This window comes from Ovis canadensis, chromosome 10 (assembly GCF_042477335.2).
Source record: "Ovis canadensis isolate MfBH-ARS-UI-01 breed Bighorn chromosome 10, ARS-UI_OviCan_v2, whole genome shotgun sequence".
Taxonomy (NCBI): domain Eukaryota; kingdom Metazoa; phylum Chordata; class Mammalia; order Artiodactyla; family Bovidae; genus Ovis; species Ovis canadensis.
Window position 1 is genome coordinate 69,033,512 of NC_091254.1, and position 144,179 is coordinate 69,177,690.

The window sequence follows — 144,179 nt, forward strand, 5'->3', positions numbered from 1 at the left end:
TCAGGTGGTCTGGTATTCCCATCTCTTTAAGAATTTTCCACAGTTTATTGTGATCCACACAGTCAAAGGCTTTGGTATAGTCAATAAAGCAGAAATAGATGTTTTCCTGGAACTTTTGCTTTTTCAGTGATCCAGCGGATGTTGGCAATTTGATCTCTGGTTCCTCTGCCTTTTCTAAAGCCAGCTTGACCATCAGGGAGTTCACAGTTCACGTATTGCTGAAGCCTGGCTTGGAGAATTTTGAGCATTTGCTTACTAGCGTGTGAGATGAGTGCAATTGTGCGGTAGTTTGAGCATTCTTTGGCATTGCCTTTCTTTGGGATTGGAATGAAAACTGACCTTTTGCAGTCCTGTGGCCACTGCTGAGTTTTCCAAATTTGCTGGCATATTGAGTTCAATACTTTCACAGCATCATCTTTTAGGATTTGAAATAGCTCTAGTAATTGTCTGATAGTATCTTTAGGGTTTTTTATGTATAGTATCATGTCACGTGCAATCAGTGAGAGCTTTATTTCTTCTTTTCTGATCTGGATTCCTTTTATTTCTTTTTCTTCTCTGTTTGCTGTAGCTAAGACTTCCAAAACTATGTTGAGTAATAGTGGTGAAAGTGGACACCCTTGTGTTGTTCCTGATCTTAGGGGGAATGCTTTCAGTTTTTCACCATTGAGAAAAATGTTTGCTGTGGGCTTATTATATATGTCCTTTACCATGTTGAGGTAGGTTCTTTCTATGCCCATTTTTGGAAGAGTTTTAATCATAAATGGGTACTGAATTTTGTCAAGGGCTTTTTCTGTATCTATTGAGATTATCATATGGTTTTTATCTTTCAATTTGTTAATATGGTGTATCACACTGATTAATTTGCGTATATTGAAGAATCTTGGCATCCCTGGAATAAACCCAACTTGATCATGGTGTATGAGCTTTTTCATGCTAAAAACCAAACTATTAACCACAGTGTCAATGCCGCCTCCATAATAATATGACCCATAGTTGGGTGGTGGCAGTGGTTTAGTCACTAAGTCGTGTCTAACCCTTGTGACCCCGTGGACCATAGTCCTCCAGGCACCTCTGTCCATGAGATTTCCCAGGCAGGAATACTGGAGTGGGTTCCCATTTCCTTCTCCAAGTATGATCCATAATTAAACTAATGCAGAATGAAATTGTATGTGGATAAATAATAAAAAATATTACTGACGGAAATCAGTACAATGTGAAAGTAGAATGAAAACAGACAATGGTGTAGACTCATTAATTTATTTTGTTTTTATTCTGTAAAAGATCCTGAGCCAAGTGCTATAATGAGATATTTCTCTGGCAATAGTTTCATTCAATCCTTCCTAGAGTATAAAATTAATTTTTTGAGGTCTTTTTCAGATTTTTGGTTCGGAAACATTAAAAAATCTTATAATAATTACTGTTCATCTGTGACTAGCCATATCTAGTTGAAATTTATACATCAGGGACATAAAGACTTTCACCCACAAAGTAAGAAATTACAATAACATAAAAATAGTGAAGTATAGGGACTTCCCTGGTGGTCCAGAGTTAAGACTCCATGCTTTCACTTCAGGGGACATGGGTTCAATCCCTGGCTGGGGAACTAAGATCTCACATGCTGTGTGGCTCAGCCAAAATAATAATAATAAGTATAAACAAAGTGTAATAGGGGTGAAATTATTCTCCTAGCTTTGTCCAAAAAAGTTCAACTTTAAATTTATCATATATGCATTAAAGGGGTGAGCACTCCATTCCATAATCTAACTTCTTTGAACTGAAATGGTATTAAACATTGTAAAGAAATTAGTGTACATTCAAATTTTCACATTAGATTTAACCTCTCAACATTTTAGGAAGGCTGTGGCAAAGAGAAAGACATTGTTTTTCTTTAGGCTAAAACTGTATAAAATAATATATATTCGACTATTTCTTCAATTAATCCATTTCATATGACCTACTAAAAAGAAATCCCAAAGGAATACTACAATAAATGACACTACATTCAACTTTTGCAAACCACAAATTGTCCCTATAATGTCACATTTCATTTTAACCCAATTTCAAGAATATAACTCTCCAATTCTCAAAGGTAATTTAGGCTGTATTCAACACTAAAAGGTTTCAGCTTTAGTTAATATGGTCTTCATTGTTGCTTGAACATCATGTATCTAAAATATTGGAACAAGTTAATGTGGTAAAGCAACCAGAGGTACTGCTGTGAATGAAAGGCACTTTCTTGTGTGACTCCTGGAAAACAAGTTTTTTGACTTTATGGAAACACTGTATGTATTATTTTAGCAGTCATCAAGAAATTACCAACCTAATGCCTATAAACAGAATAGTTAAAGCCTCTTTATAACAAATACTAAACCAAACTGTACATAGTACACATACAAGTTTTCAAAACACTCATATTACCTACCATTTAAACAAAGCTCATTGATTGAGTACTGTGACCAAAGGAATTTTATCCATTGTTTCTAATACAATTTCAAATGGAATCATTTGAAACCTTGATTAAAAATGCATACTGGTATGTCATGTAAAGTATTAGGGAATAAAAATGGGCTTTTTAAGACCCATTATACAAGTTTTGTTCTTTGAGGAACAGAAAGAAGCAAAATAACACATAGGATTTAAAATAATGCAAAGCTTGCTACAATGCCCATCCTCAATTTTTTCCTACCATAGGGTTATATAAAGAAACAAAATTATCAAATGGAAGACCACACAGAGGCATCCACAAGCATTGTAAAAATCAATTTAAGAAGTGCAACTGTGGTTGTCTTTCCTGGGTTTTTAATTATGTGTTTGTTTGCCATGGTGGCCTAATTTAGTCAAGAAGATGAGCCAACATTAAAAGCTGGTAGGAGAGGTAAGTAATCCCCAGGGTGGGCTGCTTGTGCTCGGGAGTTTAAAAGCTACATATACAGAGGCAGAAGCCAAGGCCCATTTGAGAAGGGGGTCCACATGACAAACAGTGAAAGGCGAGCAAATCAAATTTTTCACAATTAGTTGAACAACAACTGTGACAGGTTTAGCGCTTAGCATTTTCATTTGTGTGCTCAAATTTGGTTATCTGTCCTCTTTTATGCAAATGCGATGTGACAGGAGAAGCTGGGAGCGCTCGAGCAGGCCAATCACTCACAACAGGGGCTAGGGCAGCTGGGCTGAGAGGCCGGGATTAAATGGACTGGATGCTGATGGATGAATGACAGGAACCGCGCTGAAAGCCTCATGAACTGATTTAAAACTTCTAAGGGAGGATGCCAAGAATATAATTATGCTTTATGCCCCAGCCTAAACTGTCAAAAATAAAAAGATAAAAGAAGAATATAAATTGTACCAAATGAATATTATCAGCATTCATAATTTAACTAAACCCAGTATGTTTATCCTACATTGAAAAATAGATAAGATTGGAAAGCTATGTTCTTGTACCACAGGCCTTAGGACTGAGGCAAAGTTTAGCACTTTTAAAGTGGAGCCAATGGAAGGAAATCTGAGACATCACAGGTTTTCTCTTAACAGGCTTCCATCTCCAACAAGGCAGAGGTCCTCTCTGCAGTTGATGCAGTCAGTTCATCTTCAAATATATCTCTGCAAAGAGGTCAGGTTCAGGATGGCATTGCCTTTGTGCTCAGGACCTTGGAGAGCAACCACCAGCACCCAGGACACTCTGAGGGACCACTTCCATGAATGGGTAGGGTGTTTGGCCAACAGTCTATTATTCTATGAAGCCAGAAGTGTTGGAAAACACTAGGACTTGTTACCTAGTTCGCTTTGCCTAGGTCTTATAATTCTGCTATTTCTAAAAATTCTTAATAGAATTTTTTACAACACCTTATTTCTCAGAGGGTAGGGTCTCCTGTCTGAGAGCAGGGATAATAACTATTGCCCTCTGTTTCTTTCAACATCTCAATTAACAACTTCTCTATTATCACTCCACATACACACACACCTCCTTCTGGGAAGACATCAATGACTTCAGACAAAAAGAAAAAGCCCACATATATGTACTTTATGGATAAATATATCTATATTTGGGCTTCCCAGGTGGCACTAGTTGTAAAGAAAGAAAGTGAAAGTGAAGTTGCTCAGTCGTGTTCGACTCTTTGCGACCCTGTGGACTGTAGCCCACCAGGTTCCTCCTGACAATGGGATTCTCCAGGCAAGAATACTGGAGTGCGTTGCCAGTTCCTTCTCCAGGGGAATCTTCCCGACACAGGGATCAAACCCAGGTCTCCCACATTGCAGGCAGACGCTTTAACCTCTGAGCCACCAGGGAAGCTCCCCTGCCTGCTAATCCAGGAGACATAAGAGATGTAGGTTTGATCCTTGGGTGGGGAAATGGCACCCCATTCCAGTATTTTTGCCTGGAGAATCCCATGGATAGAAGAGCCTGGCAGGCTATAGTCCATAGGGTTGCAACTGATGTGACTTAGCAAGCACACACACACATCACATATCTATATATCTCTCTATGTCTGTATAAAGGGACAATGTAATCTTAAATTCTTTTTATAAAAAGGGAGGATACCAAACAATACTTTATGAGGAGATGTAGAAAGTAAAAATGGTAACAAAGGTAAACCATGTTTAAATGAGCTACATAATACTCATATTCAAGAAATACACAGGTATTAAAATGTAATTTGTTGCAGGTGATTGATACTATTAGTTAATAGAAACTTTTTGCTCTACAAGAAACTTTAACATAATCTGTTACCTTAGTCTTAAAATCATCATTCCTTTCTACAGGATTAATTACTATAGAGAATGTCATACAATTCAGAAAATACTAATTGGTATACATGTTTATTTACTTAAAAATTAAAATACTGATCCTGTGCAAAGTATTCGACCTTACTGTGCTAATGAGAAAGAAATCTTTAAACCTATCTTTACAAGACAATAATAATATTACAAATTAAATGTTTGTTACTTAAGCTTTTTAAAATTGTTTATAGAAGTAAAAATATATATACAGGAAGGTGCACAAATCATAAGTGACATTTAACAAAGTAAACACACCTGTATAACCACCATTCAGATGAAAAAATATAGCATTACCAATGCCACAGAAACCTGGTAATGCCTCTTCTCAGTCACTGACCCCTTCAAATATTGATATAACCACTCTAATTTCATCAGCACAGCTTGGTTTTGCCCATTTTTGAAACTCATAGAAATTGAATCTGTTTAAGTCTACTCTTTGTAGTCTTTTGTGGGGAGATGAGAGTGACTAATACTTTATTCAATATTATGTTTGTGACATCTGCATTGTTGTGTGACAGTAGTTTATACTTTCTCATTGCAGAGTAGTCCACTGTGCACATGGCATATTCTTCCCGTTGATGGCCACTGGTTTGCTGCCAGCAACATTCTTGCCCATTTACTTTCAGTTCAGTTCAGTCGCTCAGTCGTATCTGACTCTTTGCGACCCCATGAATCGCAGCGCGCCAGGCCTCCCTGTCCATCACCAACTCCAGGAGTTCACTCAGATTCCATCGAAGCCATTGATGCCATCCAGCCATCTCATCCTCTGTCATCCCCTTCTCCTCCTGCCCCCAATCTGTCCCAGCATCAAAGTCTTTTCCAATGAGTCAACTCTTCGCATGAGGTGGCCAAAGTACTGGAATTTCAGCTTTAACATCATTTCTTCCAAAGAAATCCCAGGGCTGATCTCCTTCAGAATGGACTGGTTGGATCTCCTTGCAGTCCAAGGGACTCTCAAGAGTCTTCTCCAACACCACAGTTCAAAAGCATCAATTCTTCGGCACTCAGCCTTCTTCACAGTCCAACTCTCACATCCATACATGACTCCTGGAAAAACCATAGCCTTGACTAGATGGACCTTAGTTGTCAAAGTAATGTCTCTGCTTTTGAAAATGCTATCTAGGTTGATCATAAGTTTTCTTCCAAGGAGTAAGCATCTTTTAATTTCATGGCTGCAGTCACCATCTGCAGTGATTTTGGAGCCAAAAAAAATAAAGTCAACCACTGTTTCCGTTGTTTCCCCATCTATTTCCCATGAAGTGATGGGACCAGATGCCATGATCTTCGTTTTCTGAATGTTGAGCTTTAAGCCAACTTTTTCACTCTCCTCTTTCACTTTCATCAAGAGGCTTTTTAGTTCCTCTTCACTTTCTGCCATAAGGGTGGTGTCATCTGCATATCTGAGGTTATTGATATTTCTCCCAGCAATCTTGATTCCAGCTTGTGCTTCTTCCAGTCCAGCGTTTCTCATGATGTACTCTGCATAGAGTTAAATAAGCAGGGTGACAATATATAGCCTTGACGTACTCCTTTTCCTATTTGGAACCAGTCTGTTGTTCCATGTCCAGTTCTAACTGTTGCTTCCTGACCTGCATACAAGATTTCTCAAGAGGGAGGTCAGGTGGTCTGGTATTCCCATCTCTCTCAGAATTTTCCACAGTTTATTGTGATCCACACAGTCAAAGGCTTTGGCATATTTTCATTTCTATGGAGTCTATATCTAGACGCAGGATTTCTGGGTCATTGAATGTACACATATATATAAACATGACTCCACAGCTTTAGTAGATCCTCCCTAACAGTTTTCTAAAGTAAAGTAAAGCCCTTTTTATATAGTCAGGAAATCTCACTATGTCCTTTGAAACTTTCTTTTAGGTTACCAAGGGAAAAAATAAAGAAGAAAGAAAACAATTGACTAAAATTAAATACACATGGGGTTGAGGGAGGTGAGTGCTCAGTCGTGTCTGACTCTTTTATGACCCCATGGACTGTAGGCCACTAGGCTCCTCTGTCCATGGGATTTCCCTGGCAAGAATACTGAAATAGGTTGCCATTTCCTACCCCAGGGCGTCTTCCTGACCCAGGGATTGAACTGTGTCTTCTGTGTCTTCTGCATTGGCAGGTGGATTCTTTACCACTGTGCCACCTGGAAGCCCATAAGTACACATGCCACACACGCAATTCACAGCCAGAAAATAATGTGCCTTAATTGAAGCCTGAATGCTGATTTCTCCTAGCCCTGCCAATATGGTATATGCCTCGCTGTATAAAGAAAGAGTGGCAGTTCCAGCTGCAACTCAGACTGGAAAATGATCAGCTTGTTGAGTGACTTTGCAAAAGTGTGCCATGAAACTGAAGTTAGATATATCTGCCCACAAATTCCAATTTTATGTCAGACAGGGGATCCACCTTAAATCATTCAGAACATGAACTATTTTTTACATTTCTTTTTAAATTAGCTAATTAATTTTATTACTGGAGTATAATTGCCTTACAATGTTGTGTTAGTTTCTGCTGTACAACAACGTGAATCAGCTGTGAGGAGATACATATCCCCTCTCTCTGGAGCCTCCCTCCCACCCCACCCCTCTCGGTCACCACAGAGCATGGGACTGAACTCCTTGTGTTATACAGAAGCTTACTGCTAGCCATCTATTTTACACATGGTAATGTATACATGTCAGTGCTACTCTCCAAAGAGCCATGTCTTTATCCCTCTAACACATCTAATTTTATCCTTTTAGAACAATAGAAGGCCTGTTGCATTTCCATCTAGAAATGCACTTTTTCAGTGGGTGAATGGACAGAGTCTTCACAATTCAGTCTCACAGCCCATCATACACAACAGAGGGCCTGGATATTATTATTAGCCAGTCATTGCATGAATGAGCTCATCTGCTACCAAAATGGGGTACGTGCAGCTTAAAAAAGAAAATCCAACTGCTACCACTACTACCAAGCAGGTCAACACATAGTCACAACTCAAAGCATCAACAACCAAACCCCCTGAGCAACATTTAAGTCAATTTCAGGAAAATGTACGGTCTGGTCTACTCTCACTTTTCCCCAGCAGGTTTCAATAGCTCAAAGGGAGAGGAGACTGAAAGCTAGATCTCTTCCCCTAAGGTGGCCCCTGGTCTGAAAATTCCCCCACTTTACACTGGAAACCATCATTGTCTACAGAGTTAAGTTTTTCCTATTCTTTTTTGCACACACTGAAAGTGAAGTTTTCACCCACTAGTGCACAATCAGCATGTACTTCTGTGGGTTCTGTTTAACCTTCCTTCTGGTAACTGAGTTCTCTTCTTGACCTGAGTTGTGATGCTCATTTCTCATAACTTAATACTTTATTTCATGTCATTCTCCAGCATGAGAGTTTCTACTTCTGTGTTCCTGGAGATGCTGGGTCCTTTCCTGGAGGGCTTTGGTTTAGGGGTGCATACATGCGTCCTGAGTCACTCAGTCATGTCCGTCTCTTTATGACCACAAAGACTGTAGCCCACCAGGCTCCTCTGTCCATGGGATTCTCTAGGCAAGAATATTGGAGTGGGTTGCCATGCCCTCTTCCAGGGGACCTTCCTGGACCAGTGATCGAACCCATGTCTATTGTGTCTCCTGCATTGCAAGCAATTCTTTATCCATGGAGCTACCTGGGAAGTGGTTTCGGGTCATCCTTTTCCAAATCTTTGCACAATCCCCTGATGAATCTCTCCAACCCCCATCCCCCTTCCCAGCCAGTGTTCCCTCTTCTCTTCTCTCTGAGTCTCCAGATTTGATCAGCACAGTTCTGTCATCTCTCCTTCCAAGTTGCTCCCTGGTACTGTCACCCAGAGATATTTAAACTTCCATCTAAATGCTTCATCCCTCCTTTCTTAGGCAGTCCCCATTGCATTTCCAGGCCTACATCATTGACAGTAGATTCTTAACCAATCGTAAGAATAATCACCAATAATTGTAGTTCAATTTTCTAGACTCTGCCTTAACCAAACAAACCCTGCAAATACAAATAATTTGTAGGGAGAAATCCTTTTTCAATAGTGCCAAAATACTTAAGCTTCCCTTCTCCACCAGACAGATTTTTACTCACCCCTTAATACTCAGCTCAGGTGTCATATTCTGTGTGGAACCTGCAGCACCTCCTTCAGACAGTTAGCCATTTCATGTTTTAAACTTCACGAAACCATTACAACATTTCGCATACTGTATTGAAGTTACCTACTAAGACATCTGCATTCCGCACTGGGCCATGAACTCTGCAAAAGCAAAGGCTGTATCTGTTCACGCTTTATAACCCAATTCAATTCAGCAAATTTTCAGCACTGAGCACTGTGTCAATTTTAAAGTCAGTACTTACTAAATATTTCATGCAAGAATAAAAGTGACAGAAGATAAATTTACATTATATTAAAACTCTTTCTAAAAATTTCTGGCAGAAACTTCCTTTTTTATTTCTGCTTCCAAAAGGAAAAAGTATCTTTTCCTAGAATCCATGTTTAGGCCAGGGAACCTCAAGGTTTGTTTTTTTTCCAGTTTGTTTTACATTTATAAATTTAAATGATGAACATCTTGAACTATATTGCATAGCACACACAACCTTGGAGGTAACCTAGTCTAGGGAGACAGCTAATACATGGCAGTTACAATGCTGCTCTCTACCTTCTGCACTCACAGCAAGCAGACAGCACTAATCGATCAGGGACTCCTTCTCATTAAGCCCAGACTTGGCTTTAGAATTCTCAGCTCAGCCCTTCACAAGTTACTTTCTAGAGTTGGTGGTCAAGATGTATCCTACTTATCATTTCTGGTCTGGTTCATTTTCTTTCTTTCTTTTAATTTTTATGGATCATTTTCTTTTATCACAGATATGCAAAGTAAGGTCCAGAGAGGTCAAATGACTTTGCGAGGGCACAGAGTCAGTTAGTGGTAGAGTCTAAAGTGGAATGGAACCCTGGTCACTGAAGGCTTTTTCCACTAGAATATACTTTTTATTGCTATAGTCAGTTAATAAAAATTAATACTTCGTTCATCTTATATGTATGTGCCTGTTATATATGATACATACTAGTTTACAACCTTTACTTACTACTTTTCAACCAATGTGTCATAAAGACCTCCTTGGAGTGTAATATCAAGCCAGTCTTCCCTTAAAATCATGGAGGCATCATTTTTCGAAAACTGGCTGCAGCTTGGTCTGGCTCTTTAGGACAAACAGTGCATTGTTTTAAGTCAAAAGTAAGATGCCTCTCGAAGTTTCCATAAAAGTTGTAAAACACAAAAGAATGCAATGCAAAAGAAGCACCGATGAGTTTAACTGTTTGGTAGCCTTCTTATAGCTTCTTAGCCTATCAAAAATGTATTTGAAAAAAATAGCTATGGAAATTATAATATAAGCAAGACTTGTCATCTATAGTTCATTTAGTAATTTCTATTAACATTTTCATTATCCTCTTCCATCCTGCTGTCACTGCACCAGTACATGGGGATATCAAGTAGGATTTTAGAACTTTCTTAACAGTATTTTTAAGATGCTCAAATGCTGTGATTATCTATCTTTATTACACACAAATACTTCCTTGTAAATGAATGTATGTAAAAGAAAACAAGAAATATATTAAGTATGTGCAAGACTCTGTTTTCTTTTCCAGAGCATAAAACCCAACATTTTCCAAAGGGGTAGGTTTGTTTCCTCCCAGTGGGTTGAGAGAGGTATAAGAAAGAAACAAAGAAAGTTGAAATAAATTAAAATCTCAGATTCCTTAGCCTCTTTTTCTTTGAGTAGCGTACTGAAAAATCCTCTCAAAGAATCAACACCCAGGATACCTCATTACTAGAAATAGAGAGGGAAATGAGAGAGGGCGTAAAGAAAAAGCAACCCCTTAGCCTGAGAATAGATAAAAGAAGGCAAACAAAGTTCCTGGATGTGGAATTACACAAAGGTTAGCCATCTGAGGATAAGAAATGATATAAACTATTACCAAATAACAATGATAGCCTCGGGGAAAACTGTCTGATTTTTGTGGGCCAATCAGAAGTAGCTGTAACTGACCTCTGGCAGATATTTCAGCAACAATGTGTCCATTTATTTCAAGGCATGACTTACAAGTACAGCAAATTTATGACAGTGGTCCTGTGGACATGCCTCTTCAAAGACCTAGGATATCAAGCCAAAGTATTAGCAATCTTATTTTTCCAACAATCCCTGATGACAGCTGTTGCTATTACTTACCTACTGCCTCTCAGACCCACGCCGAACCATCTATATTTGGCTTTGTAACGCTGGGTGTCTGCGAACTACATTTCCCAGACTAACTGCCAGTGGGAGACGCTGTTGGGAGACCACCGAGAAAGAAACGAAAAAAAGAAGCTCTCACAGTACGAAAGCATCTACACTACCATATGTAAAATAGATAGCCAATGGAAATTTGCTGTTTGACTCAGGGAACTCAAATCAGGGCTCTGTAACAACCTAGAAGGGTGAGAAAAGGTAGGGGTGGGAGGGAGGTTGAAGAAGGAAGGGACTGATGTATACCTATGTTAATTCATGTCGATGTATGGCAGAAATCAAACCAATATTGTAAAGCAATCATCAGTCAATTAAAAATAAACAACTATTTTAAGAAGAAGCTCTCACTTCCAGCTCTCATGTGTATCCTTCCAGCATCTTTTATCAGTTTCAGAATCAGCTGTGTGTGATCCCCTCAGATCAGTCCAAGCAGCAGCTGAGAGTCAGTCCCTCTTCCAAGACAGTTAACTGTTCCCTTCTTTTCTTTGCTCTTCAGAGAGCAACACCCTCTCTACCACTTTAGAACTGGTAGACTGGTAAAACTGGTAACTATACTTCATTATCCATTTTCGTAAACTGTTACATGAGTCTATCACTGGGAGATGAAAAGGTAATGTTACCGAGCCCAAGCTCCTGTTCGCCACAGGACACGCAGGCCAATAAATCGGGAGATGGGTTGTTGGAGCAAGGAATAATTACTTTAATGGGAAGGCTAGCAAATTGAGAAGGTGACAGACAAGCCTCTCAAAAAATCTTCCCTTAGTCAGAATTCAGGGTCCTTTTATATACAATAGAGGAAAAGGAAGAGACTTTCAATGGAATCAACCAGTGGCAGAGCTGGGCTGTTAACGGTCACTGGTTGACAGTTGCTCGCTTGCTTGGGGGAGGGGCCTACCGGGGTGCTTAGCCAATGGCTGAGCAGGACTGTTACAGCTGGTGTCTGTCTGCATGGAGCATGCAGGCTGGTGCCAGACGCCTTGGGTCCCCTCTGGGATCACCACTACAGTAACACAACTACATGTTTGCTATATGTGCATGAACTGAATAAAAGACGAGCAGTGAACAGTCACTGCCAGACTTTGAAGGAGGCAACGTGATTATTCACTGATCATGATACATATCTCTTACATGACAATGTGTGGAGAGAAGAGCTAGTGGTGATATTTGTACTTGATACAGTTAATCACAGTTAATATATTGTGGTATGTGTTAGTCGCTGAGTCATGTCCGACTCTTTGCAACCCCATAGACTGTAACCTGCAAGGCTCCTCTGTCCATGGAATTCTCCAGGCAAGAATTACTGGAGTGGGTTGCCATCTCCTTCTCCAAATATACTCTGGTAACTGATTTGAATCATGGTATTTGAGGATTGGTGTTATTTAAGTAAAGTGCAGTCACTGAAATTTGTGCACATTGTAATGGTCTAAAGCAAGGGCTGCCTATAGTTATTTGTGTTAAGACTCAACAATTTGGGAATTCATAACTTCCTTTTGAATGTTACATAACTCACCCAATGTACCTCCAGATAGACTTGAAACGAATTCATAGTAAAATATTCTGAACGATGGAGTTCTGTCCATTCTCTGTATTATTTGGTCATGCTATTTACACCTCTTCTGGCATTCACACACTAGATGTGCTAGTCGTGATGATTTGTGCCCACTGACTCATTTTTCACTGAGAGCTGCTCTGCTCAGCAGGTTTTTGTGTAAGAATAGCCGAGTATATTACATAGATTACAGTTGTCTGGTACAGAGGTTGATTCAGTGTTAGCAATTTCTCACAACTTCCTGTTTTATAATTCCACACATCCATGCCCTTTCCTTTGGGACATCGCTTTATTAGGGTAAGCAGCAGATATTTACTGCCATGTTGGTGGCTGGGCAGTATGACTTGTTTGAGCTGAAGAAATACAGGTGGACATGGCAACTTGCCAGTCTGAGGTCTCAAGACACATGACTTGTTTATCTGCCATGAGAAGAGAATTCCCAAGAAGCTCCTCCTCCTTCAGCTAAGGCCCCGGTGGAACAGAGCTGAAGCCAATGCATAACCTGGAGCAAAGCTTCCCGGTTGACCCCAGTTGTAGCTGATGCACCATCAACCTGTGGACATGCAGGAAAATGAAGGATGAGTTTGGGGTGTTTCATTACACCACCACCTCCATCTCTCTCTCTCTCCTGCTCTATCTCTCTTTGGTAATAGCTGATTAATATAGGACAACAGTACGCACTTAACCACTTATAATCCACTCTCTGAAATTACACTATAGATTCTACAGTATAGAATGCTAAGTCACTTCAGTCGTGTCTGACTCTGTGCAGCCCCATAGACGGCAGTCCACCAGGCTTCCCCGTCCCTGGGATTCTCCAGGCAAGAACACTGGAGTGGGTTGCCATTTCCTTCTCCAATGCATGAAAGTGAAAGCTGAAAGTGAAGTCACTCAGTCATGTCTGACTTAGCGACCCCATGGACTGCAGCCTACCAGGCTCCTCCATCCATGGAATTTTCCAGGCAAGAGTACTGGAGTGGGGTGCCATTGCCTTCTCCAACAGTATAGAATAGCAATCCCCAAACTTTATTGGCACCATTCAATGCTTTCATGGAAGACATTTTTTCCACAGATCAGAGTGGGGAGGATGGCTTCAGGATGATTCAAGCCCATTACATTTACTATGCACTTTATTTCTATTATTATTACATTAGCTCCACCTCAGATAATCAGGAGGTTGGGGATCTCTGGTATAGAATACAAAGCAGAATGGAGAAGAAACAAAGAGAAAGCTAATACACTATGGATAAGAGGTATAGCGCGGCATCTTTCAACCTTGAATAATTTTGCAGTTCCTGAACATATATACCTCTTAAGCCAGTTTTCCCCCAAGATGCAGAGCTCATAGGGAGTGCTGGAAGCAGCTCAAGTTCTTTGCAATACAAAAAGCTCAGCTCTCAGAGTTCCACAGGCTCCATGGCACTTTCAGTTAGGGCTCCAGAGTATTTAGTAGCAGCTGGAGTAAAGCAGGGAAAACACTGAGACTTTCCACAGGATTCCCCACATCTACACTAGACCAGATCAGAGGGTAAATCCAACTCATCTTCCCAGATGAGACACTGGGGGTGGCTGGTGGAACTATCCCACATCCATTGTCATTACAACTCTCTGAGCCTTCTTTTCCCCAAGACATGGAGCTCAGAGGTGCTGTTTTCTATCCCCCAAGACTTGATAAATAATTATTAATCCAGTGAGTCATTACTATGTCCCAAATAAATCCTTGACTTACACAGCTTCATCACATTTTTCAATTGTTCAGTGAGAAAGGTGTTTTTTCAGCCTTGCTTTACATATGAGGAGACTGACACCTATACTCTGATTTGCTTGATGTCACATAGGAATACTAAAGCCAGGTGCTCTCTCTGCTTACTTTATGCTACTGGTTTCTCAGAAGCACCCTGTGAAGGTTTGCATTACTCCAGGTATCAAGACACAGCTTGAAAGAGACACATAGTTCAGAGACAGAAAAAACGAAAAGCAAATATTGTGTCTTTTATTCCTAGCAAGCATAGACAAACACGTTTTTCTTACATAGGGTGTTTTTTTAAGGCTGGTGTCAGGTTTTGTTATTTCATCTTTCTTCACTGGGATTCTTCTTCTCACCAATATCCCTTTTCCCACATTTATTATTCAAAATTTCCCTTCTCTCTTTTTCCAGAAAAACCCAGAGAAGCTTAATCCATTTATTTTACAAATATTTTGGATGCGTACTATGAGCAAGGTACTTACATTTTGTAATGGACAATTATTTAAGACTCCAGTTGTGTTAAGATTTGTGGGGATTGATTGTGAATGACAATCAGCATCGCCCAGCACTTGACACCTGCCTCAGTCATGACCAAAAGCACTATAAAAATGGATTTAAAATACAGAGTTTGGTTAGTTTCTTACATTTCTGGCTGCCACGTTCCGTTTGGCTTGACAACCACACTCTAGCATACACTAGAACACTCATTGCTCTCACAACTCCTCTGTCATCCCTTCCTACGATGGACCCTGAAATGTCTTATCAATTATAAACAAATTCCCTTATATTCTTAATCTCCCCCTTCCCATTGACTCTTTTCCTTCAGTCTATAAAATATGCTCATGTGTCTACTATTCTTAAAAGAAAAAACCACCACCACCTTTCCCTTACCCAGCAAGCCACAACACTGAATTTTGCCTTCCACTTTCCTCCATTCAGAGGCCACATAGAGAAGGGGCTTCCCTCATAGCTCAGTTGGTAAAGAATCTGCCTGCAATACAGGAGGCCAGGTTCAGATGTTAGTCTCCACCTAACCTCTCAGTTACTCTTCATTCCATAGCAGTATGTCTTTGCTTTCCACTAAACTATGTATAGACTTATGAATTGTCAAATACAGCTTGACTTTACTTGACTTCTTATTTGATCAAACTCTCATTTGTGAAGTTCTCTCTTCCTTTGGGTTTTGTGACATCACTTCAGTTTGGTCTTTTCCTTTCATCTACTTCAAGGTCACCTCCTCCTCCAGTCCTTGCACATGGTGGAGTTCACCATCCTTACACTTCCCTCTGCATGCTACATGTTGTCTCTGGAGAATCTCCTTCATGTAGATGGTTCCCAGACCTGTCTCTGCATCCCAGACTTCTCTCCTGAGACATCTGCCCACAGTTCACTTCCATTTCAATATGCCACAGGCCCTGAAGCTCAACATTCAGAAATGAGTTTAACTTCTTTTCCTGTTCTACAAACCTGCTCCCAATCCCACAAGCCCCTTCTCACAACCAGGTTTCTGGGGGTGAGCAGTGAAATTGGATGTAGCATGTAGCATTCAGAGGGAAGAGTAAGGATGGTCAACTCCACTATTTGCAGGAACTGGAGGAGGAGGTGACCTTGAAGTAGATGAAAGGAAAAGACCAAACTGAAGTGATGTCACAAAACCCAAAGGAAGAGAGAACTTCACAAATGAGAGTTTGATCAAATAAGAAGTCAAGTAAGGTCAAGCTGTATTTGACAATTCATAAGTCTATACATAGTTTAATGGAAAGAAAAGACATACTGCTATGGAATGAAGAGTAACAGAGATGTTAGGTGGAGATTAACATCTGAACTTGGTCTCTGAAGCAGATTTGTAGAACAGGAAAAGAAGTTGAACTCATTTCTGAATGTTGAGCTTCAGGGCCTGTGGCCTACTGAAATGGAAGTGAACTGTGGGCAGATGTCTCAGGAGAGAAGTCTGGGATGCAGAGACAGGTCTGGGAACCATCTACATAAAGGAGATTCTCCAGAGAGGACATTGGTTGTGATAAGGGGCTTGTGGGATTGGGAGCAGGTTTGTAGAACAAGAAAAGAAGTTGAACTCATTTCTGAATGTTGAGTTTCAGGGCCCTTCACTCTCCTTACCCTTGCAAAAATCATCTTTTAAAACTGTAAATATAATCATTTAACACTCTACTTGCCAGGAGAAATATCAATAACCTTAGATATGCAGGTGACACCACCCTTATGGCAGAAAGTGAAGAGAAACTAAAAAGCCTCTTAATGAGAGTGAAAGAGGAGAGTGAAAAAGTTGGCTTAAAGCTCAACATTCAGAAAACGAAGATCATGGCATCTGGTCCCATCACTTCATGGAAAATAGATGGGGAGTGGAAACAGTGTCAGACTTTATTTTGGCGGGCTCCAAAATCACTGCAGATGGTGACTGCAGCCATGAAATTAAAAGACGCTTACTCCTTGGAAGGAAAGTTATGAGCAACCTAGATAGCATATTCAAAAGCAGAGACATTACTTTGCCAACAAAGGTCCATGGTTTCCAGTGGTCATGTATGGATGTGAGAGTTGGACTGTGAAGAAGGCTGAGTGCCAAAGAATTGATGCTTTTGAACTGTGGTGTTGGAGAAGACTCTTGAGAGTCCCTTGGACTGCAAGGAGATCCAACCAGTCCATCCTAAGGGAGATCAATCCTGAGTGTTCATTGGAAGGACTGATGCTGAAACTCCAATACTTTGGCCACCTCATGTGAAGAGTTGACTCACTGGAAAAGACCCTGATGCTTGGAGGGATTGGGGGCAGGAGGAGAAGGGGACAACAGAGGATGAGATGGCTGGATGGCATCACCGACTCAATGGACATGAGTTTGGGTATACTCCGGGAGTTGGTGATGAACAGGGAGGCCTGGCATGCTGCGATTCATGGGGTCGCAAAGAGTTAGACATGACTGAGTGACTGAACTGACTGACTGACCCTCACTTCTGTCTTTCTTTCAATCCAGCACCTTCTTTCTTATAAACTTTAAAACCTTGCAGTGCCCTCCCCTCCAACACCACAGGGTGAAGTTCAAAGCTTTTACCATGCTCCAAACCTTGTTTCTTTTCAGACTCCTATCCTAGCTTCTATTTTCCATAAAGCCTTTTCAGTTCAGTTCAATACAGTTCAGTCGCTCAGTCATGTCTGACTCTTTGTGACCCCATGAATTGCAGCACGCCAGGCCTCCCTGTCCATCACCAACTCCCAGAGTTCACCCAAACTCATGTCCATCGAGTTGGTGATGCCATTCAGCCATCTCATCCTCTGTCGTCCCCTTCTCCTCCTGCCCCAAATCCCTCCCAGCATCAGAGTCTTTTCCAATGAGTCAACTCTTCACATGAGGTGGCCAAAGTACTGGAGTTTCAGCTTCAGCATCAGTCCTTCCAAAGAACACCCAGGACTGATCTCCTTCAGAATGGACTGGTTGGATCTCCTTGCAGTCCAAGGGACTCTTGAGAATCTTCTTCAGCACCACAGTTCAAAAGCATCAATTCTTAGGTGCTCAGCCTTCTTCACAGTCCAACTCTCACATCCATACATGACCACTGGAAAAAGCATAGCCTTGACTAGACGGATCTTTGTTGGCAAAGTAACGTCTCAGCTTTTCAATATGCTACCTAGGTTGGTCATAACTTTCCTTCCAAGGAGTAAGCGTCTTTGAATTTCATGACTGCAATCACCATCTGCAATGATTTTGGAGCCCAAAAAATAAAGTCTGACACTGTTTCCCCATCTATTTGCCATGAAGTGATGGGACCAGATGCCATGATCTTAATTTTCTGAATGTCAAGCTTTAAGCCAACTTTTTCACTCTCCTCTTTCACTTTCAAGAGGCTTTTTAGTTCCTCTTCACTTTCTGCCATAAGGGTGGTGTCATCTGCATATCTGAGGTTATTGATATTTCTCTCAGCAATCTTGATTTCAGCTTGTGCTTCTTCCAGTCCAGTGTTTCTCATGATGTACTCTGAATATAAGTTAAATAAGCAGGGTGACAATATACAGCCTTGATGTACTCCTTTTCCTATTTTGAACCAGTCTGTTGTTCCGTGGAAAAAGCAAAAGAGTTCCAGAACAACATCTATTTCTGCTTTATTGACTATGCCAAAGCCTTTGACTGTGTGGATCACAATAAACTGTGGAAAATGACGGGAATACCAGACCACCTGACCTGCCTCTTAAGAAACCTATATGCAGGTCAGGAAGCAACAGTTAGAACTGGACATGGAACAATAGACTAGTTCCAAATAGGAAGAGGAGTACATCACAGACTATTAATAATTACTTCTTTTTGCCACTCCTCTGAGTACTTATTTTCATTATTTGATATTTATGGAAACTATTTTTCCCTTAAATATCGAGAAAAAGAGAAGAGCTAAAAATGGATTATGGGATGGCAAGATGTTTGTTTACCCATGGTCTTGAGAGGTGTATGACAGGAAATAGATGTGTTAAAAACAAACAAGCAAGCTCTGAGCAGATGCTGTGCACTGGGTCACAGGAACAAAGCTGATACAGCTGGAGAAGCATCACTGACTTTCTCACGCCATGGGGCAGCTTTGGTATCCTGGGGAGAGGGACACTGTGTGGGTTACCAGTAAGGCGGCGTTTCAACAGAGGCCACATAGTGGTGGGGCTTCCCTCGTAGCTGAGTTGGTAAAGAATCTGCCTGCAACGCAGGAGACTGGGTTCAATTCCTGGGTTGGGAGGATCCCCTGGAGAAGGAAATGGCAACCCACTTCAAGTGTTCTTGCCTGGAGAATCCCACGGACAAAGGAGCCTGGCAAGCTACAGTCCATGGAGTGGCAGAGTCCGACAGGACTAAAGCAACGAGACCACCATCACCACATACGGTAGCAGCTGTGGTGAATCTAGTAAGGAAGAATGTAAGATGAGATATTTGGGAAATTCTGAGTTATAATTGGGAAAGATGGTAAAGGGGGGATGCTAGTTAGCAGTTTCACAGGTGGGGGCTATGTAGCGAATGGTATTCCTACTTGAAAAGTGAAGTCATTTGATGGGAACTCTTTTAATTCCATTACCAAACCTAAAATCACAATGAATTTTTTTCTCTCCTTTCCCCTAGTTACAGTGAGGGTTTGTCTCTTACTATCTAAGGATGGTCCTTCTAATTGTGCTTTAGATCTTTTCTCATCCCATCTTTTGGGCCCAATAAACTAGCATAAACTAGCAGCATCACCTTTTTACTGGGACTCCTTTCTGCAGAGATTCAAACGTGATTAAGTCTCTGGCCTCCCTTTATCCCATCTGCCTTGCAGGCTTCTTAACATTTCTCTTCTACCCTTAAAAATCTCAAAAAACCTGAGCCTTACCCTCATTTCTTGCCTCAGCATAGCCCACTTTGTCTGTGTGTGTTAATTGCTCAGCCATGTCTAACTCTTGCGACCCCATGCACTGTAGCCAACCATGCTCTTCTGTCCGTGGGATCCCCATGCAAGATCCTTTGCATGGGCTGCCATTCCCTTCTATCCATCATTAAAAAGCAGTGGGTTGCCATTCCCTTCTCTTTTGTCTATCCATCATTAAAAAGCAGAGAAGCAAAACAAATAGACAAAAACACATTCCAGGGTTATCAATGACATCTGTATCCTAAGAGCGAGTGGACATTTTCACATTTCATCTTTATCTTGCAACATTTGAAACTGTTAATCATTTCCTTATTTCTAAAACAAAGTGGGATTTTGTTTTTATTTTTATAGTTTGGCCTCTATAAATCCCATTCGTTTTTCTTTCTACCCCCGTCATTGCCCCTTCTAATTTCCCTTTGCACAATCTACCCACATTACCTGGATTAAATGTAGAGTTCCTCACTCTATATACTTGATCCCTAGGAATTTCCTGGTCACCCACAGATTAAGATTTCTGTAGTAAATAATTCTCAACATTGTGTATCTCTGTGCTGTAGCCACACTAGGTTTCTCTCATTCTTCAAATGCACATTTGGTCCCTCGATAGTAAGTTTGTACAACACTGTTCACTTCCTCCAAGACTACACTCACCCAGAGTAACTCCTGCTCAGCTCGCAGATCTCAAATGAAAGATCACTTTTTATGCGAAGCCTTTCCTAAGTTAGATCCATTCACTTTATACTTTTACAAAGCTCTGTTCCTTCGGAGCATTTCATTTATAACTTTGCTTTTGTTCTGTTTCCTTCCCCCTTTGAATGATTTCAACCCTCCTGAACTGTTAAAGGTCAGGAAGAGTACAATAAGCGTCAGCTGTTTTTCTCCTCTCCCAGCTTATCGTAGGTGGTGCCATTTCTGTCTGAAGTCCTCTCAGGCAGCAATGCTGATGGGAAGAATTAAGAGAGTCAACATATACATAGGACTACTTCATTTACTGGCACTGGTTGTGGTTTAACCAGTGGGAGAAATAAGTCTGCAGTAATTTTAAGTTTTCAAGTGCGCAAACTCCATTTATTCCTTTTACATACCTCAGATACTTGCTCTCAGGTCCTCATTCTTTAGAGAAAGCACACATCCAAGACATTAACCTAGCTTGCACCCTAAACTGGGACTACTTAGATGCTACTCTGCCTTTGTGAAAATTAAAATTCACACACAGTTGTAAGAAATAATGGTGAAAGATCCCATTACCCTTTACCAAATTTCCCCTAATCCAATGGTAAATCTTTCAAAAACTGTACTGGTTATTACAACCAGTATATTTATACTGGTTAGGCAAGATAGAGAACATTTCCATCACCACAAGGATCCCTAATGTTGTCCTCCCACCTCCAAAATCACTGGCAACTACTGGCCTTCCCCATCTCTAACTTTGTCATTTCAAGAATGTTATGTAAATAGAATCATGCAATATCCTTTTCGGGCTAATTTCATTCACTGTAATCTCTGGAGATTCATCCAGAAGTGGCATCAATCGATAGTTCGTCTTTTCTTTTTACTGCTGAGTAGTACTTTCCTGAAATGGATGTTATCAGTAACCATTCACCCATTGAATAATGTGGATTATTTCATTTTTTACTGTTAAGAATAAAGCTTCTGATATTTGTGTACAAGTATTTGTGTGAAAATAAGTTGAATGTCCAAGAGTACAACTGTTCGTTTGTATGACAGTTGCATGTTTAGCTTTTTAAGAAACCACACTGTTATCCAGAGTGGCTATTCAACTCCCACCAGCGACGTGATCTACTTTCTCTGCAACCTTGACGTCAGTTTTTACTTCGGCCGTTCTGATAGGTATGTAGTGATGTCACACTGTGATTTTAATTTCCATTTCCCTAATGGCCAAAGATGTTAAATATCTTCTCATGAACTTATTTGCCATCTGAATGTCATTTCTGAGGAAATAGCTCCCTGTCTTTTGCCTATATTCTACTTGGATTGTTTTTCATTCTTGAGCTTTGTTACTGATATAATCTAGATACCAATTCTGACATATACTAGAAACATGCATGGTTTGCAAGTCGTCTTCTACTTTGTAGCCTATCTTTTTGTCCTTTTAACAGATTCTTTCACAGAGCAAAAGTTTTAAATTTTGATGATGTCCAATCTATCATGCTTTTATGGATTAAGCTTTTGGTATCATCTTAAGAACTTTTCTTGCCTAGCTTTAGGTTCCAAAGATTTCCTGGAATTTTTTTCCTATTACAGTTGCATATTTAAGTCAACAATCCATTTTGAATTGAGTAAGGTGTAAGATTTAACTCAGGGTTCATTTCGGTTTTGCCAATGGATGTTCAATTGTCTTAGGACAATTTGTTGAAAAGGCTGTATTTCTTCAACGGTTTTGGCACTTTGTTAAAAATCAGTTGGACATACTCATGTGCGTCTGTGACCTCTATGCTATTCCAGTGATCTGTGTCTACCTCTCCCATAAAGAACCCAGTTTTAGAGAAGAAATATTGTACATCACTTCTATGTGGAACCTAAAAAGAAATAATACAAATGAATTTATGTACAAAACAGAAACAGACTCAAGACTTCAAGACTGAGCTTATGGTTGTCCAGAAGGATGAGAACAGTCAGGGAGGTTTGGGGGAGAGTAGATACACATGTATGGCTGAATCCCTTTGCTATTCACCTCAAACTATCACAACATAGTTATCATCTATATCCCAATAATAAAAAGTTTAAAAAAGAAGTCTCAATAACTTTAGCTATAAAATTACTCAAAATTGGATTTCTCCCACTTGATTAGCCTCTTAAAAAATTGTTTTATTCTAGTTCTTTTGCCTTTCCATATAAATTTAGTACGATCTTGTGTCCACACATACACAAAAGTACGTTAAATTTGTGTTATCAGTGTTAAATTTGTGTATCAGTTCTGGGAGAACTGACACATTTACTTTTGGGCTTTCTGACATATGACTGTCTCTCCATTTCCTTAGGTCTCCTTTGATACTTTTTATCAGCATTTTGTAGTTTTCAGCACACAAGTCCTGCACACACTTTGTTAGATATACACCTAAGTAAAAATTTTTTTCATTTACTAGAACTGGCAGTGTATTTTTAATTTCAAGCTAGTATTTAGAAATACAACTAATTTTTCTGCTGTATTCCAACCTAGTATTTAGAAATACAACTGATTCTTCTGTCTACCATATGCAGTACACCATACTTGTTCACATTTGTAACATTTCCAGGTCCAAATGGGAAAGTACTACTACAGGTAGGTTATGTACACAGCAGTTAAAAAAAAAAATCTGGGACATCAAATCCGGACATTAGGTGTAAATGGTATGGCTTACGCTCTCTTGTCAGATTAGAGTTCTTTGTGAGGAAGGAGTAAGAACTAGCTCAAATTGCTATCATTCCCACCTTGCTCTCCCATGAGAAACACAAGTAGGACCCTGAATAGATGTGCCCTGGAGACATGCTTTTCTATGGAATTTCCTTGGCTTTTGGCGCTACATAAAGCTTATCAGTTGAGAAAAATGAAAATGTACTACTTGCTTCCAGGTCAGAACTTCCACAAATGCAGGTCTAAATCTATAACTTATCCTTCTCTTCCCATCCTTGGCACCTTAGATGGGTCTGTTCTTTTGTGAGCACTTCCACTCTGGGAATTCTCTTTTTTCACTGCTTGTTTAATCGCTAAGTCATGTCCAACTCTTTTTGACCTCATGGACCGTAGCGCATCAGGCTCCTCTGTCCATGGGATTTTCCAGGCAAGAATACTGAAGTGGGTTGCTATTTCCTTCTCCAGGGGATCTTCCCAACCCAGGGATTGAATCCAGGTCTCCTGCATTACAGGCAGACTCTTCACCGTCTGAGCCACTAGGGAAATCCTTTCTACTGGAGACCTTGACGAAACAAAATTTAAAAGACCTACTTCTTTTAGGTTGACCAAATTGTTGGTTACAATTGTTTTTAATATATGCAGTTTTCATACTATTCTAAATATGACATGCATGAGGACTATTATGACTAGTAACTGGTTCAGTATTCAGTGTTTTTGTCAAGACACCTATTTGGTTTTTACTTAAATTCTTACCTTAGGCAGACATAACGTTAAATGCCAGAGATCTCCTTTTTAATCATTAATTTGTTAATTCTGAGTATTAACTTGATAAGAAAAAAAATGTAAAGCTGGCACATCATCTACTAGTTATATTTTTCACCCAAAACCAAAACCCTAAACAAGCAAAATACTGCATTAAACTTAGTACAAATTTGCTTCTAACTCCGAACTTTCAGACAGTTATAATTTCTAAGTATTTCTCCAACACAGACTTTAATAAAAAAAATAATAATAAAGGGTATCTATTAAGTTTTAAGTCACAGATGTTACTTAAAAAAAAAAAAGATTGGTAACGTCCCTGCAAATTCTGATTTAAATGAGATATTAAGGACAAATAGCATCTTAACATTACAAAAAAAAAAAGGTCAAAATGTGAGACTCTTACGGTTTACTTTTGTGTAATTTGTACTGTACCCTCTTTGAAGTCAGAAATATAAAATTGGTCTTTTCATTAACTCCATGATCTAAATTCAAAATCTTCAACACAAATACAGGGCATATTATATTTCAGATCAGAATGATTCTCACAGCACTGAATACAAATTATTGCATAGTACTTCAATAATACACATTTGAGATATATAAAAAGTAAATTAATGTTCAATTTAAGAAAACTCTGCTATAACACTGTCAAAAACCCTTGAATACTGGAACTGTCATATTACATATTAGAAAAATATTAGATAAAACATGACCATGGATAGCTCAGGAAAATATTCAAGCAATATTTTGCAAGGAATCTTATTATTCCGAATAAAATGACTCTTCTAAAAATGGACTTTTATATAAGAAAATATATGGAACCCATCATTTTCTCATTTCTACGTAATTCTTTTCACAGTTTACTTCTCTTTATGTACTTCAATCATGAATGTTCATGAACTTCATGGGGAAGACAAATTTTTCTGGAAGCAGTTTGCAGAGCTGGGATAAAAAATAAGGGGAGTCTGCTTTTACTGTAAATTATTTGATACCTCTGAGTATTCTTATAGTGACTATGGTATTAAGAAATGGAAATTCCAGTCCTTATTCTGTCATTTAACTTATTTAATCAAGACAAAGGTTATCTGCCCTACTGTCCAGTAAGACTAGTTATGAAACTGTAGAAGTTCTTGAAAGTTTATAAAATGCTGTAACAAAAGTATACAAATCTGTAGTTCCAAGGGGCAAAAAAAATTGCTATGGTAAGGAATATAAAATCCTGCCAACAACACACTATAGAAAACAAAAATAGAGCTTAACCCCTGTAACAAGCATTAATTTGCTGTTTAGAACAATTTCAGTAAGTTCTAACACATTTACAAAGAAAACTGAATGCTCTTTTCCAAAGCTAAATTTATGAAAATAGGTGTTCATACCTATCTGCCTGTAAAAGATCAAATTAAAATATATCATTTAAAAAATAATGTACTTTGATGCAGCAGTTCTGAGAAAATATCTTGAAAAAATAATCAAAGATGTTTAAGGATATGGCATTATTTACAATAAAATAAAAGCTGGGAAAGTTCTAAGTGCCCCAAATGAGGAGATAACACACTACGAGTCATCTACAAATGGAGGAGCTTTAAAAATGGTATATTAACCTATTACCATACATGGAAAGACAAAGCAATATGCATTATATAATCCCATTTTAAAATGGCTGGGGATCATTTGTAAATGACAGGATCATTTGTAAATATCCTGTCTGTCTTTTTATTCTGAATGTCTAGCTTTTCAACAGTATGTCATATGTGATTTTTTACAGGATTAAAAAAGACCAAATCCACTCATACTCTATACAGAAGTACTTCCCAGGTTAAGTGAAGGCTAACATGATTATTCTGCAAATACTCCACATAGTATATAATTTTTAATAATTTTACTGTCATTATATATTAACCAAAGTCCTCTATTTCAAGACAGAGACTTCTATTTCATAACCAGATCTCTAATTGGATTTTTATCAACTTATGCACTTTGAGATGATAATGTATTTTCCTGTGGAAACAGTGGAAGATAGGCTATTACCAAACTTACTTAACCCATGTTATAAATGACAGAAGGAATATCTGCAATTAAAGAAAAAAACAAAAAATATCACAATACTGATCACTCAATAAAAGCATGAAATGAACATGCCGAATGCTGGAAAAGCAGATCAAATTAGATCAGGAGAATAAACATTCAGATGAAAACTGAAAATTACGGAGAGACGTTTTGAAAACTTTCATTGCCCTTCGAGGTTGACAGAAATGCTTTATGTCTCTAATTTCACTTCAGAATCTATGGTAGTCCTTCTCTGATATCAGAGTATCGTTATACTATCACTCATGATAAGGAGAAACTTTTTAGCCCCCAAATGAAATAAAGAGAACATTTCCAGCAATAAATAGGCAGGAACTAGGGAGAAAAGGGATACAGAAGATTTTTGTATATGTGTGACAAAAGGAGTCAAGAACACTTTGGTACCAAAGGTGACTTAAAGCAATTTTAAGTGAAAATGGCTGTGAAGAGAAGAGGCAATATAGAGCCATTTCTTCATATAAATATTTTCAGAATTTTCAACTGTGCAATGCCTGAGAGCTGCAAATTTTCCTTTCTAGTCTATGTTAATATAACTGATGCAAAATGCAGGACAATTTTAAAAAGTTAACAACTGCTTTTAGTAAGACTATTTTATTTAAAAAATTTTCAAAATATAAAAATAATAAACATTATGGGTATTAACAAACAAAACAACATAATTCAACTATAAATAATAAAAATGTTGACAACCCCACATAAACACGTAATACTATAAACATTCTAGGCATACAAGAGTAGTTTTCTAGTTCAAGTTTTACCATTTTCAAGTTTTATCACTTTAAAAATAAACAAAAAAGCTGCTACAGCTTAACCAATTACTTTCGCTCCACTCAAAGAGCAGGGAAATTTTCCCCCATGCCAACACACATTCATGAAATGGGATACTTATGGGCACAGGTATTAAAAACTGGAATAATCCAGTCTCCAGACAAGAAGGAATTCCTTTGGTGTTTTTAGGTTCAACAATCCACAGAAATTGAGTTAAACTAAACCACTATTAAAGGAAATCTTGTGCCAGACATGTTCTGAAGTAATATCACACCCAAAACAGGTTCAGGATTCTGAGAATCAAAAGTAAACATCTATGAATGCTTTGCTGATACTTAAAAACTGTATCTTGAGAACATTCACTAAGGTGCTGGAATGAAGTCTTGCAGATGCAGAAAATCTGCACATCAACACAAAACTTGTACAATGTAAATAATACATCTCTTTACAACTCATCAAATGTTCTATAAATATTTACGAATTACCCTGCCTCCTGATGAGTAAAAGACAGATGGGAATTGAAAGCAGAAGAGGATTATACCATTTTTTAGGACTAGAGAAGTTTTCCATTTGCAATTGGGAAAACTGAGCCATGCTCAATGTATCTTTTTTTTTTTTTAAGTCTAGTCATATTAACACCATTCCTCTTATCAAAAGAGCTGCTGACAAATTGAAGAAAATATTTTCTTTCTGGGAAGTTGGACACCAATTAGTATAATGTCATTCTGCATCATTCTCTTTAAATTACAGGGTGTTTCTAATTGGCTGGGCTCTTTACCTGGCTCATCACAGACTGCTTTTATAATTATGCTGCTAGATCAGATTAAGTTATAAGCAATCATAGATTTAAGCTCAGCAAAGTCTGGATAACAGGTTGAAAAATGATATTGAAAGGTTTTGTAGCACCAATGACTTTTTCCTAAGACACTTGAGGGGCTGCATCACTTTAAAGTATTATTTCTCTTGTAAACAAGACCAAAAATATTCAATTGATCTGTACTTTGAGCACAAATATTTATAAACTCTATTTGAAAAAAAAAACACACATATAGCATGACTAGGGCAGTTAATAGTGTAAAATCTAAGTATATTGAAAAATATAAAGATATATAAAAGGCTTTCATAATGCAATCATGCAGAGGTAAACTGCTTCATTCAATTACACAAAAGTGATTCTGTACAGTTATCTACATATAGCTCCATGAAAATCCTCTTCAGGAAAATGAAATAATGGAAATCCTCTTTAATTAATAAACATATGGGAAATTATTAAAATATGTACCTGACCTACCAGATCTCAAAGCAATTTTTCAAAAAGTGCAATGATTTTAACGAGAATTAAATCATCTCAACTTCTGATTCCCAATGGCATGTTCAATTTCATTTTGCTTTATTTTGTTTTTAATTTAAAAGCAAAGGGGGAAAAAAAAGGAAGATGACAAAATAAGAGAGAGTAGTGGTATGTGATCCACAGCTATTAACCAACCCAAAGCTGATAACAGCAAGTATGGTCTCTTCAGAGAATTATCTTTGGGTTTTCAGCCCAGCACGTTAGAGCTATTCTAACTATTACACAGACAGAGAAGCTTTCCTTACAAAGAAAAAATACTGAACTAACCTGGGAAAATATCTGCGAACTCCCAGCGGCTACATGTTAGTTTACAATGTGAACTAATACAAAAGTCTAATTTTTAAAATGCCTTGTAGGCTACAAGGTCATAGGTAAGAAAAATTTCCAAAATACTTACTGTTCCTTCAAACCAAGCCTACATTAACCATGCTGTTTTCAATTAATATGAATCAAAATAGATAATTTACATTATGTCTGACATATTCATTCTTTTTTCCTGACAACAAATGCAATGCATGCTCAAGAAAAAGTGCTTGAAGAATAGTTAACTTTGCACAAAAAGGTGAAAATGTGAGCATGGCTGAATGGAACTAAAAACAAAAGGAAAACAAGGGTGAAGAGAATCAAATATAATTTGGACTCTTTTAATGAAAAGTTGCAATCAAGTGTAACTTCTAAAATGTTAATGAGAATCTAAGAAGGAATACTAAGAAATTAATGTTCTGAAAACTTTATGATGCCCATTATAAAGACAGTATTTTGGATGAAAATTTAGAATAAAATTTAACTTCACTCTTTATAAACAATTCTACACCATATTGCTTATAAATAAAGAACACGGACATACACCTCTTAAGGCAAGAAAACTACTGTCTTTAACAGTGTTAGACACACACTATTTCCCCTTGCTTTTAAGATTGTCTTCGATGTCTTCGTTGCAAGTGAAGAAAACAAGGAAACACTATGTAAATTAGACGTTCATTAGATATTTCTCAATATTTATAATTCACAGATCATCCCATACTACTTGAAAAGCAAATTATTCTCCTTGTTGATTTTGAAGAGTTAAGAATTTTTAAAAAATTATTTGGGTAAGTGGCCTTGGCGTAGACTTCAATAAATATATTTAGAAGAAACAGGCAAGTTATTACCATGTGAAAAAAATATTTTAACCACTTGTTCAAAATTACTGTAAGTAACCATCCTAACTCCAGAAATGTATCCTAAAGCCCAGAAAAATTAAAGCCAAACCACGGTTTAACTTTTTAATCATTTTCATCATTCTAGATTGTTCATGCTGATGAACATAGTATCATGGCTTTATAGATTTCCTAGATACAATTTCAACTTGGCTGAGCCTGAAAACTCATTTCATGTTAGGAAAACCAAGAGGATTTTTTTTTTCCTTCTTAGAGTGTTTAAAAACAAACGGCTATAAAGGGGAAAAAACATTTAAGTATAAGATCAAACAAAGCACACACTCAGATTTACTTCTGGACTCAGATGTACCCTAAAAGAACTGGAAAAATAAAAATGCTAATTATGGTACATGTAAACATCTATTCAAACTGATAAAGGGCCAACATAAAGTGATAGTATCATATTATTATAACAGTCGTCTCCAGACAGGAACAGGTCTTGCTGTTGTAGTCACAAAGCTAAATTCAGGCAATGATGATCTCCCTCTGCTGGAAAAAGAGAAGACTATTAAAAAAAACTTTGAAAACAGCAAATAAATCTAAAACTTGAATCATACCATACATTGACCTCCAACTTTTTAAAACATTACGTCTGAGAAAAGAATCAAAATGAAAGCTGCAGACAAATTTTTCAAAGATCAACCATGGTTTAAAATGATTTTAACAAAACCTCTCTCCAACACGCTTCACTGAAACATTAAGCTGCACAGGTAACAGCTCGGCAACATGGTTATGATCCAAATTTTTCATTAGGAAACGTCATCATGGACCATATAGTAAATTTTTATCAGTGCGGGTTGGCAAAGTAACAATTTTAAGAAATCACTAACAAATTTCAAGATATTGATAAAAATATAAAAGCAAGAATGGAATACAAAATAATCGTGAGTTATATATATAATTTTCTTAAACTCCATGGGATTACCATTTCATTCTTCAATCACACTGTATGACATAAAATACTATACTAAGCATAATGATAAACAACAAAAGTAAATAAAAAGGAACATATCAAAATGAGACAGTGTTTGGTATACAAAAGAAGACTAACTTGGATGATGAGATGATAAGAGGATAGATGAAATAAAGTAACAGGGAGGGAAGGGTTAGAAAGAAACAAATATAAATTGGTACAAAAAAGTAAAAAATGCTTCAATTATACTAATCTAATAAGTATATAATACTGATAAAATGCAATAACCAAATTAGGAATTTCTCTACTGAATAAGTATAATGTTTTCATTAGAAATTACTAATGCATGTCAATCAAATTCACCAAGGTTTCTTTCTTAGGTCTTTTAGATAGCTATTCTGGATATCAGATAGCTGTCATCTGATAATCTACTTTCATCTGATAGGTATACAATAATCAGAGAGCAAAAAATCTATTCTTCTCTAAAAGCCTGTATGCTGTATACATACCTTAGAGCAACTAGCCCATTCAGAAAGTTAGTAAGATAGTTTCTGAAAATATGGGAAAAGGAAATTTTTTTCTTTCTGCCTTACAAATATTGTATGGTCATGAATGATCCCTAGATTAAATTTCTACTTTTAATCATATAGGGTTTCAGTAGAATGGGAACAGCACTGTGAAAGACCAAAAATAAGCTAACAAGCTTACTGAACTAAGCTAACAAGCCGAAACTTTTACACAGGACATTTTTGTTTTAAAATGCTAAGATTTTTTTTTAAGGGAAGAAAAAAAAATTTTACAAATATTTACATAAATTCTAGGACTAAATCTAATTTTCTATAATTAGTTTACACTACAGGTAAGGAAAAAAGGAAGAAAATATAAATTGATAAAGTTTGTATGATACTCTAAATAGCCATTGATATTTCAACATACTAGATGAGCAACTGTTTGCTTTCTTTTTGTAACCTTTAGAACCAGTGAGTAGTGTTCCAAGTAAGACTGAAAATACAGTCCCCATAAAACAGTTCTAGTAAGAAGAAATTTCCTCCAATTAAATCATATTTTTCACAGGTAGTCAGCTAAAACAATGAAGTCTTATCTTAATAGTAAACTATCATTTGATACATTTGATCATATCACAAAATAAAACAAGAGCTATGGAATACTATCCCATTCATGCAACATGATTTCATTAAATGCTGAATACTGGTTAACTACCAAAATTAATTTTTAAATGTTACAATTATCCAATAACATTTAAAACAACACTGCTATGTAGAGACATAAGATACTGAATGAAATATGTAAAATGACAACTCCACCATCCCTTGAGGTAATCCTAATCAATCTTTTAACAAATGATATATAATTTCCTTCAATTTTTTCCTGAAAAAAGTAGCTGTCTACATCTCAATTCCTTTTTCATTCCCACTTCGGCCCAGATCTATACTATCGCAAAGAACTTCTAAGGAAAACTACAGAATTAAAAAATGTATTTCAAGTTTTAGGTAAATATTATAATAAAAAAAGAGTTTTAAACTCTGAGTTTAGAACTGAAAGGAAGTTGTAAGTACGAAGAAAAAGTGTGAATACAGAAGTTAATCTATACTTTTTAGGTTAAATGTAATTTGTGTAGCAAAAGCAAACATCTGGGAACAGTATACAAAACTGTACCAAGACACACTGTATGACTTATCATAACCAAATCTAAGTTGTTTCTACTGATGATAGAAATAGTAACAGCAACAACAGGTAGGGAGAACTGGTATAGATATGGTAAACTGTTTTAGATCAAACACTAGGGAAACTAAAGATGTGAAAGGAACCTTGAGAGATCATCTAGTCCAACCCTTTTCATTTTACAGACAAGGAAACAACCCTGGATAAGTTAAGAGACTTGTCTAAGGCCAGAGAATTAGTTATAGAGCTTGGGAACAAAAGCTAAATCTCTTAACACTTGTCCAGTACTCTACACTTGCTCATCTTTGAATATAAAAAATTAATGGGATGGACTAGATTAGTGGCTCTTGACATTTCTACTCTTACACACTGATAGAAACCAAAAGGCTATCTTACTCCTGAAATAGACATTTAATATTCCAAAATGTTAATAGCTTACTAATTGCTATGGAAATTCCGCTAAGACTATGTGTATATTCCTCCATCACTATTTGTAACAAACCCCACTGGTACAATACTTAACAGAATCAACTGTTTACTAAGATGATCCCAATTGATTGAGAAGACCTTCAACAAAGATTTCTGGAAAATTGATAAGAATTAACAAGGGAGGTAATTGTCACTCCATTACTGGAGATTTAAATATGCATTCATTCATTAATTCATCCCACAAACAACTGAATGTCCACTATGAGCCAGGTTTTATGATAATCACTAGAGATAAAGATGAATAAGACATGGTCCCCTTCTTAGAGGAGCTTGTAATCTAGTGGGGAAGACAGACATATAAACCAGATAAACTATATTACAACATAAGTACTGTAACAGAGATATGAACAAAGTGCTGTATTAAAAGGGATGGTTAAGGTATGAACTGGCTAATGACCAAAAAGACTAGTAATTCTGTGTAACATCTACTACATTTACTGTAAACACAATCTCATGCCCGATCAATAATTACGAAGGAGGTAGCAACATAGTTTTTAAAAAAGTTGGCACTGAAATCAGGTGCCTGAATTCAAACCTAGTTCTTCTATTTACTAGCTATCACTCTGGGCAAGTCACTCCATCTCTATTAGCCTAAGTTTCCTTATCTGTAAAATGGATATCTTAAGTTTTAAATGAGAAAACATGAAAGTACATGTAGAGTACTAGTATTTTTTTAATAAACATACTCATTAATTTAAAAAATCCAATAGCAATTTAATACTAAATAATATTTACAATTAAAATCATATTAACGATAATAAAAATATAATTATGAACCTGATAAATGTTGCTAATATTTAATCCCCATACTTCAGGACCCGATCAAAACATACTTGCGTTCTGATTCATTCAAAGCAACATGGTGTAAAACATTTTAATTTTAGGTTATGACAGAATTTAAGAATAGGGAAAGTGATTAGCTATTTATGAATTTAAATAAACAATATGTAATTTCAGTTACATTATAAGGGAATTTTACAATAATTACACAATATCACACTAAAATTTGCTAATCAAATTATAAAGCCAACAATCAGTATGGAGATTTAACTGGCCTTTGAAAGATTTTCTTTCTTTATAATACCTGTTTGGTGTAAAGAGAAGAAACGTGAGCCTCTGCCAATTTGGCATCTTTCACGACTACTAAAAAGAAAAGAAAACAAACTTACCTAATGAATCAGAATAGCACATAGTCAACATACAAGAGACTATACATAAAAATATATCATAGCTCTAAGTATAGTAAAGAAGTTCTGAGTAAAGTCACTATTTTGACAAAAGAAATCTGACTGTGAAATTTTAAATATAAACATGTACATCAAGTGCAAGCCAAAATGTTCCTATGAAACAGAACTACCATTGGGAGTATACATACAACTTTAAGTAGAGGAAAAAAAGAAAAAGAGGAACAGCATCCATGAGCTACTCCACTGGCAAAAGACTATGGTAGTGAAATTACAGTTTGTGACTGTGAGGACCCCAGCATGGGAAGAAAGTTTTTTTGTGTGTGATTTTCAATATAATCACTGTAATCTCAGAAGGGGCAGAAATACTTGCAACCAAAAGGATAAATTTTAAAAGATAAATATGTAATCTCCCACCCTCCATTCTACAAAGAACGCATTTATTTCCTAGAAACTGCTGTATCAACTCTCAATGATCATGTTGTCAGAGAAGTCCACTTAAAAATCACAATATTGTTGCAAATGTCAAAGATTTTTTTTTATAGAAGTATAGGAAATGCACACTTAAAATATCAGACTGGAACACTTACCAAACAGTGCTTTCCTAAAGTAGTATCTATAGTACATTTCTTTATTCATACATCTTCAAATGGTCAAGTTTTCTTTCATACATCCAAAATGTAATGTGATGTTTTCTTATTCACCAAATGTTATCTCTACTTGAAGTCTGGTTCCAAACTAATCAGCCTGCTTTTAAATTTTAAGACATCTGTTGAAAGTTTATAGGATCAAACCAAACTCAAGTGGTATAAATTTTAAACAATGGATTGTACATTATTGTAAAGGTACCAGTAACCATTATAAGAATAAGTTAGTGATTATAGCTCCTTTTGTGATAACTGGGAAGAAGGGTAGATCACCATCTGGAATGGTCTATTTATTTTAATTCTTTTTCTTTTCTTTTTTTTTTTCTTTTTTTAAATCAAGGAACATTGTCTTTTTTTTTTTTTGTCATTGCTTTTTTTCTTTTCTTTTCTTTTCAAGAGACCATTCCACTTTATTTTTTAACATCTGAATGCATAAGGACTCAAATGCAAAGCAGTCATACACCGTTATCATTAAAACCCATATGGTAAAATACATACACAAGTCCAACAAAAGGCTAATACATAGTAAAGCCTAAGCATACTACTATGTAATATTATGAATACATAACTTGGAGACTTTAGTTAGAGTACTATGTTATCTATTCATTTTTTGAAAACATTCATTAAGATTTTAAATGCAAATTCATTCCTTATTTGGAGTAAAACAAAATTCTCTAAGTTATAACAAGTATTGGTCATTAAGTCTTCAGACCTATTCATTAAATTACAAAGAACCCAAAGAATTCTGTAATGTTCAGTAAGTATGTAATAAAAACATTGCATATGTTTCTAGTGTGATGTCTTTACCAATTGTTTACTGAAATAAAACGCAAACATCAATCTTTCAAAATACAGGATTCAGAAGGTAGTTTTCTTCTCTTTTGTCTATTTGTGAAATCCATCTTCATCACATTTTACCAAAAATTGTTTTTACAAATATGTAAAAGTACATTAGATAATACTAATGAAACACAGGTAGAGTTCTATCATATGCAGATCAATGATCAGTCAAATCATCTTCTCCAAGAACGAGATTCATTGTCCTCTTCTTCTTCATCATCATCTTGAAGTAATGAATCATCCACCAAAGACTCTTCCTGAAACTTTAGGTTAAAATGCATTTAGGAATTTACCCAAAAAAAAAAAGAAAAGAAAAAAGGTGACACTTTTAAATACTGATTACTCTCAACAGAGTCGAATACAAAAGGTATTTCTATAGTAAAAACATTCAAGAAACAAAAAGCAACCTTTATCCACTCAAAGGTTTCTCAATACTATCTATTCTATTGCTTACATCAAACAAACACTAAAAAAAAAATCAAAGTAATAAGCCTTTGTACATGCCATTTCTCCTGCCTCTCTTTATCAAATTATGCCATCTTCTATACCTACAAAACATTGCTGCACACCTTTTTTTTTTTTCAAGAAAACATCAGTAATTCTTCTCTGACACTAAATCAACCAATAATTTGAATAAAGTTTATCAATATTTATATTTCTTTTCTGCTGTATGTAACAAACATTTTCTTTTACAGCATTCTTTTCTTTTCCCCATTCCCTTCATAAAAGCTTCTCAGACTACTTTTCAAACTTTTCAAAATACCTAATACCAGGAGTTCTCCTGCTTTTCTCCCCATTCAATTCAAACTCATGGAAGGACAAAGGTATAATCTAAAATATAAAATGACAAATCATGTATATGAGTTTCAAAATACACATTTTATTCTTGCATTTGACTATGGACATGTATAACAGCCTCAAATGCTCTTCAAACAAAATGAAGTGCCATAATGAAAATCTAATCAAGGTAAAACATGGAACCATTTAGTTTTCCCACCTTACCTTTATTCCTTAACTTCCTCAATTTTTTTTCCTACAGCTTATTTCATGATTAAACAAAACAGAGTTGCTTATTTTTAGATTTTTGGTTTCAAAGGGCTCTTCCACTTCAGTGGTCTTTATGCTCCCCCGTCTCAGCCATAACACTAACTGCTGTTATGCAAGAAAAAATATACTATTCCACACCCACATCTCTGCCAATTATAATGCCTCTCTATTCCCAGTCCAAGTTATGAAAAGCTTTTTTTATCACTTGGGGTTCAGCTACACTGCTACCACCTCCTTCAAGATTCTTTTGGAAAGAAAGAATCATTCCTTCCTCTGGGTACCCACAGCATATTGTTCAAATCTTTAATCACCATATCAATCTGCCTTTTATTATAATTAGTTTCTTGTGTCTATCACCACCTTCTTTTCCAGATTGTATTGCTCCTTCATGATAGGGACCGTGTCTTATTCATTTTTCTGCCTATCACAGTATCTACCATATAGCAGGCATTCATTCTAATGAACTAAAATGATATGAATTAAAATAAAACCTGAAATGTCGATAAAGTAATTAAGTAAATATATACTCTAAAACTTAAAATATCACAAGACTTCCTGTGGATGAAAATCTCATGAGCAATTATTGTCTTCTAAGAGTAAATGAAAACTAAGTATATATATGATTTTCATATATTCTTTTTGGATTAGCAATCCACAGTTCTCATTAATACATAAAATTTAGTCATCTGCATTTTATCTGCTATCCCCTGCCTGGAAGGTAGCTCAGGAATAAAAGCTTTATGTTAAAATCACAGCCATAGATCACATTTTATATAAAAATAAACATTTAAGGGTAAAAACAAATGGAAAAAAAAACATACTTCCTCTTCATCAGGTTCAACTTCTTCTGTTTCAACAGCTGAAATATTAGTTATTGGCTTATTCCATGCCAGCTTTAGATCCTGCCCTTTGAAACGAGCTCCATGAACTGCAGCCTAAAACAATGAAAAACATTGGAATACAGAACCTTAATAATTTGTGAAGAAAACAATGAAATGTTATAGTACCTAATATTAAATACAAGCGAAGACAGTTGTCTATTTTTGCTTTGTGGTTTATTTCTCTATTTACTATTTATTATTACAGTTTATAATTTACTTTATATTGTTATTTATTTCTAAAGTCAGCCTAGTGATTTGAGTAGAGCTATTTCACTACTGGCCAATATCTGACTAGGAGAACTATGTCTCCAAGTCTACGGTAAAATGATAAGCGCTACTCAAGGCAATAATTGCGAAGCACTTCAAGATTCTGGTTCTAGATTTTAATTCTTATTAATTCACAAACGACTCATACAGTAACTAGAAACTAGAAGCCTCTAATAAATTTAAGGATAATTTTGCACCTGTTTTTATACTTAAATTACATCAAATAATCACAAATAACATAAAATGCCTGATGTATCATTAATACAAAATACAAATATCTCAATGAAGAAAAAAAACTGAGCTTTTCTATTGAAAACTAAAGAACTTCCCTACAAAGCTTTCAGAATTGCATATAATGAAAACTGAGCAAACAGTCAAGCCTAAGTACTTGCTACATTAAATGGCTGGTTCAGAAAGAGTGCTTTCAAATTAAAGTACTGTGAAATAATATAAATCAATGTTAGCAACAAATCAAAATAACTGTCACCAAAGATTTACAGCAAAACCTCAAAGTACAGCATAATGTGAAATGTAGAAACAATTACATGTTTAATGACATCTGACCACGAGTAGTATGATACAAAGTCCCCAGGTAAAACTTTTAAATCTACACATATAAATTTATGGTTAATTTAAAAGATTTCATGCCTATTAAAATGTAGCTCAGAAATTTTTAGTCCATGACCCCATCATGTCATATAACTAAAGAAATTTTAAGTACTTATATATAATATAAGAAACAAACTAATTTTTTGAGGCTATAAATATTACATAAAAACATATTCCTGTAAGGAATCCCAACTATCTCACACAAAATGTCTACTCATAAAAATTGTGTTTTCATGTTTTCTTCCAGCTAAAGAAGGCAAAAAACGTTAGTGATGTCATCTATTGTAAGTTTCTTCAAAAATTTCTTATGATCTAATTTTGCACATCTCTATATTCAATACTTACTTCAAATTCATAAGGCGAATCTACAACTCTCTAAAGTTTTAGTTTTAAAATTATTTACTGGGTGCTGTCATCCAGGCTTTGTTGTTCAATTTACCGGCTGTGCGTATGCGTTAGTCTCAGTTGTGTCTGACTCTGTGAGACCCCATGGACTGTAGCCCTCCAAGCTCCTCTGTCAATGGGATTCTCCAGGCAAGAATACCGGAGATGGTTGCCATTCCCTACTCAAAATTTACACATTATAAGGCAGAGTAAAATTAGCATAAATCTGAGTAGCCTGGGATTTTCGGAATGCTAAGTGAGTTCTGATTTCAGCTTCAAGGCATCAGTTGCATGAGCCCCTAACAAAAGTCACCTGACCTTTGAAGCTTTGAAGTCAGGCAATGACTTCTCTAGCTATGAATGTCCTAGATGGCATTTTCTTTCACTATAAGGCTGTTTCATCTACACTGAGATTCTGTTTACAATAGCCATCTTCATTAATTATTTTAGCAATAACTCACAGCAGCTTCTTTATTGGCACTTGCATTTTTATACTATGGAGATGGATTCTTTCCTTAAACCTCATGAACCAATTCCCTGCTAGCTTCAAACTTTTCCTCCGAAGATTCCTCATCTCTCTCAGCCCTCACAATATTGAAAAAAGACAGGGCATTGCTCTGGATTAGACACGACTGAGTGACTTCACTTTCTTTCTTTACAAGGATACTGTGGCTGGATTTATCTTCTGTCCAGACCACTAAAACTTTCTCTATATCAGTGGTAAGGCCGTTTCACTTTCTTTTCATTCTTGTGTTTACTAGAGTAGCACTTTCAATCTCCTTCAAGAACTTTTCCTGTGTGTTCACACCTTGAATAACTGGCACAGGAGGCCTCAATTTTGTCCTAGCTCAGCTTCTGATATACCTTCCTTACTAATCATTTCTAGCCTTTGACTTAAAGTGAGCGACGTGAGACTCTTCCTTTCACTTGCATGCTTAGAGGCCACTGTAGGGTTATCAACTGGCCTCATTCCAAGGTTGTTTTGTCTCAAGGAACAAGGAGGCCCAAGGAGAGGGAGAGATGCAGAATGGCTGCTTGACAGGGCAGTCAGAACACAAATTTATTGACTGAATCTGCCATCTTATATGGGCACAGTTTATGGTGCCCCCAAATAACCACCATTTGTTCTGGGGTCACCAGAACAAATATAATAATAATAATGAGAAAGTTCAGAATATTGCAGAAATTACGAAAGTGTGATAGAGAGACGTACAGTGAACAAATGCTGCTGGGAAATGGTGGCGACAGATCAGCATAAAGAAGCACTGCCACAAACCTTCAATCTGTCAAACAAACAATAATATCTGCAAACTGCAATAAAGTAGAGCACAGTAAAACAGGGCATACCTGTGTGTGTATAAAAACTACACAGTACAGAATTATATGAGAAATATCAGCAGCCTTCAATTTATTTTCTTTATACATGTGTATATACATGCATACATACATTTTATACATGTATATGTGCACTTCTGTATATGAATGCATTTTCCCCCCACTCCCAGCTCTGACCTCTGAAAAAAATTGTTATAATTAACATACTCAGTAGTAATGAGCATGCTTAGTACTCAGACTATGGTCTTTAAATACCTTTCCCAGTAATAAGAACCAGAGCTCCTTAGAGAAATGGCCAGTTCCTGGTCTGGAAGAGAAAATGTATAAGATGAACCTAGAACACCTTTTCATACCAGAAAGAAAGAAAATATCATAACCCATTAGAGTCCTGTCAAAACCACTCACAAAAAACCTAAAGACAGGACACATCAATAACTGAGAACAATGGATCAATACCCATGAAATGTTTAAATCTATGAATTTATAATTGTATAATTCCAATCAAGCTAAATCAAAATATGCATTTATTATGGATCCCTAAAGGAAAAAAGTAAAATATTTATAAGAAAACCAGGGAAATATAAACTCTGACTGGGAATTTAATAATATTTAAGGAATAATAATTTTTAGGTATAATAATAGTATTATTTTATTTGGCCTCTAATATTGAAAGAGACACACTGAAAGGTTTACAGCTGAAATGATATGACTGGGAATGGCTCCAAAACAAGGAGGTAGAGTGTTGTAGTGGGTGGAATATAGACAAAAAAAGATTGGCCGTAAGTGGATAACTGCTGAAGCTCAATGAGGAACATGTGGGGGTTCATTTTACAATTTTCTCTAATTTCTATGCTTTGAAGTATAAATGAAAAGACTGTTTAAGCGCTGAAGCATTTTATTCATAAGCTTGCTCTAGAACTTTGCCTGTTTAGTCTTACACAGCATCATTCGAAGTTTGCACCAAATTATAAGTAAGACGAGCAGGCAAACATATGACAGAAGAGGAAAAAAGAAAAAGGCTTGAAGATCTGACAAATGAAGAAAGAAAAAAAGTATGAAAAGTAGTTATGAGGTAGGCTCTGTATCTTACAGAGAAAATGATTCTAGAAACAACATTTGGAAAAGACTGGAATAAGCAAGGAGTGTTTGCCTTTTGCCTTTCAAGTTATTTAGATTATAAATCTAAACTGAACATACAAAATGCAGCTCTTCACAAACCTACTGACAAGAAAATCCTTTGTTAGAGCTCTTATAAAACCAATGTCTGCAAAAACACTGTGGGGAAAACGGACCTAAGTCAGAAGAGCTAAAGCTATAATCCCGGTATATCTTTCATTTTTAGTAATCATAATGGTAAAACTATCTATAAAGTTAAAACAAAGTTTATTAATGTTTGTAATAACCACAGTATATAATGTTTAGGCAGGAGTTACATTAAAGAACCACCAAGACAAAACTCAAAACATGTAAAATCTGATTTTCAGAATTTATAGAGAAAGACTTCTATTTCTTTAGCTTTAAGTTCAAGTTACATGGCCACTTTCTCACAAGCTTCAGACTTAGATTTACTAGTTCTCACAGCAGTTTTCATCATATAGCAATACTTAACTGGCAAGTAAATCAGTAAGAACACACAGACTATTAAAAACACGATTTGATTTCTCTTGACTGAATCCACTTAAACACTCACTTAGTTCTTGCCACATATTTACTATTTATTCAGTTAGCCCCATCAATTTCTGACTTGATGTTGAACTATCCTCTATGAATCCAATTTTGTGCTTCTATCTTCAGGTCTAAAGAATGAAAGTTTTGAAATAATTTCTTCTATCTTGTTTCTATTCAGTTTCATTGAATTAACAATCAATTCTCATTCACACACAGACACACACAAATATTAATAGCAGCTAACACTACGATGGTTTGGGCTTCCCAGGTAGCGAACTGGTGTCTCCTGCATTGCAAGTGTATTCTTTACCAACTAAGCTAAAAGGGAAGCCCACAGTGGTAAAGAATCCACCTGCCAATGCAAGAGACATGGATTCAATCCCTGGGCCTGGAAGATCCCCTGGAGAAGGGCATGGCAACCCACTCCAATATTCTTTTCTGGAGAATCCCATGGACAGAGGAGCCTGGCCGGCTACAGTTCATAGGATCGCAGAGTCAAACATGACTGAAGCAACTTAGCATGCACTCAAGATGATTTACTGTGTTCCAGGAACCGTGTTCTTTTGAATCCTCACAACTACTGGAAGCTGAGGCATGGGTGTCAAAACCTACCAGTAGAGCAAGAGTCTCTCTCCTTTTGCTATAAAAAGCTTCATATCTCTTTGAGTTTGAGACTGTCGAGTTTCATCTTTGGAACTGACTCTTATAAAATAGGAACTTAACTATCCTATTCTAAAACTGGATCCTGATTGCTTACAAAAGTATAGGAACAATTCAGAGTAGGAAAACTAACTTTCTAACCAGTCATAGGAAGAGGTCACTTTTTTTCTGTCCTCTTTGGGTACTAATCCACCTTCAGTACATTGGGGGTGGACAGACAAACCAGAGAACAGAAAATAAAGCAACAGGATTCATCGTCTAATTAACCAGAGTCAAACCTTAATCATCTTAACCTAAAGTTAAAATGATTCTGTTAACTTAACCTAAAGCTAAAATATTTCAATCTCTTTTCTGAGGAAAATTTCTTACTTTTCAATCATATTTGAATGTCTTTGATTATCTTATTCCTTGTACTTTTACTTTAAAATATTATGCATCTACTGACTTAAGAAAATACACATAATCATCTAATACAATGGGTCATGTACAATGAAGTATTTGGAAATAAACATTAAGAAAGGTGGACAAATTTATTTTCCTGGGAAAGCCTATCTTTTGGCTTGAGTTCTATCCACCCACATATTGGTATTAAATTTTTCATTATATATAATGAGTGATGAGAGGCCTGGCGTGCTGCAGTCCATGGGGTAGCAAACAGTCGGACACAACTGAGCAACTGAACTGAGTGATGGGACAAGTAATTTTTTGTACTTTTTAAGCATTCTTCTTTGAAAAAATTAAATATTGGTAACTCAATGTCAAACACACTAATTTTTAAATTGCTCAACCTAACTCAATCAGATCCAAGTTAACCGAGGTTGTTCTGTCACTTATTCAATCTTCACATAATTTATTGTTAAAATTTCTCTTTACACATTAGTTCTTGGTCTTTAAACTGACTGCTATTTGCTTGGAAAATATATACACAGTATAAAAATATATATTAAAAAAGTTTACTCCTGAGAGAGAAAAAGCAAAACCCAAGAAGGATGGTATATGTCAACAGATCTTACCTATTAAAAGCAAAACATCCAAAAATTACTTAAGAGGCAGAAAGTTTTTTTCCCCCTCAGTCATGTAAATAAACAGGGAGAAGTAACAATACACATTTTTTAAGCAGTTACTACATTCACAAATTTGGTAAATACTGTAACCATCTGAATGTAACTACCATTGTTTAATAACATGACTACTTTCCAGAAAACAAATAGAATATAAAAGATGGTACTCAATCTACCTATTCAACATTACTCTGAAAATTGTCACTGAAGGCATCGTTTAAAGGAAGCTCATTCTTAACTTACACTCTACAATACCTCTGAGAGAACACTAGATCAAAACTCTTTTTCAATATAACATTTATACATACAAGCTTATAAGAAAGTTTTAAACTTTAATCAATTAATTAGCTTTTGTTTTCACAAAAGACTTTTAAATAAAAAGATTTCTTAAAACTTAACAAAACTCTAGGATGAGAAATTCCTATAAAACTATCCACTACCCACCAATCTAATTCTGAAATTCCATTATTCCAGGGCCCAGTTAACACTTCCCTGAGACTTCTCAGACACACAGTCTTTATATTATAGACTACAACGTCCCAAGAATAACTCATATCAGGGAAATCCCCAGCAATGCACTGCCAGGGGATATTTACTAGACGGGGGTAAATCAATTTAGAAGATTTTCAAAACTTATTTAGACCACAATCATCTCAAAACTTTTAAAAACCATCCTACTCTTCCATTCCCCATTCATGTTAGGTTAACTGTTTGGAATGCTTAATGCACTTTTCCCAAATCAAAAGGGTATATCTATTTCTCTACAATCCTGAACAAAGAATACACAGGATTAAAAACGTTACTATGAATTCCCTACATCTCATACTCATTTTTCTTTTTTTAATCTTTTAAATCCAGAAGAAAGACAAGGTTACACATACTTCTGGTCATTTTTTAGAAAGAAAATTCAAGATCTACATTTGAAGACAACTACACTGAAAGGTGAGCACCTAAGAATTAACGCTTTTGAACTGTGGTGCTAAAGAAGATTCTTGAGAGTCCCTTGGACTGCAAGGAGATCATCCAACCAGTCCATCCTAAAGGAGATCAGTCCTGGGTGTTCACTGGAAGGACTGATGCTGAGGCTGAAACTCCAATACTTTGACCACCTCATGCGAAGAGTTGACTCATTGGAAAAGACCCTGATGCTGGGAGGGATTGGGGGCAGGAGGAGAAGGGGACGACAGAGGATGAGATGGCTGGATGGCATCATCAACTCGATGCGCATGAGTTTGGGTGAACTCCAGTAGTTGGTGATGGACAAGGAGGCCTGGCGTGCTGCAATTCATGGGGTCACAAAGAGTCAGACACGACTGAGCGATTGAACTGAACTGAACTGAACTGAACACTGAAAAGACTCTAAAGGCTAGCACTATATATTCATGTCTTGGTAAAAAGCTATAGAGGCCTAGACGAAGATATCTTGAGCTAGGGACACTGCATGGTTTAGCCAACTGAGTCTAGAAAGCAGCAGATGAGGGATGATTAAGAAGAGTAGCCATCAGGATTATTTAATTCTGCTTCTACCTTACGCTTCACCACTCATTCTGCCAAAGCAAACTTGTTTTGGGCCAGCGGAGAAAGGGAGAAAGTGAAGGGGCCTTACTGGTATTAAAAAGAATGGAAGAATTTCTGATGTCTCAAGACAGTACAACTTGTCATTCAACTTGGTGACTAGCTATTCTAACAATTCCATGTTATATATCAAAACTGCCTAACTGCTTTAGAACATTCTTTGTGGCCATGAATTCCACTTCATATGTCCTGTCTTTTCAAAATGTAGTTAAGCAAAAAAAAAAAAACCAAACCAAACACCACACTTATATTAAAACTTAACTGTAATATTTATAAAACATTTAAATCTGAATTTCAATAAATTAGATTATTTGTAATACTTACTGCTTCAGCTTCTGCTCGTGTCTTGAATGTAATTACTGCATGAAGTGAAGAGTCATCAATCTGACAATCTTCAATTTCACCATATTGCTTTAAATTAAAAAAAAGTATTTCCTCCAAATAAATATTTTGAAACATCCAAAATCCTAATGGTTTTAAAATATTAAAATGCCAACAAATATAACCCAGATACATAACAATTCAGGGTGATAAGAAAAAAACTATGAGTAATTCACTTTAGTACTTGATATTGTAAGATAAAGGGTAGTCTTATTTTCAAGTATTATTTTACTATTTTATACTTTTTAGAATTAGGGAAACTTGACTGAATTATTCTTTTTTATTTTTTATTGGAGTATAGTTGCTTTACAATGTTGTATTAGTTTCTACTATACAGCAAAGTCAATCAGCTATAAGTATACCTATATCCATCCCTTCAAATTGAACTGTTCTTTAAATAATGGAAACATTGGTCAAAGACTGAGTTTCCTTATTGCCATTTCTTTTATGCTCATTATTCTAATTCCAGAAAATGCTAAATCCTTTCTAAAGCAGATCATTATCCTCAGACTATTCTTTGAGTGTTTTTGATTCCCAATTTAAAGCTGGGGGGCAGGGGAGGAAGAGTCAGAGAATTTAAGTAATTTTTCCAAAGTAACTAAGTTAATTACCAGGATGAGAGTCCAGGTCTTTCAATTCAAAAGTTTATCTGACTGCTGTTTACTCTTACTCTACACTCCTCTAGAACACATTCTTTGAGGACATTTACAAGCTAAGCATATTAAATTATCTTTGGGTGTGCTGGATTTTATTTTTTCCATGTACAGGAAGATCTTTCTGCAAATAGCAGAAAACAGCACCTTTATCACATAAAACTTCAGTCCCTTATATATCATTACTAATATTGTCCTTCTTTCTTACCCTCAAATAAAATTAAAACCACAATCTCATTAAATGCACACACTATACAAAGAAAAATTCTCTATGGCATAGTAAAGAAAATGGACCACAGAATCAGTCAGACCCCAGCTCTGTTAGTGTTAGCTTGAACAAGCTGAACAAATTCCTTAATCTCTTCATGTTTCATTTTCCCAATCTCTACAAAAAGCACAATAAAGGTACCTACCTCAGAGAGGTGTCAAAATAACTCATAATATGGTGAGTTATATAAAGCATTCAGAATAAAACCAGCCACAAAAGAAGTGCTTTATGTTTTAGCTGTAACGTTTTATTACTGTACTAGTTCCAGCGCATAAATTAAAGAAAGCATTTCATTAATCACAATTTGTAACGATGTTTAGTACTATAGGTTTTTCCTGATACCTGTCATGTTCAAATCACAGGTTGAGATAGAGAAGCTATCTTATTTAAAGACTGACAATTTTTAAATGTTCATTACCACTACTAACTGAGTAGAATTCGAATCTCCAAACTCATGTAAGAATGAATATCCATTTAGAGGCTCTAGAATGTTTCTAAGCTTTTCTAACCTGCCCTCATAGCTCAGTTGGTAAAGAACCCGCCTGTAACGCAGGAAACCCCAGTTCAATTCCTGGGTCAGGAAGACCCCCTCGAAGAAGGGAGAGGCTACCCATTCCAGTATTCTGGGGCTTCCCTTGTGGCTCAGCTGGTAAAGAATCTGCCTGTAATGTGGGAGACCTGGGTTCTATCCCTGGGTTGGGAAGATCCCTTGGAGAAGGGAAAGGCTATCCACTTCAGTATTCTGGTCTGGAGAATCCCATGGACCGTATAGTCCATGGGTCGCTAAGAGTCCAACACGACTGAGTGACTTTCACTTTCTTTCACTTTAACGTTTCTAAAACCAGAACTGTTTCAGTCTTACCAAAACACATTCCTAAACTCACCTTGTCTGTCTGAATTATTTTAGCATATTCTTTAATAATTTCCTGATTAGCTATATAACTATATGTAATACACAAGTTTATCTAGATCTTCTTTCCCTTGGGAAGGTACAGAAACAGGGTGTATAGGAGGTATTGGGCTACAGTATCTCTAAGCTAGAAAACTTTCTGATTCTTTTCTGTCTCCCTTTAAAGTCATAAAGCATAAGATATTCCAAACCCATCACTGTTAAATATTAATCATCTAAGTTATTTCTTAAACATACACCATTTCTTTCAATACCTCTTGATGTCCTAAAAAACCAGTTTCACATCTGTAACTACAGTTAACAGCCTGGAATATAACTGTGAAATATTTAAATCTGAACATTCAAAAGGTTCAACTACCCGTGTACCTATCTACAAGCTTACCCATCCTTCAAGACCCAAGTTCCAGTTTTACTACCTCATGAAACTTGACTGTTCATTTACCATCATATGCCTGTGTGAAAAAAAGTTCTCTAAGCTATTGAGGCAGTTATAGTTTTTAATAAATTTAACTTGATTATAAATTGTTTTAGTTTTCTTTAACTGGTTTGTGTTAAACCATTATATGTAAAATCCTCTAGGATAAAGAACTGGTTATTTACTTTATATACTTTATCTAGAGCAATTACTCTAATGCTGCAGGCAAGACTGATGCTTAGTAACTAACCTTTGTGATAACATTAAGAATCACAACATGCAAGTTAAAAAGCCCTTTAGGCAGACATAATCTCCATTCTGCACATGAGCCCAACAGATTCCAGGATATCCATGTAAAATAATGGATTAGCAGGGACTAGACTCTTATTCGCCTTCCTCATACATAACTCTATTGCCATTAGACTGACTCTAATTATACCCTGGTATCAACTAAGGCATCTTCAAGATCATATTCCAAAATTTTGTCTTGTTTCATTTCCAGGTTAGCTAGATCAAGAATAGAGTATTAATGAATAAAATTCCACCTTAACTTTTAAAAATCTGAATGGCCCAAGCAATATGCTCAATTTTTCCTAAAAGTAAATATCAAATGAAACTAAACTCTAGGACTTCCCTCTCTGAATCAATAAGTTTAAATCATCCCTGTCATAATATCTGAAGGCCTGCTAAGTGTAAGAAAAGTAACATTTCTTCCAGACAATGATTAAACAAAAAACTCCTACAATTTCTTAAATAATTAAAAGATTATAGATTAATCAAACACTTTGGTGAGATTAATGTGTTTAAATTACTCATTTCATTTTCATATTTTCTCCTTTAACATCCATTACCCCTAACAATGTATCAGTATTTGTTTCGTTGGACAATAAGAAAGTACCGCAAAGTGAGGAAGAAGATCTTCTCTATCACTCTCTGTAAATGCAGAAATCTCCAATGCCCTGGGACGGTGATCCACCACAGCATGACCAGGCACACCTCGACCTCGGCCTCGACCCCTGCCTCGGCCGTGAGCTGCACCTCGACCTCTTGAATGAACTCCTCTACCACGACCAGATGAAAGAATCCCTCGCTTGGCAGCCTAGAAGAGATTAGACAAGCAGGTTATAAACATCTCCATTACGAACACCAGCCAAGTATTATACTCAGATCAGTCACACATCTGACATCAGTCATACAACTGAATATCACATTCAAAGAATGCCCTACAGAAGCATTTAATAATTCAAGCTAGAGTTTTATTTTTAAAGTGAAAGGAAATTTAGCTAATGAATTTAGAAAACAAAATAACATTAATTTAAGCAACATTCTAAAATTATTAAATACACCTTTTCTACTAAGTCCTTACTCTCCAAGACATCAAACTATATCACAAAAAGGCCAGCCATTCTTGAGTTTCAAATAATGCAGTGTTGAATATTACTTCAGAAGTGAAACATAAGAGATACAAAATACCTATACATATATGTATATATATATAAAATAAGTACATTTTTTCCCAGTTATGACTTTCAAATACAGTGTTTCTATTTGTTTGCCTGCTGACTTTAGTAGATAGTTATTTCAAATTCATTAGTTTGATCACTAACACCAGTATACAACCAATGTAGTATAGTAACTTATATCCCACTGTATCACTCTGTATGATTACCACACCATTTCTACATTCCACAAATATTTAATGAGCTCCTCCTGTGGGCTAGTCTTTACCCTCATGAAACTCAAATTCTAGAAGGGTAGAGAAATTAAGCAACTAAGTTATTTATCATATTAATGAAAACTGACTCCAAAACTGAGGAAATGCTCTACTTAAAGATATGAATAAAGTATTGAAGATCTGCAATGAAGGGGTGTGTGTGTACGCACATGCGTGCATACACACACACACACACACTCATGCTCAGTAGTGTCAGTAGTGTCTGACTTTGTTATCCCACGGACTATAGTTCACCAGCCTCCACTGTCCATGGATTCCCAGGCAAGAATACTGGAGCGGGTTGCCATTTCCTACTCCAGGGGATCCTCCCAACCCATGACTGAGAACCCATGATTCTTTACCAGTAGCACCACCTGGAAAGCCCAGTTTGCTATAAATAAGCTACTAGAACAAAAGTTCCATGAGGAATTTTTTCCCTTGTCCTATTCTCTACTTTATTCCCAGCACCTACAATAGCAGCTGGCAAACCACAGAAATTTAGTATTTGTTCAATGAATCAAAGAAGGTACAAAGAATAAGCAAAGCAAGGCAAGGATGAGGGGTGAGGGATACAGCATGAAAAAGGAACTAAGGTTGAAAGGAACATGGTACTTCTAAGAAGGAGTAAAATCCAGCATGGCTGGACCACACAGGATGGAGAGATGAGGCTAGAGGGGCAGAGCCAGATCATGAACAACTTAAGGGCAAAGTTAAAGATTATGATTTCATCCCAAGAGCCACAAAAATCAATGAAAACATCTAAAGGTCAGAAGTAAAGCAATATAATCAAATCAGTGTTTTACGATGTTATTCTGATAAAGAGAAAAAGAGAAGATAGGAAGGAAACCAGTCAGGCTATTATAATATCCCCAACAACTGAAGACAGAAGCTTGGTCTACAGTGGTGGCAATGGAGGTAGAAAGAAGTAAAATAAACATATTTAAAATATACTGGAGAGTAATATGTATACTACTTGGTAATTAAATGTATATGAATACTGAAGGAAAGGGAGAAATCAATGAAGATTTCCAGATTTCTGGTTTGAGCAATCGTGTTGATGAGTTTAGGGACAAAATAAGCACAATTTTGAACCTGTCAAGTCTGAGGATGTGAAACATCCAAGTGGAATTGTCAAGTAGCCACCACTGCCAAAATCTCTGCAATTATAAGTATTTTATTCATATCAAGACAGTTAATTTTAATATTAGCTAAAGTAATCATCTAAAATCCAAATAATAAATTTCAAAGGTCAAGGATTAAAGTTAATAATAGCACAGCACATACAAAAGTATCCTCTTGGGAACTTCAATGTCTCAAAATGCTCCTTAAAAAGGGGGTCCATGGACAAGTGAGTTTGAGCATTACTGAGTATTTAAATATGTACTTTGGGAGATACACAAATTATAGGCTTCTAGAAAACCATAAACAAAAAAACATGTTTACCATAATCTCGTTCAAACTTACTGGGCCTCAGTAGCTGTTATCACTAATACCTATTAACAAAATATGGCACTGCTGTGACAAATGAATACACTCTGGCAAATACTGCATTACTGCACATACTAGTATTAGTTGTAAACTAAAGTTCGGCCATCATAAACGAAAAACAGAAGATGTCGTTCAGTGTTTAGCTATGTTACGATAAAGAACAAAAACATGAATCAATGATATAAAGAATATTAGTAATACTATTATTTATTAACTAAAATTATAGGCCAAAATTTTTAAAATGATAATTGTCTTTAAAGTCACACCAACACAAGCATGAAATCTCCAGAATGGTAAAAACACAATTTCTACATTAACATAAAAGAAATCTATGTTTTTCAAAACTTGTTATCTTAGGCAGGACATACAGACAACCATATAAATTTTCCAGAGAAGTAAAATATAGGCAGGTTTAGGACTCCAACCTAAGGCTTCCTATGAAGACAATACAGGGTCTTGAGATAAGAACAGTGACTGCTGAATGTTAAACTCTTTAATACCCAGATCCCAGTACTAAATTAGATTTGTACTATGCAGAAAGTGAAGAAGAACTAAAGAGCCTCTTGATGAAAGTGAAAGAGGAGAGTGAAAAAGTTGGCTTAAAGCTCAACATTCAGAAAACTAAGATCATCCGGTTCCATCACCTCATGGCAAATAGATGGGGAAACAGTGGCTGATTTTATTTTGGGGGGCTCCAAAATCACTGCAGATGGTGATTGCAGCCATGAAATTAAAAGACGCTTACTCCTTGGAAGGAAAGTTATGACCAACCCAGACAGCATATTAAAAAGCAGAGACATTACTTTGCCAACAAAGGTCTGTCTAGTCAAGGCTATGGTTTTTCCAGTGGTCATGTATGGATGTGAGAGTTGGACTATAAAGAAAGCTGAGCGCTAAAGAATTGATGTTTTTGAACTGTGGTGTTGGAGAAAGACTCTTGAGAGTCCCTTGGACTGCAAGGAGATACAACCCGTTCATCCTAAAGGAGATCAGACCTGGGTGTTCACTGGAAGGAAGCTGAAACTCCAGTACTTTGGCTACCTGATGTGAAGAGCTGACTCATCTGAAAAGACCCTGATGCTTGGAAAGATTGAGGGCAGAAGGAGAAGGATGGCAGAGAGAGGATGAGATGGTTGGATGGCATCACCGACTCAATGGACATGGGTTTGGGTAGACTCGGGAGTTGGTGATGGACAGGGAGACCTGGCGTGCTGCGGTTCATGGGGTTGTAAAGAGTCGGAGATGAATGAGCGACTGAACTGAACTGAACTGAACTGATGTTGGAAAAAGAAAATCAAGTTGCTAACAAATTTAGAAAAAAAACAGTATTTTCAGACTAAGCAGAAACAATAAGCTAAGATACAAAGAATTTAATTGTGGCAACAATGATAAATACAGACAAGTACCAACTACACTAATGATATAAATGTCCCTTTACATCAAAATGTAATTCTAATTTTTAAATATCTTTCTGCTTTAGAAATCATCATGTATTAGAGTTCAATTTCATTAGCTTTTTCTTATATAAATAATCATATAACTAAACTATAAGAAACTAGTTTTTTCTCTTTTAAAAACACCCACAGCACCACCTATAGGCAAAACTTAAGTAAACATGTTCTTTGATGTTAATTCTACCACAGAAACTCTGATCCTCATAGTAACTTAATGTAACGTGTCTATATATGCATAGAACATCTCCATAAGAACACCTGAAAAAACTTTAACAGATTTTGGATCCAGGAAAAAAACAAAAATAGAAAAGGAATAAAATTTACTAGAAGTCGAGAGACCAGCTGCCACCTTTCGTTAAATACTAAGAGATTTTTCTATTAGTTCTAAAAAAATTTGCTAACCTCTTCCTTCTTTCTTATATCAACTTCCAATATGTTTTCCAGAGACTGCCAAAGACTGCTGACCAGAATGAGAATATTTTTCAAATAAACATGCAAGACTACAACAACATACTGTGTGGTTATGATGAAACATACCTCCAGCTGTAATTCTGTGTACTTTCTCCTAAGTTCAGTGACTTCTTCTCCAGCTTGCATCTTCTTATATAAATCCAGTTCTGTGTCAAGCAACTCTTTCTGCATCTAGAAAACAGCGATTAGTAATTCAGGTGACAATAATATCCTGCATTTATATATATATATATACACACACACACACACACATTTTTTATAAGGAATGCTTTTTACATATTCCTATTTAATCTATACATTTGTTCTCTATCTCCAGTCCTACCATCCTAATTCAAGCCATCAATCAGCTAGGTCTACACTAATGCAACAGGCTTCCTAACCTGTTCCTACTTTCACTGATTTCCCTACAATTCATTTTCCATATGGAGGCCAGAGTGAAATTTCTATGGACTAACACAGAAGAATTTTCAGGAAATAACTGTGAAAAGGAAAACAAAAACCTAAGGTGCAAATGAGGACCATATAGTACCCTTTCACATAAGAAAGCATACATACACACACATACCAAGAGGGAGGGAAGAGTGGGGAACACAGTGCCAGGGATCAAACAGGAATGATCATCTATATAATCCTTTATATATATGAATAGTATAACTTTTGAATCATGTTAATTATTTATTTATTGAGAAAATTAGGGTAATTAAATTGACAGAGTGAAACAGGAGAGAATTATGTCAATGGAGCATCCTTCATGGTTATTACCGTGCAACTGCTGAAGATTATTTGAAATAACTTCAAATCAATTAGGACTGTGTAACCTTCGTATCGTCTGGAAATTAATTCTTCTATATTAAAGATACACTAAGATCCTCATATATTATGAAATAAAATACTTTTTAAAAATAAAAATACAAGAAGATTAAATCAAGAATAAGGGGCAGGGGAATACATATAGAAATAGACCTAACTTTATCAAATTAATAACATAACCACACAAAAGGAAAAAAACAAAAACGTGATCCCATACCACAGTTTAATTCTATACTCTTAATGGAGTACATTGTGAGGTTGTAAAAAATGCAAACAAATTCTGAATTTTATATTTAGTTAGCTGATTAAAGTGGTATTATTTTAGCCATTCTGGAACCATCTGAATGTGCAAGTGTATACTGTACTGATACTGTTCTTTCTTTTGTTAGTGGGAACAAGTTGTCATTATGGGAACAGGTAAATAGGCATAATAGAAAGAAACAAAGAACACTGTGGTGTTAGATTAGAATCAGAAATATTAATATGATCTCATGATTACATATACATATATATATACACACAGACACACACCATGTGTTTAAGTATTTGTAACTCCATGGGTTTTTTAAAAATCACTTACTGTGAAATTAACTTGCTCAATTTCTTATGTCTAATCGGTTAATCTGCTTGAATTTTCTCCCATTCAATCAGTTCATTCTGTACAGTCACTCAAACTGTTACTTCTGTTCATTAATAGTTTATACCACCAACTACTTACAAAATAAAGCTCAAACTCCTATCAAGCATTCAAGCACATATATTGTTTTGTCCTCAAGCTACTTTTTAAAGATTATTCATTACTATTCTCCTAATTATTGACTTTCTAGCTACAATGTATAGGATTCAAAAGATGAAATCAAGTTTGCTTATTTGTATTTATTAACTTATTAATTAATAGAGAAGGGGGAGAATGGTAGCAAAGAATAGTAACTGAAGAATGAATCTTAATGCAGTATTTTCATTTTTTTTACATGCACATGCAGTATAAATAACAACACAAACTACAATACCTGAGTCTTAGTTTTTATACTTTTTGGAAGACAGCGTCCAGGAGAAGCAGCTTTGACCTCATCTTTCAACTTGGTAATATTTTTAGTCAAAACCTCTAAAGTTTTCATTATTTCTGCTTTATCTTCAGACTTCATTGCTTTGTTTTTCTCCAGTTTTGAAATTAACATCTGGCCAATTTTTAAAAACAAAAATATAAGACTTATTTCTACTACTACTTAGAAAGTAAACATAGCAAAGTAAATATAAAAATAAGTAAGTACTACTTATAGCTTATGTATTCATGACAAGGCTTACAATCACCAAGACAGCACAACAGCAGACTGGTGACACTCTCTCAATTCAAGTCTTAATCTTGGTTTGCACTGTGAAGAACTATAGTACTGCTTAAGTCTCTTAGAATACAAATTTCTTATGGTTATAAGCTTTAAATTTAATTTAATCCCTGAAAACTCATCAATTTGAAATAGCAATAATTTTACTTTCTAATCCATCTGTTGATATTACTGAGTCTAAGTATTCACACTCCAAAAGCAGTCTGTAACCCAGAAAGAATCACAGGAAAAGTTTTATGGCTTCCTTTCATATGAGATATTAGAAAAATGGAATATTTAATTACCTTCTTTCTTTTGTTAGAGGGAACAGTAACTGGCTAGGCTAAGAACAATACACTGTACAAAGATAAGAAGAAAGAAGATAAACATGGTAAGGAGTAGAAGACACCACACAATATAGATTCTATAGTACTATAGTATAATACTATAATCTATAGTATTATAGATTCTCTGAGTCAAGATGGTTTCAGTTTTTGGTGTAAAGCATTGTGATGTCTCTTTATCAAGTATATACAAATTTAAATCAGAAAAGGCATAATTTTAAACCAAATGTTCAAAAGTTTGTGTATTTTTAATATTTTGAAATGTTATAACTTTTATTACCAGACATAATTAAGAACTGACACCTAACTGAATGTCGTAACTAGAGCGAAATTGGCATCTTCTACTCCCTATTACCATGTTTATCTTCTCACTTGCTATGTCAGGCATATTGTTCTTAGCCTAGCCAGATACTGTTCCCTCTGACAAATCTAACTTTAATTATTTTACCTTCTGTGTTTCAATGTGCTTTTCTAAAATTTCTTGTTTCCTTTTCCTTACATCTTGCTGAAGTTTCAGTGCCTCCTAGAGAAGGGATCAAAAATAGTATTAGAAAACTTACTTTTCCAAAAAAACCCCACAATTACTTAAGAAGACAGAACTGTGCTCTAAATGAGATTGTGGCAAGAAGCTTGGAAACAAAAAAAAAAAATGCAAAATTTTCCTATGTAAAGCTTAAACAGTATGCAAGTTTCAAAGATTAATCAAGAGAGCCTTTCATTACAAGAGGAAAATTAATATTTACTAATATACTATGGAAAACAAAAGTTCAGTGGCAGCCAACATATATACCTTTATCTCTATTTTATGAAAAAACACATACATGCAGAAAAAAGCTTCCCTATATGCAAATACTGTATACTACTAATTACACTTACCTGCTTTTTTTTCTGTGCTTCATTATTATCAACTGCAGAAGTGGAAACAAGTAAGGTTTTTTGTGCAGCCTTCAAAGCAGCTGGATTATACACCGTTTTTGTTAGGCCAGTAGATGTAGACAACACCTACCAATACAAATTCAATTTTTCAAAAAATGTATCAAGTAGTCATGATCTCCTGAGTCCTATTTTCTTCAAAACTCAACTTTAAAACACTCCTGTCAAAATTTAGCACACTGAACTAAAACTACTTATATAGTAACAGTAACTAAGTCACATTTAGCATCTTGAAAGGAAGGGTATGAGTGGGGGACACGCTACACAGTGAAAAACCTTTTAAGTAATATCATATGCCTTCAGGAAAAAAGCAAAAAACAAACATATAAAAACTTCAAAGCAATAAACACTGGTGGTATTACTGTAACACTGATAAAATATTAGCTGCTGAACACATTACTAGTATTCCTAGTGACTAAAGATAAACTGTACACAAGAGCACAGCAGAGGAGGAATTATGTCCTGAAAATAATTTTAAATGATCATTTATAATTGATACTTCTGACATTAACCTTATTGCTTTGTCTTCTCCATTTCTTTGCTGGCATTAGCATTACTCCTTTTTCTTTAAGGGACCTTATTCCCTTTAATTCAGCTCAGGTTTAGCACAACCATTCAAGATCTCTGCAAAGTCAATCACTTATTTCTTCTACCTAGGTTCCTCTATGAAATAATATTCTTATTAAAATATTTAGTAAAGATTACTTGATGATACTTTAATTTATATTTCTCCCTCAATCTCTCTTCCCTGTCCTTACTGTAAGAGCCCTGAAACATAAACCATCTCTTTCTCTTCTTTGTGCTTCTTCCAGTATCTAAACCTTGCTACCAGCTAATTATAAAACCATGAGTGAGTTCAGGAACCTTTCTGGGACTCATTTTGCTCATTAAATAAGAAAGTTCAACCTGATAGTATCTAATGTCCTCATAAACCCAAAGATTCATTCCATGAGGGTAAGGATTTTTTTTTTTAACATGGCTCACTGCTGTATCTTCAGTGCCTAGAACAGTGCCAGACACAAAGCAAGTACTCAATAAACACTTTTGCACTAAATTACAATGAAGCGATGGTAGATCAGTGTGAACAATCTTTTTCTCACAAAGATCAATTCAAGAAAATTAAAGTGTACAGGCTGTCTTTTTTATCTTCCAAAAGAAACAGAAAGTTGTCTGTTCCAGAGAGTGGTTGATTACTGGTTCTTGGGAAGGAATTTAGAGATCCCTTCAAAGAGATCTATGAATGCCATAAAACCTAAACATGAAACCACATGTGAGAGTGTGTAACTTTCCAGAGGAAAAAACACAGCTTCCAAAGTCATGACCTAAAAGAAGTTTATGCCCTAAAAGAAGTTAGAAGAACAACGTAAGTAGAAGAGTATCAATGAGAAATCGAGTCCTATTTTCTGACTACTAAAAGTAGCAATCTGGACATGACTTTAAATATTTTATCATGAAATTAGATTAGGGAACATCACAAAGCTTAAGCAACTCATCACTATTCTAAGTACTCAAGAATGTCATAGCTTCAAAATGAAAAAAAAAAAAAATCCAGAATACTGTAATTATACTACCTCCATACAGCACAACTGATGTTTAAAAATATAGGCTTTTTATAGTTGTTGGTATGTTCAAAATTTGATAATTTTCTTCAGTAATGAAAACACTCAAGGTATCACTAACAAATATGAAATGGTTGCATTCAGTAAAATACAAAATGGACACGGATTTAGTTCACTGTCTAACTTGTCACTATTCTATCATGCTACCTTACCACACTATGCAGTGTCAAACTGTATGAAAATGTAAGGGTGAGACAAACACTGTATAAAGGGAGAAACACAGGATGATCTGCTGAAGCCAAAGTTGAAGTGTTTCATAAACCATCTTCATCATGATGGTTCTGTAACAGTTGAAAAGCTGTGACCCAAAAAGATTTCTATATTCAGATAAACTTGGAAACAATATTACAATACTACTTTGTCCTTTCAAGTGGTATATTATCATAAGAGCTATGAGAAAGCCAGAAGTAAAGAAATCCATAATTTAACTAAGCATTTCTCCAATTTCAAGGAGTAGAGAATTCTCCCTTTCAAAGTATTGTTATTAATACCAGATACCAGACTAAGGTGTACTATTTCAGGGTTAATAAAATCATCTGACAACAAGATTTCTGTATTCCTGTATCACTTCCTTGTTTTGTCCAGGAACTTCCTTCTGTAAAAACAGAACATGAGCTAACGTATTTCACTGAGTTTAAGACACCACTGACTAGGAGGTCATTTAATATAACCCTACTAAAGGAAAAGGCTGCCAATTATAACCATAAACATCAACAACTGTAAGATACAGCCCAATTTCAGAGGTGTAAAAACGTGAAAATAAAATGTCTTACAAACAGTGAAGTTACAAATTTGCTCACTATCTGAAGCTATTTGGTTTCAGAGTTTAGATAGTAAGCATTAGAATAACAAAAAATACTTGCATTTTTCAAAAGATAAAAATAGACTTGTGACCAAAGAAAATCTGTTAAAAATGAAACCAGTGGAGGGAAGTAACAAACCCAACAGAAAAGATGATGCTACAGTTCTAAGAATATAATCAAAACATTCTAGTAGCCTTTCTAAACAACCACATCTGTTTTCGAAAGGGTTTCTGCATATGCCGTATTTTTACATATTGACTTTATTTCCAGTGACCTTGCTGCATTCACTTATTAATTCAAGTTGTTTGTGAATTCTTTTGGATTTTCTACATATATAATCATATCATCTATAAGTAAACAGTTCTGTCTCTCCCTTTCCAACATTTATGCCATTTATTTTACTGCTTTATTATAATGGTTAGGCCCTATACTTCTGGGAAAAAGTGACAAGAGTGGACATCCTTTATTCAATATTCCACCATTAACAAATAATGTTAGCTGTAGGGTTTTTTTGTGGTTTTTTTTACAGATATACTTTGTCAAAATTGAAGAAATTTCTATTACTAATTTCCAAAATGTGTAATGTGACTAAATAATTTTATCACGTTTTTTCCTACTGAAATAATCACATGGGGTCCGGTTCCCCTTCCTTCAATATCTACCCCATTCCTTCCCTCAATCTTTTATTTTGTTAATATGGTGAAATAAACTGATTTTCAAATGCTAAATCAACCTTGCATTTCTGGAATAAATACTACCTGGTCAAGATTTATTCTATTACCACTGCACACTTGCTAACATCGTATTTAGGACTTTTGTGTTTATGTTCATGAGATATTGGCTTGTAATTTTCCTTTCTTGTAATACACTTGTCATGTCTGGTATCAAAGCTTTTGTTGAATTCATAAGATGAGTTGAAAAGTATCATACCCTTTGTTGTTGAAATATATACATCACTAATACCTCTTACTTTCAAGATAAAAGCCAATTCTTCAATAAAATAGAGGTTATAATCTATTTATACCTCCTTATTCATTTCCTATATAAAATATCACAAGCCATGACTATTACTAGTACTTATAAAAAAACAGATTTTTCTCATGGATAAAAATGGGGAAAAAAAGTATTTTGTAAAAATTACTTACTGCAAAAGAAGGTTATTACAAATTAAGTCATCCAAGTATCATTTTTTAATAATTGGTGCCAAGTTAAAATCAAACACAAAAGAAACACAGTTAAGATGACTCAAAGCCACATCTCAATAAGCTAGTTCTCACATGTTTCTAAAGCAAATGCCAATTTTATTCTTCATAAATCTCTCTACAGTAAGCTGAGGCATTCAGGCATCATTTTATTGATCACTCTATTCAAATAATACTTAACAGCTACTATGGTATCTTAATATAGCAGCAAAAATCAGGTTTTAAGTTTCCTCTTTCTTAGCCCTCTCACATGCAGTCTTATTAAAAGAATCACTAAAGGGTTTATTGGCTATTACAAGAGGTAGGGGATAAAATTTCATATTTGTGCACTTATTTGGCTTAAACAATGACAGAAATTACTGTTTAGATACTAGGTTTGAGTTTTTGCCTGCCTTCAATTTTTAAAAAATTTAAATAACATTTGATGAACATTCTCCTACTCTTCCCTAAGACTTCTCTGCATCACTGAGCTCTAAGGATTACTACGCAAAAGTCCCTACTGACTAGGGAACAGAAATAACCAAGAATAAGCAAAACCAAAATGCTATTCTGTAAACAGGTTCACTGAAGACTAGAAGTTACATACTGGTAAATAATTGTTTTCCTTAGAAGATTCATTACAATCTTTACTGAGTAATTTTCTTTCAAAAATAGCCCACTACCATTAGTGATTTTTCATAAATTAACGCTAACTATATCAGTAAACGTATACTATCAATTCTAAATCTGTACACTTTTTATCTAAAGCTATACAAAACATGTTAAAAAATGAGAACAAGTAGGAAAACATACTAGAAAAGTTTTGTAGAAGTTGTAATTAATACACTTTAATTTCAGAGTACAAATCTTAACATAACAGATCCTAAACATAATCAGGGCTGTAGACCTCTCCAGAATTGCTTAGTACTATACTAAGGGTAACGATCCTTATACTGTTGTGTTATTCCTTAGTTACTTATTATCAAAGAGGATAAAAATAATCAAAGTAAACATTCAGACACTGCTAAATTTAGTAGCATAGACTAAGCCACACAGAATCAGGCAGGGGCGGAGGGGCATATATGGAAAAATCTGGAGGTTTCACAGTAGAGGTTAGATTTTCAATTTTTAAAAGAATGACTCGAACTAGAATTCTGTTAGGCAGAGGGAAACACACTCCAGAAAAACCACCATGAGAAAGAAGATAAAAGAGGCAGAAAATAGCAAGAGACAATGAGCAGAAAAGAGCTTATTAGGGTAGAAAGGGAGACCTAAAACAGAGGTAACAGAACCAGAATAATTGAGGTATGATGAGTTATTAATCCAACAGTCATTTAGCTGAGAAAATTAGTGTAAGTTTCTATAAAGAGTTAAAGATAGTCTGAGGGTGGATGGTGGCAGTGTAAATTAGAGGGGGTGCCAGCCCAGAGGTCAGGGAACTGAAGGTGGCAGAGACCTACAAACACAAGTGGATGACTCTAAAGCTTCTGGACTGTACAACATGAAAATGGGGCCATCACTTCCAGAGGTGGGTGGCTAGGAGAAGATATTAATTTAGAGAGGAAATAATGAATCATTTTAGGCATTTTATGCCTGAAGTAATGCTGAGGTACCCAAGAGGAAAATGTGATATTCAGAATGAGATTCATATTCAAATTTCTAGAACTGACAAAGTTTAACACAATAAATATGGAAATAATATACTGAAGAACCAGTGAAGAGAGCAGGTCAGCTATTTCATGAGACGTTCTAATTATCTATAATGTCAATTTGCTCTGTAATCTTCATAATGGAAAGAGCCAGGGACTAGAAATAGAAGATCCAGGTTCCAGTCTTAGCTCAGTAACTCACAGTGTATAGGTCAACCATAAAGTTTGCAGGGCCTTACCTTCCTTTAAGTTTAGGATAAGAAATAAGAAAGATTACCTAATTCTAATATTCTGTGACTCCACATACCTCAAAAAAAGACTAAAGATCAGGGCCATTCATTCACACCTAAACAAAAAATTAATATATCTACACAGAATTATAAGACAGGTTCAAAAATGCTCTTAATTAAGTCAGCATTTGCTCCCCTCATTTGAAAAAAAATTGACTAACTGCATCGTCACACTATACACAATAGCTGTTGTCATAAAAAACTTTTTTATACCATTCTTTCCAATTTACAAGATACTCTTAAATAATATTTTATTTAATCCTCATAAAACCTCGAGAAAGATAAATATAACCATCACCACTTATTGATGAGGAAAAGGGTTCAGGAAGATTAAGCGCACTGCCCAAAGTCATGCAGTTAGTAAGTAACGAGCCAGAGCTCAAACTCAGGTAAAGCTCCTAACTCATGGCCCTTTCTATAAGGTTATCAGAGGTTTAAAATGAAAATGTACAGTATCTCTAAAGAAAAAATAGTAAGTGAAAAAACAAAAAGAATGGAGCATAAGGAAATAAAGTGAGTGGCAAGTATTAAAACGCTGATGCAAAAAGTAAAAAGAGGTAGGCAAATATTTTTCTTTTTCAGCAAATGGAAAGCAAAAAGTTAGGAATAAAAGATACAGATACTATTAAGAAGCAAGAGTTTGGAACTATGAAAAAAATTAAAAAATTAAGATGCCACCTGAAAACATTTATGAAGCCAAGACACACACATCATGCTATTCTTCTTACCTTTTCAGTTGCTGAAACAGATGGCTTTGATACAAAACCCAACCTGTCCTTCACAGATAACTTAGTTACATTCTAAAAAAATTAAAATGGACATATTCAGTGTTTCCCCAAACATATATAAGTCTGTAGGGATTTTGAACATTCTCATTCTACTAACATATCCTGACTATAAGTACACTGATATTAATAACAAAAACTTGGGCCATTTTCAAAGACAGAGACAGAAAGAAAATGTGTTTGGAAAAATAAACAGTATACAGTATTACTCAATCCTGGAAAACGATTATATAAAGAGGTTTTTAAATAATTTTAAAATTATTGTGCCTGTCACATAAGCAGGTGGCTTGCTAAAGTCCCCTTCACTGATACAGAATCATAAATTCTTAGAGTCCTATGTTGACAAGTAGAAAGTTTGTACATTCTAAACATTAGAGTAGTTAAAAATGCACCTGCTTCTTGAGCTTAAAACAAATGCTATTCTTTCCTATAGTATGTTTGGTTTACGGCCAGTATACACAGTATTTGGTGATGATTTGAGATAGCAGGATTGGAGGGTTGTTTGTTTGTTTTTTAGTACCTAATAATTTACTGATTTACATCCTGCGTGTTTTTATAAAATCTCAATGTCTTACTCTTCAGGACTAATCTGCAAAGACTATTTTAATAAGGTGGCATCCATTAGCTAAGTAGGATACTACATCCTAACTATCTTACACAGCAAATGTTGAAACATCTGTAGACAAAAGAAAGTTAAGTTTCAGAGATTGAGGGTGTGGAAACAAGAAACTGCCACTCGAGTGTGGAAGGGAGTGGGAAGGGAATGACATATGGAGAAGAGAACCTGAGAATCAGGAATAAGTGATGCAAAGTTCTGAGAGAGCTGCATTAAGTAACTTGAAGCTTTAAGCCTTCCCTTCCCAAAAGCTTTCAGTTCAGTCTACTGCATAATTATGTCTGGAACAGGAGTCTAATGAAGTAAAAGATGATGGAAAAGTAAGATTTAATGTACTAAAACTTTACTTTTTAGGCAGTTTTGCTAGAAAATGTCTCCTCTGAAGTTAAAAAGAACTCTTTCTCATAAATAAGTATTAGCTAGAGAAAAGATTCAAATACTACAGGAAAAGTAGTCTGTAAAAATGTTATGGTAATGGTAAAAAAAATTTTTACAGGTGCTGTCCAAATACATACAGACTATATTTCTGTATAAGTATATATACATACACACACATATATATATACATACACACACATACAATTAACTAAAATTCAGATCACCAAGGGAAACTGATAGACTGAGAACCTATCATGTGACAGGCACAATAAGACTTTTCATTTACCTGAGGAAGGTCTGAACTGGCACTCTGGGCTTCTGCTGGTTCAATAGTACTTGAAGGTACTGGACCCAACCGCTCTTTGACTGACTGCTTCACAACAGGCAAAATGGGCTGCTGAACTAAAGGCTGCATTACCTCAGAACAAGATAAAAATGTTAAGCTGATTAGTTCATGAGCAGGAAGAGCAACCTTCCTGGCAGGGAGAGTAACCTTCGTTATTCTGTTACTAAGTTGCCCATGCAGACAGTTTTAAAAGTGGAGCTTATAGTCAAAGCCTAACCACCTGCCAAATTCCTTCCTTCATACAAGTTCCCTATACATGTCTACAGATACAAGAAAAATTTATAAAGTAGAGAAAAAATCAAAATCTACCCTTCAGTATCTTTTTGTCTCTCTTTAATTAACAGAAGAAAGCTAAATAGAAAAACAAGGTGCTATAGTACACTTATACAAACAATTAAATTTTATATATTGACTGACTTCCTGATTAAAAGAAAGAAAAAGAGAAAAAAGGAAGAGAGGGAAGGAAGGATTTCCAATATGAACTCATAGTATGAGTTTCTAGAATACAAACAGGTACTACATACTGGAATATGTCCCACTTTAAGGGATGGTTCTGTTTTATATGTATCATCTCATGAATTTCTAACCTAGGGATGAATGTAACAGCAAAATGAAAGAGCAGGTTAGAGAAGCTAAGTAACTTGCTCAAACCTACATTCAGTTAACAATGGTAGAGCCAGGATCTGAACTCAAGTCTACCTGACTGCATGCCTCTCCTTTTAAAAAACACTATGCCAAATGCTTTTCTTTCAAAAGAAAAGCATTTAATTTCACACAAATTTCTTTCTTACCTTTGGAGAAGTAGTTTGCAACTGTTGGGTGCTTCCTTCTCTGTGCCAGTAAACTTTAATAAAGCGATTATTTAGTACTGCTTCTGTACTTGATATCGCTTTCTTTGCTTCTTCGTATGTTGCAAATTGGATAAGGGCACCTTCAGGATCCCCATTATAGGCAACCTAAGATTTAAAATATTAAGCACAGAGAATTTGCAAATGAATCAGTTGCTTTATATAGTAAAATGCCTCAGGAAATGAAATACTGGCCCTTCCAAGTTACAGTGTATCTTTATACTACCTTATATCGAGATAATTACCACAGACTACTTTCACTCCAGAAGAAATGGTAACTATGTACCACTCAGTAGAATCAGCCTCCTCTAAATAACATTTAGGAGAGAATGCTCATTGCACAAAGGTTATATTCAAGCATTCAAAATGTTTCACTTCTTACCCCCAATATTAATGCTATGGGAAATAATCCTTATGTCAGTGAGTGATATAAAGTCAAAAGAAGGCAGTAAACTATTTTCAAAGGAATGATCTCTAACTAAAAATTACAGAAAAATCCATCTGTAAAATTTTCCAAACTGGTTAATTCCCACAAAAATATTTCCAAAAGCACACACAAAAAATTTTAGGTAGGAGAGGGGGGAACTCTACAAAACAATAGCAAAAATCATATTTTACACATAAGGAAACTAAGACTCAAAAAGTATGCAATTCTTTAGACCCATATAATGAATAAGGAGCATTAACAGATCCAAAGCTTTTTAGTGTTCAATAATACCAGCACTTCCGAAATGTATTCTGTAAACTACGGGTGAGGCAAAGCAATACAAAATAGGGATTAACCACACAGACCCTGAATCAAACAACCTGGTTTTAGATAACAATACCCACTCTGTAGCTGTTAAGAATTAAACAGTAATTCATATAAAATGGTGGGGTGGGGACTGTACACGGGGCAGATGATGGTAGGGTGTTCAATTAGGATAAAGCTACAGGGCTTTTTGAAACTAATTTTTCAAAATATATATTTTATAAATAATAAGGCAAATGACATACAGATACAGCAAAAGGACCTGTATGGAGATAACAATCTCAATAGTAACTGAGGAAACACAAATTGAAACAATATAAATTAAAGAAAAAAACTGAAATAATAGTGAAATACTCAGCTCTAAATTTCTTTAAATTTAATATTACTAATGTAGTTAACTGGGGAAGGAAAAGCATTTTTCAAAGTCTAGATCCACATGCAGTAGATCAAACTGAACTGCCATAAAAAGATATTTAGAGATAGCCCAGATAACATTAAATTACTACAGGGGACCCAAAACAAGGACCCACATACTTTTAAATACATATATATTTGTAAGCTTGCATACTAATTTATTGGTAGATACATTCAGAAATACAAAACAAAAAATCCAAAATAATACATGGTAAGCTGTTACCAATAATGTAATAATATCATGCAGATACATGAGGAAAAGAAGAGACAGAGAGCTGAAAATATTTTCTTTAAATCTGTAGAAATCTCTACTGACTAACCCTAAGCAAGCATGCATTTTCTCATCTATTAGTTAATAATATTATTTTTTAAAGGGCAACACCACAAAATTTTCCAAAATATCAACTTAAGCTGTACTCTCTAACATCTATTCTTATCAGATTATGGGAAATAATTATTTTAGCTGAAAAGAATGCCATACAAACTGGAAAAGAAGCCCAAAATTATTTCAACACTTTCAACATATCACATAATATAAACTCAATACAAAATAATCTCACAAATAACATATACCTAAGCCAAGGTCTAATTTTAGGTGAAATCAAATACAAATTACAGATATTTATCTTAAAAGACATTTAAAAGCAGTAGAGGAAAAAGTAAATGTTTAAACTAATTAGGTATTTGGGCCCCCAAAGTATCTGAGAGATATGTCCCACCTTAGAGGCAGCAAAAATAAATGTGACTAAAGCATTCTGCTAAGTGAAACTAAGGAAATGAAAACTATAGTAAGATTAGACTTTACCACTGTGCCTATTTAACTTTGCTGTAATTTTATGATAACCTCTATTAGGTACAAAGTATATAATATGATCAATCAAGCCTCTTGCCTTTTCAAAGTAAATATGTTATTCAAAATCACATTTTTCTAAAATACAAAGTTTCATTTCATATCCAATTTTCTAAATTTAGAATATTACCAAAATTTCCATAATATTTTCTTATAAAAGTATTTCTTTTTACTATATTAAGATTTCCTCTCTAAATTAAGCAAAGACAACAGAATCACTTCATAGTTCTTACCTGCAAGTTAACCAAGGTTCCAAATCGACTAAAATGCTCATTAAGTTTGCTGATATTATTTAATTCTGGAGGAACTTTTCTAAGCTCAAGTTTGGTATTTTCATTTCCAAACTGAACCTTTTTCTGGAAGCCTGGGCTGTTTGTTCTATTAAAATTTGGTCTGTAACAAAAATCAAATTAATACATTCATTTATAAATCCTGATCCTTATCAAGTACAAAGGAATAAAGTTCTGCAACTTAAGTTCAATTTTCTTTTCAAAACTGAAATTGCTAGTTGATAAAGGAAATGTATACTTTTTTCCTTAAAAAATGAAGTTTCCAAATAAGTAGTGTTCATATCTTTCACAGAAGCCAAGTGAGAAGGGTTCTTCCAAATCATTTGTTCCTTCCCACTTCTATTCTACGCCTACTTAAAATTTGCAGCAGGAAAGGTCTATCCTCTTTCAGTCAATTTGCCTATATAACCATTTCACCATTTGTACCATTTCAGCAAAAGCTAGCTTATCGAAATAACTCCTATTTTCAAATACTGATTAAAAGTAAGAAATCACTGTCTTGATCTCTTTCCAATTAAAACAAAATGTGGGGAACAACAGACCATACGCTTGACACTTGAAGAACGGGGGCAAATCTGTGGCCCAGGGAGGTTATAATACTTGCCTTAAATCAGAGAATTAAAGGCAGAGACAGAACTATATACTATTCATTAATAAACATACGTGAAAGCTCTAAAAGTGTAATCCTAATCTTTCCTCAAACATGCTAAATTGTAAATGAATCCTCAAACACATACACTAACATTCTGATTCTCTATCTGCTTCTCTGAAGCCGTTCCTCAACAGCTTTGGTGCCCCCATCCTATCTCCCCTGCCCCCACCAAAGACTGCTTTCTAACTCTTTACAGGAATCACCCACATGCTAAAGCCTCCTCACATTTCTTCCCTAATAGCAGGCTCATGACTATCCCTTAAATAGCTAGTATTCAACAACATCTTTAAGTTAAGGGTTGGGTTTTTTGGGGGTAGGTAGGAAAAACATGTGCTAACCATCACACCATTTCTGTAAGCAAGTACCTTTCAAGTACCAGACGACTAACATACACACTTTTAGAAAACAGGTACTATATACTTTAGTTGGGGACTCCCTACAGAATAAATTTTACTTTGAAAGAGACCACAATTACTGCCACAATAATACTGCAATGATCCTAAAAATCCCTGCACAATAAAATTCCTCAATTTCCTCTGCCAGCTTACTTATCAAACCAAGTCTTCTTTGTAGGAACTCCAGGCTCCCCAGAACCAATGGTTCTTTTCCTTGACTCTGAATCCACTACTATCCTCATACTGCTTTTATTAGGAGGCTTTTCTGTTTGAAACAAAAGAAAAGAAAGCAAAGATTAATATTTTCTGTTAATCATAGCCACATTCTTAAGTTTACATTAAAAACAAAGTTCTGGCTTTTTGTCCAAATACACATTTTAGAAGAAACAGAAAAAATGTACATCTAAATACAGTAATCTAAGTGGTTTTATTTTGAATTCCTTTCACACTTAAATTAAGAAGAATCAGTAATTCTCATATGTCAAATTAATAATAAACAAATCATCTTGGGACTCTGTTTATAGTTTAGAAATCAAATGCACAACCTATAAGATTCAAAATTTAACACTAGTGCAATGACCCTAAGAATCAACAACTTTGAATTGAGAATGAAATGAGCTGCTTATTTGAACATCAGCAAATTAACATAATAAAATTATGTTAAATTTTAAAAGGTAAAGATTCAAAAGACTGAAATGCATTGCAAAAGAACTATAAACTGTAAACTACTTCCAATATTTTACACACTTTTAAGAGTTTGACAAACACAACTACATTTAACCTGTTATTCCCAAATGATGCTAAAGTTTAAAACATGCATCTTGGAAAGTGAAGTCAGGTGGGCCTTGGAAAGCATCACTACAAACGAAGCTAGTGGAGGTGATGGAATTCCAGTTGAGCTGTTTCAAATCCTGAAAGATGATGCTGTGAAAGTGCTGCACTCAATATGCCAGCAAATTTGGAAAACTCAGCAGTGGCCACAGGACTGGAAAAGGTTAGTTTTCATTCCAATCCCAAAGGCAATGCCAACGAATGCTCAAACTACCACACAATTGCACTCATCTCACACGCTAGTAAAGTAATGCTCAAAATTCTCCAAGCCAGGCTTCAGCAATATGTGAACCGTGAACTCCCTGATGTTCAAGCTGGTTTTAGAAAAGGCAGAGGAACCAGAGATCAAATTGCCAACATCTGCTGGATCATGGAAAAAGCAAGAGAGTTCCAGAAAAACATCTATTTCTGCTTTATTGACTATGCCAAAGCCTTTGACTGTGTGGATCACAATAAACTGTGGAAAATTCTGAGAGAGATGGGAATACCAGACCACCTAACCTGCCTCTTGGGAAATCTGTATGCAGGTCAGGAAGCAACAGTTAGAACTGGACATGGAACCACAGACTGGTTCCAAATAGGAAAAGGAGTACTTCAAGGCTGTATATTGTCACCCTGCTTATTTAACTTATATGCAGAGTACATCATGAGAAACGCCGGACTGGAAGAAACACAAGCTGGAATCAAGATTGCTGGGAGAAATATCAATAACCTCAGATATGCAGATGACACCACCCTTATGGCAGAAAGTAAAGAGGAGCTAAAAAGTCTCTTGATGAAAGTGAAAGAGGAGAGCGAAAAAGGTGGTTTAAAGCTCAACATTCAGAAAACGAAGATCATGTCATCCGGTCCCATCACTTCATGGCAAATAGATGGGGAAACAGTGGAAACAGTATCAGACTTTATTTTGGGGGGCTCCAAAATCACTGCAGATGGTGACTGCAGCCATGAAATTAAAAGACGCTTACTCCTTGGAAGAAAAATTATGACCAGCCTAGATAGTATATTCAAAAGCAGAGACATTACTTTGCCGACTAAGGTCCGTCTAGTTAAGGCTATGGTTTTTCCTGTGGTCATGTGTGGATGTGAGAGTTGGACTGTGAAGAAGGCTGAGTGCCGAAGTATTGATGCTTTTGAACTGTGGTGTTGGAGAAGACTCTTGAGAGTCCCTTGGACTGCAAGGAGATCCAACCAGTCCATTCTGAAGGGGATCAGCCCTGGGATTACTTTGGAAGGAATGATGCTGAAGCTGAAACTCCAGTACTTTGGCCACCTCATGCGAAGAGTTGACTCATTGGAAAAGACTCTGATGCTGGGGAGGGATTGGGGGCAGGAGGAGAAGGGGACGACAGAGGATGAGATGGCTGGATGGCATCACAGACTCAATGGACTTGAGTCTGGGTGAACTCCGGGAGATGGTGATGAATAGGGAGGCCTGGCGTGCTGCGATTTATGGGGTTGCAAAGAGTCGGACACGACTGAGTGACTGAACTGAACTGAATCTTAGTCCACATAGAAAAAAATGTATATTTAAAATTCCTTTTTAAAAAGGAACTGGATAAATTGGTTATTTAAATCCTTCTGAGTATCTCTAAACACATGTAACCAAAAGAATTCTGGATCTGTTTCAGTACAGTCTTTCTCATGGCTACCACTATAATTTCCAAGCAGGTCTTCCTACCAAATCAATTCTTCCTCTCATAGAATGAAAGTATCATCTGACCAATTATCCAAAAGCAGAAACCTAGTGTCTTTCATTTTACCCTCTCCATTAGCCCCATTTTAAGTTCCCAAATCAATAAGTTATAGGTGTTGTCAATTCTTTCCACTGAACTTAAATCTTTTACTTCCCAGCGTTACTACCCTAAGTCTAGCTACCATCATCTCTTCTACAATTTTTCAAACGCCTGTAATTGACCTCCTATTCCCTCTGACATTCCTTATTCCCTCTGTTCTAATCAAAAAGATCTTCTGGTTTCACAAAAGTATCAACAGGCTATACGTGCTTTATCAACCGCCTTTTTCTGACTGCTGCTAAGTCACTTCAGTCGTGTCCGACTCTGTGCAACCCCATAGACGGCAGCCCACCAGGCTTCCCTGCCCCTGGGATTCTCCAAGCAAGAACACTGGAGTGCGTTGCCATTTCCTTCTCCAATGTATGAAAGTGAAAAGTGAAAGTGATGTTGCTCAGTCATGTCTGACCCTTAGCATGGACTGCAGCCTACCAAGGCTCCTCCGTCCATGGGATTTTCCAGACAAGAGTACTGGAGTGGGGTGCCATTGCCTTCTCCTTTTTCTGACTAACTCTGACTTATCCTACATCTCTTCAGCATATCAGGTAGAAACATCCAGCATCTGGCATTGCAGGCATTCATAGGACAAACTGTACTTTCTTTGCCCAGTGGTATCTTCACAGGACCATTTTTGCAACACAATTTCTGGCCTTATTACTGCCTCCCAAACATGTTCGTTCACTAGCCCTTTTATAAAGTCTTTAAGCTATCCAATATCCTTTTCTACTTTAATATGTTCTTTATCTGAAGCTTCATTAAGAAAGACAGTGATGTGTTTGCTCCAACTCATCTGTATTCGCTCACTCATATTCTTTCATTATTATTTATTTAAAAGAGAGGGTGTTAATAAACACACAGAAGCAAGTTCCTCTTGATATACAATTAGCAAATGTGTCTTTTAGTTTGCATGTATTCTGTTTTCCCCCAGTATCTTTTTAATAAATTGTTTTTCTCCTTAAAATTTTCAGCACTAGTTCTGTTGATGAAAACTACTGAGCCCTACCTTCCTACCTATCTATATCCAATTAAGAGTGTCTAGCAAGTTTTCCACTGCCTTAGAATCTAGAATGAACAATTATCAGGCCTCGAGGTCACTTTTTTAGTAATTCCAAGGCAGCAAAAGGCCTAAAGTTTTTTTATTTGCTTAATAACAGTAATTTCCTATGAAGCTTTAAGTACGAAGCATAAGAATAGTTTCAACATAATACTCTGTGACAAATTTAAATGAGGCCATCTGTAGGCTATTATAAATGTATAATAATTATATAATGAACAATATTATAAACTGTTAATTATGTATATCTCACAATCCAGGCCAGTAAATTTCAAACTAAATAGGCAACAGCTGAGAACACTTTGTGGGGGGGGAAAGACTGAAAAAGGTAAGGAAATAGAAGTACAGGTAACCCTCAGTTTAAATGGTTTGCTAAATCAGTTGTCTAGTACATAAAAACAATTTATGGACAATGTATTCCTGAACCAGCTTACAAAAACAGTACACGAAATAGCTAAAGAATAGTACTAAAATAATCACTATGTATAACGATTCTATGAGAAAAGGCATTCAAATTTCTAAGCAGGCATACCAGACATTTATCTCAGTGAGCCATTTCCTGTAACTTCTAACTATAGGCATGTGGAGCTGAAATGACCATAATTCCAACTTCTCTATGGTTAAGATTTATGTTCAAGGGATTTGATCCTTCTGTCTTCCCTCAATCACCACCACCAACCAAAAAAACTGACCAAGATTTGGGATGGGTCCAATATTGATCTACAGTGGAAAGCCACAAGGTAAGAAAGAGATGATTTGATGCTTCAGAGGTTCTAGTAAGAGCAAAGAATAGCGGTATAAAGAAAGAAAATGAGTGCCAAGTCATGACCGAAAGAAGGAAGTGGTTTTTCTCCGAACTAGTCAGGTAGGAGACACTCGGGATGAGTCAATATTAACACAATAAACAGCCACAATCTTAACTGGCTACTTTTCAATTACAAGCCATCTTATAACTCTTACATAAAAATTGTTAAGAAATCTCTTTTTCTGTTGTTGCTCTTTACAAAAGTCATTAGAATCCCTCTAGGAGACTTTTTGTTGGGGAAAAGGGGCATCTACATGAAATGTTGTCCTGTGACCTCATAGGATATAAGTTAAACTGGGTGTAAATTTAAATGTCCCTCACTCTATCACAAAAAGTTCCCTGAACACTCAAGACAGATGTTCAGGATCTGACAGTTTCTAATGAACAAATAAAAAAGTGCAAAGCATAAGTAAACAAGTTTACTAAACCACATTAGGTATGGACTGCTGCTGCAGCTGCTAAGTCGCTTCAGTCGTGTCCGACTCCGTGCGACCCCATAGACGGCAGCCCACCAGGCTCCCCCATCCCTGGGATTCTCCAGGCAAGAACACTGGAGTGGGTTGCCATTTCCTTCTCCTACTTAGTTAAATAAGTTTGACTTTATTCACAACTGATAATGCATGACTTTTTTTAAAATTAGAAATAAAAGATGGGCAAGGAAAGACTAGAAAGAAAATGGGATTTAAACATTAGCTGAAATAGTTAGGAAATAGGAAATACACGTTAGCTGAAATAGGAAAAAACAGATTTTTATTGGTCTATACAGTATTTCCTACAATGTCTGACAAAACTGTCAAATATCTGTAGCAAATGCTCTGTCTTTCAAATTAAGGTGAATGCTTCCTCCTCTGAACGTCTATAGCACTTTTCTTGCACTAGTTTGTGGACCAATCTAAATTCTTCTCCCATTCAGAAATTATATAAAAAGTCTGTCTCCTCTAACAAAAATTTTAAAAGCTAACAAGTCAGTCTAAAATACAATTTTTTGCTTAAAATGTTATAAGCAAATCAACATCAAATTCTAACATGTCAAAGCAAACAAAAATAAAATATATATCATATATTAAGTCTGCACAGCTCATTTCATTTTCTAAACTATGAAAGATTGTACCTTTAGGAATTAAAGCATTATTCTTAAGACTTTAAATGAACCAACTAAGACTGCCAATGAGAGAATATACCTCCCCAAAGCTAGAAAATTAGTACTTTAGGGAAACTCCTTTCCCCATGGATGACAGAATAAAACATCACCAATACTATAAATAGGGTAGCACATATTACCTTTTTCTCATGTTGAGACCAGAGAATCCAAGGAACAAACATAACAACATCCCTTACTGAATCCTAATAAACATAAGGCCAACTGTTCTTTTTAAGTGTTTTGCCACTCTTGATATTATGAAAATGACAGGAAGAAGAGATTCATCATAGTACCTCTGGGTGGCAAGTCCATATCCCCTGATGTGAGCCCTATCAGGTTGGGCCTTTGTGCATGCACTCTGTGTCTGTACATTGGTCTGGAAGTGTTTGTTATGCTTGGGGCTTCAGGATTGTAGCCATCTGTGTCATATGTATCTGGTAATACAAAAACTGTAATTAAAAAACAATTATAAAACTCCATTTGGTAATTTTTTATACTGATAATATAAAAACATTACTAATTCATAACTCACATTTTATATGTATTTTAAAAAGTAGTTTTAGAAAAATAAAATGCTGTTAAAAACTTCATTTTTTAAAAATCGTAACTAAGGACTTATATTTAATGTCTACATTTTATTCCATATAATTTTAGTGAGAATAGACCTGATAGAGCAATTCACTCTAAATATTTTTAAATCCCTCACCTAAAACTCTTCTCTAAACTATATTACATTATTAATACAGAAAGGCTAAAACTGCACCTGCAGTAAAAAGAGAAGGTGGAGCAGGAGGCGGCTGGTGATGAATGCCAGTTGTTACTACAGTAGGAACAGAGCTGGTTGCAGAGTTTGGGGGAGCATCCATGCCAGATGGTTGCAAAGGAGGAAGTGGAGGTGGTGGTCCTGTCAAAACCAAAGAATAAGAAATATCATCTGGAAGCAAACAAATAAAATAAGTTATTGTATATCCAAACATGATATGCTCATTTATCAAATAATAGTATCTATAAAAATCAAGCTTACAACTGAAATAGTTTTCAAGGGTAAAATATCCATTTAATGTATTCCAAAACAGGTTTGTCTTAAGCTCTGAAGGACTACAGACAGCTGGGATTCATTAGCAATGTGCATAATTCAGGGTCACCGTAAACCATGGGTTTGGCTGTGCCATGCCATGCTAAGTCACTTCAGTCATGTCTGACTCGTTGCGACGCTATGAACCACAGTCTGCCAGGCTCCTCTGTCCATGGGACTCTCCAGGCAATAAACTGGAGTGGGTTCCCATGACCTCCTCCAAGGGATCTTCCCAACCCAGGGATCAAACCCGCATCTCTTATGTCTCCTGCATTGGCAGGCGAGTTCTTTACCACTAGCACCACCTGGAAGCCCATTAGCCTACAAAATATATTCCGAATGGGACTATCTTACTCTTAATTTCTAGCAGGCATATATAGTATTACTAAAGATACTTCTAACAAAGGCAAGCGTCAAACTATTAACTTTTATAAAAGACTATGAATGGGCAGATAGTAAGTATAGGCAAGCATATTTCCTTACCTGTGACAGGTGGCAGACTGGGTGGTAATGGGCCTGGCGGTGGCACAGGGGGTCTCAGATTCACAGGTGGGGGTGTAAGAATTGGTGGTGGTGGAGGGAGTCCAGGAGGAGGTGGTCCTTCAACAACAGGAGGCTGTGCTGGGAAAGGCAGCATACCAGGAAGATTGACATCTTCTACAACTACCGGGTCACTTCCATGATCAAAAGGGCACATGTCTCCTCTCATACAGAAACCCTTTTCTGTGAGGAAAAATAGTTAGAAAGAACTGTGAAAAGTGCTGGACAAATATTTTCTCTAAGTCAACAAAAGTAAGATATTTAAAAATTGGAATATTTTTAACATTGGGCAAGTATAAATAACTATAAGAACTACCTACTAATTTCCAGTAATATAAAACCCTCATTAAGTGATAATATAGCTAACATACACGTTAAAAAATGTATCATCAAATTAACATGAGTATTCCTGGCTAGCAAAATGATGCAAAATAGGTATTGCTGTCTTGTTTTTACCATTAGAAATATTTCCTTTATTTAAATCTCTCACTTAAAACTTTAAGGATACTGCAACTACAGCTTTACTACAATTTACAAAATTTTTACAGTAAAATCTTAAGAGTCTTCAGTTCATTTATAAAAGTCTTACATAGGTGATACATTTCTAGATTTTACTTACATGCTAATAACCCTGATTTTAAAGTATGTTTTGTCAAGAACATTTCAGTCGCCAATTTCCTGATAAATAACTCAGTAGATATTCCTCTTTGTTTGGTAAATTCCAAAAATATGTTAAGACTTAAGTGCAAATAAATACTATCTTTAAATTGATATTAGTCAGTGGTGACTAATGAAGACTTCAGTAACATACTGAGGAATTCATGAAGTACCTAAAATTAATTTCCCACTATTTCCAAAAGGTTAAGTATTTGAGTAACTGTGTATAACCTAAAGTTACAGAATTTACTCAGCTGAAAATATTAATTCATACTTCATGAAATAGTTGACAGGCTTACCATCATAGTCTCTACACCGTTTCTTTGGCATTGGTGGTCTTACGTATGAATTATGGTCCACCTGGTCTTCATGAAATTCAGACCAACTTTCGGTAGTGTTATTACCATGATGAGTAGGAGCAATTACTGTAATAGTGCTGCTCAAAGTAGGTACAGGGTAGTGGCCAGATGAAATATTAGGTACCGAAGAGACTGGAGTATAATTGTTTTCTAACGGATCTGCTCTATCCAGGTCATACTTAGGTTTTACCAGATCCCTTTCTGCAACAAAATATAAATGACTTAAAAAACTACACTCGATTAAAAACAACAACAACAAAGTCCCAAATTTAAGAGATATTTTTGCTAAACATAAAAAGTTCAAATTTTACACAATCCTCCTTTTAAAAACTACTCAATATATAAACAATGTTTCAAGAAAAGTTATTTCTTTTTGTTATGACCTAAACTAAAAAGCCACACATAAAGTTGCTGTGCTTAATGAGATTTTTCTTGGAGTTTTATTTATAGAAGAGATTTTTTATTTTCTTCATTGAAATCTTAGTATGCAAAACTTTAGCCAATAAAACAAAACATGCAATAAAAGTACAGTTATTTTTTTCTGTGATGAACATTTAGTTGCCATCCATTTACAGGGCCTAACATGGCTTTATACAGTGAACACTGCTGAAGATGAGAATGGATACTTAAAGAGGAAGGAAAAGGAGTTCATAATAAATACAAACAAATTAACTGGGCCAAGAAATGAAAATTTACCATGGAAAGAGAAAAGATATTAAGGAGAACAGTTAAGTGAAGTAATGTGTAGAAAGGCCTAAAATACCTAGATGACAGGAAAAAAACTCTTAAGAACAGAGTAACAGAGAAATACTGGGATTATTAAAAAAAGTCATGATTTTCTAAAGACTAAACGTAACTATACAATAAAGGTCACAAGGGGAGTAAAAATCTAAGCTTGTGTAAAGGTGTTTTACTCTAAGGTGTTAAGCTGTTTTATTGCCTGCAACATATTCCTTTCAGTAATACACACTGAAAGAAAAATTATACATGTTGAAAATGACACACTCTTATAAACTCACATATCTGAAATGAAACTTTTAAACTCTTTTCATAGTTTTGAGGTCTAAGTGATAAATAAACTGAAGATATTTTAAAGATACAATTTAACGAATTCTGATCTATGCATATACCTATGAAACGAAACATCACAACTACATTAAGGTATATATTGTACATACTCATCACCCCCCAAAAGTATCCTTGTTCTCCTTAATGATCCATCCCTCCTTTACTTCATCCCAGGCAACCACTGAATTGCTTCCTGTCATCATAGATTACTGTGCATTTTCTAAAATTTTCTCTCTCTCCCTCTCTCATATACACACTCTGTTTTCTGTGTGGCTTCTTTCAATCAGCATGATTATTTTCAGATTCATTTATTTTGTTGCATGTATCAACAGTTTTTTTTTTTCCTTTTTATCCATTCTATGGCTATACCACAATTTGTTTATCCATTCACTTGTTGATGGACTGTTTCCAGCTTTTGGTTCATCTGTATATGTCTCTGTGTGGAAATACATTTTCATTTCTCTGAAGTAAACACTCAGGAGTGGAATGGGTCATTGGGAGATACAGGATTAACATTTTTAAGACACTGTTGAAGTGTTTACCAAAGGGTTCCAGCTTATTCCCCATCCTCACCAACTCCGAGTAAAGCTAATCTTTTTAATTTCAATCATTCTGATGCATATGCAGTAGTACATTGTGGTTGTAATTTGCATAAAATAAAAGCTTCAAAAGAAATTTTTAAATAGTTACTCAGACATATAAAATACAGCAAGATAGAAAAAATAAAAATACTGACAAAACAATTTTTAAAACCTTCAAATACAAAATTTTTTTCACAACTAAAGTGCCAGGCAAAATATACCCCTATGTGATTATTTACCCCGGCTTCGTGTCCTGCTCCTGCTTCTAGTCCTGCTTCTATCCCTGTCTCTGTCACGAAGCCTCTCTTTACTCCAGCTTCGACTCCGACTCCTGCTGTAACTGCGACTTCGCCCTCGTCTTCTGTTGTACCGGTCTCTGTATGAATCTCTTCGAGGAGGGTTTCGATCATAATCTCTTTTGCGAGAACGATCATCTTTTTTCCTCTCATCACGACTTCTAAAGAAATATATGAACTTTTTTACTGAAAATATTCAAGTGGATACAGGAAAAACTCTAATCAAAAGCAAAAGTTCTGTTTTATTCTTGTAACACCATGATTCTTTATTTCATCTTACGAATACAAACATAGGAGACTCAGAAAAGTGAAAAACCGAACATGATATGCTTAAGCACTCTAAAAGCCCTTCACGGTACCCACCCCCCACCAAAAAAAACCCAACTCTTTCAAAGCCTGACTCATATACACACAGGCATCTATACATATGTCCTATTGTATATTCTGTCTTGCACAGTCTCATAATTATAGGAAAGTATCACAGGCACTGCACTCGAAATGCTTTTGAAGCTTTAATGGGAAAAATAACTTATTCACTCTAAAGGGAAGCTTTGGGTAAAAAAAGTCTCAGAGTAAGACTTCACTGGAATTGAAGTTAGGAATAAAAATAGTAACAATAACTAACATATGCCAAGTACTGTTCTAAATCTCACTTCTAGTACCTTCAAATCTCACCTACTTATGCTTGATAGAAAAGGATTGAGTTACTACTTTCCTAGACTAATAAAACAGTAGATAATACTTGCCCCTAAGTAAAGGAACATTAAGTCTATATATTCATATAAAGAAAAGCAATGTCTAAAAATTAAACTTGGTTCAAAGAATCAATCACCTATTTTCTCTGTATCGGGAGCTTGACTGAGGAGGACTGTGATTTAGCCTTCTAGAAAACTTCTTCTCTCGCTCTTCCTCCTTTGTGATCTGATATACAAAGAAAAACATAAATAAGTTTAATAACAGTTATTCCTTGCCATGTTACTGCTTCAATGGCTTAGCTGGTATTAAAATATATAGGAAAGATCGAAGGCCAAAGAAGTGGGTGGCAGTGGATGAGATGGTTGGATAGCTATCTCTGACTCAATGGACATTCAGTTCAGTTCAGTCGCTCAGTCGTGTCCAGCTCTTTGTGACCCCATGAACCACAGCACACCAGGCGTCCCTGTCCATCACCAACTCCAGGAGTCCACCCAAACCCATGTCCACTGCGTTGGTGATGTCATCCAATCATCTCATCCTCTGTCGTCCCCTTCTCCTCCTGCCCTCAACCTTTCCCAGCATCAGGGTCTTTTCAAATAAATCAGCTCTCCACATCAGGTGTCCAAAAATACTGGAGTTTCAGCTTCAATATCAGTCCTTCCAATGAACAACCAGGACTGATCTCCTTTAGGATGGACTGGTAGAATCTCCTTGCAGTCCAAGGGACTCTCAAGAGTCTTCTCCAACAACACAGTTCAAAAGCATCAATTCTTCTGCATTTTCTTTATAGTCCAACTCTCACATCCACTACTGGAAAAACCATAGCCTTGACTAGACATGAATTTGAGTAAACCCTAGAAGATAGTGAAGGACAGAGAAGCCTGGCGTGCTGCAGTCCATGGGGTCACAAAGAGTCATACATGACTTAGCAATTGAACAACAACAACAAAATACAAGAGCAATATAGTCTTCTGAAAGCATTCAAACAAAATACATTTCTCTTCTAAGTACATTTAACAATAAAAGGCTTGCTGAAAGTTAAAGTGAGTGGTAAAGAAATTCATAAATGTTTATCTTAGTTAACAGTAGTGACAAAAACATTTTAAGCAAGTGTCCTCATTTTACAGGCTTCCCAGGTGGCACTAGTGGTAAAGAATCCACCTGCCAATGCAGGAGACAAAAGAGATGCAGGTTTGATCCCTGAGCCGGGAAGATCTCCTGGAGGAGGGCATGGCACCCCACTCCAGTATTCTTGCCTGGAGAATCCCATGGACAGAGGAGCCTGGCAGACTACAGTCTACAGGGTCACAAAGTATCAGACATGACTGAAGCAACTAAGCACGCACACATGTCCTAATTTTAACATAATTACTGGAAAGCCAATTTTATTTCTACTCATGAATTTGGTCTGGCACCAAACACATCAGGAGTTTTAAAGGAGCATGCAATAGAATTAACCAAGTCACAGAAAAAGAAAATGCTTGAGAAAATAATACATGTGAATATAGTTCTCTAGTTTCTCATAGCAGTATGACAACTATATAATCCTCTTCCTACAACCCATATTATACAATTAATAGAAAGCAGTCCTTAAACACATTGCTTTCCCTACACCAGTTTTCCATGCTGCCCCAAAAAACTGGTTCCACAAGACATTAAGAGGTGTTATTAGAGAAAAAAGGATTTTATTTAGAGGATAAGCAAATTGAATAAATATTAAACATGAGCCTCTATAAATATGATAAAGCTCAAGATTTTTAATAAAAACCCTAAGATATTCTGATGCAGATAAGTCTACAAGACAGCGTAAAAACAAATAAATGAAGTAGCATAAACATGTCCAGGTTTATGTCAGTTGTTTCAGCATCCCTTTGGGTAAAAGCCTCTCACCATCAAGTGCCCCTGAATGAGAAAGTAAATGAAATCTTATCAACAGACCAAACTCTGAGAAACAATGCTTAAAAGCCTTCTTGTAACAATTTGCTTTTTTTTCTTTAAGTACTTTGCTCAACTCTTCCTATCCATTTCAACCCTCCACTTGGAAAACAAAACAAACCAAAACCTCCTGTTGCACTTTTCCCCTTCTACTTGCTTCCATGCACTCTTGTAAGTAATCTATGTTGACAGATTGCTATATTCCATGGTACATGCCCAACTGGGAACTTTTAAAACACCCACAGCATTTAAAATACAGACTGCCATCCTGACATTTCAGTTCTGAAAGATGAGGGATAAATATCCTTCACAACTGGTCAAAACAACTGTGGTGAAATATTATTATATCAACAGATGTAAGACTAAGGCTTCAATATTAATTCATCAATGGGTAAAATTTAAATGAATTATTGTATATCTCTGTGTTGCATAAGCAGTTGCTAAGACAATACCCACTATCCCCTTCTTTCTCACTAATGTTCTAGAACCCCTGTACTATTAGGTACAAAGCATGAAGTTATAATAATTTCTGGTCTTCCCCAGCAGATAAAAGTAATGGGGGTGTTTTATGTATGTGTGTGAGAAACTACATACATGTACATGTGTGTAAATGTGTCCAAACACAGAGATAAAAATACATTTGAGAATTATTACACAATACACAGCAAATATATTACTACATAATATGTATATATCTTACTTACATAATCTGGAAAAAAAACAGGGTATCAGGTGAAAGAACCAAACAAAGGTCACGATTAAACCATATCACCCACCACTTAACATCCCTCAACAGTAATTGCAGCTATCGTTCATTGAGAACCTACTTTGAGCCACATACTCTGCCAAGTGTTCACAGACCTTATTTCACTATTCCTCACAATAACCCTATAATATTTCCATTTCACAGCTGAGAAAAGGTTGGAAAAGTAGTAATTTCAAGGTCACAAAACAGTGGGCAGGAAAGGCAAAAATTTAACCAAGATTTGTTTAACCTAAAATTAGACTAACCATGGACATATTATAGCTTGTCAATAATTATTTTTAAAATTACAATCTTTAACATCAAACTAAGGAAATCTGAATTAGTATATGATCATTATACATGAGTGGTAAACTTGTACAAAAGGTAAAAACTTCAAAAACTCTTAAAGCATAAGTCATTTCTATTGCCCTGTGAAGGCCCTTTTATTTGACTACCTTAAAAATAGGCCCTTGTAAAATGCATGTAAGGCAGAAACAAGCAGATTTACTGACAATCTGGTTATTTTCCTAGAACACAGATAGTAGGAGCCCATACCTGTAAGATACTATGCGCAAGAGTTCAAAGCACATCTGAGACTGTTATCTTTGAAAGGGCTGCTGGAGACTTCCCTAATGGCGCAGTGGATAAGAATTCAGCTGCTAGTGCAGGGAATATGCGTTTGATCCCTGGTCCAGGAAGATTCCACATGCTGCAAAGCAGCTAAGCCCATGCGCCACAACTACGGAGCTTGAGTTCTAGAGCCCAAGAGTGACAACTACTGAGCCTGTGTGCGACAACTATTGAAGCCCACATGCTTAGGGCCTGTGGTCTGCAACAAGAGAAGCCACCACAATGAGAAGCCTGTATACCGCCACCAAGAGTAGCCTGTGCTTGTCGCAACTAAAGAAAGCCCCTGTAAAGCGACAAAACACCCAGCGCAGCCAAAGAAATAGAAAAGGCTGCTGACAAGGGAGGCCCTTGGTTGACATCTGCAAACTATGACTTCTGGAAGGTTCCCATTATTCCCTAATAATAACAGTTCACCATGCCTGAACTGCAGATAGTGACTGCAGCCATGAAATCAAAAGATGCTTGCTCCTTGGAAGAAAAGTTATGACCAAACCAGACAGCATATTAAAAAGCAGAGACATTACTTTGCCAACAAAGGTCCACCTAGTCAAAGCAATGGTCTTTCTAGTCATCATGTATGGATATGAAGAGTTGGACTATAAAGAAAACTGAGCACCAAAGAATTGATGCTTTGAACTGTAGTGTTGGAGAAGACTCTTGAGAGTCCCTTGGACAGCAAGGAAATCCAACCAGCCCATCCTAAAGGAAATCAGTCCTGAATATTCATTGGAAGGACTGATGCTAAAGCTGAAACTCCAAACTTTGGCCACCTGATGCAAAGAACTGACTCATTTGAAAAGACCCTGATGCTAGGAAAGATTGAAGGTGGGAGGAGAAGGGGACGAAAGGATCAGATGGTTGGATGGTATCACTGACTCAATGGACATGAGTTTGAGGAAGCTCCAGGAGTTGGTGATAGACAGGGAAGCCTAGTGTGCTGCAGTCCATGGGATCACAAAGACTCAGATACAATTGAGCAACTGAACTGAACTGATGCCTGAACTGTCTGGATAAACAATGTGGATTGTGCTAAACATCTGCTTTCCTCCTCAGAGTTTGGAAGTCTGGTAAATCCTAGGCTGAAGGTGGCCATGTAACCAGTCCTAAATACAAACCCTGGGCACTGTGTCTCTAAGGAGCTTTCCTGGTTCACATGTGTTGTCACTACGCATTACATACATCCTCTTTGACTCCAGTGGAAGAAACCTCTGCAAATTTGTTCCTACCCCAGCCTTTGCATGATACACTTTCTTCCCTTTGCAGATTTTGCTTTGTATCCTTTCACTGTAAGATATAGCCATCACAATGACTGTATCCTGAGTCTGTTAATCAAACCTGGAGGTGGTCCTGAGGACTCCAACACAGATACAAAAAATAAAACTCAATTTAACTATTCCAAATATGTTTTTAAAGAACACGAAAGTTTAACACAAACTCTTACCTCTTCTTTTTTTATATCTTTTTCTTGGTGCTGAAAAAATTCTACCTTTAAGCTTCCTGAGGATGGCTGCTCTGGAGGAGGTAGATAACTCTTTGTATTCACAGCATCAAAAAGTTTTTCCACAAATATCTGTGTCTCTAAAACAAAAACCAGCACAGATTAACAGATTTTCTAGTTATTCTCCACTTCTTCACATCAGACTTCAGTATGATGAAATATATCTTGATTTTTACAAATCTAAAAATTATACTAACAGCTTCCCAACCAGTGTGCTATGGTACAAGTCCCATGGGAATATGGATGTCAATTCCCAGGATGCTGAGGGCTAGAATGAATGGCCAGAGCCTGTGGGTCAGTCACCACCAGCCATTGCTAGTCTCCATGTACCTGCCTACTGTGCCAAACAGAAATATTATCATTACCTAGTTCCCAGCAAAGTGAAAAATGTTGAGAAGCACTGTGCTAGAGACAACATCAGTAGTAGGTTCCTAAACAGTACTATCTTTCAGTCATTTTCTTAATCTTTTAAGGAAAACTATCAGCATTCTTTAAGAATGAACACAGGATGTTAACGGAAAAAAAAAAAAATTTCTATTATAAATAAGCCATGAATAAAACCAGTAATCATACTATCTGTTCAACTTTATTACAGTTACAGCCTGTCTCTTACCAAACTCCTTTAATACTCTCTGAATCTTGTTTTAAGTTATCAAAGCAATATTTTGAAACCAAAGCTCTTACCTTTTTGAAGAAATACATCCAGTTGATCAATACATAATGCCTTTAACTCTTTTTCACTTTTGTCTTTCTTTACCAAAGCGAGAACATACTTTGCCAGGGCTGATGGATCTGCATCACAACTAAAGAAAAGAGCAATGTTGAAGGAAATTTAGCCATAAACAACTGCACACTCTATAAGTTCCAATTACAAACTAAGTCAGCATGATAGTTAAACAAGTTAATATATGTAAGCATCATCTAATTCACAGAAGCAATGATGAACTAGAAGTTTTTCTCCCTCATATTAATATACTTTACACATTACATGTAGTCATCATTCTGTATCCTACCAAACATATACTAATACATGTACTAAAGATTCAGAAAGTTCTATTATTTTAAAAAAAGAGAAGTTACAACAAATTATGGATAATACCAAAACATCAAAAACTAATAAGCAATGTGGTACCAATAAAAATACCAAGAGGCTATTCTTTCCCAAACGAGGTAAATAATTGTCAAACAATATCTGGAAAAGAGGACAATAAAAGGAAACTTGAAAACATAACACAATATATATACTTTTAACAAAACAAAAGAAAGTTTAGAAACAGACCCAAATACACATAGAAATACAGATTTTACAAGGATGATATCCAAATCAAGGAAGAAGAGATGAACTACAAAATAAATGACACTGAGAACACTTGGCAGTTATCTTTCTAAAAAATTAAGTTGGACCCATAATTTATTCCATATTCCACAGTAAAAACATGAAACCATTACAAGTATTAGAAGAAAACAAGAAAAAGTTATCTTACAACTCTGGAGTAACGAACACTTTCTGAACTGCATTGCAAAAGAGTAATTTGATTATATTAAGACAAATAAAAGCAAAAACTTAGGAGTATAAAGAAGCCTTAAAAGTCAAACAAAATACTAAACAGAAAAACAATTCTTAAATGAGTAAAAATACCTCATCCATCCATAAGAGAAATTCAAACTTAAACTATATTGAAATATAATTTTTCTGTTACAAAGTTGAGAAAATCTAAATATATGAAAATATATCCTAGAGGCAAGACTAAGGGGAAAACAACCAGTTTTCACACATTATGGCTGCTAAGAGGGACTCAGTAGATACTAGAGTATGGCATATCAAGGTCACAAATGCAACTGACCCAGCAACTCTATTTCAGTGAATAAACTTTACAGATATACTTACATGTTCAAAATGACTTGTGTACAAGGTATTCAGTGTCACACTGATTATAAAATAAAAAATCTGCAACTGTCCATTTACAGAGGACTGGAAAAAGAAAATATACTAAGTCTACACAAGGGAATGGCATACAACAAAAGGACAACAAACAACGGGGGAGTTTTCATGTCAGAGATACCTCCCTATCAATTTGTTACATTTAAAAAGCAAGACAGAAAAAATCTGTATAGTATATTACCATGTGTGGGGAGAAAAGGAGAGATTATATATTTGGACTGGCTTATGTCTGAATAATGGAATATGTATAAGTATAAACTATGCTTGCCTGTTGATCGGGATGAAGAGTAGGAAGTTAGTGAAAATGAAACAGGGTCAGGAGGGAAAGTTTCTGATGTCCAAACCATGCCCATCAAATTTTTTAAAAGCAGATTAACTGTTTTTCAACTAAGCTAAAGTTGTTACCTATTTAATTCACAATCGTTTTCCAAGTTAGGGTGAATAAAATCATAGCAACAGCTAATAAGCACTAACATTTACCAAACCCTTATTTGAGCCATGAACTATGTTCCATACTTTACACCCTGTATTTAGCTCTCACTTTACTGATGAAACAGAGGCTCAGAGAAAAACTAGGCAAACTACTTCAGACTACATGTTAGTAACAGAACCAAGATTTAAACCTGAACTTCTTACTCTAAAGTCTACTCTCTCAACACTACAGTCCCCAACCGCATTGTTTCTTATAGCGATCTACCCAGAAACCAGACCTCCAATTTACTTACTGCTACAAACATCTAGTTACAGCCACCAATTTACTTAGCCATCCTAGCAAAAGCCCCTACAATGCCTCCCTATACACTTAGAGGCTGTCCAAGGCATAGTTCCTCTTATTTCTTCCTGTGCTCTTCCCCTCAGAGTCCATTATTTCGATAAACCTCTGAATTCCTCAGCCCCATCTGCATCACTTTCTACTATTTTTCTATCCCACCAATTTATTAAAAACCCAACTCAGAACCCACTCCACCCCCAGGTTAGATTTCACTTCCTAGCTTGGGTTAATTTCATGACAGCAACATAAACAATGTTCAGTAAATTGAATTTTCAAAGGACAGATGACACAAAAAGACTTACCAATCATGGCTTAAAAAAAAAAAAAAAAAGACAAATACATTAGGGAATTACAGTGGGGAGAGATAGTGACTACAAACGAGAGGGAGAGGTAGGATAACAGTTCATTTGAGGGAAAACATGATACATTAGAAAAGACCCTGATGCTGGGAAAGATTGAAGGCAGGAGAAGGGGACAACAGAGGATGAGATGGCTGGATGGCATCACTGACTCAACGGACATGAGTTTGAGCAAGCTCTGGGAGATGGTGAAAGACAGGGAAGGGAAGCCTGGCATGCTAAAATCCATGGGGGTCACAAAGAGTCGGATCCAACTAAACGAATGAACAACACAACAATACATGACATCCTTCAATTTATTTTTATTGCTCTTTATTGTAAAATTGTTAGCAATCTTAACTCTAACAACAATAAACACAAAATGTAATTCTACAAGTTCTACTAAAAGTTCAAATACTAAGAGTATTAATAAGGAACCTATATACATTAAAGCTAGAAAACTATACTATAATACATATACCAAAAAGTCTTAATTCCTATACATACCTGGAATGTAACAATTCTACAGAAGTACAGTAGTAACACACCACTGAATCAAAAAGCACATGTTAAAGACAGTGGGCAACCTTGGCTGCACAGTAGTAACACTTTAGGAAAATCTGACTGCAAGTGAATCAACAGGTCTAATACAACCATCTGTAATTTTGCTTCATTTATTTTATAAAAGCTGCACAAATCTGATACAATATCAGAATTGAGAACTGCTCTATCAAGGAACCAGTACCACATTTATCATATGCTGTGAAGACTCCCTACAGTACATGGCTCTGGTGACTTGTCTTCAAACTCTTCAGTCTTCCCTTCAAAAGGCAGAGCCAAATTCCCTACCCTTTGGAGAGTAGGCTCAATATAGTGCCTTGCTTCTAAACAATCAGAATATGGCAGAAGTGACAGTGTCTGACTTCTGAGGTCAGATATCATCTAGGTCATGAAAGACACAATGGCATACTCTTTGTTCTTTTTCTGGAATCATTTATTCTAGAGAAATCAGTTGCTATGCTTCAAGGATACTCAAGCAGCCTTATGGAGAGTACCATGTGGTGAAATGAGGGCCCCCCAGGGTGGACTGAGGTCTCTCGCCAGTAGTCACGTTAATGAACATGGAAGCCGATTCTACAGCCCCAGTGGAACCTTGAAAAGACTGCAGCACTGACCAACAACTTGACCACTATCTCATGAGAGACTACTTAGCTAAACAGCTCCAAATTTCTGACCCACAGGAATGATACATGTCATGAGATCATTAATGTCTGCTGTGCTACTAAGCTAAGTTTCAGGGTATCTGTTATTAATCACAAATCCACTTTTCTCATAGATCTATTTCCATTTATTCACAAAGACTTGAAGTGGATTACAACCTAAATAGAAAGAAAAAAATTCATTTCAATGGTACATGAGATTTTTAAGCACTTTCTCTTTAAAATTTATTTTAATATACTTATTTAAACCAACCATTTAAAAAAATGCAGACAAAATGACTTGTGATAAGTTAATTTTTTCATGTTTACCATAATGAGCATGAAAGTACTTAAATCTGTGATGAAATAAACATGAAGAAATGGGACAATAACCTCATGCTGTACCTACAGACACACTTATACTGGCAATCTGGTAACTGCACGAGAGACCATGAAATGATACTTATTCATGTTAGGTAACCTGAATAAGCACCATCACCTAAACCTTAACCTAACAAGGCGTCAAGCTAAATACACTTTAGTTTACCAGAAATCACTGTGGTAAAATATATATATAATACTATCACTATCTTTACTGTTTTATTGCAACTGCTATTAATGAACAAATTCAGAGTCCCTACACTGAGTCCAAATGCTATAATTTGACTGAGTATTGGTTTGAGAGCTGTGGTGAATTTTTAGTTTAATAATGACCTAATAACTGTCACTTCACATTTCTCTTAGCCAAACATCAAATCTATTCCATTTCCTCCATTATTTTTTAAACAGGACACTTTTTAATAGTGAATTAAAATGTTAGCAGCTAAAACTGTGGAGAAAGATTTTTAAAATTATTATGGTCTAGACTACAGTTTTATAAAACAGCAAGATAGAATTCCTGATTCTTTGCTCAGAATCTTTTATTAGAAGCAATTCAAATCAAATCAAGAACTAAGAAGTCCCAACAATCATAATGAATCAAGAACCATACCAAAAAAATGCAAAATACTTAAAATGGTCTGAAAGGCAGATTACTCTGCAAAATGTTAGACTGCAAATTACACAGTAGAAGTAAGGTTTATAATTTCACATTTAACAGCAAAACAGGATATATGTATTTGGGAGGTAATTTTTCTTAAGTCCTAAGGAAGCCATTTCATATTTATTTCAACACTTTTGAAAAAAGAAGGTATGTACTTACAAATTACAGCTAAGTAAAAAATAATCTGAACACAATAAATCTGAACAGCAAATAATAATCTGAAGTTTAATATACCAGAATGTCATGGGTCAGGGACAAAAGGCAAACAATGTGCTCTTGTTACTATCTGTCTTAATTAAAAGTAGCACTGCTACTTCATCTGAGCATAGAGCAATAATAACCTACTATGCAAAATTAATGAAGTAAAAATATTTAAATTATGTATCAAAAGAAAACTATATTCTGATAGTAAGCGGTCAGTTATTTTTTAAAACTGTCTCCATGGTAAGCAAAGACTGTTCATGAGGTACTTTACCAGTTGCTGCTACTGACAATAGGTTTGTGATTTGAATGACACTTTATCTTGTCAGAGCCAGTCTACCCTCTGCTATAATACCACTACTTTGGAAACATGTGAAAGAAAAGTGGGGCTAAAATAGTTTAGATCCAGGAAAGAGAAAAAAAGAATCACATTTTGAAAATGTTAAGGACAAAGCAATAATACTGAAACTGATAAAATTCATTTCTACTTAGAAAACAGGCTTAATTTCCACAAAGTTTAAGTGCTTCTAAGATCAGCTTGATTCCAAGCTGGAATCAACATTGCCAGGAGAAATATCAATAACCTCAGTTATGCAGATGACACCACGCTTATGGCAGAAAGTGAAGAGGAACTAAAAAGCCTCTTGATGAAAGTAAAAGTGGAGAGTGAAAAAGTTGGCTTAAAGCTCAATATTCAGAAAATTAAGATCATGGCATCTGGTCCCATCACTTCATGGCAAATAGATGGGGAAACAGTGTCAGACTTTATTTTGGAGGGCTCCAAAATCACTGCAGATGGTGACTGCAGCCATGAAATTAAAAGACACTTACTCCTTGGAAGAAAAGTTATGACCAACCTAGACAGCATATTCAAAAGCAGAGACATTACTTTGCCAACAAAGGTCTGTCTATTCAAGGCTACGGTTTTCCTAGTGGTCATGTATGGATGTGAAGAGTTGGCCTGTGAAGAAAGCTGAGCACCGAAGAATTGATGCTTTTGAACTGTGGTGTTGGAGAAGACCCTTGAGAGTGCCTTGGACTGCAAGGAGATCCAACCAGTCCATTCTGAAGGAGATCAGCCCTGGGATTACTTTGGAAGGAATGATGCTAAAGCTGAAGCTCCAGTACTTTGGCCACCTCATGAGAAGAGTTGACTCATTGGAAAAGACTCTGATGCTGGGAGGGATTGGGGGAAGGAGAAGAAGGGGATGAGAGAGGATGAGATGGCTGGATGGCATCACTGACTTGACGGCCATGAGTCTGAGTGAACTCCGGGAGTTGGTGATGGACAGGGAGGTCTGGCGTGCTGCAATTCATGGGGTCGCAAAGAGTCGGACACGACTGAGCAACTGAACTGACCTGAACTGAAGACCAGCAAAAACATAATCTGCCAATAAAGTATACTTCTGACCAACTTCAATTACCCCTCTGTGTGTTTGTTGTGGGGAAGGGAGTCAGGGAGGGGAGAAGAGGAGGGGAGCAGGTAAAACACAAAACAAGAAACTACAAAATAGCACTGAGGAGTGTGAGATGAAGGGGAAGCAACCACATATTTTAATTGATAAAAGCCAAATGAGATAATGTGTGAAAGGAAGGAAAACGGATCATCAAGATGAGATAAAACCGATAACTGAGAACTCGAGAGCAAAGTGTCGCTCTCGTGTGCAGCAGGGAGGCCACTGCTTTCTCTTCTAGGTGCCACCTTTCATAAATGTATAAACAAACCCAATCATTCTTAGAAACTGACCAGAATGGAAATGTGTATCATCATCAAATAGCTTGCTAGAGATTCCTGGCCTGGAAAACTGAAATGTCAAGAGTGCACTTGGTAGGTTTTCAAATAACTGAAGGGCTACCACAAGGAAGAAGGATCACCTTTATTCACTACATCCTCCATGGGATATAATTAGAACCAGTAAGTGGAAGCAAGAGATTCTGGTTTAAAATAGAGATGGAATTTTTTAATAATCAAAGGCCTCCCAAAGGCTGAATAAACTGCCTGAAAGAAAGTGAATTCTCTATCATTAGAAAGGTTTCAAGCATAAGTTCAACAGCCCCTGGCAGACAAGCACTAAATTAGATAGTAAATCCCTCACAAACCTCAAAGAGTGTAATCCTTAGGTTTAATTTGTTCATGGGGTATTGTGTAGATATATAAAAAGATAATACAGCATTCTTTTCAAATCTATAATAATGAGTAGCAACTTTATACTACACTATAGATAAAATATAAACTATAAAATATAGTTTCATCAAAAATATATCAAAACCAAAAAATACAACTTCTTACTCATATATGTAGCCTCTGCACCTAACACAGTACCTGAGACAATACTGAAAGAAAGAGAAAAAGAGAATATACTTACAAATTTCACTAGATTATTAGCTCACTTGTCAGGGCCCTTTCTTTTCCATTTTCATAAAGTTCTGAGAATAAAACTTCAGTTTATCAATTATCTTCTAACAGCACATTCACCTTTCAAAAATATTTAATAAGCACCTAAAACGTCAGGTACTGTTCTAGAATCCTGGGGATACAAATTTGAAAACCAGAAAGTCCCTATCATTACAGAATTTATTTCACTGGAGATGTAGGGAGGACACAGACCATACATACATACAAGGCATTCTCAAGCAGACAAGAATTCTGAACAGAAAAGATGCAAGGTAAGGGAATACAGGGCTTCCCTGCTAGCTCAGAGGTAAAGAATCCACCTGCCAATGCAGGAAAAGGATATGTCTACCCATTTCAGTATTTCAGCCTGGAAAATCCCATGGACAGAGGGGCCTGGCAGCATAGTCCATGGGGTAGCAAAGAGTCAGACACGACTTAGTGACTAAACAACAAGGGAATAAAGTACAGAAAAGGAGTGAAAGGGAAAAAGAGAAAGAAAAGGGAAGGGGAAGGACTGAATGAGTAGATCCTAGGTAAGATTATCAGGGAAGGATATTTAAACAGGGATCTGAAGTTAGATAGGGAGTAGAACGTAGTACAAGCAAGCTTTTCTGGCTTTCTAGAAAAAGATCCTTCTAGGAAAAAGAAGGAACCCAACAGGAAAGACCTCAGGTGGGCATCTACTTGACACATAGGGGACAGGAGTCCAGTGGGATGGAGCAAAGTGAGCATTCACAAACATTTGGATCTCTCGCTTTTGTAAGGATTTAAAATTAACATCGGGTCACTATGAAGTCATTCAAATCAATGATTTTAAAGGCATACAAATAAAACTTTAGCAATCTCTGAATATACTCTGTTAAGGATACAAATAATGCCCCTGAAAAGCATGGGGTGAACATGCTCATTCTCCTCCAGCTGTATCCGGGCAGGGGAGCGCATGCACCGAATAAGCTAGAAAAGCCAAAGCAATGCGGAAGATCAAACTTTTAATAAAATCTCCCAAAAGAACTTTATTTTCTTAAGAAAGACTTCAAAACACATGAATCAACAGTCACTTTGCTATACAGCAGAGACTGGCACAACACACAACACTGTACATCAACTACACATTAAAAAAAAAAACTCTAATAAAAAGGTTCTAATTAATCCTAACATCAACATATTAGCTTTCATTTTTTAATTAATACTTTCAAAATAGTAATGAGACAGTAAAGTGAAAAAATATTGTACTGCAGTACAATATTTCAGAGTAGTCGGTTTCGTTTTCTTCAAGCTTCTTGGAGGCTTTAGAAATTCAGTGGAAGATAACTGATGAAATGTAACCCAAGCTTCCATTTTCAGTAATCTTGAGAAGGAGGAACTGGAGGTGGCAGTGGGAATTAAAAATTAAATTTAAATATGTTAACTCAGTAACTTTAGAACACGGATATACACCCACGTCTGTTCCTACCAAATTTTCACTTTATATTCAAGAAAAATATCTAATTTGCATCAAAGTCATGCAACTATATTCTGTACTTCGAATTACTCTTTTAAAAACCCAAATTCCATGACAACAGACTATATACATTGAAAAAGTAGATTACCATAGTTTATTATACAGCTTCATCCAATTCAAATAAAGAGGGAAAATAGTTATTTGTATGTAGTAATTAGTTACAGGAAAGGTTACTCATTTAGAATTATTACATGCCCACTTCATTTTACAAAATAAAATGAACATCACAGCAAGCATATCTAAACATGATCTATCCATGACCATCACACGTACCACTTCTTATCACTGGTAAAAACTTATCACAAAACATGCAATTATAATGCTGAAAACTACTTAGTTAGTTCCTTCATTCTTTTGTATTACCCTCAAGAAATGGCAGGAATGCCTCCTTACCTTGAGAGCAGTGGTTCTCAAATTTTTGGTCTCAGAATCCTTTTACACTTTACAAATTAGAGAGAACCCAGAAGAGCTTTTATTTAAAATGATTCTATATGCCATTATTTATAATAAAATTTGAAACTGAAAAAATTCTACACTATTTAGCTTAAAATAACTAAATAAACTCATTACAATTTAACATAAATACTTGCGAGGAGGCAGGAAGAGTAAACCAGAGGAGGAACTTATGGATATAAACCAGAGGGAAGTCGAAGTGTAGGCACAGCTAGATCCACGAGTTCAAATGCTATTACCAGGACCTTCCCTTTCCATTCTGCTTTCCTTTGAATTTTCTTCATTTTGAGGCAGGCGTTCTCCATGTGGCAACAAAAATGGCCCTGAGCAGTTCTTCTGACAGCTAGAGGAGCCTCCCCTCTCTAACAGCATCATCATATTGGTTCTGGGAAATGACTGACCTTCTCTAATTTGAGCTATATCCCCACTGCAGGGCAGGGCTGCATGGAGCTCAATGACTAATTGAATAACCTGAAATTAACATACAACATATCCCCTGCTTTTTGAAAATTTGCTTTATGTCACTTTGTGACTTTTACAGAAGAGCTCTACTGCTAATAACCACAAGAAATTGGGAAAGGATTTTCACTTTTATGAGAAAAGCTGAAAGTCTCCAGCATTTGTTTTGTAGCAAGTTGAAGAGAAGTTGGTATTCTCATGAGCAGACAGAGTGGCACTGCTAAGATCCTTTCCTAGGAACCACACCAGGCATCTCAGCATCAGGCCACCATAGCTCTGAATTGTGTCTGTGAGCAGCTATGCTTTATCCCAACTTATTTTGTGCACCCATTAACAAGATGTGTCCTAGAGTAATGACTTCTTCACTTCATGACATTTTGGCTTAAGAAAAGTTTCACAGGAACACTCTGTTTTCAGAAATCAAGGGAAATCTGTACCCTATACTTTTTATGAATACAGTTATATTCCCACAAGAAAATTAAACTTTGGTAAAACTGATAATGTTTCTTTTTTGGGGGCAAATACCATTGATGCCTGGCTTAAATAATAGACAGGTTCTTTTATCTTTTACATTTAATCTGTCTTAATATGCTGTTTTGGTTGAAATATATGAAGAAAATACCTCCTCAACTAGTATACAATTGGAAAAGTGGAGACCTCATAGATTTCATGGAAGGGTCTCAGGAAATCCCAGGAGTCACACAGCTGAGAATCACTGCTTTCCAAGTTATTCATCAAGTATTAAGTGTCTGATTTAAAGACAGTCTTCCAACTCCCCAAGAGTCAGACTTCATACTGTTCAGTGCAAAAAGCAGTAGCCCAAATAGCAAATTAAGCATACACACCTATGGTTACACAATCATATTACAGAAGTCTCTCTCAAAGGAGAAGTAGACTGCAGGTGAAATGCTGATATGGCAGCCCTCAAGAAAACTCCATTATTTCTTAAATGTTTTACATTTCAATTCACAGCTGAGGAAGAATCAAATTTGCTGCGAAAGGGCTCTGGCTTCCAAAGTCCACTCCTTCAGTTACTTATATGTGGGGTCCCATTTACCTAGTTACAAAACAGATCTGAAGCATTTCATCCCTTCAGTTACTAGCAGAGGCTAAGGAACATTTTCTCCCTTGACTAAGAAAGGGCAGAATTATCCAAAAGAAACAGCACTAAGACTAGAAATCTGAAAAACCTAATTCTGTCATTCTATTTTCAATTAAATTCTTATTACCTGCTCCCTCATATGTTAAAAAAAAAAAGTCTAGCTAATACTGTGTAGCTTATGATAGATAGACTTCTAGGTTTTTTCTAATATTGCCACAACAGTTTTCTATTATTGCTATCAAATCACGCTGAAATTTTTTCATTAAAAAGGGGATACTTTCCACCTCACAGATCTCACAGCTAAAAAACTAAGCTTCAGTTTCCTTATCTGAGAGAACAGCTGCTCTGCCAAATTAGAAATAATTACAAATAAATATGATTACAAATGAGAAAGCATTAACCTGCAAACACCAAAGCAAATGAACTACTAATGAAAAAAAAACAGATTAAAAATGCGAAATTATAAGATGCTTATTATCACCACTCCCTTTGAAAAGATGTTAAAATTTAGTTACTATATTTTAAGCACTATTCCCTTTCAAATCTATGTTCTCTTCTAAGCCAAACTGTCAGCTTTTTTTGAAGCAGTCTGGTATTGAAAAGCACTGAACTCCAAAAACCCAGAGGTTTTCAAATTTCTAGTGTTATCTTACTTTATTCATTTATTACATAATCCTGGGTTAGTATTTTATTTCTCTAGGCTTCCGCTTTCTCATTTTTAAAACAAAGGCACTGAACCATATAACCTGACCAAGTGGGTCATTTTTTAGGAATAAGATACAAAAGCTTTCACCATCATTGCACTCCCTCCCCTACTTTAACTGAATTTAAAATAATTCACTATGTAATCTGAAAAAAAAAAAATTGAGGAAAAAAAAAAAAAAAAACCCAAAATGGTTCCTCTCGATCTTTTTCAAAAGCCACAGAACTCCCTCTTCTGAACACTGGTGAGCAAGGTTTGAGCCTTTGGGAAAGATAAAGAGTAACTAAATAGAAACATTTTACATATTTTCCCCCAATTCCCAGGAAACAAGATCTGTACATATTTCTATCACTGTTAAAATGTTACTATTGGTGTACTTGTCTGTTTCAGACTAGATAACAAAGTCTATCTTTTCCCCAGAACCAATCACACTGGTGAAGAAGTGTACTAATTATCACAATAAGTAATAGCATTCTTAATTAGGGGTATATCAACCAAAACACACACAAAACAATTTTCAGTTAAGATCAAACCCAATTATAGCAAATATAAAAGTGTGCCAACAAGTTCAGAGCTGTCACGGATCTCAAGAAAGGTCAATTAAAAAAAGTCCACGAGCATTTTGACAAGTCCTTCCTGGCTGCTTTTTCCTCCATACCCTGACTGCTGAGATGGCCCTCCTTGCATTCAGTATATATGTTCAAAGAATAGTACTTCTATCTTCCTACCTTCTGCCAAAGTCCAAATTTAGACATTTTACAACTCACTCTTAAAACTAGACTAGAAAACTATTTAGTCTTTCTTGTCTCCAAAATGTCACAACTTAATCAAATCTCTAAACATCATAGTTAAATTCTCAAAAGAAGATCTGACCAATTACTCCATTGCTTTAACCCTCCCAGTATCGTATAACCTAGTCCCCAAAATGTCCATACACTTTGGTATGGCATAATTCATCCCTCCTTAATTTGAAACCAACAAAGGCTAACTGGAGTCAAAAACCTTTTCCTAAGCATAATGAAGAGTCATAATTCCCCATAGAACTCCTCTTCCAATTTGGGGCACTCAATGTCTTCATAAGTTTCAAAACTTTAACACAATCCAATTTGAGAAAAATGCTTGATATACTTCACAGACTGCTAAGTACAAATTTACAAAAGTCTTCAAAATGAGATCTATCTCTTTCACAATCTGTTATTATAAAAAACTTTTTTGAAAATGTAAAGTAAGTACCATGCTGCTGCTGCTAAGTCGCTTCAGTTGTGTCCGACTGTGCGACCCCAGAGACAGCAGCCCACCAGGCTCCCCTGTCCCTGGGATTTTCCAAGCAAGAGTACTGGAGTGGGTTGCAAGTACTATAGCCATCATCAAATAGTATAAAAATAACAAGGTTCACACTGACAGTTTCATTTATGTTTTTTATTTATAACTGAAGATTTTTATAAATGCTTTTCCATATCAATTTTTAAACTGCCAGTAAGCAACAGCAAATTGATGAGAATATAAGCAGAGCAGTTGTTTTCTTGCTCCTTCCCTTTTTTTTTTTTTTTTTGTAGGGTAACCAACCAATTCTCTGTGAAGACCTGGAATCCTAAAAGGAGTTTGCTCAGCCCTCCAATTCTTCTCCTAGACTTTGCTAGTTGAAAGCTGGGAGTACCCTGGCAGATCTCTTCTAATTTTCCTTCCCTACTTCCACAACTACTCTTGTAGTTTTAGCTGCTAAGTGTTGAGTGTGTACACACTTCGCTGTTTTATAATACTATTGCCACGGTCCCTCATCAATGATGATAAGCAATTAGCCACTATTTGAGTCTTTATTTTCTTATATGTAAAGTATCTTTTTTCTTTGACTACTTTTAAAAGTCTTTATTTGATCAGCAGTGTGACCATGAAATGCTCACAGCTGTGTGTGCGTGTACATGCAGACGCACACACACACACACATATTTTATCCTGCTTGATTTTGCCAATTTTGATTTTTGTTTTAATGTCTTTCACCCATTTTTGGAAAGTCCTTGGTTGTTATGTCTTCAAACATTTTTTCTGCTTCGTTTTTCTTCCCTTTTTCCAGGAATTCCAGTAATATATTTTAGGCTGCCTGATACTGTCTTACAGTTCTCAGATAGATCTTTAAAATTACTTTTGTCCCTTTGATTTGGATATTTTCTATTTTCCTACATTCAAGTTCACTGCTGTTTTTTTTCTCTTATGGTGTCCAGTCTGCTAATTTCTGCTATACTTTTCATTTCTAGATTTCTCCATTAAATTCTTCTGAGTAGCTTCTGTATATTAACTGAAGTTCCCCATATCTTTATGTTGTCCAAATGCTTAAATAAATTCTTCAGCATTTTTATCACAGTTAAAGTTTTTATTTAATAATTCTAATACTTGAGTCATCTCTCCATTGACTATTTCTTCTCAAGTGAATCTTACTTTCTTACTATTCTGCGTTCCTTGCTATTGCATTAAGTTGAAAATTTTGTGTAAAAGAACACTGAGGTAGAGACTGAAGTAAATAAGATTTATCTTCAGTAAAGGGTATGTTCTTTCTTTTGCTAGGACACTAGAGTGGAGTCAACTGTTCTGTAACTGATATGGCTTGGGCTTTGTAAGAAACTTAGTTTGATTCAGTTCACCACTGGCTTCTAATGTTTTTGAGGGCATGATCAGGATCATCTTTTTTTTTTAACTGTTACATTATGATTTAATCTAATTGCACAATATTTGAAATTACAACCCCTCTCGATTTCTAAGAGAAAGATTATGCATGCCTCTATATTCAATTTTGCACTGTTACATTTGAATCACATAGTGAATTTCACATCATGATGGATCAATTTAGAACTCCCATACAGCACCTCAAATTATATAAAATGGAAGCAGTTTTTAAAGGTTTGTGGCCATGATGTTCAGTGACCAACATTTTGAAGTACCTGATACATTATAGTCCAACATTGCTGGTTTTAAAAAAAAAGTTTCTATCACTAGCAGGATCTTGCCTTTTATAAGAACTGGAATCTCAGCATTAACAAGATTCTGGATACCTGCCTGTGCTTTACCTCCAGGCCCTAGTTTTTGAAACTACAAGAAAAATATAAAACCAATGGCCTAAGCTTCCCTCGGAAGAAAGAAGGAAAAGCCAGCAAATTAAACTCTAAGTAGAAAAAGGAAATGATAAAAATATAATATCAAAATAGAAAGCAATCAAAGCTAATACTGTTCTTGGTAAAAGTTGACTAAAATTGATAAACTATTAGCAAAATTGGTCAAGAAAATAAAAAAGTAATATTACCAAAATCAGGTATAGTTTTTAAAAGAGGAGGGGAAGCATCAAATACATTCTATAGTCATTGTATGAATAATAAGGCAACAGTGCAAACAACTCTGTGTCAATAAATCTAGCAACTTAAGAGAAAAACCCTTGAAAAACATAAATTACCAAAAGTAACACAAGAAGAAACAGAATAGCTAAATAGACCTATACCTATTAAACAAACTGATTTTGTAATAAAAGATCCATTTCACAACAAAATTTTCATTCCCAGATGGCTTCATCAGTGAAATCTAACATTTTATAGAAAAAATAAAATACATACAGCCCTCATAAACAGAAGCAAAACTTAACAAAATATTAGCAAATCAATTCCAGTAATATGCACAGAAAGGATAATTACATCATGACCAAAAGGGGTTTATCTCAGCAATGCAAGGTTGGCTTAACATTTGAAAACCAATCCAGGTAACGTATAATATCAACAGAAAAAGAGAGAAAAGCACGTGATCATTTCAATAAATGTAGACAAAGAATTTGACAATTCTTTACTTTTTCATGACAAATCACTCTGCAAATTAAGAATAGAAGAGAATTTCCTCAATCTGGTAAAACGCAATTATAAAAAAAATCTAGCACTAACATCAGTTAATACTTAAACACTAGGTCTCTTTCCCCTAAGACTTGGACAAAACAAGGATGTCAACTCTTAGACCACTTCAATTTAACTTACAGTGTTGTTCCTAACCTATACAATAAGAAATGAAAATTTTTTTAAAAACCAGAAAGTAAAACTGTCACAGATAACATGACTGATAAATTCCAAAGGATCTATAAAATAGCTACTGTAAATAATAAGGATTCTCAGTTGCAAAATACAAGGTCAATATGTAAATATAATCATATTTCTATAAATAACAATAAAATTTGAAAAATGATCCTCTTCTAAAATTGATCTCTACATTCAACTCAATCCCTATCAACAATCAACACAGGCCTTCTCATAGAAACTGAAACACTGACTCTCACCTTTATAGGGAAATGAATCCAGCATAACCCAGACAGTTTTTCAAAAGGACAAACTAGGAGGATTTACATAACGTGATTTCAAAAATTATAAAGTTATTTAGACAGTGTGGTATAAGCATCAGAATAAATACATATCACTGGACCAAGATAGAGTCCAGAAATAGACTCATATACACAGTTAATTATCTACCAACATGCCAAATGTCAGTGGACCAAGACAGAGTTCAGAAACAGACTTATAAGTACAGTTAATTATCAAACGACAAGCCAAGTCATCCAATAGGAAAGTCTTTTTTTAGGGACCATTTATGGAAAAATTAACAACAACAAAAAAAAGATAAAAGAGCCACTGGCCCTACCTCATTCCATATGCATTTCTGGTTTTTCGTTTCTTGACTCCAAACAGCCTTGAGCCAGGGCAGCCAGTCCCTGTCAGGGAGAGTCCTCCTGAGTTCCCCAGAGCGACATGAGCTCTGGCAGGTGCTGGGGACTCGGGGAAGAGGCTGCTCCTGGGCAGAGTCAATCTGCCACTAAAACAGACTACTGGGCTGGCTTGCCAAAATTGTTAATAAACACAAGTTTGTGTGCCTGATGGACACACAGGTAGGCCAAACAAGCCTAAATGTCAGAGTCTGGAGCAGAGAAACAATTATTACAGGGCCAAGTAAGAACCGGTGGCTTGTCTGAATGCCTCCATATGCATTTTTTTAAAAATTCATTTGAGATGAATGACCTAAACCTACCAAGAGGCAGAATATTTCTAGAACATATAATGTCTTTATGATCTTGGAGGAGATAAAGACTTGTTAGACATAACCATAAAACAAAAATAAACTGGACTTAATAAAAATAAAAATTCCTGCCCACAAAATGACATTATTATATAGTAGTCCCCCCTTATCCACAGGGCTTCCCAGGTGGCTCAGTAGTAAAGAATCCACCTGCACTGCAGGAGATATGGGTTCGATCCCTGGCTTGGGAAGACCCCGGAAGAAGGAAATGGCAACCCACTCCAGTATTCTTACCTGGAAAATCCCACGGACAGAGGAGCCTGGGGGGCTACAGTCGACGAGGTCACAAGTCAGATGTGACTGAGCAACTGCACGCACATCTTATCCACGGTGGAAATACATTTCAAGACACCCAGTGGATGCTTGAAATCACAGATACACCCTACTATACACTAAGTTTTTTCCCATACAGGGATGTGTATATGCTAAGTCACTTTAGTTGTGTACAACTCTGAGACCCTAGGAACTGAAGCCCTCCAGGCTCCTCTGTCCATGGGATTCTCCAGGCAAGAATATTGGAGTGGGTTGCCATGCCCTCCTCTAGAGCATCTTCCAGACCCAGGGATCAAACCTACATCTGTGTCCTGCATTGGCAGGTGGGTTCTTTACCACTAGCACCACCTGGGAAACCCAAGAATACCAGACTGGTTGCCATTTCCTTTTCCAGGGGATCTTCCCCACCCAGGGATGGAACCCAGGTCTCCTGTGCGTCTCCTGCATTGCAGGCAGATTTTTTACCTGCCACTTTTACACACATACCTATGACCAAATCAGGTAGATAAATTAGACACAGTAAGAGATTAACAACAATAGAATAATTATAACCATATACTGTAATAAAATTGATGTGAGTGTAGTGTCGCTTTCTCTCTTCTCCTTTCAAAATACATTATTATACAAATTGAAGGCCTTTTCCATCTTAGGTACTTACCACACAGCTGTCAAAACTTTTGCACTTTGAAGTGTGACAGCAAAACTAGAAAGAATTTTTCTCCTTTTTCACAATTTCCAGAGATAGAAGATTCATTCTTACTATAAATCTCAGCAACTTCAGTACTGAATTTTTCCTTTCCTTATTAAGTTGAGAATTTCCACCTTTTTGTTTAAAGGAAGCACTTTATGGCTTCTCTTTGATATATTCAAACTGCCTATACTAATCTTGAGTGCTGCAGTCATCATTAAGCAAAGTAAGAGTTACTTGAACACAAGCACAGCAGTATAGTATCACGAGAGCAAAGCTGATAACCAGGACAGTTACTAAGTGACAAACGGTTGGGATATGCTGGACAAAGGAATGATTCACATCTTGGGCAGGACAATGAGAGATTTCATCATGTTACTCATAAAAGCATGCAATTTAAAACTTATAAATTGTTAATTTCTGAAATTTTCCATCTAATATTTTTAAACCATAGCTCATCATAGGTAACTGAAACCACAGAAAGCAAAACCACAGATAAGGAGGGACTACTGCACACAAGTCACAGAGTAGGGGAAAAACCTGTAGGACATGTATTCTACATGAATAAAGAGCTCCTAGAAACTGGCAATAAGATAGCCCAATTTTAAAAATAAATAAGACTTAGCCACAGGCTTCCCTTGTGGTTCAGCTAGTAAAGAATCCACCTGCAATGCAGGAGACCTGGGTTTGATCCCTGAGTTAGATCCCCTGGAGAAGGGAAAGGCTACCCACTCCAGTATTCTGGCCTGGAGAATTCCATGGACTATACCGTATACAGTCCCGGGATCGCAAAGAGTCAGACATGACTGAGACTTTCACTTCACTTCACTTCAGCCGCTTCACAAACGCTGTGACAGTCAATAAACACATGAAAAGGTCCTCCATAGTATTACTCATCAGGAAAATGCAAATTAAATTCATTCATACAGAGAATGAATTAAACTGTCAGTCCAAAAAGGGTCAGATGTCATTTTATACTCACTATAAAGGTTTAAAAACAACAACAAGAAACTTAACAATACTAAATAATGCTGAGGATATGAAGCAACTGGAACTCTCACAAATCACAGATAGCAATGTGAAATAGTTCAACCACTTTAGAAACAATCTCTAAAGTTTCTTATAATAGAAAACATGCAGCTACCCTATGACCTAGCAAATACCCCTCTAGGTATTTACCCCTCCCCCAGAAGAAAATATTTCAACAACAGCTTAATTAAAAATATTCACAGCAGTCATATTCATAATGCCAACATAAGAGTGGATGTCTTGTTACAAAGAAAAACTCAGGAAGAGGCACAAGAGAATATCCCAGAGAAAGTTCTAGATCCTATTTTATATGGTGATTACATAGGTATATGTAACTGTCAAAACTTATGCAACTGATCTGTTTATGTTAATTACAAATTACCACATGATAAATACATACACTGTGGTTCTATCTGTTCAGCAAATCAATAAACGATGGTTAAATAAATTATGGTATAGCCATTACATTAAAATACTATGCAAACTGAAAAAGGGTGGGGGTGTCTCTTATGTATTATATTGAATGACCTCCAATTATAGAAAAAAGGAGAAAGAAAAATATATATAACATACTTGTACAAGTGACTGAACACACACACAGGCCGAATATGTCAGAAAGAACAAATGAGTAACATATGTAAACTGAAAAAGACTTCCACAGAAACAAAGTAGTAGGAAGGTAGTGAGTAAGTCCAGCAGGAAGCATTTACCATCCACTCATTCCTGGGGAGTAAGGAAGCAGGAGGAAGAAAATTTCCTAAAAGCCTACACTTAGCTCAAGTTTTGGTCATTCTCAACACAAACATACCAAACACTGGAATATATTGTTTTCCATTTTGTTACTAATACTATCCCTATACCTGGATTTACATATAAAATAATTCATTTAAAAGCATTGTAAGCCAAAAAAAAAGGAACTGCTAAAACAGAAAATGCTAAATACATTTTAACTGTTCATCACTCAGATGGAAAAGTCAACTAAGGTTGCAGCAGTAAAAGGTGGTAAGAAAGTCATGAAAAATGTTTTAGCCAATAGTTAATTACAGAAACTCTTTTACCAGCTATAAAATTCATCAGACTAGAATTACCATAATTTTCTGTGCAGCTCTATGGAGCTAAGCAATCTTGCATATAGCAGCATTCACACACTTTAATGAGTAAATGCTAATATTTCTCAGTGTCCTTTCCCTCTTAAAAAAAAAAAAAAGAAAAATCACAGAGTCTTTAGTTAATTTCAAAGTGCTGTAAGGTAAAAATAAGTGAAACAGACCCAGAGATTAGTAAATCTTCAAAGTGCTCATATATCTGCTTTTCCAAAACAGTTTTATACAAATGCCTCTTCTCTCTTAGATCATGGGTGCACAAAGTAGAAATTTCAACTAATGCATTTGAAACCCAGGTGTACAACCCCCACGAGGCATTGTGCTGGGTGCTATACAAGAGAACACTTAACATTTTGAGTTTATTTTCAAGGACCTTAGACTCTAATAACAACAGTAAAACAAAAGAATTAACTACTGAACAAATCTGCAAATGATGAGTGTCAAAAAACCATGCAAACTGGCACTAGGAGAGGAGACTCATGGAAGAGTCACTGATTTCAACTGGACAGATAAATGGCTTTCTGGATGAACTGGAATTGCAATGGACCTTTGATTTCAACATATATAAAAGATACCAAGAAAGGCATTACATCACAATACACAGCAAAACTCTAGAATAGAAATGTCTTGTCATTAATCCTGTCTCTTATCATTTATTAGCTATGAATGAAGTATATTACTTAAACTTCCTGAGTCAATTTCTCCATCTTTAAAATTGGAATAACAGAACCCAGCTCACACACAATGAATGCACAAACATTAGCAAACAGTAAGCACCCAATGAATGTTACCTTCTACATAAAGTTGGGGCAGAAAGGGCAATATAAACTATGTGATAGAGAATCAGAATGTTAAGTTCAGCTTTTGTTGAAATTAAGACTTACGTAAAAAGTAGGAATATATAAACTGGAAAGATAATCTGAAACAGACATTAGAGTTCTGAAAGTCAAGTGAAGAAGTGCTGAAGATTTTGATCACACAATACAATAAACAAGCTGGGTATCCAGACCAGAAGAACTCCAAACAAGAAAAAGACTGGAGATAGGGAGGTTTGTTAGAAAACAAACTGCAGTGGATTAGATAAGGAGTGCAGGGTTCCCTACTGACCACTGTCATTAATAAGAATTATTAAAAGAGACAGAACCCAATGATTAACTGAATGGGGGGAAAGGAATGAAGGGAGGAGAAGCCAAAAAAATAAAAGTTCAAGCCCAAATAATTTGGAAAAATGAAACGGAAATAAGTGAATATTTTATTTTCAGAAACATACAGCAGTTTGAAGTTCAGGTGAAAAGGATCAGGCACAGAGCTAGCAGTTTTAAGCCTAGACATACCTATGAGAAAAATAAATGCTTACAGGTACTCTTGAAAAAGCTTTAAAATTCAAATACATCTATGCAATATCCTGGGTAAGGGAGTCTTTAATCAAACTTTCAAAGCAACTACCACACACACACAGTTTTTAAAACCAATGGCACATATTACAATAGAAACCATCCATAGGAATGAATGTGAATAAAGTGTCAGGAGTGGTAATGATTAAGAAAAAAGAATCATGGGAACAGAACAAAGAAAATTACAATTCAAAGGCAGGAAAAACAGCTTAAGGAGATAGGACCGATTTGTGAAGAAAGAGAACCAAAATATTAGGGATCTAAGTCATGAGAAGTTTAAAGAAAAAGAAGGCAGCTATCAACACTGTGTAATGTCATACACAGAGGTCAAAGAACTAAAATTTCTATTAAGTCTTCACATTTAATAAACAAATGCAATGGTAACACTGGGGTAGGCAATTTCAGTTGAACATGAGTATAAAGAAACTATCGTACAGTATTAAGAAGTAAATGGTTGGGGACAAATGAGTGAAAAATTAAAGGCTGACTACTAATTTCAAGATTTAACAGTGACAGGAAAAGAAAGCTGGCATGAAAAAGAAAGTATGATTTAATTCTTCGTTTTGTTTTTTTTGCTGAGCTTAAGGAATGAGAGACTGACTATACCCAAAAGGGTCTGCAGAAAATGAAAGATCAAAGGAGGGGAAGAGTAAACAAAATTCAGAAATAAAAAGACCACCTTTCAGTTCTTCCTGTAAAACAAAAATAAATTTTAATGTGGTTAGAAAGGTATAGTAATAAGTGTGGGTAAAGGAGAAATGACTACAAAACTCTAGGTTTCTGTCTTATACTCTAAAGCATTCATAATCACAATGCCTAAGAACTTTCTTCCTTTACAAAGGAACAAAGCTTTTTTGTAGCTACTACTACAAAAATCTAATAGTAAAAAAAAAAGTACACATACACAGGCACACACATAGAGAAGTAGGAAAGGATACACTGCATTATGTTGTAGTAAATTAAGAACAAGGCTCCAGAGTCAAAAGCTTGAGTTTAAATCACTGTTCACGTAGGGATGTGTGACTCTGGGCAAGTATCTTAACTTCATGCTTCAGTACCTCAGGTGTCATCACTTGCAAAATGGAGCTAACAGTATTTACCTCATAGAACCTGAAAGTAATACAAAGGTTTAACAATGTATATAAATGTTAACAGTAGCAATAATAGCAATGTAACCTGTATTTAATCAAACTGGTATTTAAGATCAATACAATGTAATTGTACTTATATCTTCGTTATTACTGTACCATCTGTGAACCTTATCAAACGCATCTGACTTGTCACAGCTGTTGTAATCTCATCTGTTGTTTTCTATGTTGTCGGCAGTAGATAATATAGCTTTAAAATACCTTGGACTTGAGAGCAGATAACTTATTTAATATGTTTTCCCCTGGTAACTGTTGCTAAAGAGTTAGGCATTAAATACTGTATTTGTCTTTAAGTTAAAATTTTGGTTAGAGATAAAAGAGGAAGAAAAGGTCAAAGTGAGTGAAAGACACCTAAGCAAATTGAAATAACGCCTGCTGTGAGAATGAGCTCCCCAGGCTGCACAGCAGGTACTCTTTGTATTTCAGAACATTCCCTTTGGGTAAATGCTTTTTTCACTGCATATATATATATATATATATATATATCTCCTGAGAGTGGGGGGGAAGAGACTGGGCTCTTAAAAATAAGTCTCATTTAATTCTTTCACCTACAGAAACAGGTATAATTCTTCCTATCATACTAACAAGGAAAAGGGAGGTTCACTTCCCTATTCACTTAGTAAGTGGCAGAGCTGAGAGATCTGAACACTGGTCTATGTGGACACAAAAATGTTTTCTTTCCACTACACAACGCTACCTCCATAGCACGACCTAGTCGCAGCACAAAATGAGGCATTCTGCTCTTCACTACTAAGCTCAACAAAACTTGGGCACGTCATTAAGTCTATCTCTCAATTTTATTTTCTGAAAAACTAAGGGGTTTGATTAGATCTTGAGGTTTCCCTTAAACTGAAAATAATCCACGATTTTATTAAATCACATTTAGTGATATGTAAACTCATAAAAAGTTTTAAAATATTGCAGAAAAACTTTTGTTTAAAAAATAAAAAAACATAAAAAGAGAGCTTAACGTTATGAAAAAGAAATCAATGATACAGGAAAGACCAACATCTATTTTATTTTATTATAAGTGTGTATGACTAAGCAAATGTTTTGGAAAACAAAAACATCAAGTTATTTCAAGATGATAATTTTATCACATATATTTTCAAAAAATTATGAAAAAGAAAACTTGGAATCCTGATATACCTATAGACCTTATAATCAAATAAAATACAGATTTACCAACTTTTATTTCATGCTGAAACTGCAACCAGGTTGACTCTCCACCCCACCCCCCCAAATGTCCATCTGAAAACTCTCCTCCCCCAAAACCCTTCACTGGCTTCCCACTATCCTTCAATGACATCCCAAATCCTTAACATGACTCAACAGTCTCATGCAATCTGGCTCCTGTCTCAGGAGCTATCTGCCGCTATGCTTCCCCTGGCTCTTTTTTTCACCTTTCCTTCCTTCTTTTTAGGGTCTCCATGCAATCTGCCCTCAAAAACCTTGCTGTTACAACTCTCCATTCCCATCCTTTTGCCCCAACAAACTACTCCTCATCCTTCCTAGTTGAGATGAAATACTGTCTTTCCAGACGTTCCAGACATATATTTTCATAGCATTCTGGATTCATCATGCTCACCAGTCTTATAGTTACTTGTTTAACATCTGTCTTCCCTGGTAAACGATATGAAGATGGTCATTTCATGTCATGTTTCCACCATTTCACCAATATCTTAACACACTGCTTAGCACAGAGTAGATTAATATTTACTGAATTAAAACATTTAAACTACAAGGCAAGTTCAAAACCATGAGATACTTTACTAGCGCAAATAGGTAAAAAGTTCCATACAAATTTCAAGTTCTATCTTCGTAAGGTCCTGCCTCAAATAGGTGCTATTTGGCCAAAAAAAAAAAAAAAAGGAAAGAAAAAGTCTCTTTAGATAACAAACGCATCTTAAAGTTACACAAAACCAATGTTAGAAACCATAGGTCTTAAATAACTGGAATCAGCTTTAAAAGTCATCTAAAAGAATTCACTTTAAGTGCGGTTAAAGGGACAGGAACTTGGATAAGTGTTCAATTTTACCACAGCAGTGTACATTACAAAAGGACCAATCCCAGCTCCTCCCACTGTCTAGGTTCTACAAGTAGTGCCTTATTCCAGCAGTGAAGACTGCAGGGCTACAGTCATCTGAGTATGCTATGATACCTGAATATGCTTTATTAAAACGACAAAAAAAAATTACAAGCAAACACACTAATCAGCTATAAACTTCTCTTCAATAAGAAAAAATGGTAATAAAACTAAGTAATTTGAGAACTGAAGGCTTATACAAGGGAATGCTATTTTAACGCAAAACATTCTAAGTTTTCCGTTCACCTAACATTTACTGGCATCACAGACTCGATGGACGTGAGTCTGAGTGAACTCGGGGAGTTGGTGATGGACAGGGAGGCCAGGCGTGCTGAGATTCATGGGGCCGCAGAGTCGGACACGACTGAGCGACTTAACTGAACTGAACATTTACTGAGTGCTAATTACAAACCAGACAGTGTTCAAAGATTTTCTTAATACATATTCATTATTTTCCCCCTCTCAGACACAAGGAAGCGGAGGCAATGAGCTAAGTTACTTACCCAATATCACAGCAGGTAAGTGGCAGATGCAGAATTCAAAGGCAGCCATTCTGGCTCCACAGTTTCAACTATACTCTATTGCTGCCCACTCTCTCCAACCCATTGAATCAGGGCTTCTATCTGCACCATCCTACTCAGTGAAACTTTTCAACAAGTTCACCAATGACTTCTACTTTGCCAACGTAAGGTCCCCTCTGTCTCCATTTTATCCATTATGTAGTATCCCACCAAGCCAACAACCTTCCTCTTTTGTCATACATCTCTTTCATTAGTGACATATATCCCACTTTTCTTCCAACCTCAGACCTGGACTCTCTTCTTTTCCCTATTTACACGTTCTTCTGAAACTTCCCAGTCGCGTGACTTTAAATACTACCCGCATGACTGCAAGTATCTCCGCTCCTGGCCTGAGTTCTAGACGCATACCCAACTACCTATTTCACATCTCACTTAGATGTGTAACAAACACTTTCTACTTAATGGTTAAAATCAACCACCCTTCTCCCCTCAAACTGTTCTCTCCAAGCCTCCTCAACCAACACACATTCAGTTGCTTAGACTAACTTCTTAGTCATCAGTCACCCTTGATCTTCCTTTCCCTTCTCTCTCACATCCAATCCAGCAGCAAGTCCCACCAGATCTATTTATTAAACATATCTGTCTCCACTCTCACTCTAACGCAAACTATCTACAGCTTGGCCTACAACTTCCTTCAGCATGGTCCCCTTGTTTCTATTCTTGATCCCATAATCTCCACAAAGTAGGCGGAGTTTTAAAACAAAGTCAATCTCTGCCTGCTTTAAATCATCTAATGTCTTCCCATTAGATTTTAAGTAAAATCTGAGCTCTTGATTATAGCCTAGAAGATTCTACATGATTTGGCCCCTTCCTACTTCTCCAACTTCACAACTTTTCCTTTTGTTCCCCCTTCACAAGATTCGCTGCAGCCACAACAGCCTCTGTCTTCCCCATCGAACCATGATCATTTCCGCTACAGGGCCTTTGCACTTGTCTTTCCTTCTGGAAGGAACACTGTCTTTCCAGACTTTTGCACAGTTCTCCTCCCCAGGTGTTGCTCCACTGTCACCTCCTCTGAGAGGCCTTGTTGTCACTATTTTACATGATCCTCTAGTATTACTGTCACGACTCTTTACTACCTCAAGTTAGCTTATTTACTTTTCTATTATGCCTTGTGGATTTTGGAATTTAAAAATTCTAGCCCCAGTGCCTCCCACAGTACATAGAAGGCGTTTAATAAATCTATTAAATAAGTAGATATTCTGCATTGCACTTAAAGTTGTTTATTGTAAATCAATCAATTTTGATCAAAACACTTGGCCCATGATATAGTTTTTATGTATTAAAAGATAAATCCTTAAAACTCAATTTTTCCAATCTAAGACATTTCAGCACTTCGAACCACCCCCCCCCCGCCCCACACACACACACACACACACACACAACACCTATAGGATTCTACTTAAAACTGCCAAACAGTCCATATGGTTAGATTGCATTTTCTTCCTCCAAGCGAACAAACGTACAGAGATGAGAAAGGGAAATTTTACTGGGCACCTTAGCACCTGTTACATTTTCAATCAGTTAAGAGCCAGACAGCACATGGTAAACACGGCCTTTCTTTCAGAGACGGTATTTAGGTAAAACATGAGTGGGCAGGGCGAGAACTGTTCTAAATCCCTAAAAAGAGCTGTTCACTTCATTTAAAAAAAAAAAAAAAAAGGCGAAGTAAAACAGTCTAGTGAACAGGAGATCATGCACGAGTTCGCCAAAAGAAACCGACCTGGGGGCCCTCGGCAAATAACGAGTTGTGTGTTTAGGCTGGGGTCGGTCTACAAATAACGGGAAAACAAGAGAAGAGCCATCGGTTTAAAAACCAACTCGGCGATGAGGTAAAGATCAGCTCAGGCTCTCAGGCGTATTCTGAACCTGGGAACGAAGGTGGCGGAGGAGGCGAAAACACAGAGCCCGGGACCTCAGTTCACCGCTTCGGCCTCCAAGGCAGGCACTTGAGGCAACTGGGAGTCCACCTATCTCCCCCTTCCATCCCTGCAAGTAAAACAGCTCCCGAATACTCACATGGGCTCGAGAGTCTTGCTGAGCCAGGACTTGAGTGCCTCGAAGTTTTCAATGATCATTTTAGAAACCATCCACAGCGGCCCCGAGGCCCGTCACACTCCTCCGCCCGCCCAGGTCGCGGCCGCTATAGCCGCCGCTGCCCCCGCCCCCTACTCCGCGCGCCGCCCGCGTGGGCCGCGGTGGGAGGCGCCGGTGGCAGGTTCCCGCGAGCCCGGATCGGCGAACAGCTCCGCGGGGACCGCCGTAGGCCGCGAGTCCACGGGGTGCCAAGAGCTCCCCCTCCCCGGACCCCGGCCCCGGCTGAGGCAGCAACGGTTTGCCCGGGCCCTCCCCCTTCCCTCCACCCCAGCGAATCTTCCTGGACCAGAGCGCGACACGCGCCTAAACACGGGCTTGCCCTCAGCCCTGAAACCAGGTGCTTGCTGGCAACGCAGAAGAGGGAAAAGTGAAGAAAGCGAAAACGAAGGACAGCTGAATGGGAACGATTCGGGGGGTCTTCCCGGCTCCCAGCACCCCCAAGAAGATGGCTGCCGATAAATCTCGCGAGAATTGGTGAAATCTCGCGGTGACTCCCGGAGCCTGCTGGGAAGAGACGTAAGTTGTGGTGGGTTTTTTTTTTTTTTTTTCCGGAGTGCACGTTGGGCAAGTGTGGCGAGTCTTGCTTATTTGCTTGGTTTGTGGGCCTTGTGCTTTTCCACGCTTTGGTCTTCCTAAGGAATAAAGACTTTATTTCTTTACTAGGAGGGAAAGGCCGTTGACTTCAGAATCAGCAGGAACTTCAGCAGCTCGAACTCTGTACCAGACGGCGTGGCCCATCGGCTGGAACGACACTGCTACTGCAGCGCTTTCTTGAGAGCATCCGCTCGGATGTGTCGGGACACAGGCGATCAGGGGGTTACAGGTGTGCTGCGCTGTGCTGCCTCCTCCGTTTTTTCCCAGGGTTCTGCAGTACTGTATTTTGGATATGCTGTGCTGTGGACAAGATTGGGAAGAACGGGATGGTCTCATCTAACGCACTGAGACTTCCGGAGGCTTTAGTTTTGTCCAAAATTACTCGATTTATGGCAAAACACTATTGATAAACTGATGACCTAGGGATTCCTCCAGCCCTTAGTTCTCAAGTAGTTTGTTATTATCCAAAACTTTCAGACTTAACCTCTAGCTAGAAATAAGGGAAGTGTTTGTTGTGTTTTTAATTCTCTCCATTTAGAACTGATTCAACCAGTTCTGTCCATTTAGAACTGATTCAACCCCAGATAGGGAAATGACATAGTATCAAAAGAGAGAGCCTTTCTATCAGCATCCTAAATAAATTACCTTCATTTCTCCTGGGTGATCAGATAAATTTGATTCCTGCCTCAATTGTTCTATTCGCTGTTACTTACTTCCATTAAGGTACTAGGTGGAACTTTACGAAACGTTTACTGCCTGTAAACTATAATGAATTAAAATAATTCACAATATAAAGACACTTAAAGTAGATCAGTAAAAAGCTTTTTATGGCAGACACAGTGGTAGACTAAATTGTTAAGAACTCTGAGTTTGTAATTTTCTAAAGTGTTCCTTAAGCAATAAGTGGAAAAGATTTGATCAAGTAAGAAAATCAAGACATTTGTAAAATACAGCATGAAAAGTATTTTGCAAATTAGAAGCCAGCTTTTGATTAACCAGAGTGTTGAGTAAAGTGATTTAGCCAGATGAAGCAAGCTGAATGCAAAGGGGCGACTATTGTGTGTTTCCACTTACATGAGGTACCTAGAGTAGCCAAACCCCTAGAGACAGAAAAATAGAATTAGTTGCCAGGAGCAAGAGGGACAGGGGAGAATGTGAAATTATTTTTTAATGAGTAAAGAATTTCAGTTTGGAATGGCGAAAAGATTCTAGAGATAGGTGATGTTGATGGTCACACAACAGTGTGAATTGTGAGTTTAGTTCCGTTATGTCGCTCAGTCGTGTCCAACTCTTTGGGACCCCATGGACTGCAGCATGCCAGGCTTCCCTGTCCATTACCAACTCCTGGAGCTTGTTCAAACTCATGTCCATCGAGTCAGTGATGCCATCCAACCATCTCATCCCCTTCTCCCACCTTCAAGCATCAGGGTCTTTTCAAATGAGTCAGTTCTTCACATCAGATGGCCAAAGTATTGAAGTTTCAGCTTCAGCATCAGTCCTTCCAATGAATATTCAGGACTAATTTCCTTTAAGATTGAGTGGTTTGATATCCTTGCAGTCCAAGGGACTTTCAAGAGTCTTCCCCAACACCGCAATTAGAAAGCATCAAATTCTTCAGTGCTGAGTATTCTTAACGGTCCAACTCTCACTCCATTCATGACTACTGGAAAAACCATAGCTTTAACTAGACGGACCTTTGCCGGCAAATGAATGTCTTTGCTTTTTAATATGCTGTCTAGATTGGTCATAGCATTTCTTCCAAGGAGCAAGCGTCTTTTAATTTCATGGCTACAATCACCATCTGCAGTGATTTTGGAGCCCAAGAAAATAAAGTCTGTCATTGTTTCCACTGTTTCCCCATCTATTTGCCATGGAGTGATAGGACCAGATGCCATGGTCTTCGTTTTTTGAATGTTGAGTTTTAAGCCAGCTTCTGCACTCTCCTCTTTCTCTTTTATCAAGAGGCTCTTTAGTTCCTCTTGAATTGTGAACTGTACACTTAAAAATGGTTAAAATGATAATTTTTAAATATTTGCCACAATAAAAAAATGATTTATAAATTTAATATTGCTAGGGAAAATGTAAAATCCTAATTGTTTAGTCTGTTGTTTAGTAGCCTTGCCACAGGCTGACTCCACCAGTGTTTTCAACCTCATCACCAACTGTTGAGTCTTCTGTTAAATGCTATATACTCCTGGTAAACTGATTTGCTCACCCTTCCCTCCCCTAAACAGTTATTCACTGTTCAGGGAATGCTTCCACTTCAACTTCTTTCTCTGGCTACCCAAACCTTGCCCACCCTTCTCTTTCGATTATCACTGCTGCTATTATTTTTGAACCTTCTCTTATTTTTCCTAAACAGTAGTAACAGCCTTTTAGTTTCTCTGCCCTTAGCTGCCCTCATATCAGTTCATCTTCAATGCCTTCATCACCATTACTTTTAATAGAAATCTTTGTAAAATGTGGATTAAATCATGTCACTTCCCTGTTTAAAATCTGTCTCAACTTCCACATTGTCTTCAGGATAAAAATCTAAAATTCTTAAATATCTGTAAAAGACCTCTTGTAGTCAAAATCCTTCCTGTATGCCTTAGAAAAAAGACCTCTTGTAGTCAAAATCCTTCCTGTATGCCTTAGAAAAAAGACCTCTTGTAGTCAAAATCCTTCCTGTATGCCTTAGAAACTTCTTTCACTGCTTTTCAGTCTTTGCTCCAGCCATCCAACTATTTAATGTTCCTTGAAAACAGGTGTGTTCTCTCACTAAACTGATCACCTTTGCAAAATGTTTCCCTCCCTTGCACTTGAACCCTACTCATCCATCAAAATTCAGGGCATACAGCAAGCATCACCTTTAGAAAACCATCCTTGACCTCCCTGCTCTAAAGCAGGAGTCCCTTTTAGGCTTTATCACATCAGCCTGCACTTGTGTCTATTGTAACAGTCATTGCTTTATTTTTACAGTTATCTGATTATCTGCTCATTAGTAGACTAGGTTTTCAATATCCTATTCCATGCCCAGCCCTTATATACAGTCAGTTCTCAATTTGTTAAATTAATCAGTTACAGCCTTGCTACTTCCATGAAACCTTCCCTGAACAGTGTAGCTGATAGCAATCTCTTACTCCTCAAAATAGTTACAGTGCTGTTGCAGTAACTTATAGTGCTTGCTACCACTCCACAACAAGTCATCAGTGCTTCCTAGCATGATTCTCTTAACCACTGTTCATCCCTCATCAGTTCAGTGCTTCATCTTTGGCTTTGGTAGCTAATTAGCTAATTCATAATTAGCTAATGTAATAATCAGTGCAAGTGAGAAAAGACTAAAACAACCCCCATAGACTACTTTCTCTATTCAATAACAACATTTCCAGTATGAGGTTACCTACTTAACATTTTCTAGCACACCGTGTTCCTTCAAAGCCCTGTGACTTTGTTAGTACTGTTCCTTTTGCTTGGAATGACTTTCCTCACTGCTGAAATACCAGATAGCTGAGGCAAATGTTGCCTCTTGGTTCTTACCTGTAGTGTGTGTGTGTGTGTGTGTGTGAGCGTGAGTCGCTCAGGTGTGTCTCTTTGTGACCCCAAGGGCTATAGCCCGCCAAGTTTCTCTGTTCATGTGATTCTCTGGGCAAAATTACTGGAGTGGATTGCCGTTCCCTTCTCCAGAGGATCTTCCTGACCCTGGTCTCCTGCATTGCAGGCACGTTCTTTACCATTTGAGCTACAGGGAAGTCCTGTAGAATAGGAGTTAAAACAGTTTAAAAAATAGTTTTTCTTCTGTCTGCCTGATTAGAATATGAGTTCTTTTAAGAGAATTCATAATCTAGGACTAGGACTCAAGTTTATTCCTCTGTTTTCTTTCTGCACTTAGCATAGTGTCTGGAACTCAAAACTGTTGAAGGATATAGGAAGGAAGTAGAGCAAGGGGAATATTTTTGATAGGTAGGTCATAATGATATATCTCCTGGTAGACCTGCATCTCCTTATAATTTACTTAATTGCCCTGATCCTGGGAATAGTCTCTGGAGTATACTTAACTCCTCCTTAGGTTCATCTAGTTCTCTCTCCTAGCTTATGGAGACAATCTTATTACCAGTGGTGCTTCAGAAGTTTTGCTTAAAACTTAGCCTGTGTTTCACCATCACAAAGATTTTCTGTATTTTTTTCTTCTATTTATTTTATATTCATTACTTTTTCCAGAGAATCACATCTAGGTGTTTATTCTGTCTGGAATACCTTCCTTTATTTGACATACTGTGGGGATCTAGCCTACTTTTTCTTCAAACAGCAAGGCAATTTTTGTCTATGATTCTACTCAACGGTCTCTTCCTTCCCCATCAATTTTTGATGCCACCTTTATCATATATATGTATTTCCGTTTATGTATGACTGGTTCTGACCTCTTCTTCAGTTGGTCTCTTTGTCCATGACTATGCCAGTTCCATGTTGTCTTTATAGACTACCTTAAACTATGTAACAGGGAAAATCCTTCCCCTTTGCACTTCTCTTTCAAATTTGACTTAGCTAAACATGAACTTTTGGTCTTCCAAATACTTCTTAGAGCAAGATTATTGAGCTTAGCAAAAAAGAAAAAAATCCTTCCTTGAATTTATTGAGTAATGTGGGTTGGCATTCTGTGTGAGGCAGTCACAGAGGTACGTTGCTCAGATCTGCCTTTGAGAAAGGACTCACTACCCAACTACGGGGCATGTAGTTAGCTGACATTCTTCTGTTAATTTCTTCTGGATTCACCTCAGCTTTCAAGCTGAAGTTACACTATTCTCAGGACTACCTCTCTCTCCCATGCCCATCCTCAGCTAAAGACAGTAAGGTATAGAATAAGGACATACTCAACATTAGGATGCCAGCGGCTTTATCAGTCCTGCATGGCAGTCTGATGACTGCCCTGCCCAATGCAACTTCCTCCCTTTCTCTTTCACAAATACTATTCTCCAATAAACCTTTTGTACTTCTACCTCTGTCTCAGCATCTACTTTCCAGAGAACCTAACCTATGACACAAATCATCCAATTCATTCTACTTTTATAAATTTTACAAAAAATTGTAGTTAACAATAAAATCCAACCATCCCTCTGGCCCAGTAACTTCTTTGAAACCATCCCTAGCCACCTTAATTTACTATGATCTCTCCCAGGACAAATCCTTTACATTCTAACAAACATTTTTCTTACCATGGTCATCATTGATTTAGCCCCTATCATTTTATTTTTTACTGCACACACACTTTAGCCTCTATGGCCTCTTAAGTACTCTGTTTCATCAGTTGCTTCCTTATCTCCCACTTCCACTCTTGTACTCTATCGAGTCTTTCCAATTCGTCACTCGACAAATGTTTACTGAAGGTCTGCTCAGTTTCAGATATACTACTAATCTTTACTGACAATACAGTGATGAACAAACAGGTATGGTATCTGCTCATAGGGAAAGTCATATAGGAAAAAAATGTTAATGTTTATAATTAAAATTTAAACTTTAATACAAACTATTTAGATATTATAAAAGAAAACAAATATGAATCATTATAACAGTTTAGACTGGAAAGACCCAAGCATAGCTTCTCTTAGGATATAGTGTTTAAATGGTTAAGAAAGGGAATAATGAGTAGAAGCTAGCCATGTGAAACAAAATAGAGACAGGAACATTCAAGGCAGACATAATAGCTTGTGGGATGTTCCTGAAATAAGGATGAGCTGGATCTGAAAGGAAGACAGAGAAGTGGGAGGGTATCAAGTTAGGGGGAAACACATTGTGTAGGTCAAATTAGGTAAACAAGGGCCATGTTAAGATTTTTGAACTAGATTTTATTTAAAATCTGATGCACAGAAAAAATTGAAATTTTTTCCATATGACAGGATGAATTGAACACATGAACAAACACATGCATGCATACTTTTAAAAGAGAAAGCTTAATTAAATGTGGGACTTTTTCAGTAAAAGCAGAAGGGAGGCAAATCACTTTTAACATAATATTAGCAGGATTTTTATTTCCGTCTAAGTGATTACAAGCATGTTATTAAAGGGAATACAGTTTTCTCATCTTGAGATTAGACACTAATAACTTGGAAAGAAAAATAATGCTTTCTGTGGTGAGGTATATCCTTAGGTAATTTAAGAGAAAATGCTTCAGCAATTGCTAACAGTGTGAACTGGGATTAGAGGACATTCTAGTTCAGAGCACTTCTTGTAAAACAGTTTGTGAGACAATCTCCAATTCTTCAATGGACTCCATTTATACCTATAATTGCTTATAATGACTGCATAGAGCAGTACTTTTGTGAAAGGGACCCAAAACAGTACAGAATAAGAGAACCAGGAGTCGTGCTATGAATGCACTGAAATTTTTTATTTCATTCCGTGTAAGGAGAGAAAAGGGGGTTCCCTGGTAGCTTAGCTGGTAAAGAATCCACCAATGATACAGGAGACCCTGGTTTGATTCTTGGGTTGGAAAGATCCCCTGGGGAAGGGATAGGTTACCCCTCCAGTATTCTTGGGCTTCCCTGGTGGTGCAGATGGTAAAGAATCTATGTGCAATATGGGAGACCCAGGTTTGATCCCTGAGTTGGGAAGATCCCCTGGAGGAGGGCATGGCCACCCACTCCAGTATTCTTGCCTGGAGAATCCCAGCAGATAGAGGAACCTGATGGGCTACAGTCCATGGGGTCAAAAAGAGTCAGACACAACTGATCGGCTAAGCACAGCATAGCAGCACAAGGAGAAACAAAATCCTTAGGCTGAAAAAAAAAAAAAAAACATACTGTCCAATAAAAATATGCGAGCCACATACATAATTTTGTAGTGGCCTAATTTTCAAAAGTTAAAAAGAAGTGAAATTAATTCTAATAATATATTTTGTCAGCATATCCATAGTATTATCATTTCATTGTACAATTAATATAAAAATGGTTGAGATATTTTACTTTGTTGTTGTTACTAAGTCTTTGAAATTCAATGTATATTTTTACACCTACATCACATCTCAGTTTAGACAAGCTGCATCACGCATGGTCAATAGCCACACATCACTAGTAACTTTGGTACTGGACAGGGCAGCTTTCAAACTTTGGAGGGTGCCTCTTGTGGGCATTTAATTGTACGGAGGGCTGTTGTTTCAGTGTTACTAGTCGTTTCCCTCTACTCAGATTCCGGCCCCCAGTGAGAGTGGGCTTGAATTTCAAAAGCCCTAAATAAAGTTCTGCATGGTTACTTTTGTAATAGACAGTTTTGTCCTAAGACTTCTAAGGAAATGAGAACAAAATGTAGAGGCAAACCTTCTTCAAAAGACTATTCCTCCCCTCTCTTCTATTAGCCATAGTATAAGAGAGATAAGGGGAAGACAGGGTACATAGAGTTTTCTGATTCTTAGCTTGAAGGACAAAGATATCTCCACAATGAATGTTGGTTTTTTGTGTTGTTTTTTTTTTTTTTAAGAAAAACAGAATGGAATAAAATGATATGACAGAGTCCTGCAGAAGATTTCTAAGCACCATATGGATATAAGCATGTAAATACCTACTTCTCACAGAACACCAAAGTGAAGTTTGTGAATCTGCTTTGCTTTCTCTTGGGGTGGTTTTCTTGAGGTCTTTTTCCTTACAATAGCTAATGGGATATCCTACGTAGCACAAAACATGAAAGGAACCCCAGGGATCTTGGCTGTCAGTGTAAGCTGTCAGACTCACTCAAACTATGGTTTTTGTTTGCTGGTGTTCATTTCTTCAGTGAATGCATACTGAGAGCCTACTATGTGACTATGATTTTAGTAAGTGTTACATATTTTGTTCAGCTGGAAACAGATTTTCTACACTTACCATCTGTGGCAGTTTGTGTAGGAGACATTGTGTGTGTTTATGAATACATGATATATATATGCAACATATAGCATATATATCATCAACCTTCATGCAATCAGTAATATATACTGAATCTTCCTCTTAAGAATACTTAGAATCTACTCACTGTCATGAAACCTAGACTATACTCTGCAGCCAAAGAAATCCATGAAAGCCCATTCTAATCATATCAGTACCTCCAGCCGTTTACTGACTTCCCATTTCTCAGGATGAAGAACAAATTTATTAACAATGATATCTAACGGAAATTGAGTGTGTTTTATGATATTGAACCCTGTGCTATGTACTTTATTATATTAATCATCACAGTTTAGCATCTCCATTGTACAGCTGAGCTAATGAAGGCTTTGAGGGCCAAGGCATGGCAGAGATTGAACCCAGGTCAGTAGACAACAAAGACTACGTCTTTAACCACATCTTTGCTAGACCTTTCATTAACTGGTGCCTGCCTGACTCTCCAGCTTTCTCTCTCACTTCTTTACACTCTACAGTGTACTTAACACTCTACAGCAGTGCTGCCACACTAAAGTATTCGTAGTTCTCAAAGGAACAGTAGTGCATTATGCAACAGACAAAGTGGTATGTGCTGAATACCAAATCAGCAACATGAACATATTAATATATTTTAGAGAATCCAAATTTTCTTTTAAAGTATTACACTGTACATGATGAGAAAAATCAGAAGGACTTTCCTACATTCCTATGTGTATTTTATAGTTAGCATTCATTTTTAAAATGTTTTATTATTTATTTATTTATTTTTGGCTGTACTGGGACTCCGTGGCTGCGCTCAGGCTCTCGCTAGTTGTGGCAAGTAGAGCTACTCTCTAGCGACGGTGCATGGGCTTCTCACTGTGGGGGCTTCTCTTGTTACAGAGCCTGGGCTCTAGGCACTTGGGCTTCAGTAGCACAACTACTGGCTCAGCAGTTGTGGTGCACAGGCTTAGTTGCCCTGTGGAATGAGGAATCTTTCCAGACCAGGGATTGAACCAGTGTCTCCGGCATTGGCAGGGGAACTCTTGACCACTGGACCACTAGGGAAGTCCTGAATTTTAAATGGAAGAACATTGCAGTATTTCTGATGCATTGGACCTATAAAATCCTTAATCTATTCCTAGCTCTCCTTTATTCTATTCTAAAAATGCTGTCCTTTATCCTGTTTCTTGTAGAAGGAGTCACTGCTGTTTAGAACCCTATGCTTTACCTGCCCAACCCTATGCTTTACCTAACTCGTAAGCAACCTTCAGGATTTATCCTAAAAATCACTTCCTCCAGTAAGACTCCTCCAACTGGGCAAAGTGTTCACAGTGCTTATCTGATTATACTTTTTATCACCCTGGAATATTAATATTGGTCTATCTACCACATTAAAAGTTTAGGTTACTTGAAGGCAAAAGCTTTTTCCATTCAAACTTTTATTCTTAGTATCCAACATATAATAGATAGTACTTTTTTTTTTCCAAAGGTTTATTAGCTTGGTGCAGCAAGGAGGTATACACATAATGGAGAGTACAACATTTTAAAAGGTGGAAGTTAGGGAAGATACCTGTAGAGTGTGCAGGACTGGAGTTAGTCATTGGATGGCCTTGGCAGAGATAGGTCAGAATTTGTAAACTAGGAAGTTGTTGGAACAATCAGTGGTCTAATCTTCAGAAGACATGACTGTGTGGAGTTACTGCTCAGATCATCAGCTTCTCATAGCAAAATTCAGGCTTAACCTAAGGAAAGTGGGGGAAACCACTAACTAGGCCAGCCAGGTATGACTTAAATCAAATCCCCAGTTAATATGCAGTGGAGGTGACAAATAGATTCAAGGGATTAGATCTAGTAAACAGTGTACCTGAAGAACTATAGATGGAGATCCATAATATTATACAGAAGGCAACAAACAAAACCATCCCAAAGAAAAAGAAAAGCAAGAAGGCAAAGTGGTTATATGAGGAGGCTTTACAAATAGCTGAAGAAAGAAAAGAAGCAAAAAGCAAGGGAGAAAGGGAAAGGTACATCCAGCTAAACACAGAGTTCCAAAGAATAGCAAGGAGAGACAAGAAAGTCTTCAATGAAAAGTGCATAAAAATAGAGGGAAGCAACAGAAGGGGAAAGACTAGAGATCTCTTTAGGAAAATTGGAGATATCAAGGGAACATTTAACCCAAAGACAGGCACAATAAAGGACAGAAATGATAGAGACCTAGTAGATTGCAGAAGAGATCAAGAAGAGATGAAAAGACTATATGGAAGAACTATACAAAAAAGATCTTAATGAACCTGGTAACTGTGATAGTGTGGGCAGTCACCCAGAGCCAGACATTCTGGAGTGTGAAGTCAAGTGGGCCTTACGAAGCACTGCTGTCAATAAAGCTAGCGGATGTGATGGAATTCCAGTAGAGCTATTCAAAACCCTTAAGGATGATGCTATCAAATTGTTGCATTCAATATGTCAGCAAATCTGGAAGACCCAGCAGTGGCTGCAAGACTAGAAAATGTCAATCCTCATCCCAATTCCCAAGACAATTGCTCTCATCTTCTATGCTGGTAAGGTCATGCTTAAAATCTTGCATGCTAGGCTTCAGCATTACGTGAACCAAGAATTTCCAGACATCCAAGCTGGGTTTAGAAACGGCAGGGGAACCAGGGATCAAATTGCCAACATTTGCTGGATCATAGAGAAACAAGGGAATTCCAGAAAGACGTCTGCCTCTGTTTCATCGACTATGTTAAGCCTTTGACTGTGTGTATCATAACTGTGGAAAGTTCTTAAAGAGATGAGACTACCAGACTATCTTATCTGTCTCCTGAGAAACCTGTATGCTGGTCAAGGAGCAACCGTCAGAACCCTGTATGGAGCAACTGATTGGTTCAGGGTTGAGAAAGGAGTATGACAGGGCTGTCTGCTGTCACCCTGTTTGTTTAACCTATTGGCTGAGCCCATCATGAGAAATGCCAGGCTGGATGAGTTACAATCTGGAATTAAGACAGGCTGGAGAAACATCAAAAACCTCAGATATGCAGATGATACCACTCTAATGGAAGAAAGTGGAGAGGAACTAAAGAGCCTCTTGATGAGGGTGAAGGAGGAGAGTGAAAAAGCTGGCTTAAAACTAAAAAAACTAAGATCATGGCATCTGGTCCCATTACTTCATGGCAAATAGAAGGGTAAAAAATGGAAGTAGTGACAGATTTCCTCTTCTCGGGCTCTAAAGTCACTGCGGATGGTAACTTCAGTCATGAAATCAGAAGACAATTTCTTCTTGGCAGGAAAACTATGACAAACCTAAACATTGTGTTGAAAAGCAGAAACATTACTCTGCCTACAAAGGTCTGTATAAGGCTATGGTCTCCTCAGTAGTCACATACAACTGTGAGAGCTGGACCGTAAAGAAGGCAGAACACCAAAGAATTGATGCCTTCGACCTGTGGTGCTGGAGAAGACTCCTGAGAGTCCTCTGGACAGCAAGAAGATCAAACTAGTCAACTGTAAAGGAAATCAACCCTAAATACTTGCTGGAAGGACTTATGCTGAAGCTGAACCTCCAGTATTTTGGTCACCTAATGCAAACAGCCAATTCATTGGATAAGTCCCTGATTCTGGGAAAGATTGAGGGCAGAAGAACAAGAGGGCATCAGAGGATGAGATGGCTGGATGGCATCCCTGATGCAATGGACATGAACTTGGGCAAACTTTGGGAGATGGTGAGGGACAGGGAGGCCTGGCATGCTGCAGTCTGTGGGGTTGCAAAGAGTTGGACACAACCATGCAATTGAACACCAACTGCTAGGTTAGTTTGTCCGTTGCCTTGTTTAGAACACTATGAAGTGTTGTTAAGAGTCTGAACTTAGTTTGTCTTGATTATCATGGGTTTGCATGGTTTTTCTCTTTTGTGACCCATGATACAGTTTTGCAAGCTGTGGTTTCTGTTTCAACTTTCAGTCCCCCTGCCCCTCTCCTCACCTCCTAGCAGCTGAACTGGTTTTTCCTTTATCAGAAGAACAATGATAAAGTTCCTGTACTCAAGAAGTTCCCAGTTTAGGTTATTACAATATAATCTGATATGTGTCATGAGTAAGTTGTTAGAGAGTTCAGAAGAAAAGACTAACTTTTTTTAAACTACCGTTTGTTGAAATTCTACCATATGCAGAGCTCCATTTACAATTATGTACAAGGCAAGTTACCTACATTGTTATTAATCTTCAGCAACCCTATGAAATTGGTGCTGTTTTTCTTATTCTTGTGTTGAAGTCAGGAAATCGAGATACAAAAAAATTAAATAACCCACTGAAGGTCACCTACCTAAGAAATGATACAACAAGGACTTTATTAAACATTTGGTAGGCACTGTCCTAGGCACTTTATCCCATCTCCAAAGTAGACTTTTGAAATAACCACTGCTCTTTATCTTATTTAACTGTCAAGGAGGGGCCTGTACAAAGCCCCAGGGGCAGGAAAGTTTCTGCTCACTTGGGGAACGGTATTTGAAGAACTCTGAATGCATAGGATGGGGAATGGTGGCACCTGATAGAGACTTGTGTATTGGGACCAGACAGGGACTTCACAGTGGCCTCTCACAGTTGACGGAAGGGATGTGCTGCTTCTCAGTGCCACTGTTGGCTCTGAATAACTGTTCTGATCATAATGCATCCCCAAAGGAAAGAGATTTGTCATCATCAAAGGTACTCATGCTAGAGACAACTGCAAAAGAGAATGTCCAGAAGTGGGTTAAGCAGAGAGACCTTTAGAGGAAAAGTGCTGCTTAGAGATATTCTTATGTCACCACTTTCCATCAGTCCAGACTCCTGAAGAGTAGCTTTTATTTATGGAGTTCTGGGAGCTAACATGAATTTGCTCTTTACATTAATCCATAAAGTAGGTATTGTTCATGTCCCAGCTGTATAGATGAGAGAACTGAGGCTCAGAGGACTCAAGGAATTTGGGCAAGTGGTAGAGTTAAGATTTCAACCTAGTATGTCTGATTCTAGAGCCTGTTCTGCCGTATCGCCTCAAGAATCTGTGTCCTTTGGGCTTATGAGTGTGCAGAATGTTCCAAACACAGCAGGCAGGTAAATGCCTTGGAGAGCTAGCAGTCAGGAGAGGGAAGAGCAGTGGTGAGACCAAGATGGGGGGACTTAGAACTTCATCTACATCCATTCTGTATCAGACCCACCCCTCTCTGCATACATCATTGGAATTTATTAGTTTCCTTGGTGGCTCAGATGGTAAAGAATTTGCCTGCAATGCAGAAGCCCTAGGTTCAACGCCTGGATCAGGAAGATCCCCCTGAGAAGGGAATGGCAACCCACTCCAGTATTCTTGCCTGGAGGACTTCATGGACAGAGGAGCCTGGGAAGTCCATGGGGTTGCAAAGAGTTACTGCTTGGATAGCAAAAAATAATCCAAAAAACTAAGACATAAAATTATGATCCCCCTCAGGTTTTCTGGGACATGGGCTCATCAGACAATTAGCAGATGTGTTTATGTTGACCCTTCTGTTACCAACCTAGTGCTTTTCTTACTTAAATAATGACTGGTAGCCTCATTAGGAGCTATAGGCACAGAAAAATCTTCACTGACTCTGGACAAGTGATGATCTTTGTGAATTTGAGGCTATGGCAATTCACTTCCTCATAGAGTCAGGGAGAAGGTGGCAGCATCTAGTGAGCTCTGACTGCACATTCTGAAGATGAAGGAAATTATTTATTATAATTTTTTTTCTAGAGAGTATGTGAGTGGATAATTAACTGGTTAACTTAACCTGAGATTGACCTGTTCCTTTGGCCCTATGGTTGTCCCTACCAGGGGCAATGGTAGGTCATGTAGCCAATGAGAGCCTCAGGTGTAGTTAGACCAGCAGGGCCTGAATCCTGATTCCTTGATTTATCTTGGGCAAGTTACTCAAACTTTCTGCACATTCAATGTTTTCACTTCTAAAATGGAAATAATAAGATAACACAAATGAAGTTGTCATTTATCTTTGGAGAGGGGAACTTCTGCATAGTAACTGTGATGATGTATAAATTACTACAGTAATGGGCCGCACAATTTGCTCACACTTCCTACGTTCATACACTTTCACAGTTTCCTTCCACAGTGATTTTGGACTTAGCTGTGTGATTTGCTTTGACTAAATGAGACTAAAGTAAATATGCTGAGATAAATGTGATCAGTCAACAACTTGAAAAGTGTTGCACATCCTTTGGAACCCTGAGAACCCTGAGGCCACCATGAAGAAGTCCCAACTAGATCCAGCCTGCCAACCACCAGATATGTGAAAAAGATCAAACTAAACCACTCAGCTTCTGCCCAGTCAGCCCAACTGTAACGTCCCAGCAACTCACAGAATGATGAGAAATAATAAATGGTTTAAGCCACTAATTTGAGGTGGTTAGTTATATAGTGAACGCTAACTGATACAAAGCCCAACCAATGCACAACTGAGGCTTGTAGTTTCTAAAACACACGTTTTTCTCATGACACAGCTCTAGCTTTCATTCTATCATTCATTCAACCAATATTCAGAGTTGATTTACTTGTAAAAGGAGATTCATGTTTGAATGAAATTAAGCTAACTTATGCCATCAAATGCTGAACAGCAAACCTCTTAGGCAACAGGAACCAGCACATCTCTAAGAATCAGAGCTGCCAATATGTGTTCCTTCATGGACATTTTCTATAGAATGTTCATGCATCCCAAAGACACACTAGCAAGCACCTACTGAGTATCTCTGTTCAAGATACAAATGATCAGGATAGAGAAGCTAAATGATTGAGCTTGAGTCTATGCCTATCTCTTCACCAAGGAAGAGGGATTTACTATCAACATAAACTAGAGAACAGGGCACATCATCACACATAACACTTCAACAGGAATCAAATTCTGATACTTTTTCTTTAATAATGACCTTGTTTGCAAGTGATTTTCCAGAAGATGGATGTTAATTTGGGAATCGTATATCCAGAAGGCAAATTCACATCACAAATAAAACACACAAGCACCTAAACAGCCCAAACAAAACCAGTGGAAATTATCTTTGGGGAAGACTTAATGGGAGTTGAAGAAGCAATGATGATCTATGTGAGCTGCTTAGCTGAGAGGTTCTGATAATGGCCTCTCATGAAGTTGCGGGAAAGATGACTGCTGGGGCCACAATCTTTGAAGCCTTGCCTGGGGCTAGAGAATCTTCTTCCAGAACAGCTGTTGGCAGGAGTCCTCAGTTCCCTACCACGTGGCACTCTTCATGTGGATGTTTGTGACCTCATGACATTGCAGCTGACATCCCCCAAAGCAAGGAAGCCAAGAGAGCAAGTAGGAGGACACTACATCTTTTATGAATCAGCCTTGGAAGTCTAATACCTTCACTTCCACCATATTTTACTCATTAGAGTCAAGTACAGCCCACATTCAAGAGAGAAGGAGTTAGGATTCACCCACCCTGGTGGCTCAGCTGGTAAAGAATCCGCCTGCAATGAGGGAGACCTGGGTTCGTTCCCTGGGTTGGGAAGATCCCCTGGAGAGGGGAACAGCTACCCACTCCAGTATTCTGGCCTGGAGAATTTCATGGACTGTATAGTCTATGGGGTCACAAAGAGTTACATACGACTGAGCGATTTCACTGTAGAAATAAGATGTATGAAAGAATCTGTGGATGTATTTTAAAGCCATGGCACTACCCTTAAGGCTGTATGAATACTACATCAGTGATTTCTCCAGGAGCCTCAGTAGAGAATGGGCTGTTTTACCCACCTTTACTACCTTTGCACACAGAGACTTTGGTGATGAGTTGATTAATGTTTAACATCTCCCTTTCTAGAAAACAAAATGCATAGATATGTATGTATAAACATAAGTTGAACTGATACAAAAGATGTGTAGCACAGAATTTGCAAATAATAAAATATACAATGCTCTTTATTATAAATTCCACACAACAAATTTGTTCTCACAAAATGTTTTTGTTGATTTTTGCTAAGTACTTATATCTAACATTTTCTGCATCACTTCCTTACTGAGATAGGCCCAGTCTCTGACCACCTGCCATTTCCAAATGCTCTCACCATAGCCAATTTCAAGTTACTGACATGGTATCACTAAATGCAGAGCTGGAAAGAAATTTGCAGTAACACACCATCATACAATATTTTCACCATCCAGATACAATAGATGTAAATAATCTGAGTCACATAAATAATAATAAAGTAGAATAATTAGGAGTATATGAGTTTTGAATACTTTTTGGAGTACTTTTTTGCCTCTTTAATAGAATTAATGTAATTTTAAGTTTAGATAATTTTGTTTTTTTATAAAAGCTGTGTTTAACAACTAGATTGCATCCTTCTTGAAACATTAGCACTCAGGTTTCATAGGCTGCTAACAGCTGACTCCAGCACACCATTATCTTCCACCATGTGGGGAATCCTCAATATTTCAACAATCAGAATTGAACACATGAACCAACCAAGAAAAACATCTTATGTAAGAAGCTTGAGTAATTTGGAAGAGGATTATCAGCAGAACAAAGTAAATACAACTGATAAACGAGAAAGTTGAAAACCTGAACTGATTTTAAAAGCATCCTTAAAGAGATTTAAATAAAGCAGAAAAAAATAATTTAGTAGGTAAATTGAAGAATAAGATGGTCACCACTGAGACATTAATCAGTGATCTGGAATATAGAAATCATAAAAAGACAAGAGAAGTAGCTAGTAATTTTACACAGCACATCACAATGCTATCATGGCAAAAACAAAATATTTACAGTTATTCAGAACTGTCATGTAAATCGTTGTTTAACCATGCATTTATTTTATATTCCTTCTAACTTCAAAATATGCATATGGTATTTTAAATACATAAAACATTAATATACTAATCCCAACACATAGGTTTTATGGTAAAGCTATAATAAACTTAAACACTAAAGTGGGAGTTTGGGATGGACATGTACACACTGCTCTATTTAAAATGGGTAACCATCAAGGTCCTACTGTATAGCACAGGGAACACAGCTCAGTGTCATGTGTCAGCCTGGATGGGAGGGGATTTTGGGGAAGAATGGATTCATGTAGATGTGTGGATGAGTCCCTTCACTGTTCACCTGAAACTATCATAGCATTGTTTGTTAATCAGCTAAACCTCAATACAAAATAAAAATTTTAAATAAATAAAAATTAAGTTAAAAACATTTTTTAATAAAAACTAAAATTGTCCTTTACATATTGTGGTGTATGTAGAAAACCTGTGCTTGTGCAACCCACTCACATGGCACCATGTCCCGAAATATTAAAGGCACATACTGAATAAAATTTTAAGATTTTTTATTGAAAATATGAGTGATATATTAGCAGAACTTCACAATGGTAAAATTATGGAAAACCCAGTTTAGAGTTATTCTTAAACACTGCTGCTGCTGCTGCTGCTAAGTCGCTTCAGTTGTGTCCAACTCTGTGCGACCCCATAGATGGCAACCCACCAGGCTCCCCCATTCCTGGGATTCTCCAGGCAAGAACACTGGAGTGGGTTGCCATTTCCTTCCCCAATGCATGAAAGTGAAAAGTGAAAGTGAAGTCGTTCAGTCGTGTCCGACTCGTAGCGACCCCATAGACTGTAGCCCACCAGCTTCCTCCATCCATGGGATTTTCCAGGCAAGAGTACTGGAGTAGGGTGCCATTGCCTTCTCCCTGGCAAATGAATTAAGGGTATTAACCATGTGAAAGTTTGTTTCTAAATAAAATCAAAATTTACTCTGATATGCTACTATAGCGCCAGCAGAGGGAGCTCAAACGTTTTTGTTTATCAACGGCACCCTACTCGAGCACTCTTGGCTGGAAAATCCCATGGATGGAGGAGCCTGGTAGGCTGCAGCCCATGGAGTCGCTGAGAGTCAGACACGACTAAGCGACCTCACTTTCACTTTTCACTTTCATGCATTGGAGAAGGAAATGGCAGCCCACTCCAGTGTTCTTGCCTGGAGAATCCCAGGGATGGAGGAGCCTGGTGGGCTGCCGTCTATGGGGTTGCACAGAGTCGGACACGACTGAAGCGACTTAGCAGCAGCAGTAGCAAAAATTATTTTCTCTTTTAGAACTGCTGGATTCTGAAAAATAATGTAGTTATTTTTCAAATAGTAAAACTGTATTAGTAAAATGAATATCATATTTCTTGTTAATAAACATATTATTGAACAATGTATTTTGTATTAATATCATTTATTTCACTTAGAAATTACAGGCAATTAAAATTCTTTCCATTTATTTTTCCAATAGCCTTTACTTAAAAACAATCTTTTACCAAGATTTTGTGGACTGAAGGAAAATGAAAACCTTCCAGTTGCATATATAGAACATGTTACATAAATCATGACACATTTTAAGTGTAATTCTTCCATACGTAATAAAACAATATAAACATGTTTCCATCCACTTAATTCTCAGCCCCTCCACATTCATGGATAAACATTTATTATTAGTTTCTTTATGTATACTTCCACAATTTCTTTATGAATATACAGATTTACCAATATATATGTATCATTGTAATCCATTTTTTTCTCATGCAAAAAGCAGCATGTCATAACCCTATTCTGTACCTTACTTTTATTAATATTAGTTTTGTTACTAATATATCTTGGAAATATTTCCAGAAATCTACTTTTTTCTCCCCACTTGTATCAGTTCAGTTCAGTTGCTCAGTCGTTTCCGACTCTTTGCAACCCCATGAATCGCAGCATGCCAGGCCTCCCTGTCCATCACCAACTCCCGGAGTTCACTCAGACTCACATTCATCGAGTCAGTGATGCCATCCAGCCATCTCATCCTTGGTTGTCCCCTTCTCCTCCTATCCCCAATCCCTCCCAGCATCAGAGTCTTTTCCAGTGAGTCAACCCTTCGCATGAGGTGTCCAAAGTACTGGAGTTTCAGCTTTAGCATCATTCCTTCCAAAGGAATCCCAGGGCTGATCTCCTTCAGAATGGACTGGTTGGATCTCCTTGCAGTCCAAGGGACTCTCGAGACTCTTCTCCAACACCACAGTTCAAAAGCATCAATTCTTCGGTGCTCAGCTTTCTTCACAGTCCATCTCTCACATTCATACACGACCACTGGAAAAACCATAGCCTTGACTAAACGGACCTTAGTCAGCAAAGTAATGTCTCTGCTTTTGAATATGCTATCTAGGTTGGTCATAACTTTCCTTCCAAGGAGTAAGCATCTTTTAATTTCATGGCTGCAATCACCATCTGCAGTGATTTTGGAGCCCCCCAAAATAAAGATCCACTTGTATAGTGGATAGCAAGTGCATTTTAAGAACATATAATTTATTTACCTGTGACCAGCTGATAAACTCTTTAGTTGTTTTCAGTCTTTTTCTATTGCAAATATTTCTTCAATGATTACCTTGTATACATGTGCCATGTTATATATGTGAAAATTATGCCTGAAGGATTGGAGAACGTTCACAAAGTGGAATTGCTAGGTAAAAGGACATGTGAATTTGTAATACTGATGGCTATTGCCATCATGAAGTTTATACCAACTCATATACCCTCAAGTGCAGTGTAGTCATTTTGTTACAGTTTTGCCAACTCAGTGTTCTCAACCTTTTGAATTTTGCCAATCTAATAGACAAAAAATGTATCTAGTTGTAGGTGTATTATACACTTCTCTTATTATGAATTAAGTATCATTGTTAGAGCTTTTTGTATTTCGCTTCCATGAACTAACTCTTTGCTTATGTTCTTTTGAGTTGTCAGCTCTTTTCGTATTAATTCACAGGCTGTCTCTTTGTAGTAGGGAAATTAACCTTTGTAATGTGTGCCGCCCTTTGTTGTCTTTGGGCTTACAGCATTTATTTGACATACAAAAGAAAGATACAAACTTCCAGTTATAAAGTAAATAAGTACATTTAAAAAAAAAAAAAAGGTAGTTAACATAGCTGTACTCACACTTCAAAATCTCTCTTCCCTATAGAGGGCAGCAGCTGAATTTCTGTTCAAATCTTGTGTACTCGTTGCTCAGTCGCGTCTGACTCTTTTCAGCCTTATCTGGACCCTTTTAATCTGTCACGTGCAAATACAGTTTAGGTTTCAAACTAAATATTTGAGCGGAGAATTTGGAATTTTCCCTTTCTGGATGTCTGCTCTAGAAGATTTTTTTCTCTTTCCTTCCAGCTGCAGTAATCATCCCAAATTCAATGATTTATTTCTTGCTTCTTTAAGCCAGTATAACTGTGGGTTTCCATCCAAGTTTTAACTCCCTCACTGGAGACTACCTTCAGGATAAAACTCATCATCTGTTACCACTTCCTTCAAGTTCTTACTTCCCTCCAGCTTCTGCCTGATTTTGGTCACTCTCCAGCTCATTCTGAGGCGTTTTTAAAATCATGATGTCTATTTGAATGATCACTTTGATGCCCATGCAGAGAATTGGGTTTAGTGAACAAACGATTGGATGCAGGAAGCCCCAAGTAACAGAATGATGATGTCCTGAAATAGGGCAATAATCATGAGAAGGCCAAAACCAGTGCGAACATCTGCAGTCTCATATTGGTGAGCTTTGTGACTCTGAACAACCACATTTGACCCATCTAAAATGTCCTTCATTGCATAGAAAGGATCAGAAAAGAGGTTGAGGAAGCAGCAGCCAGTATTATTAACTGCTTGTTACCAGAAATAAATGAAGGGAAAAGATAAGTACTTGTAACTTTAAGCAAAAATATTCCTGTCCCATTTCTCTTCGCTTGACAGAAAATAAATTCAGGCATCTCCTGAAGTACCATTGATGTTCAAATGTAGAGTTGCATTTATGTCAACTAGGAATTTTGTCAGCTACTGGCAATAAAAACCTGACTACAATGGCTTAAATACATTAGAGTTTATTCTCTAAGAAACTCGAAAGTAGGGTATCCATACTGGTAATGAAGTTCTACAATGGCAGCAGGAATTCTTTCTTAATACATGGTTTACATCCTCAAGGTCATAAGATGGCCACTGGAATTGCAACCATCATGTGTCTATTTCAGGGAGCAAAAAGTGGACAGTCAAAGAGCAGAACTCCTCCAAGCTTTCTGTTAGTAAGACTCTTCTAATAAATCCTAGCTTGCGACTTACATCTATCATCTCTTTGACCAATACTTAGTTACATGGTCATTCCTACCTGTAAAGGAGGTTGGGAAGTACTTTTTAAGCTAGGACAGTTGGCACCTTGAATAAAACTGAGATTAAGTTACTAAGGATAAAGAGGAAAATGGAAACTGAATAAGCAACCAGCTGTCTATGCCACATGTACTAAACGATTTTGCTGGAACTCTCTCAACCAACTTAAGCTAGTGTGTATATATATATATATTAGATTGTATATATACATATATATATATATATATATATATATATATATATATATAAAATGGCATCCGGTCCCATCACTTCATGGGAAATAGATAGGCAAACAGTGGAAACAGTGTCAGACTTTATTTTTGGGGGCTCCAAAATCATTGCAGATGGTGATTGCAGTCATGAAATTAAAAGACGCTTACTCCTTGGAAGAAAAGTTATGACCAACCTAGATCATATATTCAAAAGCAGAGACATTACTTTGCCGACTAAGGTCCGTCTAGTAAAGGCTATGGTTTTTCCTGCGGTCATGTATGGATGTGAGAGTTGGACTGTGAAGAAGGCTGAGTGCCTAAGAATTGGTGCTTTTGAACTGTGGTGTTGGAGAAGAGTCTTGAGAGTCCCTTGGACTGCAAGGAGATCCAACCAGTCCATTCTGAAGGAGATCAGCCCTGGGATTTCTTTGGAAGGAATGATGCTAAAGCTGAAGCTCCACTACTTTGGCCACCTCATGCGAAGAGTTGACTCATCGGAAAAGACTCTGATGCTGGGGGGGATTGGGGGCAGGAGGAGAAGGGGACGACCGAGGATGAGATGGCTGGATGGCATCACTGACTCAATGAACGTGAGTCTGAGTGAACTCTGGGAGTTGGTGATGGACAGGGAGGCCTGGCATGCTGCGATTCATGGGGTTGCAAAGAGTCGGACGCGACTGAACTGAACTGAACTGATATAAACATATATATAGGATATGTATGTATACATGTATATATTAGATTGTGTATACATATATACAATATGTATGTGTGTGTAAATATATATATATATATATATGTATGTATGTATGTATACACATGGACCTGAATTAGCAAACTCTTGTCTCTGTCTAGGCAAACCCAATCTAGGCACTCAAATGATCACTGGGAAATTTTACTTCCTTTTATCTCTCACCTTTGCTCACCTTTTATCTCTCAGCCAGCTTAGATGGGCTCTCCCCTCATAGTGGCAAGACAGCTACTAGAAAGACCGAGCTTACATTTTCTCAATTTAGCAATCCCAGAGAAAAGAGATCACCTGTTTCCTACTAATGTTAGAATGAGTCGTATGAGGGACTCCAGGTCCCTTGAATCACATGCCTGTTCCTACCATCACTGTAGATAGGGCTTGTGCCACTCTGATTGGCCAGCTCTGCATCAAGGACCCCATCTTTCTGGGTCAGTCCCAATCAAACCATATGAACTGAGTTGGAGGAGGCTTGTTTCCCTAAATTAAACTCAGTTCCAGATATCAGGTAGCTGGGTACCATGCAAGCAAATACAGCAGACCTTGTACAGAAGGCAAAACTCTGAAGGAAAAACAATAATTTAGGCACTTCCAGTCTAGGAAATGAAAAGACAAAATAGACAAAATACTGGTGGTCTATAAATCTCTTGCAGAATTCCTGTTGTCTTCAATAATATTCAACAATACAATATCTACAGGGAGGCAGTTTACCACAAGCCAAGGCTGGTAATATTTTGAGCATTATGAAAAGCTTTCATAATTCTGACACAACCACCAAAATACCAAGAAGATTTTCATAAGTATGCTATTTATAGGGACATTTAATTGTGATCACTCCCGTAATACCTGAATCATGGAGATTCAAAGTGTTGCACAATTATAAATTGATCTTTCCAACACTCCATAATGAAAAAGATTATGAGGAGAATAAAGTGCAAGGCAATGACCTGGTTTTTTCCCAAGGTCACAAACTGAATCAGCAGCCAACCAACACTGCTGACTTGCAAAATAATATGACTCATTCTGCTCCACATTTCCATACCTTATTTTAATTTATCACAACTATTGTTCTTTGGGGGCATTTGTGTGTGCGTGAGTGAGTGGCAGAAAATGAAAATGGCCATATGTTTACAACTTAGCATCATCTGCCCTAGGGAGATAATAAACAAAAGAGGAGAACACAAAACCGCAAATGAAAGAAGCGAATAGAGCACAGCAAAACACCCATGGAGAACATTTGCAGCAGCTAAAAATAACTGAGTGGAGTGTAAATTAAGGTATCGGAACTTTCAGTATTCAGTATGACAGTGTGTACACTTAGGAAGGTCTTTTATTTTGTTTTCTTTTAACATAATACTGTACTTACAGAAAAGTTTCAAAAATAGTTCAGAGAATTCTGGAATAAACTCCACCCAGATTCCTCAAGTGTTAACTTTCATTGTACTCACTCTGCTTCATTTTCTCTCTCTATCCCTCTCTCATGTGTGTGCCCACCCACATCCACACCTGCAACACACACACTTGTGAATCATTTAAGAGTAAGTTTCAGATACAATATTCCTCTCCTGCTATGTATTTCAGTGAATATTTCCTAAAACCAAGAACATCTATATAGCCACAGTACAATTTTCAAAATTAGGAAATTAATACTGATATAACACTGTTATGCACCATACATCACTTACTCAGATGCCACTGATTGTCCAGTAATGTCAATTATAGCAAAAGAAATTGAAGATCATACATCATATTCAGTTGTCATATCTCTTTACTTTCCTTCAGTACAGAAGTCCAGAGACATTCTTTGCATTTTACGAAGCAGACATTTTTGAAGAGTGCAAGACAAGGATTTTATAGAGTGCCCTTCAAGTTAAGGTTTATCTAATACTTCTCATGATTAGATTCAAGTTATGCACTTTTGGTAGGACTATGATAGAAATGAGGTTGTGTTCCTCTCAGTGCATTATAGCAGGAGGAATGCGCTGTTGATTTGTCCCACTAGGGTTGAAGTTAATGTTGATCATTTGGCTTATCATTTGGCAATGTGGAATCTGTCATTTTCTCCACTGTAGCATTACTATGTTATCTCTTATAATTAACAAATACTTTGTGGAAACATAATTTGAGATTATGCTGGGAGGGATTGGGGGCAGGAGGAGAAGGGGACGACAGAGGATGAGATGGTTGGATGGTATCACTGACTCGATGGACATGAGTCTGAGTGAACTCCGGGAGTTGGTGATGGTCAGGGAGGCCTGGCGTGCTGCGATTCATGGGGTCGCAAAGAGTCAGACACGACTGAGCGACTGAACTGAACTGAACTGAACTATCTTGTTGGACTTCCCTGGTGTCTCAAATGGTAAAGAATTCACCTGCAATGCAGGAGACCCAGGTTCAAACCCTGGGTCGGGAAGATCCCCTAGGGAAGGGAATGGCTACACACTCCAGTATTCTTCTGTGGAGAATCCCATGGACAGAGGAGCTAGGCAGGCTACAGTTCATGGAGTCACAAAGAGTCAGACACGACCGAGTGACTAAGCACACACACAGCCATCTTATTACTCCTCAAAAATTTACACACCAGTTTTACCATCTATTGATGACTACTGCCTAAATTGATTAGAATGAATATCTTTTAATTAGACGTATTTCTAAAATGTATAGCAATCATGCATACTAAGTGTTGGCATAGTTATAGGACTCTCATTACATAGGTGCATTCTCATAACCTAAAAAACACTACTATAATGATGAGGAGGAGTTGAGATACATTTTTAATACACCTACTAATGACCTGAATGTTCAGTCATGTCCAACTTTTGCAGCTTCATGGACTGTAGCCAGCCAGGCTCTTCTGTCCATTAGATTTCCCAGGCAAGACTGCTAGAGTGGGTTGCCATTTGTTACTGTAGGGGATTTTCCCAACCCAAGGATAGATCCCGTGTTTCCTGCATTGGCAGGCAGATTCTTTATCACTGCTCCATCTGGGAAGCCTACTAATGATCTAAGGACCATCAGTTACCATGAGTGATCTTATTAGGGCATGAAAATGTTCTAAAATTGACTCCATAAAGCTACTAATTGCATGATTGAATTATACACCTGAAATGAGTGATTTTATGATATGTAAAACATGCGTTATTAAAGGTATAAAGATAGGAAGACATATGAGTTAAGGAAATCGTCAAATGATTTAAATCAGAACACAGAAGCAAATGCCAGTGAAAGCAATTATTCAGTGTCATGATATACATAAAAAACAACTTACATCTAAATAAAAGGTTCTTAACCTTCTTTTATATCATGGACCCCTTTGGCCATCTGATAAAGCCAGTGGATCCCTACCAATAGCCAAGACATGGAAGCAACCTAAATGTCCATCAACAGAGGAATGGATAAAGGTGTGGTACATATATACAATAGCATATTACTCATCATTAAAAAGAATGACATAATGCCATTTTTAGCAACATGGATGGACCTAGAGAGTATCATACTGAGTGAAGTAAGTCAGAGAAGTAGAACTATCGTATGACATCTCTTATATGCAGAATTTAAAATGAAATGATACAAGTGAGCTTACAAAAGAGGATGAGACTCACAGACTTAGAAAATGAAATTATGATTGCCAGGGGAAAGGGATAGTTAGGGAGTTTGGGAAGGTCCTGTACACACAGCTATATTCAAAATGGATAACCAACAAGGCTCTGTTATATAGGACATTGAGCTCTTCTCAATGTTAATAAGGCAGTCTGGATGGGAGAGGAGCTTGGGGCGGTAGGATACATGCATATGTATGGCTGAGTCCCTTCACCGTTCACCTGAAACTACCACAACATTGTTAATTGGCTATACCCCAACACAAAATTAAAAGTTTAAAGTTTGGGAAAAAAGAATAATATTTTAATTCAAATGTATTTATTTTGTACATACTTATTTTATATACCTAAATTCAAATATAGTCAGCATTTCTTATATAATTTGCATTTTTAAATTGTAAAATCCATTCCCTCTTTAATCTGATGGATTACTTTGTGTCTGACTAAGCGTGGGTAACTGCCTGTGTGTAGCCAAGTGAGACCATTAAAGCTGCTTTGATGTTAAGACCGCAGGTGAGCTTAAGAGCAATTCAAGGGACAAATGTAAATTGGTTGATTATCATCTTTGAAGTTTATGCAGACATTTGTATTAGTACTAAATCACTTGTGTATGGTAAAAATTTGTTGTTGATAAGTATGAGATAAAAATATTCATCATTTTTGCCTAGTAATGACTGGCCCCTGGTAAGTGTCAATAAACATTTTTTTAATTAAGTGAAACTAAATGTTTTGAATAATGCAATTAGAAACAAAGTCAATTATATTGAAAAATTAACATTTTTTGTACTGTAACAATGTATGAGCTTTAAAAATATGCTAAATAATAATACATGCAAAATACAGGCAACTCAAATTTAAATTTTATTTTTACAACAGTTATGAGTGTGAAGCCTGATGTTACTTAGCATGAATAAGAATGACAAACTTCCTTTGACAGAGCAATATGCATGTCCAATGACGTCACGTTTACTTCCAGCTACTGTGTTTTGGCTTTGAGTGCTGACAATCCATGTTCTCAAACACATATTTTTATAACTGTAATTAAAGTTGTCATTGCTTGCTTAACGAGAAATGGAAAGGTTCTCTCAAAAATCTCTCAAGTTGTTTGAGTTAAATTTCTATTATGAGGTTACATAGCTTCACCACATGGAGGCCCAGTATTGCTCTGCAGTTGGCCAGCTCCACTGCAAGACTGTCTGTGGACAGGGAGGCTGAGAGCTAATACTGCAGTATTTTTGAGGGAGTGATTAGCATAAATGGTATTTTGAGATATATGCAACAACTTCACTGTGATTTGAAAGTCTCTGTGATTTCGATCGGTACTAATGTCACAGGAACTAAAATTTTTTGCCAACATTCATACCTGAAGGACTTTATAAATTTCAGTTAAATATTACTGAAAATAAAAATATAAATATTTTTACCCATCAAGACAACAACCTGCTGAATTCTATCCACGAGAGTTTGAGCATCCAAGGACTTCAGGTTAAGAAGTCTTGATATAAACAGATAAAGTAAATGGAATTTCTATTCCTCACATTTTGACTGTTTGGTAGTTACATAATGCCTAAAGCCATATATATATTTATATATATATAAAGCATAAATATATTTATAAAGCCAGGATGTTTTAAGAAAAGAGGAAAATTCCTGGTTTTGTCTATGTTAAGCCTAAAGACTCAAAAATAGAAGCCTCTCAGTTTCTTTCAAGATTCTTCCTCATAAAATGTGGTCAAAATACTTAGCGCTGTTAAAAAATATCCAATGGTGAGGCATCTCTTTCTGCTCTTTCATTTCTAGGCGTTATTCCAGCCTGGGGTTTTTCTGCCTCATCAGTTGTGATAGGAAGACACTGATCTTTTGCTTCTTATTCTTATTTCCAGTTTGAGGTTACCCTTTTATTTTTTTCATTTTCATCTAAATTTAGATGTTGAACTCTTCTTAAACTCTTTGCAAGCAGGAGAAGTCCAATTATTTGTTTTTGAGTAGTTAATTCTTTCTCATTACAAACAAGATTCATTTTGCTCCAAAATGTCTATCAAGTCCTTTCATTCTCTGAAAGAAAAAGATTACAGATGTTTTCTGCCCCATGCATGCTCAGTTGCTCAGCTGTGTCCGACTCTGTGCAACCCCATGGACTGTTGCCCCCCAGGCTCCTCCATCCATGGAATTCTCCAGGCAAGAATACTGGAGTGGGTTATGATTTCCTCCTTCAGAGAGTTTTCTGCTATCTATATATTAATCAAAAGAAACATTTCTGGAATTAGGAACTGGGATATAATGAAAGTTGAACTGCTGAATGTCAAATTGTGCTTTAATCTGTGTTATGCCAAGTCGGGTACTTTCAAGACTGTCTTTGAACCTCAGTTCTCTTTACATGAAAAATGAGGGGTAATGTTATCTAATTTCTAAGGTACTTTATATCACTGCATTTTCAAAAATTTAAAAATTTAACAAGTCAAGATCCTATCTTCTGGACAAAGTTGGTATCCCCTCCCCAGCTACCCCCCGACCCCTGCCCCATCTCCCGGTTTGATCTGGCTGATCTGTCCATCCCCTAGCACTTCTGAGTACCTCTTGTTAGCAACTCAAGCTGTCCTTGACCCAGGAGAACTGCTGTCTTCCTTTCAGAGGATCAGGAGCCTGGAGCAGCCACACCCTGGGGCATATAGCCCATATTCAGTAATTGACTGACAAAAGGCACCAATAATTGACTGACAGAAGGCCCAAAAGTTGGCCCTCTTCCATCAAAATGAGACCAGAATTTCCCATAGGACTGGACTGAAGCTAGTGTCCCAGTGAGATTACATCCCTGCTAAGCATTTATCCCCTGTACTAACCTGCCTCTCTCACCCGCACTGTCCTGAGATCACTCTCAACAAATCATTTCTCTTCAGTGAGAATCTCCAACTCAGGTTTTGCTTCTAGGGAACTCAATGTAAGATAGCATCTTAGAGTAGGCATTCAGCAAATCTCTATGGACTGACTGAGTGAATAAATGAATGGTTATTATTATTTGTAATATTAATTGCTTATTATTAATTGTAAAAGTTATAGACCAAGGCTGAGAAAGCTTCGTATAGTTTTTAGCAATAACTATGTGTTGGCAATCTTTCCTAGCAAGTACTATGGCTATGTGTGCCTATAAATTTGCCTCTCTTCATTTCTGATAAAATTATTTCCAGAAAGAGCTTTCCCCAAATGATAATTCAGTGTTCAACAGAGGATGGGCCATTTTTAACCCTAACCATTGGACCAAGTGATCAAAGTCATGAACTCAACATAATGGAGGAAAGGAAAACTGAAGCTCCTATCCCCAAAGTTCAGCACCTTTGATTATTTATTTCTAATGCAAGGGGGTACATTGTCAACATATTAGCAGTACAATATTAAGAATGTATGAGAAGATGATGCAGTAAGTGCCTAAGTACAAGCTAACTTTCAATTATTCAGTGACAGAGTTGAGTAATGTAGATGTGTGGGATGGGAACGGATTATATACTTCTTGTACCAAACTGCAGAGAACAGACAAAACTCTCATTTATCAACACATCTTCATATATCAACTAATAAGACAGGGTTTTTTTCCCCCCTCAGTGGAAAAAAAAAAGCAGTGTGTTAGTTTTGAAACATTGTACTGGGAAGAAATTTCCTGTAATTACTCCTTAGAACAATTGCAAATACAAGAGTTGCACCTATTTTGTAAGAAGAGTAAAACCCCAGATAGCATCATTTGGGTTCTAGCTCCACTGATGTACGGACCCTGTCTCTACTCAGTTCTAGTTGTCAGTTCCCTGGCCTCAGATTATCATCTGTGAGTATTCAGTTGTTAGTGAGCACCTATTTGGAGATCTTAAAGACATTCTCAGTTAAACGTAGTATAAAATTTATTATTTGCTTTTTTACTTTTTGTGAAAGTGCAGCTGAGCAGAAAAAAATGGTTTTCTTTAAAATTTGTTCATGGCTAAGGAACTGGCAACCCACTCCAGTGTTCTTGCCTGGAGAATCCCAGGGATGGGGGAGCCTGGTGCGCTGCCATCTATGGGGTCGCACAGAGTCCGACACGACTGAAATGACTTAGCAGCAGCAGCAAACTGCATTTACATGTTATAGTTATGATTTTTCCAGTAGTCGTGCACGGATGTGAGAATTGAACCATAAACAAGGCTGAGCGCAGAAAAATTGATGCTTTTGAATTGTGGTGCTGGAGAAGACTCCTGAGAGTCCCTTGGACTGCAAGGAGATCCAACCAATCCATCCTAAAGGAGATCAGTCCTGAATATTCATTGGAAGGACTGATGCTGAAGCTGAAGCTGAAGCTTCTATACTTTGGCCACCTGGTGCGAACAGCCGACTCACTGCTGCTGGGAAAGATTGAGGGCAGAAGGTGAAAGTGGTGGCAGAGGATGAAACAGCTGGATGACATCGCTGACTCAATGGAAATGAATTTATTTGAGCAAACTCCAGAAGATCATAGAGACCATAGGAGCCTGGTGTGTTGCAGTCCGTGGGATTGCAGAGTCGGACATGACTTAGCGAGTGAACAACAGCACATGTTATTGTGTGGCTTTATATAGCACAGGGCAAAAAAAAAAAAAAAAAAAAAAGGTATGATTTGTTTTAGCCTAGCATACAGCGGGCATGTATTCAAATGGGGGGAAAATATTGAAAATCCTGGTATTCATTTTCTAGGGCTGTTATAACAAAGTAACAGACTCAGTGGCTTAAACAACAGAAATTTATTTCTCACAAAATAAATTTATTCACAAAATAAATTTATTTCTGGAGGCAAGGAAGCCCAAGATCAAGTTGCAATTTGTCAGCGAGTCTGATTTTTTTCCAAGCCTCTCTCCTTGGCTTGCAGAGATCCATTTTCCAACTGTGTCCTGGAGGAGTCTTTCCTTTGTAACTGTGTCTATGTCCTAATCTCTTCCTATAAGGACCACAGTCATGTTGGATTAGTGCCCATCTTATGCTACCTTGAACCTCCTTGAAAGGCACTATCTCCAAATACATTGAGGTACTGGAGACAGGATTTCAATATAAGAATTTGGAGAGGGGGACATAATTCAGACAATAATGCTCCTTTGTATTGGTCTTATACATTTATAACTCTGGCTTATATACTAAGAGAATGCAAAAATAAGTACTTAAATTATTTTAAAATAAGAGTTATGAATTATAGAGTCACTTTTCTCCTAGCTATTTGTTTGGAAAACTATGTGTACTAATTAAAGTTCAGTCATTGTCATCAGCTATATTTTTGCTTTGGTTTTATTTTTTCTCTTCTTTTGCTAGTTCCTAAATTCAAAACTTACATTATTGATTTGAGACTTTTCTTCCCTTTTCATATAAATATTTAATGCTATAAATATCCTAGTAAGCACTGCTTTAGCTACTGTCCCTCAATTTTAAGATTGGTTGTATATTAAGATTATTAGCCCTTTGTCTATATTATGTATCAACATTTCTCCCAACTTTCAATTATACTTTGACTTTTTTTATGGTTTTCTTGTCATACAAAATTTTAAAATTTATGTAGTCAAATTTATTATTTTCTTATTGCTTTTGGATTTTGAGTCATGATTTGAAAGTCTTCCATTGCATGGAGGTTGAAGAGGACTTCATCTATTTTCCCTTTAGTACTTTCATGTTTTTTAAAAATTTATGCATAAATTCCTAATTTATTTGGAGTTTGTTTTTGTTTATGTGTGAGATATTAATCTAATTTTATCTTTCTACAAACAGTTGTCCCAGCACCACATACTAAAAAGTCTATCTTTAACCCAGAGATTTGAATAAGCACCTTTCTCATGTACTAAATTTTCATAAATATTTGGATCTAATTTTGGCTAGTCTGTTATATTTCACTGGCTTGTTTGTCTATTCACGTGCCAGTCCCACATTGCTTTAATTATGATGGATTTGTATGCACTATGTTTTAATAATTGGTAGGGCTAATTCCTGGGGTTCCCAGGTGGCACTAGTGGTAAAGAATTTGCCTGCCAAAGCAGGAGATGGAAGAGATGCAGGTTCAGTCCCTAGGTCTGGAAGATCCCCTGGAGGAGTGCACGGCAAGCCACTCCAGTATTCTTGCCTGGAGAATTCCATGGACAGAGGAGCCTGGTGGGCTGCAGTCCATGGAATCTCACAGAGTCAGGCATGACTGAAGTGACTTAGCATGCGTGCACGCAGGGCTAGCTCCCTGCTAGTGTTTCCTTTTTCAGGGGTTCCTGGCTACTCTTGCTGTTTATTTTTCTATATGAACTTCAGTATCAGGTTGTATATCTCCACAAGAGCTTACTAGTATTTAATCTTGTTAAATTAAGTCCCAAATTTAGGGTCTAAATATTTTAATATCCTAACTCATTCAATTTATTCTATATCCCTTCCAATTTTATTTCATCATAGGTTTGTTGAAATAAATCTCCAGTCATACCCACTCCAATCATATCATGATCCATGCCACTTACCACTGTGTGATACAGTAGTGGGCCAAGAATACTCTTCTGTATTGATACATTAGACCTGTCCTTCTCAGGTAACACTGACCAGTGAATCTTTTGAAAATGGGTGTTCAACTATTTTCTAATCCAAACCATCCATTTAATCTGTATTTCCCTAAATGTTTCACAGCATTTGTCAAATGTTCTACTATGGTTCAAGCCACACTTGATCTAAGCCATTCTCACTTTTTGCTCTAAAAACAAACATTTAAAAAGTCCTCTCTTTTAGGAAAATGTATGAAGCCAGAGGCCTAGAAGCAGTTGGCCTAACTGATTAGTACATGTATTGGGCTGGCCAAAGAGTTTGTATGGGTGTTTTCATAGGATGTTATGGAAAAATCTGAATGAACTTTTTGGCCAATCCACCAAAAATTCAATTATAGTTCCAGTTTGGGAGAAAAAAACTACCTTGAAGACAAGGAGTCTGTCTTAGGGAATACATTTATCCAAATACTTTGAATCAGAGACTTATATGGGACTCTCTAATCCCCTACATAGTAGTAGAGACCAAGAGGTAGAAGCAGGAGCAGCTTCTCTCTCTGGTCTGCCTAGTAACCCACTTACAGAATCTTTACTTTCTGTGCTAGCAGTTTTCAGCCCCACTGGTTTGGGAGTCTTCGTTCTCAGGAAAGAATGATTCTACCAGAAGACAAAATAATGATTCTATT

General features: G+C 36.8%; 1 protein-coding gene across 21 annotated transcripts; it reads right to left on the minus strand.

Annotated features, from left to right (window-relative positions):
• Window positions 1-28,088: 28,088 nt before the first annotated feature.
• Window positions 28,089-111,338, minus strand: RBM26 (RNA binding motif protein 26). Of its 21 annotated transcripts, none has more exons than XM_069602368.1 (24): window positions 110,762-111,323; window positions 83,927-84,045; window positions 83,186-83,322; window positions 78,571-78,659; window positions 77,682-77,899; window positions 75,734-75,994; window positions 74,721-74,960; window positions 73,926-74,066; window positions 73,456-73,596; window positions 67,692-67,803; window positions 66,435-66,594; window positions 64,130-64,294; window positions 63,279-63,401; window positions 61,942-62,013; window positions 55,615-55,740; window positions 55,187-55,261; window positions 54,083-54,250; window positions 52,329-52,433; window positions 48,034-48,234; window positions 44,833-44,919; window positions 36,890-37,003; window positions 34,125-35,284; window positions 33,435-33,493; window positions 29,318-29,754 (listed from the first exon to the last, which is right to left on the minus strand). In XM_069602368.1, the coding sequence occupies exons 1-22, from the start codon at window positions 110,830-110,832 to the stop codon at window positions 35,195-35,197; spliced, it is 3,015 nt and encodes a 1,004-aa protein (XP_069458469.1). In that variant the 5' UTR covers window positions 110,833-111,323; the 3' UTR covers window positions 29,318-29,754; window positions 33,435-33,493; window positions 34,125-35,194. The 21 variants fall into 21 exon arrangements, with proteins under 21 accessions (XP_069458477.1, XP_069458470.1, XP_069458482.1 ...); XM_069602367.1 differs by having other exon boundaries at window positions 63,279-63,410; XM_069602366.1 differs by having other exon boundaries at window positions 73,456-73,611.
• Window positions 111,339-144,179: the final 32,841 nt, after the last annotated feature.

Bases quoted from the DNA above. Each gene is read 5' to 3' on its own strand.
- RBM26 (XM_069602360.1), bottom strand. From the start codon at position 110,832: ATGGTTTCTAAAATGATCATTGAAAACTTCGAGGCACTCAAGTCCTGG. The intron at 63,411-64,129 runs GTAAGAAAGAAA...TCTTGTTCTGAG, and splicing joins TGCAAACTACTTCTCCAAAG to GTAATGCAGCCTTTAGTTCA. The intron at 62,014-63,278 runs GTAAATGAAAAG...TAATTTTTTTAG, and splicing joins CCAGTTCAGACCTTCCTCAG to AATGTAACTAAGTTATCTGT.